Consider the following 144179-nt stretch of genomic DNA (forward strand, 5'->3'; position numbering starts at 1 on the left):
ACACATCTGTGACTCTGCTGATCCCCTCCTTCACCTTAACAATTTACAATTTTCACTGTCTCACCTTCATCATGATGTCCAGTCCGTCTACACCTTCATCCCCCATCAGGACAACCTGAGAGCTCCCCTTGTATTCCATAAACACACACCCTACCAGTTCCCAGCCACCACCATCCTCCTTCACCTGGCTGAACCTGTTCTCACACTGAGCGGCTAGCCATTGAACTCCACTCACTTTTTCCAAATACATTTGGAAATAAAAGATTGCCTTCGCTTTGCCTGTCTTTTTGTGGGATATGTGGAACATTCCTTGTTCCAGTCCGACCCAAGCCCCTCCCCTCACTTCTTTTTCTGGTACATCGATGACAGTATCAGTGAAGTCTCTTCAGTTCACCCTGAACTGGAAAATATCATCAACTTTTCTTCCAACTTCCACCCTCCTTTCACATTTACGTGATCCATCTTTTACTCTTCCTGAAATTCTCTGTCTTTATTTCAGGACATAGACTATCAGTGCCAATCTAAAACCAGGGGACATTATCTAAGTATTCTTCCAGTTTCTCAATAATTTTTAATCTGTTCCGAAGATGCAACTTACCAAGCTAACACTTTAGAAATATTCTCCTTTCTCCTTGACCAAGGATTACCCCCTCTATGGTTAGCAGGACCCTTGATCTTGTCTTCCCCATTTCTGGCAATTCTGCTCTACCCTTTCCCCCTCCATCCAAGAATCATGACAGGGTTTTCCCTTTTCCTCATCTTCCATTTCCAAAACATTGGGAGGCAACGGCATTGTGGTATTGTCACTGGACTAGTAATCCAGAGTTTCAGGGTAATGCTTTGGGGACCTGGGTTCGAATCCCACCATGGCAGATGGTGGAATTTTAATTTAGTAAAAATCTGGAATTAAAAGTTTAATGATGACCATAAAACCATCGGCGATTGTCGTTAAAACCCATCTGGTTCACTAATGCTCTTTAGGGAAGGAAATCTGCCATCCTTACCCGGTCTGACCTACATGTGACTCCAGACCCACAGCAATGTGGTTGACTCTGAAATATCTTCAGGAATGGGCAATAAAAGTTGGCCTAGCCAGAGAAACCCACATTCCCATGAACGAATAAAAACAAATTCACCAGCCTCAATATTTAATGGATTATCCTCCATTATTTCTGTCACCTCCAACAAAATGCCACCATCAAACACACTTTCCACTTTTCCGCCCTTCCAGAATTGGGAAGGGACCATTCCCTCTGTGACATCCTGGATCACTCGTCAATTACCCCCAACAATCCCTCTCTTTGCCACACAACCTTTTCATCGAAATGCAGAAGATAAACCCTGTTGTGGGGAGAAGGCAGGAGATTGGAGACGAGAAACAAATCAGCCATTATTGAATGGTGGAGCAGATGTGATGGGCTGAATGGCCTAATTCTGCTCCTATGTCTTCTGGTATAAGTGTCTTTTACATCCTCTCTTCTATTGTCCAGGGCCCCATACATTCCTTCCAGGTAAAGCAGCTGTTTATATATTTCAAATTGGTTTACTATATTTGCCACTCACAATACAATCTGCTCTACATTTAGAAGACCAATGCAGATTGGGTGAGCACTTTGTGGCACAACTCCCTCTGCCAGCATGACCCCGAGCTCCTAATTCTTCACCTTGCTTTCCTGGTGACCTCTCTGCATTTTTTAATTGAAACTGAATGTAAACTTGAGCAACAGCACCTCACCTTTCAACTCTGCACTCAACAAACTTCCAGATTAAATTTCAGTTCAACAATTTCCAACCATAATCTCTGCCTTCATTTTGTTTCCATTTTCTTTGCAGATTTTGGTTTTACCCTTCCTTTCCTCTTGTTTTTGCTTCTGCACAGCAACTGTTCAGTATTCTACCATTCACACCTCCCCTGGACACATTATTTTGTTTCTTTATTTGTCCCATTACCACTTTCTCCAGTTCTGATCACCAACTCCTTTGTCATTTAACCTCCCCTGTCTTCCACCCAATCCTAAACCTTCCCTGTTGTCCTTTTCCCCAGTCTGCCCCCCTTTCACTTTCTCAAAACCTATTACAGTTCTAAATGTTCCCAGTTATGATGAAGGGTCATCGGCCTAACACAATAATTCTGTTCCTCTCCTCACTGATGTTGCCTGACCTAATAAGTATCTCCACATTTATTACACTAATTCCTTGGAATTATATTCCCTGGAATTTAGAAGATTAAGGGATCATTTGATTGACATTTTCAAGATATTAAGGGGAACTAATCGGGTGGATGAAATAAATTATTTCTGCTGGTTGGGGAATCTCAGACTTGGAGCACCGCCTAAAAATTAGAACCAGACCATTCAGCGGTGAAGTTAGTACTCAGAAATATTGGGAGAAATTTGGAGTCTCTTCTGCCTGTGGCAGTTAACGTTGAATCAGTTGTTAATATTTAATCAGAGATTGAAGGATTTTTATCAACCAACAGTATCAAGGTATATGGGACAAAGTCAGGTGTATTGTGTTCACTGACTGACTTATGCACAGTGCAGTTGTCACTTTCCTGCTGTGTGGTGGCAGTGTTTCAGACTCCTGACTGGGTCTGCTCCAAGAACGTGCTGTAATGCCACATTACTGCAAACATGACTGGATTCAACTGGATTCAACTTTGATGGAAGTTATGGGCAATACCTGCAAAGCTAACGTTTGATTCCTGATAAAGGCATTCAATAAAAGAACCATTAGTCATGATATCTTCAACGTGCTAATCAAATCAGTGTCCAGTAACTGAGTAATTTGCCAGCAAACTACATTCACACACAGGTTGGCAGGGCCTTTTGTCCAACTTGGTAAAGGGTAAAAAGTTCAAGGGATATGTTCTGTTCAATGTTTGATTTTGGCTTTAACAGACAGATCATAACATTGGTACTTAATTATCAAACAATTAACTAAGATCCAAACGAATTGTGTGGAACTGTTGTTTTAGAAAGCAGTTATGAATGACTTGGCGATGCTGTGAATGCTGATGCCAAGAATATTGTTATTCTGGAGTCAGACAATACCTTGACAGCCAATTTATCTCAATGACTTGCCCTAATAAATCATGGGCATGATTGAGTGGACTTCAAACTAAGCCCTGCTAACACAGCGTCACTCCCCAACCCCAACCCAACCTGCCCACCAACCTGAATGACCCCCCGACAAAAATGACATGCTCACAACGTGACTGACAAACCCCCCCATATCCATTCCCTCCCCAAGTCCTAACAGCCCCCATGTCCGACATGCCATCGCCGGGATGCCCCGGGTCCAGGGGGTCATCGATGGGGTGCATGTCGCCCTACGACCACCGGCGGATAACAGGCCGCTGTTCACCAACCGAAAGGGGTACCATTCGATGAATATTCAGGTGGCCTGAGACCATTAGATGTAGATCCTGCACATCTGCGCCCAATTCCCGGGCAGTGTACATGACTCTTTCATCTTGACGCACTCAGTGATCCCCGACATGCCTAGGGAGCCCCCCCCCCCCACCCCCGGCTGCGGTGCTAGTTGCTGGGTGACAGGGGTTACCTGTTGCGGTTGTGGCTGATGACGCCGAGATGGAGACCACAGACCGATGCGGGCGGAGAAACGCTACAGTGGTGTCCATTGTACGACCAGGGGTGTGGTTGAGTGGTGCTTCAGGGTCCTGAAAATACACTTCCGGCGCCTGGACCGCTCTGGTGGGGCCCTCCAGTACGAGGCCGGGAGCGTCACACGCATCGTTGTGGTCTGCTGCATCCTCCACAATATAGCCCAGCAGAGAGGCGATGTGGTGGAGGAGGCTGAGGAGGAAGGGCAGGGCTCGTCAGATAAGGAGGATGGTGGGGAGGTGGACAATGAGCGGCACATGGGCCTGGTCAGGCACGGGAGGCTGCACAACGCCATCACCAGGGCCAGCGCACACGGGACACACTCATCGAAACACCGTTCACAGACTGGAGGGAAAGGGGACGCTGGCCAGGGGCACGGATTGGTTCCAACTCCATCTACAAGTTTGCTGACGATACGACCATAGTGGGCCGGATCTCGAATAACGACGAGTCCGAATACAGGAGGGAGATAGAGAACCTAGTGGAGTGGTGTAGCGACAACAATCTCTCCCTCAATTCCAGCAAAACTAAAGAGTTGGTAATTGACTTCAGGAAGCAAAGTACTGTCCACACCCCTGTCAGCATCAAGGGGGCCGAGGTGGAGATGGCTAGCAGTTTCAAATTCCATGGAGTGCACATCTCCAAAGATCTGTCCTGGTCCACCCACGTCGACGCTACCACCAAGAAAGCACAACAGCACCTACACTTCCTCAGGAAACTAAGGAAATTTGGCATGTCCACATTAACCCTTACCAACTTTTACAGATGCACCATAGAAAGCATCCTATCGGGCTGCATCACAGCCTGGTATGGCAACTGCTCGACCCAGGACCGCAAGAAACTTCAGAGAATCGTGAACACCGCCCAGTCCATCACACGAACCTGCCTCCCATCCATTGACTCCATCTACACCTCCCGCTGCCTGGGGAAAGCGGGCAGCATAATCAATGATCCCTCCCACCCAGCTTACTCACTCTTCCAACTTCTTCCATCGGGCAGGAGATACAGAAGTCTGAGAACACGCACGAACAGACTCAAAAACAGCTTCTTCCCCACTGTCACCAGACTCCTAAATGACCCTCTTATGGACTGAGCTCATTAACACTACACCCTGTATGCTTCATCCGATGCCAGTGCTTATGTAGTTATATTGTGCGGTGTTGCCCTATTATGTATTTTCTTTTATTCCCTTTTCTTCTCATGTACTTAATGATCTGTTGAGCTGCTCGCAGAAAAATACTTTTCACTGTACCTCGGTACACGTGACAATAAACAAATTCAATCCAATCCAATCCAATACCACACCCGCTCACCTCCTACACCACCGAACACCCTCACCTCCAACACTACCTTCCACACCACCGAACACCCTCATCTCCCATACCACCAAACCAACCGCATGCTCTGTTATAGAATCATAGAATTTACACTGCAGAAGGAGGCCATTCAGCCCATCAAGTCTGCACCAGCCCTTGGAAAGAGCACTCTATCCAAGCCCATACCTCCACCCCATCACCATAACCCAGTAACCCCACCCCAACTTTTTAGGCACTAAGGGCAATTTAGCATGGCCAAACCACCTAATCTTTGGACTGTGGGAGGAAACCGGAGCAAACCCACGCACACACGGGGAGAACGTGCAGACTCCGCACAGAAAGTGACCGGAGCCAGGAATCGAACTTGGGACCCTGGAGCTGTGAAGCAACTGTGCTAACCACTGTGTTACTGTGCTGCCTTCTATGCTACGTTGCTGCCCTAATATACACCCGTGGGAGCACTGGGTTGGCAGTGACAGCGGGTCTGGTCCATGGGATGGAGGATAATGACAGCCCACTCAGTGGTGAGCTCCGCATCGTTAGACAATGTCTGACTCATGCCCACAGTAGCACCTCCCACCTGGGTGATCCCTGCATGCGAGCTGGCCAGTCCATCACACAGCCCTGTCGAATAGCTGGGGAGGGGGTGCTGAGGATGGTTGGAGGGAGGTGGGGGGGTGGGGTTACACGGTGCACCCATTGGGCCTCAGTCGTCCCCCACCCCCCACTCCCAGTGGCTAGCACTCACTACCCCACCCCCACACCCATCATCCAGAGCACAGAGACAGGTTTGAACAGTGTGAATATGTGTTTATTGTGAACAAATATATACAGTCTGTGCCCTAGTCCCTATAACTAAGCTGTGCCCTGCACTCATGCCAATTTAACTGGTGTCTAATTTTCTGGCCTTACGGGCCCTACCACTACGCCTTTGTGGTTCCCCAGACGGCACAGCAGGAGTGGAGGCGGCCTGCTGTGACTCCTGCTCTGCAGCGAGGGTCCCCGTTGGCGCACCTCTCCTGCGGTGGCCCGGCCTGAATAGGCCCGGGATTCTCCTTGGGCGGCCCCAGTGGTGTGGTGCTGCACTGTTCTGCCCACTGCCCACCAGATTCACCAGGCACAGGAAGGGGGGGAGTCCGAGGTGCTGCGGTGTTCCAGCGGGAGCCAACAGCATGGGCCCCATCACCGACTCCTCCTCAGCGTGCCCAAGGGCCCCCGGGCATCTCCATGGAATGCGGGTGCGAGCGGAACCATCCCCCCGAGGCCCCCCCCCCCCCCCCCCCCCCCCCGCCACCTGGCGCTGCCAGTCCTGGAGGCCCGCTCTGGTATCGACAGGGGTCTGAACGTTAGCGGCCATGGAGCACAGGGAATGGGCCATCTCCATCTGGGACTGCAACACATCACTCTGCGACAGTGCCACCATCCGGGGGTCTGTGCCACATCCGCCAGTGAGTGAGCCGTGTCCCTCAGGGTGTAGGCCACATCAGCCAGTGAGTTGGCCGCACCACTCATGGTGTGGCCAATGTCCCTCAGGGTGTGGGCCACATCAGCCAGTGAGTGGGCCACATCCCTCTGGGACAGGATCACCTCCCAATGTGTCTGCGCCATGCCGGCCGCACCTGGGCAATGCCGCCGATGTTCTCAGTAATGGCCTGTCGTGACAGGGCCATGCTGAGGAGTGCCGCTGCAATCTCCAGCTGGCCCCAGCACAAGATTACCTGGGAGTCTGTACAGAATGCCCAGGCCTTGCATAAGTTAACCCATGTCTGACACCGTCGCCCCCATTGCCTCCACCGCAGACGCCACCTGTGCAGTTTCGGCCTGGGTGACACGCTTGACCGGCACAACCCTCTGCCCCTACACGCAGATAGACTCCTCCACCTGCCCCTGCAGGTGCTGGAAGCCGGCCGTCATCCCCTCCTGTAGTCCCTGGGTCTCTGACTGCACCTGCACTATGGGTGGGACTGGATGTTCCAGGAGCCCGGGACCCATCTGGGTGGCAGCTGGTTCCTGGGCCCAGGCTGCCCTCCGACTCCTCGGCTGCTCCTACCTCTAACTGCTGTACCGGACCGACTGTGTCGTGCGCACCAGAGTGTGTCCCAGAAGCCTCTTCACTAGTCTGCCCAAATGTGGTGATAGTCTCTGAGATGGTGGAGGGTGTTGGAGACAGCAGTGACGGAAAATCAATGTCCTCCTCTGACCCGAACTCCGGGGTATGCTGGGTCACGTGCAGAGGGCTGGTGTTCTGGCTGCTCTTCCCATCAATGCTCCACCGTCCGGGGGGCACTGGCTCTGGCACTGGCTGGGGCCGGGGGCACCCGAATGGGATGGGCCCATCTCCGGCAGGTCCTGTAAGACACAAGACGGCATGTACGGTTAGACAGCCAGACGGGGCCGAGTCGTGATGTGGTGAGGGCTGAGGTGAGGGGATGAGGGATGGCGTGAGTGGGGTGAGGGGGTCGGGGTGGGGAGAGGGTGGTTGGGGATATGTGTCATGAGGATCCTCAACAAGGCAGAGGGTTGTCATAATATACACCAGTATATCATGGTGCAGACACACACACTGATGGACACACAGTGGGACCAATCAACACACTGTGATTGTGTGCAGCCAACACCGCAGCCAATCACCAGTGAGAGCACACGCACTATAAAGACAGGGGGCATCAGAGTTCCTGCTCATTCGAGCTGCAGCTTCCTAGTAGGACAGAGCTCACAGCCTGCAGCACAGACATTCACCATGTGCTGAGTGCATCGACTGGTTAGGACAAGGCAAAGGTCTTTAGTTAAAGCTAGTATCGTGTTAACCCACAGTGAGAGTATGTTAAACTGTTAATGACTCAATAAAATAGTGTTGCACTATTTCAAGTGTTGGTGACCTGTATGTGTTCCACGGATCCAGAGGGCCCAACAAAACAAGGGCCTCACTTCATCGCCCGCCGCCGGCCTGCCATCTGCGACCTCCCTCTCCTGGGGGCCGCCGACCACGTCCAGTGCCCTCTACCCGGGCACGGTGAGGGGACGCAGGTCTGGTGGTCCCCCTCTGGTCTTCTCCCGCTCCCGGCCTTTGTGCGCGGCCTTGTCCTGGGGCAGGAATGCAAACAATGGCACGGTTAGACAGTCTGCGCATGCAGCCCAAGGGTTGGGTAGATGATGGCATCAGCGGCCAGGGTACCCGGCCATTGCGGTTGGCATGGGTACTGGTATGTGGGGCAGGGTGGGGGTCCGGCCATCCTCCGGACGGTGGGTCTGGGTTACATGTACGTGGGGGGTAGGGAGGTTAGTGCCAGGGGCACAGCGTTGACTACTCACCCTGGCTGCCCTGTGGAGGTTGTGCAGTTTTTTTCTGCACTGGTTGCCAGTGTGGGAGACTTCGCTGACGACGCTGACGTCGGCTTCCACCTCCGCCTAGGCATGGCGAATGGTGGCGCCTGAGGACCTCCCTCCCAGGCTGGGGTACAGCACCAGCCATTTCCCGTCCACCGAGGCAAGGAGGGCCTCCAGTTCTGCATCGCGGAAGGGCGGCACTGCTCTCTTTGCGGCCATGTTGGCTGCGCCGCTTGTGTGTGGGAGGGGGAGAATCCCTTAAGTGCAGCTGCAGCTGGTGAATCCACCGCCTTTCTGCTTCCAGAATGCAGCATTTCACGTGACGCCCGTGCTAGCCCCTTTGGAGTGCCTGAATATCTTCACCTGGGGCGCCGTTTTTGCCGTCGTGGAACTCCATAGTTTTCATGACGACGTCAACTCTTAGTCTCAGAAACGGAGAATCCAGCCCTTGTTAACTATTGATAAGTTTCCCACTTTCAACTCTGATTTTCATCAACAAACAATTGTTACCTTTTAATTGTCATTAACCCAGGCTTGTTTGACTTCCATTTACATGAGGGTTTTATTTGCTAGTTTTTAATAAAGTGTTTCCATCCTTCAACATTAACAAACTCCAATTCCAACATATCAATTATAAAACTAAATATTTGCCCCACAAAATTTAATGCAGAGATTTTGAGCAATGATTAAAACCTTTTTACACAGGGAAAGATAAAAGCAAAATATTACGGATGCTGAAAACTTGAAACAAAACCAGATGGAAATACTCAGCAGGTGTATCTATTCCTATTTTAATAACATTTAATCATAATGAACAGGATATTGTCAGAACAGTAAATGAGTTTGAAACCCTGAAATAATGCAGGTTAATCTGCCGCATTGTAGATCAAACATTACTTCAGTCTGTAAAAACTGAGCAGTAATGTTGGTCGGTGTAATGTGCGAGGTTCATGTCAATCTCTGCTCAGTGCAGCCTGGACCAGCCGTTGTCCAGTTTCCAAACGGTCATTCAGTGAATCCTTCAGTGACTTGTAGGTAAAAGCAAAGGATGACACAGCCCCAAAGATAGAGACAGCCATTGGACTGAAGCCGTGTTTGATCCCAGTTATCATACAGGTGACGGTGGTGATTCCTAACAGCACGTTGGTAACTGCCGGTGATATCTTCCTTGGAAATCGATGATTCGTTTCAGCTTTAAAAACTGAACTGAGCTTAGTGACTTTGTTGGCCAGACTTTGCACCAACCTGTCACTGAATCCCAGCTGCTTCCGGAGGTATATCCACCCAGAAACTGTGATCACGATGGTGGTAAATAAATACCACACTGGCACTAACATTGGCTCTGGAAATGGTGCTAACACTGGCACTGCACCTACTGTTCCGGAGAGAATGGCCAATAACAGGACTCTGGTCATCAATGTGCTTCTTTTGGGCTCTGTGATTTCCAGCATCATCTTTGGGATTGCGAGAGAGAAAACATTTGATTTAATGTTCGGGAGATCCCTGGCGAGGGTGGACTTAAATCTCGGGAAGTCATGTTCCTCCCGCTCAAAACTAGAGATCAGAAAAATGTCTGGTGGCGTCACCCCAACACTTTGGAAGTTAATGATACAGTCCCTGCAGATTGTTCTCCAGCCTTCATTCAGGTCAGCACCTTGCATCTTCAGTGAGCGAATATCATTGTCTATTTTGGATCGGATATAGCAGAACTCTTTACCCTGTTCCTGAATCTTTTTGGCAATTTCTGCATCATTCTCTCTGAATCGGGCCTGGGACACAATGATGAAAAAGTCAAAACTTTCAAACTTCACCTGCTTTAGGTAATTATTTAGTTCAAAACCAAAGGAATTTGTTCCTGGAAGGTCCCAGAGTTGGACATTAGGCAGAGATTGATAAGGATACCTGGTCGGCTCCATCCAGGTTTCTTCATTCCCAGTTGGAGCAGCTCCTTGGTCATCTCTCCGAAGATCTCTCATAGCGTTGATGAAGGTGGATTTCCCTGAACCCACATCACCCATCACTGCAATGTTAAGCTGCACATTGTCTAAATGGTCTGATTTAATCTTCATCTGAAGAATCATTGTTTCCAATTCCCCCGTGTTGTACAGAGATTGCAGGTTCCTTCTATCCTGAGCACAGAAGAACTTGGAGAGAGTAGACTGGGCCATTTGATCTCTGAAAATGACATAAATATACAAGTGTTAGGCATGAGTTCAAGAATATTTGAGAATATTCAGATCTTTAGGAGGATATTATCTAGTCCCATGTTACTGCGCATCGTAAAATTTAACAAAAAGATCACTCTGATGAAAGGTCATCAACCTGAAACATTAACTCTATTTCTTTCTCCAACGATACTACCAGACCCACTGAGTGAATCCAGCATGAACTGTTTTTATTTCAGTTTTCAAGCATCTGCAGTATTTTTCTTTAATATTCATAACATAGGTTAAGTCAGTAGATGGTCAAGCTGATAACCATTTTGACTGCTATTCAATGTTATTCCCGTGTAAAACTGTGCTTGCTAAAGTTAGTCCATTCATTAAAAGTATTCAGTGTTTATTAAAGGCCAATTCCAGGTCAGCCCAACTCAGCATGGGACAATTCTTTGCACTGAAACCATTGCTTACAGTTATGTCTAAGGGGAAATTGTGTCTCATGTTACTTGGGACCAGCATCTCGCGCAGGACAAGGGGGTGGGAATCTGTTTCATCGGAGTACAATGGATCAGTGTTCATGTCGCGCTATTCACAAATTTACTATTTTATCATTATTTTAATTCACCATTCAGTAATTCGCTATTCACAAAGCCACTTGCACAGCCAACCCTCATTGACATGTGTAAGCAGTCATGTAAATAGTGATAGAGAAGACCTCAACCAGCAGGTGGCAGTAGATAACAAAACAACTGACACTTTACCTCGGGGAGTCTGGGGATAATCTTTGTAGTGGATAGTCACAATTTATAGTAGCTCTTAGTTAATTTAAAATAGTTTGTAGTTTTTAATAATATTCTTATGGTTATCTAACCCACACTATTGTTGAACAATAAAACTTTAACTAGTCTAGAATTAGACATTCTTTAGTGTATTTATTCCAACCAGCGAAGCACCAGAATGTAACAGACGTACCCTAGCATAAAATGTGGTCCCAGCAGCGGTGGCCATTTTAAGCGAGTAATCAAAATCACCATTTTATGCAAATGATGGGGCAACAAGTAATTACAAAGGCAAAGTCCAGCATTTAGAAAAATCTGTTCCAAATGCAAAGGCAAAAATCACTTTGCTAAACAGTATTTTTCTCATAAAAAATCAGAAATACCAAAGTCAATCAACGTGATTGATGAAATAAATCTCGAATCACCGGTGTGGCTCTGTGATCGAAGAAGACCAGAGACATTATAACTTGAGAAGAAAGAAAAATAATTTTGACTAACCACGTAGAGGACTGACAAATCTCACTCAATGCACTGCAAGGCATTGAAGTCCTTGATGGAAGGTCTGAAGATACCACACCAACTTTGAGTCACTGGTAATGTAGCTACAAATTGGCACATTTTTAAACAGCAATTCACACTCTAGGCAGCAGCTCTAGGTCTGCAGGCACAGCCCCTTGAACAGAGAATAGTGTTGTTGCTCATTGTAACAGGTCCACAAGCGATACACGTCTTTAACACCCTCGCATTTGAGAATAAAGAGGATAAAAATAGCTGATGAAGTTGTGAAAAAATGTGACCAGCACTGCATACCAAAGAAAAACAAAACATTTGAGTGCTATGTTTTTCGCATGCGTACACAGCAAGCAGGTGAACCATTTGATTGGTTTCTAATGGGCTTGAGGTTGAAGGCGCAGACCTGTAATTTTGCAACCCTACAAGCATTGATGATCTGCGATCAAATTATGTTTGGCATTAGTAATGACAAGGTCTGGGAGCGATTGTTGAGGGAGAAAGAACTCCAGCTCCATGATGCCATTAAGATTTACCATGCCAGCGAGCTAGCTGTGCAGCAGAATTGCACTCTAAACCTGAAGAATTTTGGAACAAAGCTCGAAGATGCAAGCAACACCATTAGTGTTGTGACGTACCCTAGCATAAAATGTGGTCCCAGCAGCGGTGGCCATTTTAAGCAAGTAATCAAAATCACCATTTTATGCAAATGATGGGGCAACAAGTAATTACAAAGGCAAAGTCCAGCATTTAGAAAAATCTGTTCCAAATGCAAAGGCAAAAATCACTTTGCTAAACAGTATTTTTCTCATAAAAAAATCAGAAATACCAAAGTCAATCAACGTGATTGATGAAATAAATCTCGAAGACACATTTTTAATAGATATAATATCTAGTGAAGATAAGCATTGTCACAGCATTCAAGTTAAACAGGCGTCAAAAGCAAATTTGTAGTAATAGCAATGCAGATGCAAGTGTTCAAAGAGATAACTGGACAGTTCATCTGATGATTAATAGAACATTAATTGATGTTAAACTCGACATTGGATCAAGAACAAACAAAGAACAAAGAAATGTACAGCACAGGAACAGGCCCTTCGGCCCTCCAAGCCCGTGCCGACCATGCTGCCCGACTAAACTACATCGAGAGGATCGAGAGACAATTTAATCAGTTTATCCGATTTGCAAGAAATGAAGACTAAACCGCACATTTTAAATACTACAACACCATTAAAAGATTACAATGGCAAAATAATTAATGCACCGTGTCAAGAACAAAGTGCAGATAGTGAAGTTTTCAATTGTAGACGCTGAGCGTGAATCTTTATTGGGAGTGAAGCACTCAAATTAATGAAAAGAGTCTACACTACACAAAATATATCAATGGATGCAATCCTGAAAGAACTTCCTGAATTCTTTCAAGGATCTGGAGTGTTACCGTTCACCTATCGTATGCAGTGAAAAGAAAATACACACACCAAAGGAACGGCTTAAGAATGAACTGGAGAGAATGATGAAACTGGGGGTGATAAAATGCATTGAAGAACCAATGGTTTGTGTGAACTCCATGGTTTGCGTGAAGAAACGGAATAATGACCTCATAATCTATATGGATCACAAGGATCTCAATTCAAACATAAAAGGAGAGCGCTATCCTATTCCAAAGAGAGAAGAAATCACGTGTGAGATGTCAGGGCAACATGTTTTAGCAAATTAGATGCATCACATGGTTTTTGGCAACTCAAGTTGGATGAGGAAAGCACAAAGCTGTGCACCTTTAACACTCCTTTTGGGCGATACTGTTTTCTCAGAATGCCATTTGGTATTATCTTAGCATCTGAAATTTCCATCGGGCAATGGAACACGTCGGAGAAGGAATTCCAGGCGTCAGCGTATACATAGACGCCATGATTGTATGGGGCTCAACAAGAGAAGAGCACGTCAAAAGACTTAGCAAAGTGCTGAGAAGCATCAAAAAGCATGGTTTAAACTGAATAAAAAAATACCAGTACCTTTCTGATAAAGGTATACATCCTGACCAAGAAAAGATCAAGGTGATTTTAACGTGCCACGTCCAACAGACAAAAAAGGAGTCTTCAGGATGCTTGGCTCGATAAATTTTGTCTGAACATTTATTCCTAATTTTTCAGTGAAAACAACGTGCTTAAGAGAAACCATCAAGAAGGACACCATTTTCCAGTAGTCGGACAAACATGAGCATGAGTGGCTAATGTTACAGGAAGCATTGACGACAGCCCCTGTGTTAACATTCTTTGACCCTACGAAGAATATAAAAGTATCGACAGATGGGTCGAAAGATGGACTGGGAGCAGTGTTATTGCAGCAAGACAATAACGAGAATTGGCTTCCAATTGCCTATGCTCCAAGGTCAATGACTGACACAGAGCGGAGATATACTCAAATAGGAAAAGAATGCTTGGGCTTGATAAATAGATGAAACAAATTCCATGACTATGTGTATGGCCTACCGACGTTCTTAGTGGAAACTGACCATTGACCACTTGTGGCGATAGTAAAAAAAAATCTCAATGAGATCTCACCAAGGATACAACCGTATGATGATGAAGTTGCAAAGATACGATTTCGATCTCATCTGTACGCCAGGTAAACATCTTGTTGTATTGGATGCACTATCTCGTGCTACGGACATGAAAGAAGAGCAACACTTGGATGAGGATGTACAAGCACAAGTGAATCTTGTGACGGAATCCCTTCCAGTCTCAGATGAGAAGTCAAAACTAATAAGAGATAAAACCACTAAAGATGAAATCTTACAGAAGATAATAAGATATCTCACAGAGGGATGGCCGAAAGGATCCTGCTCCAATTATTATAATATCAGAGCAGAGCTACGTGCAGCCAATGGGCTTTTGCTAAGGCAAAATAGAATAGTCATTCCACAACCGTTACGATCAATGAAGCTGAAAAAGATTCATGACGAGCCAGAGAGACGGTATAGTGGGCGGGTATCAATCAAAATATTCAAATCATGATCGGAAATTGTGCAACCTGTCAAAAAGTTCAGTGCAAAGAGTGAAAAGGACCAATGCAAATTGGCAACATCATTACGAGTGCATGGCAGAAAGTAGGGATGGATCTGTTATCTGGCAGGAAAAGAATAGCTGTTTGGTAATTGACTATTTCTCTAAGTTTCCAGAAGTGGTACAACAAGGAAACTCATCAGCCAGGTGTGTCATCAACCTCACCAAACACATTGTTGCTCGCCATGGAATAGTGAATACCTCAAATTGTCATGAGCGACAATGGCCCATGTTTTACCAGTCATGATGGACAGCGTTTGCACAGATCTGTGATTTTCAGCATACAACGTCTAGCCCTCTGTATCCACAATCCAACGGGAAGGCTGCAAAAGATGTTCACATTGTGAAGCAGCTCCTCAGAAAAGCTATGGACAGCTGTGAAGATCGATATCTCAAGTTACTGAGCTATAGAGCAGCACCATTGATAAATAAATTATCTCCTTCGCAGTTATTGATGAACAGACAGCTCAGAACAACCTTACCATATATTTTATTGGAACAAACAAATCAAAATCTTGTGAGGAAGCTCACATTTCAAAAAAGGAGGCAGAAGAGGTATTATGACAAAACGACAAGAAGTCTCCAACATTAGAAAAAGATGACACAGTCAGGGTAGAAGATCCTGATGGAAATGGATAGTTGAAGTATGCTAAAGTACTAGAATCATTAGGTACTCAATCATATATCATCATCACCGATGACGAGTAAGTTCTGAGACGAAACAGGAGAGCCTTGATGAAGGTTCAGCAACCTTTTGTTATGGAACCACAAGATGATGTTGTAAGCAATCCAAGGACAACTGAACAAGAGATACCTCAGCATACAGAACCAGAGCAAGATGAAAATGGACAAAACCAAGAAAAACAGCAAGAATCATCTTTAACAACACATGAACATCAAGCAAACTCACAGGTTCAACCGGTGCTTAGAAGGTCGACAAAACACAGAAGAAAACCGGACAGATTGAACTTGTGGTGAACTGTAAATATGTAAATAATGAACACAATATGCATATCATGTATATTGTATCGGAAATTGAAATAATGTATGCAAAACCATACATTTACAAAGGAAAGGGGATATGATGATATGTATAAGCAGTCATGTGAATAGTGATAGAGATGACCTCCAACCAACAGATGGCAGTAGATAACAACCACGTGACACTGTTACCTTGGGGAGTCTGAGGATAATCTTCATAGTGGATAGTCACAATTTGTAGTAGCTCTTAGTTAATTTATAATAGTTAGTAGTTATTGATAATAGTCTTATGGTTATCTAACCCACACTATTGTTGAACAATAAAACTTTAACTAATCGAGAACTAGACGTTCTTTAGTGCATTTATTCCAACTGGCCAAGCACCAGAACATAACACAGACCCTGACTAGAAATTCTGAATTCAGATTTCCCCCGTTGTTTCTCACCCAGTTTAACAGATAATTCAGTGAAATAGGTGCTTCAGTACAGATCTGGTTCAGTCTCAGAGCGGTTATAACATGGCTTCAGTTCGTCAACATTACTCCAGATCCCTGGACATCCTGTAATTATGGACTGAAAAGAATTGAAGTGATGTAACTGGTCAATTTTCAGCTGCATACTATAACTATAGTTATGCCTGTTACTCTATAAGAATGGACATAACACAGTATGGGATTAAATCGGATTGGCCGCTGTTGAATTTGCTCGGTTTGTCTGTGTGGGAACACAAGGGTTAAGGAGTGAAAACAGAAGAATGAAAACCTGGTCAGTAAACATCAGCATGAAATGTTCTGAGTTTTGCATCCGAAGGCAGCATATGGGCAATTAAATGACCAAACGCCTTTAATTAGAATATGTCAATATTCTGGTTTCTTTTTACAGTCATTTTAATGGTGCCAATACTTATCAAAACACTAACAGGATAGAGCTGATTAAAAGAGCCTTCTAACTTCTTCTGCATTCACGAGTCATCATTCCAGTTCAAGCACTGAGAAACCTCAAAACAGAGATGCTTATCAAGAATGGGATGCTCGACCTCTTTCTAACAGTCAATAAGGGCATTTTGAAACAGTTCATGGGGAACGCTGTCACTCAGAGATGGCATCACCCTTGACCACTTGCTGAGCTGACCATTCAGTGAGTAGCCAATCCCTGATCACCACAGGTACTGAAAACATGTTCAGATGGGTATGGGGGAGCTGTAACTTGCTTTCTTCCTCACTGCACAGCCAGATGTTGGCCAACATGTCAAAAATTAGATCTTTTCCTCTGGCCATCTGACCAGTGTTCCAGGTGTGAATAGAGATGAGTGTGGGCTTGGAATTGTGACTATCATTCAGGGAATGTATAGACCTTTGGTCTCTTGGTTGACTTAAAGCAGAGAGCTGGAGGGCAACTGTCGTTTTCTTCATCTGGCTAGATTTAAAGACAGACGGCGGGATTCTCCGTTCATGAGACTTTGGGCGGGATTCTCCATTTGCCGACGCCAAAATCGCGAAACGCGATTGGAGAATAGTTACCAACGCCAAAATCAGGGTAGGCACCGGTTTGACGCCAAATTGGGATGCTCCGGCACCCCCAAAATGGCGTAAATGCGTCGCTCGTCACACGGGGTTAAAGTACAATAGGCATATCATAAGCGGGCCTGTCACCCTATTCTCCGAGGCCTCCCAGATTCACCGCCTCCGATGGGCTGAGTTCCTGACGCCGTGGTTCACTTGTGGTCTCAAAAGTTCTGAACCTGACGACGAGCCGGCTGAGCCAGAGAAAGAGGAGGTAGGAAATGACGTGGAGTGACTGCGGGCTGCTGGCCCGGACACCCCTGCTGGCTGGGGTGGGGTCCCCCTGCCAGGGCCAGGGGAAAGGAGGGGCAGGCTGAGCAGCCTGGGTGCCCCCCCCTCCCCACAGGATTGGGGCGTTACCCAGGTGCCGGCCGCCATTATGGCAGCCATCCTGCTACCATCCACCTCGGCACCTGGCTCTATACAGTGACAGCGGCCAGATGGGTGCACCCACCCCCGCACCCCACCTCCCGCCACAGCGTGCACCCCGCCGCCTAACACCCCATCCAACCGGCCGCCCAACAGGGGGACCACCCAGGGCAACACCCACGGTAGCCGCCAGTGAGGGTAGTGCCAGCCAACGGTACCCCTGGCAGCAGGGATGAGCTGACGGTGCCGGATACCAACAGGGCAGGGGTGCGGGGGTGGGGAAGGGAAATGCGTGGGCAGAGCCCACAGTGCCAACCGGGACCACTGTATAGCCCATGGAACCTGGCTGGGCGCGGGTGTATGCGCCATGCTAACATATTGAACTTTGAACCCCAGCAGACAATAGCAATGCTGGCCGCCGTGGCGATGGTCGCAGCTCTGCGAGATGCCTTGCGGCCGCGTTAGAGGGGGCAGCTCGGAGAAGAGGGGGAAGCTGCAGCAGCAGAGCGGCAAGTCGAGGAACAGGCTGCAGAGGACCGGGCTGCAGATGAATGGGCTGCAGAGGGACAGGTGGCGGCCACACAGGCTGGAGGGCCGGCTGCCCATCAGGCCGATGGGAAGGAGGCGTCGCATGAGGCCTCGTGTGTACCGGCGCCGTCTGTCATTTGTGGACCTGCTGGACCAGACATGGCATCAAAGACTGCGGCTGAACAGAGAGACAGTGCAACACATCTATCAGATGATGGCATACCTGGCACCGCCAGGGCATGGCAGAGGACAACCGTTCCCGCTGACCTTCAAGGTGACGGTCGCCCTGAACGTCTATGAGACGGGGTCCTTCCAGTTGCCGAGTGGGGACCTGTCAGGGATCTCACAGACCGCAGCGCACAGGTGCACCCGCACCATCACTGAGGCCCTATATGCCAGGCAGTGCAATATATCCATTTCCACGTGGACCGAACCCACCAGGATGTCCAGGCAGCAGGGTTCGCTGCCATCGTCGGGATGCCCCGGGTCCAGGGGCGATAGACTGGATACATGTCATCCTACAGGCACCTGCAGATCACAGGCCACTCTCCACTAACCAAAGGGGATACCACTCGATGAGCATCCAGCTGGCCTATGACCATGAATTGTGCATCTTGCAGCTCTGCGGGAAGTGCACCCAACTTCAGCTCCTCAAAGACCGTGTTAGGGAACTGGAGCTGAAGCTGGATGAACTTCGGATCATCCGGGAGGCAGAGGGGGTGATTGAGAAGAGTTACAGGGAGGTAACCACACCCAAGGAACAGGACAAGAATAGCTGGGTTACAGTCAGGGGGAAAAAAACAAACAGGCAGACAGTGCAGGGATCCCTCGTGGCCATTCCCCTTCAAAACAAGTATACCGTTTTGGATGCTGTTGGGGGGGATGACCTACCGGGGGAAGGCCCTAGCGGCCAGGTCTCTGGCACTCAGTCTGGCTCTGGGGCTCAGAAGGGAAGGGGGGAGAATAGAAAAGCAATAGTTGTAGGAGATTCAATGGTTAGGGGAATAGATAGGAGATTCTGTGGTCGCGAGCGAGACTCCCAGAAGGTATGTTGCCTCCCGGGTGCCAGGGCCAGGGATGTCTCGGATCGTGTCTTCAGGATCCTTAAGGGGGAGGGGGAGCAGCCAGAAGTCGTGGTGCACATTGGTACCAACGACATAGGTAGGAAAAGGGGTGTGGAAGTAATAAACAAGTTTAGGGAGTTAGGCTGGAAGTTGAAAGCCAGGACAGACAGAGTTGTCATCTCTGGTTTGTTGCCGGTGCCACGTGATAGCGAGGCTAGGAATAGGGAGAGAGTGCAGTTGAACACGTGGCTGCAGGAATGGTGTAGGAGGGAGGGCTTCAGGTATTTGGATAATTGGAGCGCATTCTGGGGAAGGTGGGACCTGTACAAGCAGGACGGGTTGCATCTGAACCAGAGGGGCACCAATATCCTGGGAGGGAGGTTTGCTAGTACTCTTCGGGAGGGTTTAAACTAATTTGGCAGGGGAATGGGAACCGGATTTGTAGTCCAGCAACTAAGGTAGCCGATATTCAGGACGCCAAAGCATGTAATGAGGCAGTGGGGAAGGGAACACTGACAAAGGAGAGTATTTGCAGGCACGGAGATGGGTTGAAGTGTGTATACTTCAACGCAAGAAGCATCAGGAATAAGGTGGGTGAACTTAAGGCATGGATCGGTACTTGGGACTACGATGTGGTGGCCATCACGGAAACGTGGATAGAAGAGGGGCAGAAATGGTTGTTGGAGGTCCCTGGTTATAGATGTTTCAATAAGATTAGGGAGGGTGGTAAAAGAGGTGGGGGGGTGGCATTATTAATTAGAGATAGTATAACAGCTGCAGAAAGGCAGTTCGAGGAGTATCACCCTATTGAGGTAGTATGGGTTGAAGTCAGAAATAGGAAAGGAGCAGTCACCTCGTTAGGAGTTTTCTATAGGCCCCCCAATAGTAGCAGAGATGTGGAGGAACAGATTGGGAAACAGATTTTGGAAAGGTGCAGAAGTCATAGGGTAGTAGTCATGGGCGACTTTAACTTCCCAAATATTGAGTGGAAACTCTTTAGATCAAATAGTTTGGATGGGGTGGTGTTTGTGCAGTGTGTCCAGGAAGCTTTTCTAACACAGTATGTAGATTGTCCGACCAGAGGAGGGGCAATATTGGATTTAGTACTGGGTAATGAACCAGGGCAAGTGGTAGATTTGTTAGTGGGGGAGCATTTTGGAGATAGTGACCACAATTCTGTGACTTTCACTTTAGTAATGGAGAGGGATAGGTACGTGCAACAGGGCAAGGTTTACAATTGGGGGAAGGGTAAATACGATGTTGTCAGACAAGAATTGAAGTGCATAAGTTGGGAACATAGGCTGGCAGGGAAGGACACAAGTGAAATGTGGAACTTGTTCAAGGAACAGGTGCTATGTGTCCTTGATATGTATGTCCCTGTCAGGCAGGGAAGAGATGGTCGAGTGAGGGAACCATGGTTGACAAGAGAGGTTGAATGTCTTGTTAAGAGGAAAAAGGTGACTTATGTAAGGCTGAGGAAACAAGGTTCAGGCAGGGCATTGGAGGGATACAAGATAGCCAGGAGGGAACTGAAGAAAGGGATTAGGAGAGCTAAGAGAGGGCATGAACAATCTTTGGCAGGTAGGATCAAGGAAAACCCCAAGGCCTTTTACACATATGTGAGAAATATGAGAATGACTAGAGCGAGGGTAGGTCCGATCAAGGACAGTAGCGGGAGATTGTGTATTGAGTCTGAAGAGATAGAAGAGGTCTTGAATGAGTACTTTTCTTCTGTATTTACAAATGAGAGGGGCGATATTGTTGGAGAGGACAGTGTGAAACAGATTGGGAAGCTCGAGGAAATATTTGTTAGGAAGGAAGATGTGTTGGGCATTTTGAAAAACTTGAGGATAGACAAGTCCCCCGGGCCTGACGGGATATATCCAAGGATTCTATGGGAAGCAAGAGATGAAATTGCAGAGCCGTTGGCAATTATCTTTTCGTCCTCACTGTCAACAGGGGTGGTACCAGGGGATTGGAGAGTGGCGAATGTCGTGCCCCTGTTCAAAAAAGGAACTAGGGATAACCCTGGGAATTACAGGCCAGTTAGTCTTACTTCGGTGGTAGGCAAAGTAATGGAAAGGGTACTGAAGGATAGGATTTCTGAGCATCTGGAAAGACACTGCTTGATTAGGGATAGTCAGCACGGATTTGTGAGGGGTAGGTCTTGCCTTACAAATCTTATTGAATTCTTTGAGGAGGTGACCAAGCATGTGGATGAAGGTAAAGCAGTGGATGTAGTGTACATGGATTTTAGTAAGGCATTTGATAAAGTTCCCCATGGTAGGCTTCTGCACAAAGTAAGGAGGCATGGGATAGTGGGAAATTTGGCCAGTTGGATAACGAACTGGCTAACCGATAGAAGTCAGAGAGTGGTGGTGGATGGCAAATATTCAGCCTGGATCCCAGTTACCAGTGGTGTACCGCAGGGATCAGTTCTGGGTCCTCTGCTGTTTGTGATTTTCATTAATGACTTGGATGAGGGAGTTGAAGGGTGGGTCAGTAAATTTGCAGACGATACGAAGATTGGTGGAGTTGTGGATAGTAAGGAGGGCTGTTGTCGGCTGCAAAGAGACATAGATAGGATGCAGAGCTGGGCTGAGAAGTGGCAGATGGAGTTTAACCCTGAAAAGTGTGAGGTTGTCCATTTTGGAAGGACAAATATGAATGCGAAATACAGGGTTAACGGTAGAGTTCTTGGCATTGTGGAGGAGCAGAGAGACCTTGGGGTCTATGTTCATACATCTTTGAAAGTTGCCACTCAAGTGGATAGAGCTGTGAAGAAGGCCTATGGTGTGCTCGCGTTCATTAACAGAGGGATTGAATTTAAGAGCCGTGAGGTGATGATGCAGCTGTACAAAACTTTGGTAAGGCCACATTTGGAGTACTGTGTACAGTTCTGGTCGCCTCATTTTAGGAAGGATGTGGAAGCTCTGGAAAAGGTGCAAAGAAGATTTACCAGGATGTTGCCTGGAATGGAGAGTAGGTCTTACGAGGAAAGGTTGAGGGTGCTAGGCCTTTTCTCATTAGAGCGGAGAAGGATGAGGGGCGACTTGATAGAGGTTTATAAGATGATCAGGGGAATAGATAGAGTAGACAGTCAGAGACTTTTTCCCCAGGTGGAACACACCATTACAAGGGGACATAAATTTAAGGTGAAAGGTGGAAGATATAGGAGGGATATCAGAGGTAGGTTCTTTACCCAGAGAGTAGTGGGGGCATGGAATGCACTGCCTGTGGAAGTAGTTGAGTCGGAAACATTAGGGACCTTCAAGCAGCTGTTGGATAGGTACATGGATTACGGGAAAATGATATAGTGTAGATTTGTTTGTTCTTAAGGGCAGCACGGTAGCATTGTGGATAGCACAATTGCTTCACAGATCCATGGTCCCAGGTTCAATTCCGGCTTGGGTCATTGTCTGTGCGGAGTCTGCACGTCCTCCACGTGTCTGCGTGGGTTTCCTCCGGGTGCTCCGGTTTCCTCCCACAGTCCAAAGATGTGCGGGTTAGGTGAATTGGCTAATGATAAATTGCCCTTAATGTCCAAATTGCCCTTGGTGTTGGGTGGAGGTGTTGAGTTTGGGTAGGGTGCTCTTTCCAAGAGCTGGTGCAGACTCAAAGGGCCGAATGACCTCCTTCTGCACTGTAAATTCAATGATAATCTAGGATTAATCTAGGACAAAGGTTCGGCACAACATCGTGGGCCGAAGGGCCTGTTCTGTGCTGTATTTTCTATGTTCTATGTTCTATGTTCTGCGCCTGACACCCGGGCAGATTGCACAACTCCTTCATTCTGGCACACGGTGATTCCTGACATGTTCGAGGAGCACCCACCCCCCGGCTGAGGGGTTGGCTCCTGGGCGACAGGTGTTACCCGCTGCGGCCTTGGCTGATGACCCTTATCCGGCGGCAGCAGACCGACAAGGAGACCCGCTACAATGACAGCACGGTAGCATAGTTGGGGCAGCACAGTAGCATAGTTAGTGCAGCACGGTAGCATAGTGGTTAGCACTGTGACTTCACAGCTCCAGGGTACCAGGTTCGATTCCCGGCTTGGGGCACTGTCTGTGAAGAGTCTACACGTTCTCCCCGTGTGTGCGTGAATTTCCTCCGGGTGCTCTGGTTTCCTCCCACAGTCCAAAGATGTGCAGGTTAGGTGGATTGGCCATGATAAAAATCCCTTAGTGTGCAGAAATTGTCCTTAGTGTTGGGTGGGCCCCACAGCCCACCTTCTTGCCACCCTCCTACTCCTCCCCGTCCTGGCAGAAGCCCCCGGCCAGTCGCACAAGTGCCAGCAAACTATGCGAAGTTGGAGACGTTCCCCCTCATCCAACACGACGGCTGTTTCAACCTCGTCATCGATGGAGGCGGAGGAGCGTGGAGGCCCTGGAGAAGACCGGGTCAGGCCCACTAATAATACACCAATGGCGTTTACTGTATGTGCGGAGTGGACGCATTGACGCCGCTATCGAGGCACAGGAGAATTGCGATTTGGCGTGAACCAAGCGCCCGCCACGAATTCGGCGTCAGAAATGATTCTCCGCCCAATCAGAATCCCACCTCGAATTCCTGGCTGATAGAGACCAGGGGTGGGATTCTCCGTTTGCAGGCGGCGAAATGTGATGGGTGGAGAATAGCCTCCAATGCCAAAATTGCGGTGGGCGCCGGTTTGACACCAAATCATGATGCTCTGGCACCCCGAAAATGGCACAAATGCATCGCTCGCCGCACGGGCTGAAAGTACAGTAGGCATATGATTAGCATATGTGTCATGGGCAACCGCAACTCTGCTGGGTCTCACTTGCCCGCCCTTGACTGCACTCCCCCCGGCAACGTTCCTTTCCTCTGGGCCACCAGCCACGTTCAGGGTCCTCTGCTCGGGCATGGTGATGGAGTGACTCGGCAATGTCCACCTGCATCTGGGACACATCCCTCGGTGACTGAGACATGGTGTTGAGGCCCTCAGCCATCGTTATCACAGACTGAGTCATGCCTTGTACATCAGAATACATGGCTCGGACATTGTGCTCCAGGTTTTCCACTGCGCTCGTCACCCTAGGTAGTGTTGGCCTCAGTGCCATGCATTGTCGGCATGTCTCCTGTCCCTGAAGCCTTTGGGACTCTTCCAATCACCCTTGCAGTCATTGGAATGTCATTGACACTCCCTCCTGAATCTCATTGCTCTGTCCTATCTTCTGCAATAGCTCTGGTTGAACCGTATCTAGAGGATCAGCATCTGGCTGGGACCCAGCTGTGTCCTGGGATCCAGGCGACCTCCGACTGCTGTCTCGTTTGGATGTTCCTGCCTCCACCTGGCGTGCATCAGCAGCTGTGTGGTGATCACCAGATTGTCCCCCGAAGCCTGTCCACTGATGTCACCCACCGAGGTGTGTGTCTCTACGCTAGTGGAAGTTGGGGGTGTAGCTGTGACTCATCGCTGGTGATATCCTCAGAGTGGGGGGGGGAGGGGGGGGGGGGAGTGGACACAACTCCGACTGACTTGACCGCATCAGTTGGAGACCCTGCGAGACAATGGACATGTGGTCAGTGAGAGGGAAGGATCATTTGTCAGGCATGATCAACTCACTTGAGACAGGTCATTCGGATGAAGGGGCACTGGTTCCTTACCTCTCTGACGCAGGCCAATCTTGGTGTTGGTGCCTGCTCTCTCCTCGGGCAAACCCTCGATTTCCAGGACCCATTCCTTATAGTGGGTGAGGACTCGCATCTCAGGTATTCCTCCCCCACCCCCATCTTGGCACTTTTCTGCTTATGATTGGCTATCCTCCCCTGCAGGGACAGAATAGGCCATGTGAGCCGCACACTTGATGGGTCAGGGGGTGTCTATAGCAGGTGGCATCTGTGGCCACGATACCTAGATATGAAGGGGTTGTGCTGGTGAGTGCCAGGGGGTTCTGAGTAACAAGCTTAAAGATCGGATGTGGGGAGGGTGTGAGGTGTCAGCCAGTGGATTGAGGGGAGGGGGGTCTGTTTGGGAATTTGAGGGATGGCAAGTAGAACTGATGCCCGAAGAGAGGTGGTAACTTACCCTTGCAGCTTGTTGGAGGTCATTTGTGTTCTTCCAACATTAGATGGCAGTCCTGCTGGTCATGCTGTACACACTCACAGCCGCTGTCCCAGGCAGCATTGCTAACCCTGTTGCTAGTCCTCCAACCTCCTCGAGAGAACAGGAGGCCCACCTCTCATCCGCAGCGTCGAGAAGCCTTGTGAGGTCGGCATCCCCAAAGCGAAGAGCAGATCTGCGCGCTCCCATGCTTGTGTGTTGTCTGGGAGTGAGTGGTAATGTTGAGATTTCGTGCAAGCTAATTTCTGGAACTAAGTGCCGTTGAATACAGGCCGCAATCTCACCAATGCGGCTAGCGTGAAACTCCCTGCCAAACGCGGCCAAAACCGGACTTCAACTTTTGTCCGCTGAATCGTTCCCTTCATGTTAATAAATGGTTATTTTGTTGTCAAAAGCTAATCGACAGTCCTGTGACTCTATATATCCATATTTTCTAAAAACAAAGTTAACATTTGTTTTTTTGAGACAGGGTTCCATTCTAGGACATTCCCATTCAGCAGTAACATCAACTGGGATCGAAACGTCACTAACAGCCCCACTCTTTTCACTGTGCCCAAACGTACTAGCCTTTGTTTACCACACAACATGCCTCTTCCACCACAGAGCTGCAAATAATGTGCTGGATTCTCTGATTTTAAGGCTATGTCCTGAAGCCGACATGGGAATGGTGGTGTTTTACGACCGAAAATGCCGCGCAAAACGGCCACCTATCCTCCGTTTGTCTGGGGGTTAGCAGCCAAGCAGCATAGAGTCCCCGGCTCTGGCTGCTGACACGGCCCGGAGAATTGCCGGGTCCGTGGCCGCGCTTGCGCCACGTCAGCGGCCGTGCCGTGCATCATGGCGCCAGTTGAGCACGGACCCGGCCTGCAAAATAGTGCCCCCACTTTGGCGAGCTCGTGAGCCCTGGACCTCCCCCCAACAATGCCCCCAGCCCTTAAGAGAATCCCCACTGCCCGCGGATCAGCCCTCCTCCGTCTGTTGCGGCGCTGGACTGAGTCCGCAGTCGCCACGCCGAGTTCCCGACAGGTAATACCATGAGAGACCCACGCCGTCGGGAATTCGGCTGGCCCGGGGTGGAGCATCAGAGGGGCTGGGCCTCAGGCAACGTCCTGAGGTCGGCGATACGGCATGCAGCGTACTCCTAGAGTACACCGCATTGGAGGGTGCGAAGCATCGCGAAAGCGGCGCTACTCCCGATTTCGTCGGAAGCTGGTATTCTCCAGCCGATTGCCAAGCGTGATTTCGGCATCGGCGACCAGAAAATCCCACCCCCTGGCTGCACTTCCCACCATCACTCACCTGCCACTGAGCTCTCAGCACAGGGAAGTTTGTCAATGGCAGGATGGTATTGGGCGCTGGCCTGACAGAGCCCCACACCATTTTACTAGTCCCCTTGTCTCTGATCCACCACCATGGGGCAGGTAAAATCTTGCCCTTACTTTGTAACTCTGTTCTTCCCAACAGAACAGAACTTTGCCCGTTAGGAAGTTGATTCGTAATAGTTTGTTACCTGCTTTCTGTTGTTGACAGCAATGCAGCTACAAATATAATACTGAGTGCACCTAATGCTCAATGAATGAGAGCGACTCGTGTAGTACATTGGAACAAGGAAATCATCTTAAGTTATTGATCATTCATTTTAACTGGAAAGTTTACTTGTTTGTCAAGATTCTACCTGACAACAAGTGATCAGTGCAACAGTTGGGTCTTATTGGCCAGCCGCTGGGAATCTGATTGTTCAACAGGGATGTTGTATCAGATATTAAACCGTGTGACTGTTTCCCTCAGTCCTCCCGACATTGATTCAGAGATTCTGAAACAGCCTCATTACTAGATCAAGGTATGAATGTGTCAGGAGCATTAAGTTCTCCACAGGGAAACCGTGCAGAATAAGAAAACTGTGGCAGACCTGTGACGCTTCCAGTGTTCCGGTTGACTACGTCTGCAGCAAGTGTAACCAATGGCAGCTCCTCACAGACGGCATGGTTCGGTTGGAGCAGCAGTTCGATGCATTTAGGAGCATGCAGGTGGCAGAAAGCGCCATAGATAGGAGTTACAGAGACATGGCCACACCCAAGGTGCAGGCAGAGAGGTGGGTGACTGCTAGAAAGTGCAGGCAGTCAGTGCAGGAATCCTCTGTGGCTGTCCCCCTCTCTAACAAGTATACCGTTTTGGATAGTGTTGGGGGGGGGGGAATAGCCTCTCAAGGGAAAACAACAGCAGCCAGATGTAATGGGCAGCACGGTGCAGAAGGAGGCCATTCGGCCCATTGAGCCTGCACCGGCCTTACAAAGAGCACCCTACTGAAGCCCACGTAGCTACCCTATCCCCGTAACCCAGTAACCCCCACTTAACAATTTTTGGACACTAAGGGCAATTTAGCATGGCCAATCCACCTAACCCGCACATCTTTGGACTGTGGAAGGAAACCGGAGCACCCGGAGGAAACCCACGCAGACATGGGGAGGACGTGCAGACTCCGCACAGACAGTGACCCAGCCGGGAATCGAACATGGGAAGCTGGAGCTGTGAAGCAACTGTGCTAACCACTATGCTATCGTGCTGTCCTCCCAAGATTGCGCCTGTCACGGGTCCTATCTAGACCAACCAACCGCCTGTATCCTACTTTAGATGTGCAGGTTAGCTGGATTGGCCATGATAAATTGTCCTTAGTGTCCAAAACAAAAGGTCAGGCGGGTTACTGAGTTAAGGGGATGGGGTGGGCTTAAGTGGGGTGCTCTTTCCAAGGGCTGGTGCAGACTCAATGGGCTGAATGGCCTCCATCTGCACTGTAAATTCTATGATTCTATGAGAACAGTGGCACCACAACTGGTTCTGTTGCTCAGCAGTGGTGGGAAAAGTGCAGAAGAGCTATAGTTGTAGAGGACTCGAAAGTAAGTGGCACAGATAGGCACTTCTGTGGACATGAAAGAGACTCCAGGATGGTATGTTGCCTCCTTGGTGCCAGGGTCAAGGATGTCTTTGAATGAATACAGTACATCCTGAAGGGGGAGGGTGAACAGCCAGAGATCGTAGTACACATAGGTACTAACGACATAGGCAGGAAGAGTGATGAGGTCCTGCAGAAGGAGTTCAGGGAGTTAGGCAGTAAGCTAAAAAGCAGGACCTCTAGGGTTGTAATATCTATTACTCCGTGTGCCACGTGCCAGTGAGGCTAGAAATAGGAGGATAGTGCAGCTAAATATGTGGCTAAACTGGTGGTGTAGGAGGGAGAGTTTCAGATTTCTGGACCACTGGGATCTCTTCTGGGACAGGTGTGACCTGTACAAGAAGGACGGGTTGCATCTAAACGGGAGGGGCACCAATATCCTGTCTGGGAGGTTTGCTAGCGTCACTCAAAGAACAAAGAACAATACAACACATGAACAGGCCCTTCGGCCCTGCAAGCTTGCGCCGATCACGTGTCCTACCTATACCAACCGGCTGTATCCTTCTACACCCCGTCTGTTCATGTGCCTATCCAACTAAGTCTTAAAGGTCGCTAACGTATTTGCCTCAACCACTTTACTTGGCAGTGCATTCCAGGCCACCACCACCCTCTGTGTAAAAAACTTCCCCCGTACATCTCCACTGAACCTATTCCCCCCTCACCTTGAACTTGTGCCCCCTTGTAATTGTCATTTCTGCCCTGGGAAAAAGCCTCCAACTGTTCACCCTATCTGTACCCCTAATAATTTTATAAACTTCTATCAGGTCGCCCCTCAGCCTCCTTCTCTCCAGGGAGAACAATCCCAATTTATTCAATCTCTCCTCATAGCTAATATCCTCCATACCAGGCAACGTCCTGGTAAACCTTTTCTGCACTCTCTCCAAAGCCTCCATGTCCTTCTGGTAGTGTGGTGACTAGAATTGGACACAGTATTCCAAATGTGGCCTAACCAACGTTCTATATAATTGTGGCATAATTTTCGAGCTTTTACACTCGATACCTCGTCCTGTGAAGGCAAGCATGCCATATGCTTTCTTTACCATCATTTCCACCTGTGCTGCTACTTTTAAGGATCTGTGGACCTGCACGCCCAGATCTCTCTGTGTCTCTACGCTCCTGGTGGTTCTGCCATTTATTTTATAGCTCCCACCTGAACTGAATCTACCAAAATGCATCATCTCGTATTTGTCCAGGTTAAATTCCATCTGCCATTTCTCTGCCCAATTTTGCAGCCTATCTACATCCTGTTGTATTCTCTGACAATCTTCATCACTATCTGCAACTCCTGCAATCTTAGTATCATCCGCAATCTTGCTAATCAGACCCACTATGTTTTCTTCCAAGTCATTTATATATATTACAAAGAGCAGAGGTCCCAGAACTGAACCCTGCGGAACACCACTAGTTACAGACCTTCACTCGGAAAAATACCCTTCCACTGCTACGCTCTGTCTTCTATGGCCAAACTAATTCTGGATCCATCCAGCAAGTTCACCTCTGACCCCATGTGATCTCATCTTTTGCACCAGCCTGCCATGAGGGACCTTATCAAATGCTTTACTAAAGTCCACGTAGATAACATCCACAGCCTTTCCCTCGTCAATCATTTTTGTCACCTCCTCAAAAAATCCAATCAAATTAGTGAGACATGACCTTCCTCGTACAAAACCATGCTATGTGTCGCTAATAAGACCATTCACTTCTAAATGTGCATAGATCCAATCTCTGAGAATCTTTTCCAACAATTTCACTATCACTGACGTCAGGTTCACTGGCCTATAATTACCCGGATTATCCTTACAACCCTTTTTAAATAACGGTACAACATTGGCTATCCTCCAATCTCCTGGGATCTCACCCATGGCCAATGAGGACACAAAGATTTCTGTCAGAGGCCCAGCGATTTCATCTCTTGCCTCCCTCAGTAATCTGGGATAGATGTCATCTGGCCCTGGGGATTTTTCAATCTTAATACTTTTTAATACACCTAACACTTCCTCCCTCGTAATAACGACCTGTTCTAAAGTGTTTACACATCCCTCTGAGACTCCACCAATCAGCCAAGGTCCCAGGTTCGATCCCAGCTCTGGGTCACTGTCCGTGTGGAGTTTGCAAATTCTCCCCGTGTTTGCGTGGGTCTCACCCCACATCCCAAAGATGTGCAGGGTAGGTGGATTGGCCACGCTAAATTGTCCCTTAATTGGAAAAATGAATTGGCTACTCTATTTTAAAAAAGGTGTGAAATCAGGAAGCTACTGATTCACTGTCACCTTTTTCCATTGATCCCAATGGGAATTAAAATCTGGGGAGATGTAAAACAGGCTTTGGATTCACTGTTTTACATTGTAAGGGTCATTCCTGTTGTTCCATCTTTATTCCTTCATTTCCCATTTCTTTTATTTTGCTGTTACATTTTTGACCCATGGATGATTAATAGACCTGTGACTTTAAGGCAAGCAGCTTGTAAGAAGGCCGTACCTTTCATTCAAACAGAAGAAACCGGAAGGCTATGCTGGTTTAGACTGAGATTGATCACTGACAGAAAGATCAGTAAAGACTTGGTTTGGTTTATTGGATGTTGGTCAATGAATTGGCCCAAAAGGCTGGACTCTGCCTGGCAACAGCTGATGATTGGATCTGGCCCCACTGGAATGTTTTTCAGTTTCAAAGGCTAAGTTTAGTTACAGTTTTGGTTCTGGCAGGAAGATGAAGGAGAGTCTCTGCAAACTCTCCAAAAATATCCAGCTAATTGTCTCCAGAAAGCCACTGTGATGGCTGTCTCTCTCTCTCCCGCAAGCAACTTGGTACTATTCTCTGGAGGCTAGTACAGAGGTCTGAAGACAAACCATGAGCTGAAAGCAAGGTTGATGTGAAATAAAGTGTCTCCCGAGAAAGCTGCTGTGAGCCATATAACTCTCCCCAGCAAGCTGCCTGTGATTACTATATTTTATAACCTATAGGGACTCTGAATGAACAAATCTGCAAAGAAGATCATTACAGGCTGTAAACCAGAGACTTTAATCTTCAAGCTGGCGCTGACTGATTGCCCCACGCCAAGGGAAGAACTCCCGCACTCCCGACAAGCGACCCCTTTTGTACCTGTGTCATCCCAGCGTCCACGTGGCCAACAGTACTCATGCCTGTGAGTCAGAAGGTAGTTTGTGGACTACTTGGTGATTGATCACAAACATCTCAGCTAACACTCCAGCGCAGCACTGAGGGAGAGCTCTGTCTTCAATTACTGATGTATGTAACTTATTCCATGGAATTCTCTTAAAGAAGACCAGGGGAGTTATCCCCTCTATGAGCCAATAGTTAATGCTTCACTTCACTCAAAAACAATTAGCTTTCATTATCTCACTGCTGTTTGTGTTTGTGTAAGATTCCTGTGTGCAAAATTGCTGCCATATTTCCAACATTTCAACAGTGGCAACATTTCAAAAGCATCTCATCGGCTTAAAGCATTTGGAACTTGCGAAGATCATGAACTGTGCCTTATAATTGCAAGTCGCTCTTTAACTGGACAAGAGATAATTAAAGGTGATGGTGCAGATTCCTTTATTTAATTGCTTCTCCAATTCAAAAATCAGAATTGTTAAAACAATCATTTAAAACATGACAAGAAATGGAAATTGCAGTCAGACAGATTTAGCTGCATTCTATTTGGTTTCAAAGTATTAGATTATTTTGCAATTAACTCTATAATATTGAATTACACTGCAATTGACTATACTATTGGATTACACTGCAATTGACTATACTATTGGATTACACTGCAATTGACTCGGTACTATTGGATTATACTACAATTAACTCTATAATATTGAATTACACTGCAATTGACTATACTATTGGATTACACTGCAATTGACTCGGTACTATTGGATTATACTGCAATTAACTCTCTAATATTGAATTACACTGCAATTGACTATACTATTGGATTACACTGCAAGTGACTATACGATTGGATCATGCTGCAATTGACTCTATTGTATTGGATTATACTGCACTTGACTCTATACAATTGGATCACACTGCAGTTGACTCTATACGATTGGATTACGCTGCAATTGACTCTATAATATTGGATTACATTGCAATTGACTCTATACGATTGGATTATGCTGCAATTGACTCTATTGTATTGGATTATACTGCACTTGACTCTATACTATTGGATCACACTGCACTTGGCTCTATACTATTGGATCACACTGCAGTTGACTCTATACGATTGGATTACGCTGCAGTTGACTCTATACTATTGGATTACACTGCAGTTGACTCTATACCATTGGATTGCGCTGCAATTGACTCCATACCATTGGATTACACTGCAATTGACTCTATACCATTGGATTACACTGCAATTGACTCTATACTATTGGATTACACTGCAATTGACTCTATACCATTGGATTATGCTGCAATTGACTCTATACCATTGGATTACACTGCAGTTGACGCTATCCTATTGGATTACACTGCAATTGACTCTATACTATTGGATTACACTGCAATTGACTCTATACCATTGGATTACACTGCAGTTGACTCCATACTATTGGATTACACTGCAATTGACTCTATACTATTGGATTACACTGCAATTGACTCTATACCATTGGATTACACTGCAATTGACTCTATACCATTGGATTGCGCTGCAATTGACTCTATTGCATTGGATTATACTGCAATTGACTCAATGCGATTAAACAATAATTGGATGCTGTTCGTGGCACACCCCAAATTTTGGAACCACCCATCTTTACAGGGCCTCATAAAGGGGCCTCATAAAGGGGCCTCGGCCTTACTACTTGAAGACAGCACACCGTCTCTGGATCAAACCACCGTAATCAGTATGCATACTGCCCCTGTGGAACAGACTAACTGTACACCCCTAGGAATGAACCCTGTTCATTTGGGGTCCTCAGTATCCCGAAGGTGGGGAATAATCCTATACCAGAAGTAAGGGGACAGCCGGTGCAAAATAGGCACCCGTCGGACAAATTCTCTTATTTTAAAAATAATTTTAGAGTACCCAATTATTTTTTTTTCCCAATTAAGGGGCAATTTAGCATGCATTGAGGAACAAGGAGTCAGCCTGGAGGGGCCCCCAGAGATAGAGGTCCCCAGTGTATGACCCTCTCCCCTGCAAACGGCGTCACTCCAGGCTCTTTTCCATAGATGTCACGCCCAGTTCCCGAAAGAAAAGAGGCAGGGAGATAGTGAGGAAATCCCAGCAGCTGCCGCTGTCCCCCAAACAGGGCCCGTTCCACCCAGTACAATTTAGCACCCCGGATTTGTTAAATTTCTCTGGGGAGGGGGTCAGCGATAACCCCCTGCTTCTAAAGTTCCCTCTGTCCCAACCGCTGTCTTCGGGCACCACCATTCCGGAGCTGTTTCCAGAGTTATATTCGGAGCCTTCCGGTGACCAGGCGGCGGGGTTGAGCAGGCATCGGCACCACCGCCTCCCACTGGCCCGGGACCCCGGGAGGAGCCTGAGCAGATCCTGCCTGTCGATGATCCCGGTGGCGTGATCAAGGCAGGCACTGGGTTGGTTGGTGGGCCCGTGTCGCCCGCCGCATTCAGTGTGGTGGAGCATTTAGGGCTGGAGAGTGACTGTCCGAAGGCTGTCAGCCGCCCAGTCTCGGGAGCGGAGGGTGCACATGAGGCTCTCTGCAGTGGGGTGCAGGGCTCACTCGTGCCTGACACTGTGTCGCCCCTCACACCCTCTGGGGGGACTAACGGAATCTGGCACATCATAATTGAAGGTTCTTTTGTTTTTCTGCCTCCGTAGATAGTTCAGGCAGTGTTCTATTGGGCAACCCCCCTCCGCCAACACCCCGACTCTGTCCCTCCCACTACCCTCCTTTCCGCTCTTCCCCCCCCCCCCCCCCCCCCCCCCCTCCTTCCTTTCCCTTCTGTTGGTACAGAGGCGAGGGTATCCGGTCTCTCCAGCGCAAAGTTTAGCGCTTATACCATTTTTTTGGTACAACTGTGTTGTGAGCTGTTTTAATGATCAGAGTATCCCACCCTCCCTCCCTGTACGTTGGTACTGAGGGGAGGGTACCCTATTTCTCCAACACAAAATTAGTGTTTTTACCGTTTGGCCTTGTATATATTTTTTACTGTTTAAATAAAAAGATATGGCTAATCCACCTAACTTGCACATCTTTGGGTTGTGGGGTGAAATCCACGCAGACATGGGGCGAATGTGCAAACTCCACACAGACAGTGACCCAGGGCCAGGTTTCGAACCCGGGTCCTCAGCGCCGTAGTCCCAGTGCTAACCACTGCACCATTGTTTTTGGGACCTTGATTTGAATTAATTTGATTTATTATTGTCACATGTATTAGTATACAGTGAAAAGTATTGTTTCTTGCATGCTGTACAAACAATGCATATCGTTCATAGGGAAGGAAGGAGAGACTGCAGAATATAATGTCACAGTTATAGCAAGGTGTAGAGAAAAGATCAACTTAATACGAGGTAGGTCCATTCAGAAGTCTGATGGCAGTAGGGAAGAAGCTGTTCTTGAGTCGGTTGGTACGTGACCTCAAACTTTGGTATCTTTTCCTGACGAGAGAAGGCGGAAGAGAGCATGTGCGTGGGGTCCTTAATTATGCTGGCTGCCTTTCTGAGGTTGTGGGAATTATAGATAGAGTCAATGGATGGGAGGCTGATTTGCGTGATCGACTGGGCTAAATTCACGGCCTTTTATAGTTTCCTGCGGTCTTGGGTAGAGCAGGCTCCACACCAAGCTGTGATACAACCAGAAAGAGTGCTGTCTACGGTGCATCTGAAGTTGGTGAGGGTCGTAGCTGACATGCCAAATTTCCTTAGTTTTCTGAGAAAGTAGTCATTGGTGGCCTTTCTTAACTATAGTGTCGGCATGGGGGGACCAGGACAGGCTGTTGGTGATCTGTATACCTAAAAACTTGAAGCTTTCGACCATTTCTACTTTGTTCCCATTGATGTAGACAGGGACATGTTCTCCATTATGCTTCCTGAAGTCGATGACAATCTCCTTTGTTTTGTTGACATTGAGGGAGAGATTGTTGTTGTCGCACCAGTTCACCAGATTCTCTATCTCATTCCTGTACTCTGTCTCGTTGAAATCCGACCCACTACGGTGGTGTCATCAGCAAATTTGAAAATCGAGTTGAAGGGGAATTTGGCCACACAGTCATAGGTGTATAAGAAGTATAGTAGGGGGCTGAAGACACAGCCTTGTGGGGCACCGGTGTTGAGGATGATCGTGGAGGAGGTGTTGTTGCCGATCTTTACTGATTGTTGCCTGTGGGTTAGAAAGTTCAGGATCCAGTCGCAGAGGGAGGAGCCGATGCCAAGGCCACGGATTTTGGAGATGAGTTTCGTAGGAATGATGGTGTTGAAGGCTGAGCTGTCGTCGATAAATAGGAATCCGACATAGGTGTCTTTGTTATCTAGGTGTTCCAGGGTAGAGTGCAGGGCCATGGAGATGGCGTCTGCCGTGGACCTGTTGCAGCGGTTGGCGAACTGTCGTGGATCAAGGCAATCCGGGAGGCTGGAGTTGATTCGTGCCATGACTAACCTTTCGAAGCACTTTTGCTGTACAAAAATAGTGCACTATTCACCTACATTACAACAGGATACTTCAAATGTCATTCATTTGTTGTAGGCTAATTAGCATTGTCCTCAGGATGTGGTAGATGTCAAATCAACACAATAGTATGTTTCTTTCTTGAATTTATGATGATTTATCTGTGCTCAGTGTTCCGATGTTTTAGTGCTGACCATTTTAATCAGTCCCAAATGCAGCTTTCGCTACTCCCTTTGCGTTCTCTGTAAGATCATCCAGTGCATCATTCAGAAATTTGTAGGTCACAGCAAAAGATGATACTGCTCCAAAGATGCTACCAATGACTGGTATCCAATCGAGAGCTATTTCAGCTGCTGAAACGGCAGCATATCTGGAACTCAGCAATGCTGTTTTCACAAATTCCTTGCTTATTTCACCCAACAAGGGAGTTTTCGCCACGTCTTTCAGATTTTCCATATGTTTCCCTGTTGTGTTAGCTAGTCTTTGAAGAGAGGCATCATCTAGACCCATATGTTTACGGAAATCGATGATTGTTTTAGCCAGTATTCCAAGATCACAAGCAAATGACAGGCCAGGAGCTGGCACCGCTCCCACTGCTCCGGAAATTATGGCCCACATCCAGATTTGTTTCTTTAGCTCATTTCGTTTCTTCTCTATAATCTCCACTGATGTGTTTTGAAGCGACAGCAAGAAAACATGTTTTTTTATGTCATCAAGATCACTTTCGAGGGCTTCCTTTAATGCTGGAAAATCAAACTTATTAATTTTAAAGTTTGATATCAGGAAAATAGCAGATGTTGGAATCCCTGCCTTTTCCAAGTTGCTGACACAGTAATTCCTGATCTTGTCCAGTTCTTCACATGTGTTAAACTTTCTACCTTCCAGTTTAAGAGATCGGAGATCATTATCAATTTTAGTTCGAACAAAGTAGAATTTCTTCCCCAGCCGTTTAATCTCTTTGGCCAGTTTTACATCATTTTCTCTGAAGCGACAGTCTGAGATAATGATGAAGAAATCATACTTATTAAAGTTCATTCTCTGCAGGTACATATCTGTTTGGAAGTTCGAAGTCCCTAGTCCTGGCAAGTCCCAGAAGCAAACACTTGGCAGGTTGGGATGTGAGTATGAAGCTGGTTCCATTGTGGTTTCTGTGGTACCAGATTTAGCTGCTCCCTTATCAGTGCTCTGGAGTCCTCTCATAGCATTGATAAAGCTGGATTTCCCTGCGCCTGACTCCCCTGTCACTGCGATTTGCAGCTCTGTATTGTGCAGCTCATTTACCTTCTCCTGCACCAGAGACACAGCAGCCCCCAGCCCATCCTTTTCACAAATGGCCTTGAATTCATTCATCTCTTCAAGTGAAGAATATTGATATTGAAGATTGAGTGATCTCTGAAAGAGAATGAATATTTCATAGTGTATCATTTCCCATTGTGCCCTTACTTAAAGATTCAAGGAACACTATAATCAGTATTTATTGATTTCAAACAGAACAATTCACTCATAGCGACTTGAAGATTAATTGAGCGGAAAAACAAATGGGGTTGTCACTCTGTAAAATTAATGATCTCTCTATCATCATACTTTATTCCTGTTCTCAATGCTTCTAGGACATGTGTTGTAAAGATACTCCTGACGTTTGAGTAACTTTTGTTCATTTTGGATTGAAACAGAATGTGCACCTACATTGTGGATTTATACTGATGGAGATTGGAATCATAAAGGACAGTGTGCTTATTTGATGCTGTTTTTCTCAATCGGGTAACAATTACTCTCACTGTCCTGGAGGAGTAAATAGATTAGCAGTGTTGTCATGTCAGAGGATGGAAAATAGATTCTCCCACCCCGCCTGCTGCAAGAATGCCACGGATGAGCCGCGTACAATGGAGAACTCCATTCACCTTGAGCGGGATTCGGTGGATGTGGCTGGAGAATCCCGCCGTATCTGAAAATGGGTGACAACATGTGCAGGCTGTGGTGACATAAGTAGAGAATGTAGACAGGAATTCTTGAGAGGTTAATGTACACACGGAAAATAAAAAACTCAATTAGGGATCATGTTCCAGTAGACAGAACCCAAAGTTAATTGTGAGATATAGATCCTGCCTCATGATACTGGAAAATCAGGGAAGGACAGAAGGAAAGGAAATAATGGATTGATATTGAGCTTGAGAAAATGATGGCAATAAATAGAAGAGGAAAGGAGCAAACTCATGTCAAAGGAGTAGAACGGAACGGGAAATGGATGATTTTGTATTTTTGTAGATCATCGAGCACAGGATTAGTTAACAGGACTTAGTGTGAGTTAGCTTACAGGCAGCAGGTCTTTGGATGATTTTAAGTCCATGGAAGGTGGAGGTCAGAAGAACATTGGGTGTCAGGTTTAGAAATAACAAAAACTTTGGTGCGGCCCGGTAGCCGTTGTTAGCCCTGGGACTACGGCTCTGAGGACCCCGGTTCGATCCCGGCTCTGGGTCACTGTGTAGAGTTTGCACATTCTCCCCGTGTCTGGTGGGTTCCACCTCCACAACCTCAAGATGCGCATGTTAGGCGGATTGGCCAAGCTAAATTGCCCCTTAATTGGAAAGAAAATAATTGGACACTCAATAAATGGAAAAAAAACTTAGAGGGTTTCAGCATAAATAAACTCAGTTTGGGACAGAATTTAGGAGAGAAAACTATACGACTCGATTCAACTAAATAGGAACAACGTCCCAAAGCGAGCTCGTTTAGCTGGGTGTTTCCCAGCGTTGCAGCGTCGAGAAACACATGGCTATTCAACGCCGAGGCTGCACATACTCCCGTTTTGTACACTGGGGGGCTCCACTCGCCAGAATGCGGCAGTATAGTGAGAGATTGGGACGTCATTTTTAATGCCGTCCTGAGGTCTGTGGCCCCCGAACCGATCCCCGACCTCCCCAGGACAAACTCACTATGGGAGGTTCCCTACCCACCCCCCCACCCACCCCTCCCCCCGACCCACACAGGGCACCCCTGGCCCTGTCGTGCATGTGCAAAAAATGCCAAATTGACATTGCCAACCTGTCACCCTGGCAGTGCCCCCATGCCAGCTGACAATGCCACATACACACCTTGACAGTGCCAGGCTGGAACCCAGGTGCCACTGCCAGAATGCCAGGCTGGCACTGCCAGTCTGCCCAGGTGGCACCAGCAGTACCAGGACACCACCATGTCCAAAGGGCATGCAGCTGGGGGCCTCTGATCCTCTGGGAGATCTGGTCCCCATTTGCTGCAATTCTTCCTTAAAGTATCAGGTCTTTCAGTGACCATCCTGCTCTTGGAGAGTGGCTACTTGCCAGGAAGAAGGCAACATGTTGTTCAAGCCTGATCATCTACCCAGCTTGGTAGCCCCTCTTCACCTCTGAGAGCACCTGTGCCCTCTCACATGCCTTGAGCCTCCTATCAACCTTCCATCATCATTGATAAACCAGCTATACCCCAGGCTCATCATTCAAGTATGGCTCAGGGGGAAGAGGCAGAAGAAGAAGGGAAAGAAACTAACTATATTGTTGATAAACATCCAGCTATGATTGACAGCTGATGGCCACATGAAAAGCAGTTAAGTGCTTTCTGTTGAGAAAAAGAGGGACTTAACTCCGAAATGTTTATAAATGGCGATCAGGTTCAACCCAGGATACTTGAGGTCCATTAAAGCGTGAATAGAAATGAAATGAAACAATCCTGACGTCTGGCTGCCAGGAAGCTGTCAATTATAGCCTAGTAAAAGCTATTTCTCTGGTTCTGGTGGTGGCCATGGAGTGAGTGGTCGTATATTTGGTAGATCCCACTCGTGGTGGATTTTTTTGGACCTTTTTCCCTGATGTACGGTGCATTTGATTGTCAAAACAGAAAACTGGTGAAGTAGAGGAGAAGGATTTCCCACCAGTGTATGAATTCATGGACCAGAAGTGGTCTGAAAAGGAGAGAACATTGGTCGAAGACGGGATTGGAGTCTGCAGCACAGGAGAATATGGTGGAGGGTCAGGGACCAGAACTGCCAGCCCAGTGGTCAATGGAGCAGCTGGTGGTCTTTCTTCAGGAGAAATTCACTCAGCAAAGAATGGAATACCTGACCTGGACCCATTTATGACAAGGATTGATTGTGTGGAACAGAGACTGGAATCCCAGGGCCAGGTGATCCAGAAGGTGGAAGAGGTGGTGGCTGAGCACGAGGACCAGCTTGCCGCGATGGCGATGGAGATAGGGCTGATGAAGGACGATCAGAAGAGGCTGCAAGAGAAAGTGGCGGTTTTGGAGAACAGATCGCAAAGGCAGAACCTGATGATTGTTGGCCTGCCGGAGGGCAGCGAGGGATCGGACACAGGTGCATATGTGGCACGTATATTCGAGAAGCTGCTGGGCGAAGGTGCGTTTGTGGCACGTATATTCGAGAAGCTGCTGGGCGAAGGTGCGTTTGCTTGGCCTTTGGAGGTGGAGAAGACGCACAGGACGCTTATGAAGAAGCCGCTGAGGAATGAGCCACCGAGGACGATGGTGTTACGAATGCACCGGTTCCTGGACAAGGAACAGATCTTGAGGTGGGCCAGGCAGACGGGGAGCTGTTTCTGGGAAGGCAACAATCTGCGTATCTACCAGGACTTGGGTGCGGAACTGGCCAAATGAAGGGCGAGTTTTAACAGGGTGAAATCGGCCCTCTTTAAGACAGGGGTGGTTTGGTGTGCTGTACCCAGCATGTCTGTGGGTCACTTATGAGGGCCAGGAACTTTACATCGGATCACCAGATGAGGCGATGAACTTTATAAAAAACAGGGAACTGGCAGCTGATGGAGGACATTGAACTTGGGGGCGAGTAGATGTGTTTTTGATCTGCTGCTAAATTTCTCTTTTTTTCTTCTGGTTTTGTATGTATTGTTTTGTAGTAAGTTTGGGACCGTTGCTCCGTATTGTTTGCAGGTTACATTTGTTCTTAATGGGGGATAGTGGGTGGAATTTTCTTCTTTGATTTTACTGGGGACTGTAATGTTTGCATATGTATGTTTGAGCGGAGGGGAGGGAGATCAGTGGGGGGTAGCTTGTTTAGCACCATGGGCGGGGGCTACCAAGCTAGCTGGGCGGACTTGCTCACGGAAGCGCAGTGCGGGGGGCGAGCAGATGATAATCTTGTTGAGGGGGGTTGGGATTGTTATTTTGTTATGGGGGTGGGAGGGGGCATTGATCTTCTGACAGGAGTGGGGCTGGTGCTTGGAGACAGACTGGGGGTCGATGACGGTGGGCGCCCGAGGGCGGACCTGAAGAGGCGTGGGACGCGGGCTGAAGGCTGGCCTAAGAAGAGTTATGGTTGATCGGCAGGTGGGGGGGGGGGGGATGCCCACATGGGGCTGATCACATGGAGATCAGGTGAGAGGGTTGAATGGGCCGGTCAAGAGGGCTTGCATGTTTGCGCATTTGGAGAGCTTAAAGGCGGACGTGGCAATGCTACAGGAGACACACCTGAGGGTGGTGGATCAGACTAGGCTGAGGAAGGGGTGGGTTGGGTGGGGCTACACTCTAAAACTAGGTTGGTGGTGATTCTGTTCAATTTGTGGAAGGGAGCATAGTGGCGGGCTCAGGGGGGAGGTACGTTATGGTAAATGGGAAGTTGGAGGGGATGCCGGTGGTATTGATGAATAACTATGCACCAAATTGGAACGACACGGAGTTTATGAGGTGGGTGTTAGAGAAGATCCCGGACCTGGACTCGCATAGGCTGATCATGGGGGGGGGGTGCTTTAATACGGTTATAGATCCGAAGTTGGAACGGTCAAGTTCGAGATCAGGGAGGGTGCCAGTTGCGGCGATGGAACTAAAAAGGTTTATGGAGCAGATGGGAGGGGTAGATCCATGGAGGTTTGGACGGCCAAGATCGAAGGAGTTTTCGTTTCTCTCCCATGTTCACAAAGTGTACTTCCGGATCGATTTTTCCGTTTTGGACAGGGCTTTCCTGGTGGGGGTGGTCGATGTTGTGTATTTGCCGATTGTATGTTGGACCATGCTCCACACTGGGTGGATTTACGGATGAGCAAGGAGTGGGGGGGGGGGGGGATCAGTGCCCACATTGGAGATGAGATGCCGGGCTGTTAGAGGATGAGGTGGTGTGCGGGCGGTGAGGGAGGCCATCCAGAATTATGTGGAGATAAATGACACAGGGGAGGTTCTGGCAGCAACGGTATGGGAGGCACTGAAGGCAGTGGTTAGGGGGTACTGATTTCGGTGCGGGCTCACAGGGAAAAGGTGGAGCGGGCAGAGATGGATCGGCTGGTTAGGGAGATACTCTGGTGAACAGAAGGTACTCGGAAGACCCGGAGGCGGGGCTGTTGAAGTTACGGCAGAAGCTGCAGATGGAGTTTGGTCCATCAGGGAAGGGGGAAGGTGGTGGGGCAGCTGAGGAAGGCGAGATGGGCAGTGTGTGAATATGGGGAGAAGGCCAGTGGGATGTTAGCATAGCAGCTCAGGAAACGGGAGGCGGCCAGGGAGATAGGAAGAGTGAAGGATAGAGGGGGGAACATGGTCTTGGACCCAGAGGGGTGAACGGGGTGTTTAAGGTATTTTACAGTCGGCTGTATGAGTCGGAGCCCCCAGCTGGGATAGAGGAGATGAGGCAATTCGTGGAGGGTTTGGAGTTTCCGAAGGTGGAGGAAGGGTTGGTGGAGGGGCCGGGAGCCCCGATTGGGATTGTGGAAGTAGTTGAGGGATTGAAGGCCTTTCAGTCAGGCAAGGCCCGGGGCCGGAAGGATACCCAGCGGAATTTTACAAGACGTTTTCTGGGATGTTGGGCCCGCTGCTGGTGATTGCATTTAATGAGGCTAGGGAGATGCCTGATTGCTGGCCAAGATTTTGGCCATGAGAATAGAGGACTGTTTTCTGGGGGTGATAGGGGAGGACCAGACGGGATTTGTCACAGGAAGGCAGCTGACGGCCAACAATAGAAGGCTCCTGAATGTCACCATGATGCTCTCCGAGGGGAAGGAGGTGGAGGTGGTGGTTGCTGTGGACGTGGAGAAGGCCTTCGACCGGGTGGAGTGGAAGTATTTGTGGGAGGACCTGGGGCGGTTTGGGTTTGGTCGGGGTTTTGTAGACTGGGTCCAGTTGCTGCACTGGTGACGAGTGTGCGGACGAACCGAGTGAGCTCGGAATATTTTAAACTTAGCCGGGGACGAGGCAGAGATGTCCACTCTCCTCACTGTTATTTGCCTTGGCTATAGGGCCATTGCCGATGGCGCTGAGAGCGTCAAAGGACTGGAAGGGGCTAGTCCAGTGTGGGGGGTGAAACACAGGGTATCGTTGTATGCAGATGGCCTACTCTTGTATATTTATGACCTGTTAGGGGAGATGGGAGAGATTATGCAGATCTTGGGGGAATTTGGCCAGTTCTCGGGGTATAACTTGAATATGGGTAAGGGAGAGATTTTTGTGATCCAGGTGAGGGGGCAGGAGAGGTGGCCGGGGGAGCTGCCGTTTAAAGTGGTTGGAGGGAGTTTTTAATACTTGGGAATTCAGGTTGCACGGGGGTGGGAGCAGTTACATAAATTAAATCTGGTCCGGTTAGTTGAGCAAATGAAGGAGGACTTTCGGAGGTGGGACATGTTCCCGCTGTCACTGTGGGGAGGGTGCAGACCGTAAAGATGACGGTTCTGCCGAGATTTATGTTTGTCTTCCAGTGTCTCCCTATTTTTATCCCAAAGGCCTTTTTGAAGTGGGTTAATGCGGTGCTTTCTGGGTTTGTCTGGGTGGGTAAAACCTCGCGAGTAAGGAAAGTGCTGTTGGAGCGGAGCCGAGGAGGGGGGTTGGCCTTATCAAACTTTAGGAATTACTACTGGCTGGCAAATATAGCCATGATCAGGAAGTGGGTAGTGGGGGAGGGGTCAGTGTGGAGCGGGTGGAGGCGGAGTCTTGTAGGGCCACAAGTTTAGGAGCACTGGTAACGGTACCTCTGCCGTTCTCGCCAACTCGGTACTCCACAAGCCCGGTGGTGGTGGCAGATCTGAGAGTCTGGGGGCAGTGGCGGAAGCATATGGGAGTGGAGGGAGCCTCGGTATGGGCTCCAATTTGTGGTAATTACCGTTTAGTGCCGGGGAGGTTGGATGGAGGGTTTCGGAAGTGGCATAGAGCAGGGATTGAGAGGCTGGGGGATTTGTTTATCGATGGGAGTTTTCCTTGTTTGGAGGATTTGGAGGGGGAGTTTTAATTGCCGGGCGGGAATGGTTTCTGCTATCTTCAGGTGAGGGACTTTGTACGAAGGCAGTTTTTGACCTTTCCGCTTCTACCGTGCCAGGGGATACAGGACAAAGTAGTTCCAAAAAGGGGAGTGGGGGAAGGGTAGGTCTTGGATATTTACAAAGAATTCATGGAGTGGGAGGGAACCCAGATCGGGGAGGTAAAGCGCAACTGGGAAGATGAGCTGGGTAAGGAGCTAGAGGCAGGTCTGTGGGAGGATGCTCTGAGCAATTCAACACGTCCTCATCATGTGCCAGGCTCAGCCTGATACAATTCAAGATGGTTCATCGGGCACACATGACGGTGGCCCGGATGAGCAGGTTTTTTTGGGTAGAGGACAGGTGTGCGAGGTGTGCGGGAGGGCCCACAAACCATGTCCACATGTTTTGGGCATGTCCGAAGCTCAGGGGATTCTGGCACGGATTTGCTGATGTCATGTCCACAGTGCTAAAAACAAGGGTGGCCCCGAGTCCAGAGGTGGTGATTTTTAGAGTGCCAGAAGACCCAGGAGTCCAGGGGGCGAAAGAGGCTGACGTTTTGGCCTTTGCCTCCTTGGTAGCCCGGAGACAGATCCTGTTACCCTGGAGGGACTTGGAGCCCCCGAAATCGGGGGTATGGGTTAGCGACATGGCTGGGTTTCTCAGGCTTGGGAAAATTAAGTTCGTCCTGAGAGGATCAATGTTAGGGTTTGTTCGGAGGTGGCAACCGTTTATCGGCTTCTTTGGGGAAAACTAAAGTCAGCAGATAGGATCGGAAGGGGTGGGGTTAGGGAATGGGGGCGGGGTAGGGGAGTTAGTTTAGTTTAGTTTAGTTCAGGCGGGATCAGCGAGAGGAGATGGAGGGACTGGGGAATTGTGTGTATAAGCCAGGTTGACTGGGTATGGTTGTTGGCTGTTGGGTGGGGGGGGGGGGGGGGGGTTATGTACTGAATTATATTTACATTTGTTTTTTTACTTTGTTATTATAAAATCATAAATGCCTTAATAAAATGTTTTTTTTTAAAAAGCTATTTCTCTTTGAAGTGAATAGAAGCCTTGTAGATCAAAGGATCTGAGGGGGTTAACACCCTTGTGAAGTGGTTTTTACTTTCTATGAAGCTAAAGTTGCTGCATCCTCTCTCTGAGGCAAAAGCTGTAAGGGACAGGTGAGTTTTAAAGCAGTGATTATTTTTCACTGTTTCTATCTGGACAGCTCTTTAGCTTCCATGCAAGGGGACTGATTTTTTTGGGGGGGTCTCTGTTACAGTGGGGGTCTGTTATGGTGGGGATAGAAGTGTGACTGCTATGAGTCTCTGGTGGGGGGGTGTGTTCGGAGTTTCTGGTGGCGGGGAGTCTCTGGTGACAGGGATCTGGTGGAGGGGGTGGGGCTGGAGTCGGCAGGATTTGCATTGTGGGGGAGGGGGGCCCTTCAATGAACATGGAGGCACCTACCTCACTGACATATACCTCCAACAATCTATGCCCACGTGAATCCCGGTGAGAGGACCGGAGAATCATGGCGGCATGGAAAATCTGGTGCCGAAACCGTTAAATGGGTGCAACCCTTGATGCCATAGCCCCGATCCTGTTTCCCCCCCCTGATACTAGTGCTCTGCCTCCACATTCCAAGGGTCACTTTACATCACACCAGGGTGATGGGCCTGGGTTGGCAGTGTCAGCAACTCTCTTCTAAAAGCAGGAGGGTGATGTTGACTCACTGGGAGGAAAGCTGTGGTGCTCCTCCCAATCTGAGGAAGTCTAACTCATGTCTTTCTGATGACAGTTCACTGATCTCCCAGCTCATTTCTGGGTATGCAATGGGGGAAATTTCTTCTGGGCCGCAGTAAATAGGGGGCAGGCATCCAGGGGGGTGGGGGGGCGGTTGGGAGAAGAGAGTAGTTCTGTCACACCAGGTTGTCTCAGAATGGTGCCTGTCATGATATTCAAACACACACATCATGATGGACACACTAACAGGCAAATCAGAGTACACAACACCACAACCAATCACAGACAAGAACACCAACCACATAAAAAGCACGAGCACGACACCTGGAGGTCAGTAGGTCTGGGGAGAAGGAAGCATGAAAGAGCTGTTGAAACACCACAAGCAGGGAGCCCCCCACGTGCAGAGTGCAAAGACCAAGTTGTAAATAGTGAGTTTAAATAAACAAGTGTTGTACCATATGCAACTGTGTTGGCTCTTCTGTGTGTTAGAACACCCAACACCACATGGTACAGGAGTGGATCGATACCTGCCTACCAACCTGCCATTCTGGACATGGACCACACCGGCAAACCGCAGCCGATGCAAGTCACGGGGAACCTAGGCACCAACTGGAAGCTCTACAGGCAGCGATTTGACCTGTACATCCGTGCCACCGAAAAACAGAATGTCTCGGATGATTCGAAGATTGCAATGCTCCTCTTCTACGCAGGCCCCCACCCAAATGATGTCTTTAATTCACTGGTGTTCGAGGAAGGCGAAAACCAGGCCAAATATGACACGGTCATCCTCAAAATGGACCAGCACTTTCAAACTGAAGTAAACGAAACTTTCGAAAGATACATCTTTCAGCAACGCCTGCAAGGTAAGGAGGAGCTTTTTCAACCCTTTTTGACGCACCTCCGGATTCTAGCGCAGTCCTGCGGTTACGGCACCACCACAGAGTCCATGATCAGGGACCAGATTGTTTTTGGCGTTGCCTCCAGTGGCCTACGCCAGCAGCTTCTTAAAATAAAGAGCCTCACCTTAGCGTCTGCTGTGGAAGCCTGTGTCCTCCATGAAAATGCGACCTGCCGTTTTGCCCGATTTCAGGCGTCCGAGTTGGCACGGAGGGGGTCCCCAGCCGTCGAATCGGCAAGCCAGGCCGCCCACGACGTTGAACGCATCCAGGCCGTCGATTTCTTCCCGCCCCACGGCCCGGACGACAGCGGCCGCTTCCCGCGCTTTTCGCGGTCTCCCGCGCAGGTGCGCGCCAAGAATAACGGCCACAACGAGGGACGCACTGCGCAGGCGCGCCCACCGCAAGATCGCACTGCGCATGCGCAGTGGCGCAACGAACGCCGTGACGTCATGACGTGCAGCAAGTGTGGAGGTCTACACTTAAAAGGGCAATGTCCTGCAAAATACCAACAGTGCAACAGATGTGCCATGATAGGCCACTACGCAGCCCGCTGTCGTGCGGCTCAACCCATGGATCCGGCGCATCCTCGACAACCTCGCACACGAGTCAGGACCGTCCAGCCCACGCATCAAGACTTCCAGTTAAGTGATGCAGATGACCAGGATGACTTCAGAGTTGCCGTCATTGATGTCAACAAGGTCAATGCCATCAATCCAGACGATGAGTGGTGTGCCACCCTGACGGTCAACCGATCGTGCGTCGCCTTCCGTCTGGACACCGGCGCATCCGCCAACCTGATTGCTTACTCTGCAGTCCAGGCCATGAAGGTCAAACCACTCATCACACCATCCCGGCTTAAGATGGTTGACTATAACGGGAACGTTATCCCGTCCGTAGGATCTTGCCAGCTACAGGTGACTCACAAGAGGTACACGGCCACACTCCCCTTCGAAGTTGTGGGCTCATCAAAGGACTCGTTACTGGGCGCACAAGCGTGTAAGGTCCTTCACCTGGTACAGCGCATCATGTCTCTCTCTCCAGATGAGATATCCGACTTCCCGGATGCTGAGTTCCACGCGAATCTCCATTCCCTCCTCGCTCACAACCAGGAGGTTTTTGAAGGCATGGGGACATTGCCACACACGTACAAGATTCGACTCAGACCGGACGCCATCCCTGTCGTTCACGCACCTCGCAGGGTTCCTGCGCCTCTCAAAGACCGCCTCAAGGCACAACTGCAGATTCTTCAGGACCAAGGGGTCCTATCCAAGGTCACGGAGCCCACGCCATGGGTCAGCTCCATGGTCTGTGTAAAGAAGCCCTCTGGCGAGCTCCGTATATGTATAGATCCAAAAGATCTGAACAACAACATCATGCGGGAACACTATCCCATCCCAAAACGAGAAGACCTCACCAGCGAGATGGCGCGAGCCAACATATTCACTAAATTGGATGCGTCCAAAGGATTCTGGCAGATCCAACTGGACCCGGCCAGCCGAAGACTATGCACATTCAACACCCCTTTTGGCAGATTCTGCTACAACCGGATGCCATTCGGCATCATTTCGGCATCTGAAGTATTCCACCGCATTATGGAGCAGATGATGGAAGGCATCGAAGGGGTACGTGTATATGTGGACGATATCATCATTTGGTCCACCACTCCGCAGGAACACATGCATCGTCTTCGACGTGTCTTCACCCGCATACGGCAAAATGGCCTGCGTCTCAACCGTGCGAAGTGTGCTTTCGGCCAGACGGAGCTGAAATTCCTCGGGGACCACATCTCAAGGTCCGGGGTCCGTCCCGATGCAGACAAGGTTAGCGCCATCACAGCCATGCCACGACCGGCTGACAAGAAGGCTGTCTTAAGATTCCTGGGCATGGTCAACTTCCTTGGGAAGTTCATTCCCAACCTGGCTTCTCATACAACAAACATGCGCCATCTCGTAAAAAAATCGACGGAATTCAACTGGCACCAGTCGCATCAGCAGGAATGGGAGGAGCTCAAGCACAAACTGGTCACGGCACCAGTGCTGGCCTTCTTTGACGCGACTCGCCCTACAAAGATCTCAACAGACGCCAGCCAATCTGGTATTGGAGCGGTACTCCTGCAAAAAGACAGCACGTCATCATGGGCCCCGGTTGCGTATGCCTCACGAGCCATGACCCCTACCGAACAGCGCTACGCGCAAATCGAAAAAGAATGCCTGGGCTTGTTAACTGGACTGGACAAGTTCCACGACTATGTGTATGGCCTGCCACGATTCACGGTCGAAACTGACCACCGCCCCCTGGTCAACATCATTAACAAAGACCTGAACGACATGACTCCTCGCCTCCAGCGCATCTTACTCAAACTCAGGAGGTACGATTTTGAACTGATCTACACTCCGGGGAAGGAACTCATAGTGGCGGACACTCTTTCCCGAGCAGTGAGCACACCACCAGATGCGGAGGGGTTCGTGCGTCAAATTGAGGCACACGTGACTCTGACAGCAGCAAATATGCCAGCTGATGATCCTTGTCTGGCCCACATACGCGCAGAGACGGCGACTGACCCTCTGCTGCAGCGAGTGATGCGCCACATGACGGAAGGGTGGCTAAAAGGGCAGTGCCCCCAGTTTTACAATGTGCGAGATGATCTCACCAATATAGACGGGGTCCTTATGAAATCGCATAGGATCGTCATTCCACACAGTGTGCGCCAGATGATTCTTCGTCAACTACACGAAGGCCACTTGGGTGTCGAAAAATGCAGACGAAGGGCCCGGGCGGCGGTATATTGGCCGGGTATTAATGAAGACATAGCCAACATGGTGCTCAACTGCACAACCTGTCAGAGGTTTCAGCCGGCGCAACCTCCGGAAACACTTCTACCACACGAGATGGTGACGTCCCCCTGGGCGAAGGTGGGTGTTGACCTATTTCACGCGCTCGGCAGAGATTACATTGTTATTATAGACTACTTCTCAAACTACCCGGAAGTCATGCCTCTCCATGATCTGACGTCGTCCGCAGTCATTGGGGCCTGCAAGGAAACGTTTGCTCGCCATGGCATTCCAAGGACTGTCATGTCAGACAATGGACCTTGTTTTGCCAGCCGTGAATGGTCGTCCTTTGCCGCAGCATATGGTTTCACTCATGTGACATCCAGCCCTCTGCATCCACAATCGAACGGGAAGGCTGAAAAGGGTGTCCACATCGCAAAGCGGCTCCTGTGCAAGGCGGCTGATGCCGGATCGGACTTTAACCTTGCCTTGCTGGCCTATCGATCGGCCCCGTTATCCACGGGCCTCTCGCCAGCGCAGCTACTAATGGGTCGCTCCCTCAGGACGACGGTACCTTCCGTCCTGGCACCGACAACAGACCATGAGGCGGTTCTTCGGGACATGCAACTGCAGCGTGATCGCCAGAAAGGTCGGTACGACACACGAGCGACGGACCTGCCCCCCCTGTCCTCCGGAGACAAAGTACGCGTCCATCAACCGTATGGTGGCTGGTCAGCACCGGCCGAAGTCCTCCGACAAGTGGCTCCCCGCTCGTTCCTGGTTCGCATGCCGGATGGTTCCGTGCGTCGCCGCAATCGGCGCGCCCTTCGCCGACTTCCACGTTCACAGCCACACAACACGCCAGATCCTCAACAGGCTTCCGAGGATGACTTTGTGGAGCTGCCGCACATCACGCCCTTTCCATCGCCACCCATGGCCATGCCTGCACAGCAGCCGGTGGTTCTTGATCCACCCTTAAGGCGGTCAACCCGAATTCGTCGCAAACCCATTAGAATGGACTTATAATACAGTTCATATGTTTAATAAGTTGGACAATTTTACATGATAACCTGTTGTTGTTTATCGTTCCAGATGTCGTCTGACTGGACAACTGTTCAAAATTTTTTTTCTTCTTCTCTCGTTCGCATTTCTGTTATGTTATGGTACAACTGGATTCATGTGACGCACTCGACGTCGCCCCATGTACATAGTTCCGTCATAGACACATGCTGCACACGACACACACACACTCTTAGATGCACTCACGTCACGATCATATTTATTACCACGTAGGCACATATCTTTGTAAAAAGGGGGGATGTCATGATATTCAAACACACACATCATGATGGACACACTAACAGGCAAATCAGAGTACACAACACCACAACCAATCACAGACAAGAACACCAACCACATAAAAAGCACGAGCACGACACCTGGAGGTCAGTAGGTCTGGGGAGAAGGAAGCATGAAAGAGCTGTTGAAACACCACAAGCAGGGAGCCCCCCACGTGCAGAGTGCAAAGACCAAGTTGTAAATAGTGAGTTTAAATAAACAAGTGTTGTACCATATGCAACTGTGTTGGCTCTTCTGTGTGTTAGAACACCCAACACCACAGTGCCCTCAGGACCTTTCATGTGGAGGTTGACCACTCCTGTGTCACCTTATTATGCCCACTGCCCAGGAGATGCAGTGCTGTCAGGAGGGGAGGATTCAGATGAGCTGGTGACTGCCAGAATCTGAGGGAGATGCTGGTGCATTGGGTGTTGAGGGGTTAAGGTAGAGTGTCAGAGTTTAGGGGTGGCAGTGATGCCGGGGCTGACAGGTGGGCACTCACTCTGGGAACTCGAAAGAGGTCATTTATCTTCTTGCGGCATTGGAGGCCGGTCTTCCTCGCGATGCTGCCAGCACTTACATCCTCTGCCACCTCATCCCAGGCTTCATGCATCACATGGGATGGAAGTCTTCTGCCAACCCTGGGGAGTAGGTTGGCCCTCCTCTCCCCCACTGCATCCAACATCTTCCCAATATCTGATCAAGGAAGCATGGTGCCGATCTTCGTCCAAGCTTCTTCTTGGCTGAAATGAGGCTCAGTGCTGCAGGGGGCATTTAAATGCTGCACTCGCTTGTCAAGGGCTAACAGCTGATCCCCAACTCCAGTGAATCACGTGCCTGGGAGTTGGAAATTCAGCATGAGTGATATGTGTGGAAAGCTGGCTCATTTCCATAGGATGATGTGGGCTTATTCAGTGCTCCCAGCGGAAATGGGAAACATTTTAGTTTTCCCACTGGTAGCAACACTTAGAATAAAATCAGGAGAATTGCATCTGTAATTTCATATAATCTATGTTTGTATTGTTGAGTTTTAGAAATAAGGTATAGATTTCAATGAGTTCACTTTAGTGTTTCTGTGTAAGAATATGTTAAAACTTTACTTAGATTCATGTTGAGGAAAGGTGTTTGCATGTATGGGTGTTTTGATCTAATTTCAAATTGTGTTGGAGAGTTTATGACCTAAAAAGCAAAAAGAGATTAGAAATGGAATGAGCTGTTGCTCAGCAACTGGGGCTTCCTTTATGTTCGAAAGCACGTCTGAGTTTAGGAGTATGATTCAGCGGCCTTGTTGTGCCTGACTTGGTGTCGGGATTGTCATGTTCTTTAGACTGGCTGAAATGAATGATGCACTACAGAACATCTAGTTCTTGACTAGTTAAAATAATTTATTATGAAACAACTGCGTGGTAAAGATAACTAGAATAAATATAAAACAAACTAGTCACACTAACTAATTATTCTAGAGCTACTGCAAAATGCGTCGATCCACCAACACGATTTACACTACCACCTGGTGGTCGGAGGGCAGGTACAATATTATACACAGGATTGCTTATGCATATCACCACCATTGGAAATGTAGTTATTTACATTCATTAGATAATTTTTACAATTTAATAGGATATGCATAAATATTTACATCTTTAAATTATCATAGATTATCATAGAATTTACAGTGCAGAAGGAGGCCATTCAGCCCATCGAGTCTGCACCGGCTCTTGGAAAGAGCACCCTATCCCCATAACCCAGTAACCCCACCCAACACTGAGGGCAATTTATCATGGCCAATCCACCTAACCTTCACATCTTTGGACTGTGGGAGGAAACCGGAGCACCCGGAGGAAACCCACGCACACACGGGGAGGATGTGCAGACTCCGCACAGACAGTGACCCAAGCCGGAATCGAACCTGGGACCCTGGAGCTGTGAAGCAATTGTGCTATCCACAATGCTACCGTGCTGCCCCATTATATACAGTCTGTCACAAATTCAGTCTCTCAGGTTTAGGTTGTAGCATTGTTTATCTTTTGTTTATCTTCTGAGTGGCTGCTGAACTTGTGAAGTTACTTCATGTTCCTTTGTAGTTGTGGATGCTGCTTGTTGTTCTTCTTGTATTGTTGTGTCTGTGTCTTGTTGCTGTGTCTCTGTATGCTGGACTGTATCTTCTGCAGCTTTCTTGGGACTACTAACCACTTCTTCTTGCGGTTGTATCACAAAAGGTTGCTGAACCTTCAGCAGAGCTCTTCTGTTTCTCCTAAAGACAACACCTTCATTCATGATGATGAGATACGAGTTTGGACCTGCTTGTCGCTGTACCTTCGTATACTTAGACCATCCATTCCCTTTGGAATCTTCCAATCTGACTGTGTCATCTGGCTGCAATGGGTGGAGTCTTCTCACTGATCTATCGTAAAATCCCTTTTGCCTCCTTTTTTGTGAGATCAGTTGCCTCTCTATGGTTGACTGGTTCTTGAGGAATACAGGGCAAGGTCGTTGTCAGTTGCCTGTTCATCAGCAACTGAGCTGGAAAAAGCCCATTGATTAATAGTACAGAACGATATCTTAGGAGCGTGAGATAAGTGTCATCTCGGCTATCTAAGGCTTTTTTCAGGAGCTGGTTAATGGTATGAACGCCCTTCTTATCCTTCCCATTCGACTGAGGGTACAGAGGACTCAAGGTGACGTGTTTGAAGTTATACTGTCATGCAAATTCTGTCCACTCATAAATGCCGAACAGGGACCATTGTCTCTCATTACTATATTCGCTATCCCTTGGTGCGCAAAACTCCATTTAACATTCTTCATGACACATCTGGCCGTGGAATTCACCAGCTGTGCTCCTTCTGGATAATTGCAAGGTAGTTAATGACCAGAAGGTATTCCTTTCCATTCAAGTAAAAGAGATCCATGCCGACCTTCTGCCACAGAGTTGTGACAATCTCACCCATCGGCTCTTTGCTTTGTTTGCGTTTAAGTTTTGACAGGTTTTGCAGTTATCTACCGTCATAGCAATGTCGTGGTTTATCCCTGGCCAGTAAACGGCATCCCTGGCTCTACGCTTGCACTTTACTAATCCCAAGTGCCCTTCATGGAGTTTTGTTAGGATCATTGACCTTCATGATTGTGGAATCACAATTCTTTGTTTTCGCAGCAAAAATCCATTTGCATCACTTAACTCTGCTCTTACATTATAAAAACTGGAGCAGGAACCGTTAGGCCATCCCTCATGGAGATATGTTCTCATCTTTTGCAAGACTGTGTCTTTGGTGGTTTCTGATTTTGATTTGTTGTCAGATACTGGCAGAGACTCAGTGACGAGGTTCACATAGACCTGCACGTCCTCATCCAACTGCAGTAGGACAGCTCCCAAGCCATCCTTTGATTTGTTCGTCAAAATTTTCGTATTTTTCGCTGTGTCGATAAACGTCAGGATTGGCGCTGTTGTCAATGATACTTGCAATGCTTGCCATTCCTGTTCATGGCTAGTAGACCATTGAAATATTGCGTCTTTCATGATAGTTTCTGTGAGGTGTGCAGTTTTAGCTGCAAGATTGGGAATGAATTTCCCAACAAAATTTACCATCCCTAACATTCGTAATATACCTTTATTTTATCTTGATCAGGTTGAACGCCTTGTGCGGAGAGCTTGTCTCCCAGGAAAGTGACGCTGTCCATACCGATTTGACATTTCATACTGTTCAACTTCAAGCCATTCTTTTTAATGCTCTTCAGGACTCTGAGAAGCCTTTGTCAGGTTCTTCCTGTGTTGACCCCATATGATTATGGCATCCACATAAACTCGGACTCCTGGAATCCTTTCCACTATGTGCTCCATGGCATGATGAAAAGTTTCTGAAGCAGAAATTATGCCAAATGGCATCCTTAAGAAGCAATATCTTCCAAAGGATGTGTTGGAACATACATAACTTCATGCTTTCTTTATCTAATTTAAGTTGCCAGAAGCCTTGTGACGCGTCTAACTTACTGAAACATGTTGCTCCTACCATCTCACATGTTATTTCTTCCCTTTTCGGTGTCGGATAATGCTCTCTTTTAATGTTGAGGTGCAGATCTTTAGGGCCCGTACAGATTTGTAGGCCTCCATTGCGCTTCTTGACACAAACCATAGTTTACCCAGTCTGTAGATTCTTCTATGTGTTTAATTATGCCTAAAGCTGCCATCCTCTCTATCTCAGCCTTTAATTTGTCTCTCAATGGAGCTGATACATGTCTCAGTGCGTGAATCACTGGCTTCGCGTTGGATTTTGTACGTGTAAGATTAAGTGCCAAAGCCTTGAAATATCTCAGGAAATTCCTTCAGGATAGAATCTACCGATGCATGTTATCTGGTTGCAGCGTTGTCTGCACTGTAAACACATTTAACTAGCTGAAGTTCCTCACATGATTCTACTTCTAGCAGAGATTCATGTTCCGCTGCTACAATGGAAAATTTCAACGTGTGAATTCTGTTTTTCAAATTGATATCGAGTTCACATGCTGCGAACATCGCAATTTCATTTCCGTTGTAGTCTCTTAACAATATTGTTTTGTTTACTCCCTGCAGTTTAATTCTCAGCTCCTTTAAATCTGATAAATTGATGAGGTTGGCCCTCGCACCTGTGTCGAGTTTGAATGTTGCAGTCTACCCGAGTTCCTCCTCACTAGTGTGGGAGCTGATATTCCATGACTTTCACAGATTGAACAATTGGAATATACCCTTGGGTCCATGAAGATTATGAAACAGGGATTGAAGAGAAAGATTCCAGGAAGATTAAAGTCAAAGGGACAACAGGAACTGGAATTTAAACAGGGTACTGTGTATTGTAATTCAAGTCAAAGGCAGAGAAAGGTCTCACAGTATCATGGAAAGATAAAGGGCTGGATTCTCCATTTGGGAGACCAAGTGCTGACGCCAGCGGAGCATATGTGGACTTTCGCGCCGAATGCAACTTCCACGTGCCAAAAAACGCACAGAGAATGACAGGGTCCCGGGCCATGCATAAGCACGGCTGGCAACCTAAACCGGTCATGGCATACAACAATGAGCAGGTTGTGCGCGACCCAGCCCGCCAACCGTGATCCCACAGCCCACCCCCTGGAAACCCCCCACCAGTCCACCCAGCCCTAGCAGAAGCCCACCCTGCCTGCGGCAATGATCCCGGCTGAGTGTGGCAGCGCTGGACATAGTCCGCTGCTGGCACGCCAGATTCCCGCACGGTTGGGACCGTGCCGTCGAGAACTCGGCCCATCGGGGGGCGTAGCCGGCCGATGACGCGCCAACGCCGTTGAGCTGGTGCGCGGCGCGTGTCAGTATGATACCAGATTGGAGGGGGCGGAGCATGGCAGATCAGTGTCAAACCTGTGCCGGCCCTGATTCCTGCGTCAGAATCCATTCTCCGCCCGATCGCCGATCTCGATTTCGACGTCGGCGACAGAGAATCCCGCCCAAGTGTTTTCAAATCATGGGATGTGAACTGGATGAATGAGTTGTTCCATTATCTGAAGGTGGGAGAGAAGGCAGCAAGGCAATGGAGAAGAGAGGAGAGTATGGGGGCAGGAATTCCTGAGAGGAGAAAATTCCCACCTCAATTACACTGTTAAATTGGATTTCATGTTCCAATAGGAGTGGAACTGAAGAGAATTTAATTGAGGGAAATGGAGACCAGCAGGATATGGGAGAACAGGGAAAGTGAGGGACAGAGGGAAAGAAGGTAATGATGGGTCCGATTCTCCGACCTCGCTCCACTCTCGCTTGAGTAAAACAAGGTTGGTGAATAACGGGAAGGCTGAAAATGAGAATCGTTCCAGGCACCGAACAGTTTGCGGTACTCCTTTAGACAAAATTGGGATCTCGCCGTAGCATGGCAAAAAGCCAATTATCACCACTTGAGCCGTATTTCCACAATTAACGAGGGGGACCCCATATCCAGTGTCCTCACCTGATTCATCGGCCTCCCCAGCAAGTGGTCACGTTGGCACCGATTAGTACTCATTTTGAAAAACATGAACCTGGCCGAAGAGTTGCTGCGGGGAGCCGAGAAGGTGAGTAGCCATCTTTGCTGCTTCCCCATTGCATGGTGGTGGGGTGGGGGTCGCTCGGCTGTGGGGGTTGGGGCTGCCTTCGCAAGGGTGGGCCATGATGGGAGGTTGGGAAGGAGGCACTAGGGGGCAACTGCGTGCGGCACCACTATGTCAACCCCTGGATCCTGTGTACCCATTCCGGGGGAAACCCTTGTCCCTGACTGTCTGCCCCCAGACCACTCATAACCCCCACCATCTGCCGAGGCATCTGGCAGTGCGGGTGAAGGCTATTGCTTATAGGGAATTAGCAAACGTGGTTAAGTGAGCATTTTGCACAATCCAAGTGGATTCCATGGGTGTGCGCAACATGTAGCATGTGGGAGTCATTGCCCAGCATTCTGATCAGACCATGATGTCTAAACAGTGCAGGAGACAAGACCACACATGCAGCAGCCAACATCCATACACCCAGGGGATGGTACACAGCTCTGGATCATGATCGCAGCCGGGGGGTGGGTGAGTGCAACGGGTAGGGGACCAGCTCCCAGTTCAGGTGAAGTTATGAGCGGGTGTCTGAGATTCAGGGTCTAGGGTCCATTGAGGGCAGCCCGCTGCAGCCTGGAGTGTGTGGGCAGGGCATTCCGGGTGTGGGGGAGGAGGAATCAATGGGGGAATGGAGAGTCCTGGGGTGGCAGCCACTGCTGTTTCTCTGTCTAACAGCCTAGCCCAATGCCTTACAGATATTCAACACTATGGACAGTATTTTGGACCCCACAGAACAGGCGCGAGTGGTGCTGCTGCTAGGCTGGGCAGCCAGACCGGAGACAGCGGTAGCAGCAGCGTCTGCAAATGCTCAAGGCAGCGGCTCATGTGCCGGAACTCGCAGCACACCCTGAGGACCCAGCAGCCCGTGAGGGACCTGTAGTGATCTGTATATCTGATGGTGTATGAAGGGTTAACAACTGCATCATAGTGTTAGATGATGCCACTAGATGGTAGCACTAGATTCAGGTATATAAACTGAACCTGGAAGATCCTCCCTCTCTTTGAACCAGGAGTGTCTAGACAGCAGAGATATAGCTGAGATATAGAGAGATATAGCTTAGTTGGCACGTGTAGTTAAACATAGTTAATATTTCTTTTGATTTACTTTATCATCAGTTTTTGTTCTGTAGAGTGAACAAACTCATTAGTATTTATATTCATTATTCATTCAACGTAATTTGCTTTAAATTGGAGATTGGTAGTTTCATTTAAATCTAACCATCAGACCATTTTGGAAGTAAAGCAAAGAGTAACGACGTATTACGATCACATAATATAACATGGTACCAGGTTTTGGCTTCAGTAAACTAGCTAGAGTGATATAATTAGATCAGAAAAAGAAAACCGTAGCAGCTGTTCAACTGGAGAAGCATCGCAACAAATGAATCCTTCGAAGACATACGCCTCGATGGACCACGCACAAGCTCCACATCACCAAAGGATGATCGGTAATTTGAATGCAAATTGGAACTGTTTAATCAGCAATTTCAAATATATGTGGAAGCTGCAGACTTAACTAATGCAACTGATGCTTGTAAAATTGCATTGCTCTTAACAATGGCAGGACAGCGTGCAATTGAAAAAGACAACTCCTTTCAGTACTCTGCTGGTCAGGACAAAGCTAAATTTGATGTTATTAAAAGTAAATTCGACGATCACTGCAAGATCCAAACAAAGGTGACATTTGAACACTTCATTTTACATAAGAGATTGCAAAAACAGGGGAATCGTTTACGAACTTTGTGACAGACTTAAAACTTCTAGCTCAATCCTGTAACTTTGCAGCACTGCATGATTCTTTAATTCGTGACCAGGTTGCATTTGGGATAAATGATGAGCCCCTCAGAGAAAGACTTTTGAGACAACAAGATTTAACGTCAGAAATAGCGATTGAAAAATGCCGAGCACATCAGCAAAGTAAGAATCAGTACCAAGAGTATTATATCCGTGAAAAAGACGCGAAAATCCACCACAAGGTTTAGTGTGTAAAAATGGTGTCGCAAAAGATGAAGAAGCATGTTTCAGATGGCAACCACCTTGCACACGTGCACTAAAGCCCTGCACATGCGCATTTGTGAAAAATTGCGAGACGGACGAAAGCCGATCTGCGCATGCCCGAAGATGTGTTGTGCGTCATGACGTCAACGTCATGACGTGTTCTTAATGTGGAACCTCCCACTTAAAGAAGAAATGTCCAGCACATGGTAAACAATGCTCTAAATGTGGCAAATTAAATCATTTTGCTGCACAGTGCAGTTCTTCGCTCGCATTTGAACCTGCTAAACAAAACTACAGGCAGATTAATGTCCCCAGTATCAAATCACAAGAAAAAGAAGAGAATTTATCATCCGATACTGACAATTACTCACTGGAAAACATGTTCTTTGTTGGCATAATGGAGATGTGTGAAGAATCCAATGAAACAACAAACGATCCTAAACAAATTAATTAAGTAAATTTTAATAATGAATGGAACACAGTCGTACAAGTTAACAACTGCCCAATTCTGTTTAAATTGGACACTGGCGCTTCAGTTAACCTGCTCTCAAGGCTGGATCTCAACAAGCTTCAAGATGGACCTGAGATACTTCCAGCAGCCTGCAGACTGAAAGACTATAACGGCAACTTGATTTCTTCAATAGGGTCATGCCATTTAAAAATCTCCAATAAACAAATGGAAAAGATCTTAAGATTTGAGATTGTCAAGAGTGACAAATTTTCATTTCTAGGTGCACAAGCATTTAAAGAATTGCGTGTCTCGTGCAGCATATTTATTTAGCGACCGCATCTACACCACTATTGGATGATGATATCCAATGCATTTTGAATCAATATCTTGATGTTTTCAGAGGCATGGGTACACTACCATTCCAATATAAAATCCTATTAAGGAAGGATGCCAAGCCAGTGGGACATCCGCCTAGGAGAATTCCTACTCCTTTGTGAGAAAGATTGAAGCAAGAACTAGACCGACTTCAGAACCAAAGGATAATCTCATGAGTCACTAAACCGACTGACCGGGTCAGTTCACTGGTTTGCGTTTAAAAACTGTCCGGTGATCTACGCATCTGCATTGATTACAAGGACCTCAATAAGAACAAAAGAAGTGAACGCTATCCCATACCAAAGCACGAGGAGGTCACAACTGAGATGGCGAATGAGATGGCGAATGCACGCATCTTTAAAAAGTTAGACGCATCACAGGGATTTTGTCAAATGCAACTTGACGACTCGAGCAGACAACTCTGCACATTTAACACGCCCTTTGGAAGATTTTGTTTCAATCGTATGCCTTTAGGTATTGTAGAAGGGACTTTAGTTGGCAGATTAGTTACGTTAATACCCTGCATTCATTTTAACCAGCTGCTTGACTATATTTCATGGAAATAGGCACTTGGCAAAGCATGATGGATATTTAGCCTTATTTCAGTCAAGAAGTTCTGTATGAAATAGTCAGAAGGTCATACAATGTAAACAAGCGTTCAGCTGCACATTAGTTTGCTTGATGTGGAGGTGCCGGCGTTGGACTGGGGTGAGCACAGTACGAAGTCTTACAACACCAGGTTAAAGTCCAACAGGTTTGTTTCGATGTCACTAGCTTTCGGAGCGCTGCTCCTTCCTCAGGTGACAGCATACAATTATTATTTTTCTTAGGCAAGGAACCCAAGACCTGTTATTAAAATCTAACTCCGGCCTGCTCGGTTTTCTGTCACTTGCTAATCTAAAGAATGCTTTCTGTCCCAGATATTGCTTACTGTATCATATAAATTGCCTGCCTTTACCTCTGTAAAGTGGGAACATTTGGAATTACTGTAGTCCCTTCAACTCCCCACGAACTTCGTGTTTAATTAAAGGACCTTTGGTGAAAACTCAAAGTGCTGACGTATAATTTCTTCAACAAATTGACGTAGTCGTGCAGTTTCCCAAATTTAAAGGGAAGTGAACCCTGAAATGAATCTCGAAACAGGACTCTCTCAGCTGAAAGGGAGAAAGCCATAGCGTGACCCCAGCTGAAAGGGGGGTCCGCCGCTTGGCAGCCTTAATTACTGGCCAGTGACTCATGCTAATGAGAGTTATCCTAATTAATAAATTAACTATAGCTGCATGAGAAGAACAAAGGTGCCTTAGAGACTAAAAAAAACTGAACAATCAACAGCAAAAGGACTGATACAAGTGAGCGCTCCTTGTAGTATTTGTTAATAATTTCCCGCGGTCCTTGTTGTTATATGTATATCCTCTAAAGTATTTTTCAGAAGGAACGATGAGCATTAAACTCGATGCCCCCTCACAGGTGGTCCCGAAGCCTCGGTAAAGATATCCGGAGCGAGAAAGAAGGTGAACTCCTGAAAGAAGACAGATAAGGGAGTCAAAATGAGTAAGAAAATGAAAAGAAACAATCATAAAGCAACGGAATGAGGTAGGAAAACCTTTATGTCCCCCATAGGAATCTAATAAAGCTGACCCCCCTCTCAAAACAAAAAAACAGGGGAGTAAAAGAAATAGAAGATGAAGGTAAAAGCGTAACCGATGGGTTCCAGTCGGAAAGGGAATTCAGATTTGTCTGTCGCCGTGAGATAAGGTTAACGGTTAACTGTGATATTTGTGAGCTGTGAGAATCTGTAGTGTTTTGTTTAACCAATTAATTTTAGTCAAAGGATGAAGTGCTAAGTGGGCTGTATTTTTTTATCGTCTGTCATTGTGAGACCGAGATTATAACTTAAGTGATTTGTGTTGAGATTTCTCTAATGCACTGAAACATTGGAAATTAAAATCAGTTTAAAAGAAAGAAAATGTCTTTCCGAATAAAAGTAATTGAACATGAATAAGTTTTTAGATTACGTGAAAAGACGTAAATGGCATCATTCCAAGTTCTCTGCCCCTCTAGGTTCTGCAGGAAACATTAACGCACTGGTTACGAAGTAATCCTCTCTAAAACCAACTTTACCTACAAGCGAGCGCCAGCTGTCACCCTGCTACAGTCTTGCCTGCGCCCTCAGAAGCAGAACATATGTATGATCATGGCTGTTTACAATTGGTTGAAGCCACCATAACCCCTCGACCTGATTTATTGAGTCACCTACTAGACAATCCAGACATCATCTTTTTCACTGATGGGTCAGCAAACCGACCAAATGATATGACCCTCTTGGCCGGTTATGCAATAGTAACTCCATTCAAGGTAGTGGAAGCTTTTGCTCTGCCTTCGGGAACGTCTGCTCAAGCGGCCGAATAGTTTGCCCTTACTAAAGCATGTATTCTAGCTAAAAATAAAACAGTCAATATTTATACTGATTCATGATCCGCTTTGGGGTACTACATGATTTGGGCCAATTATGGAAAAACAGGGGATTCATGACTTCCTCCGACCAACCTATTAAACATGCTAAATTGGTTATAAATTTACGAGGTGCTGTTCAGCTGCCCAGCAAGATAGCCGTTTTAAAGTTTGAAGCGCATACTGCTGCAGACGATGAAGTCTCCAGTGGTAATAGATTTGCAGATAAAATAGTGAAGGAAGTGGCTCTCAAAGAGCAGCCACAACTACAAGCTGCTGCAGTTGAACTTCCGTCCACCATAACAGAACCAAAGTTAAAGCAGGCACAGGAGCAAGCCTCGCTACAGGAGCATCGCTCTTAGCTAAAAGTGGGTTGCTATCAAGACAATCATCAAATCTGGATCCATCCAAATACCCATGCAGCATGCCCCAGAAGTCTGTTTTTGCCACTATATCGCCTTGCCCATGGGCAGGCTCATGTGGACAAAGGAGGAATGACACATGCCATATGTCAACAATGGTATGCTCGAGGTATTACGGTAACAATTGAAAAAGTAGCTCGCACATGGATGATTTGTCAAAGGAATAATTGGTGATCGTGGACATGTTTTCACGGTGGGTAGAGTCTTTTCCAACCAAAAGAGGTGATGCTAGGAATGGTTGAATTGGATGGAATAATTAAAACTGCAGTTACAAAAGTGTGTCAACAAAATGGGCTGCTATGGCCAGATGCCATACCCATAGTAATGTATGCCCTGAGAAATCAGTAATAAGGGTTTAACCCCGTATGAGATATTAATAGAACGTCCCATGACAACTGGAACTAAACCCCCAATGACTCCAGCAGAAGTAGCCTTAATATGGGCAGATGAGGCATCACTAAAATATGCCCAGGCCATGTGTGAAACCACTGGAAAAAAAAAATACATGAAAAGGTGCGACAGGCTCAGATGCATCCAAAAGAGGGAAATACACACCCTTTAAACGTGGAGATCAAGTGTATGTGAAAGCACTAAACAAAGATTCTTTTTCTCCGAGGTGGAATGGACCCTACCAAGTGCAGCTAACAACCCGAACAGCCGTTAAAGTAAAAGAAAACCAAATGGGATCCACGCAACTCGTGTAAACTACATCATACGGAACTTTGAGAGTACTAGCGAAACGCTGACCAGAAGAGAATGATGGCGCGACCAGTAAAGAGGTAGCAGAATGGGCTCTAAGACAAAATAGTACAGGACGTGGAGAAGATACACAGAATATGTTTGATTGTAGATTAGCTGGATACGATATGAATAGGTTTGAGGAATGGTGGGGGCCTAGGTTTAATGTAACAAGTCAACAGCCCTGATTGTACTGGAGTCCCAAAAGGAAGTAAATGCTTTAAGAATCATAAAACATATGGGACCCACTCAGTAGGCACGAGTCAGTGTGATCAGACCTTGAATTGGCAACCCCCTATGTTCCAGCTTACAGCAAAAGGACTATTCATCTTTGATTGGTCAGGAGTTGAAAATCAAACTAGTGGAGGCTCCTGGGAAGGGTATCCGATTAGACTAATGATGACTGATAGTAAAGGAAACGTGACTGCAGATTACAGCACGTATTTTATCTGTGGCCATAAGGTTTCTGGTTACCAGAAAATTGGGAAGGCTCCTGCTATTTGGGATACGTAGTCCCTTATGTGCATCACGCAGGACCATCCCCATCACAGGACGACACAAAGTATTGTGACATGGGTACAAATGCTGGGAATAATGAGACCACCATTAGGAATAGCCACTAATAAGACCATAAGACATAGGAGCGGAAATAAGGCCATTCGGCCCACCGAATCCGCTCCACCATTCAATTATGGCTGATTTCAAATCCATTTACCCGCTCTCTCTCCACAGCCCTTAATTCCTCGAAAAATCAAGAATTTATCAACTTCTGTCTTCAAGACACTCAACGTCCCGGCCTCCACCGCCCTCTGTGGCAATGAATTCCACAGGCCCACCACTCTCTGGCTGAAGAAATTTCTCCTCATCTCTGTTCTAAAGTGACTCCCTTTTATTCTAAGGCTGTGCCCCCGGGTCCTAGTCTCCCCTGCTATTGGAAACAACTTCCCTACGTCCACCCTATCTAAGCCATTCATTATCTTGTAAGTTTCTATTAGGTCTCCCCTCAACCTTCTGAAGTCCAATGAATATAATCCCAGGATCCTCAGACGTTCATAGTATGTTAGGCCTACCATTCCTGGGATCATCCGTGTGAATCTCCGCTGGACCCGCTCCAGTGCCAATATGTCCTTCCTGAAGTGTGGGGCCCAAAATTGCTCACAGTATTCTAAATGAGGCCTAACTAGTGCTTTATAAAGCTTCAGAAGTACATCCCTGCTTTTATATTCCAAGTCTCTTGAGATAAATTACAACATTGCATTTGCTTTCTTAATTATGGACTCAACCTGCAAGTTTACCTTGACTCCTGGACGAGGACTCCCAAGTCCCTTTGCACTTCAGCATTATGAATTTTTTCACCGTTTAGAAAATAGTACTTGCCTCTATTATTTTTTCCAAAGTGCAAGACCTCGCACTTGCCCACGTTGAATTTCATCAGCCATTTCTTGGACCACTCACCTGAACTGTCTAAATCTTTCTGCAGCCTCCCCACCTGCTCAATACTACCTGTCCCTCCACCTATCTTTGTATCATCGGCAAACTTAGCCAGAATGCCCCCAGTCCCGTCATCTAGATCGTTAATATATAAAGAGAACAGCTGTGGCCCCAACACTGAACCCTGCGGGACACCACTCGTCACTGGTTGCCATTCCGAAAAAGAACCTTTTATCCCAACTCTCTGCCTTCTGCCTGACAGCCAATCGTCAATCCATGTTAGTACCTTGCCTCTAATACCATGGGCCCTTATTTTACTCAGCAGTCTCCCGTGAGGCACCTTATCAAAGGCCTTTTGGATGTCAAGATAGATAACATCCATTGGCTCTCCTTGGTCTAACCTATTTGTTATCTCTTCAAAGAACTCTAACAGGTTTGTCAGGCACGACCTCCCTTTACTAAATCCATGCTGACTTATCCTAATCCGACCCTGCACGTCCAAGAATTTAGAAATCTCATCCTTAACGATGGATTCTAGAATCTTGCCAACAACCGAGGTTAGGCTAATGGGCCTATAATTTGCCATCTTTTTTCTTGTTCCCTTCTTGAACAGGGGGGTTACAACAGCGATTTTCCAATCCTCTGGGACTTTCCCTGACTCCAGTGACTTTTGAAAGATCATAACAAACGCCTCCATTATTCCTTCAGCTATCTCCTTTAGAACTCTGGGACGTAGCCCATCTGGGCAAGGAGATTTATCAATTTTTAGACCTCTTAGTTTCTCTAGCACTTTCTCCTTTGTGATGGCTACCATATTCAACTCTTCCCCCTGACTCTCCTGAATTGTTGGGATATTACTCATGTCTTCTACTGTGAAGACTGACACAAAGTACTTATTTAGTTTCTCAGCTATTTCCTTGTCTCCCATCACTAGATTACCAGCGTCATTTTGGAGCGGCACAATGTCTACTTTTGCCTCCCGTTTGTTTTTAATGTATTTAAATAAACTTTTACTATCATTCCTAATGTTACTGGCTAGCCTACCTGCATATTTGATCCTCTCTTTCCTTATTTCTCTCTTTGTTATCCTCTGTTTGTTTTTGTAGCCTTCCCAATCTTCTGACTTCCCACTGCTCTTTGCCACATTATAGGCTTTCTCTTTTGCTTTGATGCATTCCCTGACGTCCTTTGTCAGCCATGGCTGCCTAATCCCCCCTCTGATAACCTTTCTTTTCTTTGGGATGAACCTATGTACTGTGTCCTCAATTACTCCCAGAAACTCCTGCTATTGCTGTTCTACTGTCTTTCCCACTAGGCTCTGCTCCCAGTCGATTTTCGTCAGTTCCTTACTCATGCCCCTGTAGTTACCTTTATTTAACTGTCACACCTTTACATCTGATTCAACCTTCTTTCTTTCAAATTGCAGACTGAATTCTACCATATTATGATCACTGCCTCCTAAGTGTTCCCTTACTTTAAGATCTTTAATCAAGTCTGGCTCATTACATAGCACTAAGTCCAGAATAGCCTGTTCCCTCGTGTGCTCCATCACAAGCTATTCCAAAAAGCCCTCCTGTAAACATTCCATGAATTCCCTTTCTTTGGTCCACTGGCAACATTATTTACCCAGTTCACCTGCATATTGAAGTCCCCCATGATCACTGTGACATTGCCTTTCTGACATGCCCATTCTATTTCGTGGTGCATTTTGTGCCCCTGGTCCTGACCACTGTTAGGAGGCCTGTACATAACTCCCATCATGTTTTTTTTTGCCTTTGTGGTTCCTCAACTCTACCCACACAGACTCCACATCATCTGACCCTATGTCGTTTAGTGCTATTGATTTAATTTCATTCCTAATTAACAAGGCAACCCTGCCCCCTCTACCCACCTCTCTGTCTTTTCGATAGGTTGTGAATCCCTGGATGTTTAAATGCCAGTCCTGAACCCCCTGCAACCACGCCTCTGTGATGCCTACCACATCATACCTGTCAGTCACAATCTGGGCCACAAGCTCATCTACCTTGTTCCGTACACTGCGCGCATTTAAATATAGCACCTTTAATTCTCTATTGACCGTCCATTTTTGTTTTCTTAGTGTGGTGGACCTTGGTTTACTGCATATGAACTATGCGAACTACGAGACATCCTTGAGCAGGTAGCTAATAACACTGCAGAAGCTGTTAACCAGATAGAAACTGAGAAGGTCGCTATAAGAGCGGTTGCCCTGCAGAATAGAATGGCCCTTGATTTCTTGTTAGCTGAAAAGGGAGGCACTTGTGCCCTGATTGGAAGTGACTGTTACACGTACATCCCAGATAACTCAAAGAAAATTGATAATCTGGTGGATCACATTCGTAGAGAGGTAACAAGATTACATGAAAATGAGGGATGGGACTTTGGCTTTGGATGGTAGGATCATTAGGACAGAGGATTGTGTTCTGGATTATAATGACCATTGTAACCTTGATTGTCGTATGGTTACTGTTTTAATGTTGCATAAGATATTTTTATTGTACTAACACAGGAACAACCCTAGCCACCTTGCCTCCTTACTACCAGGCTCATAACACGCAGGGAACTGTCATACATCCGTTCCCCTTACATTATGACCCACCCTTCTCTACGGAGGACACGATAATTTACGAAAAGGTGTTGATCAAAAGATCAACAAGGAGGGAATTGTGGAAGGGAAATTAATGAGTTGCCAGCTCAGAAGCATGCTGGGAAATGCTTGACTATATAGTTTAACACTGCTTTTGAATAAAAATAAGTAGGTCAGGTAACATAAACGAAATACTGCTTAATATTTTGGTCTCGGCCTTATTATGATAACACATTGTCCTCCGAAAGATAACAAAATGTGTACTCGAGTTGTTTTTAGCCAAGGGCAAGAACATATGTACTACGTATTTCATCTTACATATTTTCCAAGGTCTATTTAATATAAACATGACTGTTTCCTTCTAGCTGTTATTTCAGACTATAAAGATCTGGGGCGCGATTCTCCACACCGACAGCAGAGTGTCGGTGCCGGTGTCAAAACAGGATTGTTTCACTCCGCGGTCGGCGCCCATTCTGGGACCCCATTCTGCGCTGTACAAGGGGGCTAGCAGGGGCGGCTATCAAGCCAGAAAGATGTTTCTGTGGAATAGCTAATGTGGAAAATGAATTTCAGTTTTGGTGTGATGGCAGGTATATAGGTTGTAAGTCCCAAACACTGATGGATCGTATCAAAGAGCATGAGCAGAGCTAGGTGCCCTGTTTCACAGAGACATGGCTCACCCCCGCCTCACATGACTGTGCCATACAACCTGAAGGCTTCTCAATTCATTGGACGGACTGCACGGCTTAATCAGGCAAAGCGAAGAGTGGAGGGGTTTGCCTCCTCATCAACTCCTCTTGGTGCTTGGATCTGGCGACCCTGGCGACCTACTGCTCCCCGGACCTGGAATACCTGACCATGAAGTGCTGCCCATACTATCTTCCATGTGAGGTCACTTCAGCCTTTATCAGAGCGGTCTACATCCCACCCCAGGCAGAAGTGAAGAAGGTGCTGGATGAACTGTACACAGTTGTAAACAACTACGAAACAGAACACCCAAACGCCATGTTCATCATGGCCGGAGACGTCAACAAGGCTAACCTCAAGTGTACTGCCAAAATTCCACCAGCACATCTCCTTTCCCACCAGGGGCGACAACACTCTTGACCACTGCTACTCAAAAATCAAGGCCTACCATTCCACCCACCGAACGCACTTTGGGAAATCAGACCATAAGACAGTGCTCCTTCTCCCAGCATACAAGCGGAAACTCAAGCAGGAGAATCCAGCTAAGAATGTTGTGCAGTGCAGGTCTGAGGAAACAGAAGAGCTCCTACGTGACTGCTTAGAGACAGTGGACTGGTCTATATTTAAGAACTCATCAACCAACTGAAATGAGTATGCCACCACCGTCACAGACTTCAATCAGCAAGTGTGTGGATGACTGCGTGCCAAAGAAAGCAGTACGTACATTCCCCAACCAGAAACCATGGCTCAATAGCGAGGTTGACTCCCTACTGAAGGTCAGGTGTGAGGCGTTCAAGTCAGACGACCCTGACCTATACAAGAAATCCAGGTACGATCTCCACAAAACCATCCGAGATGCCAAGAGAGAATATCAGACCAAGCTAGAGTCACAGATTAGCGTTACAAACTCTCGGCGGTTGTGGCAAGGCCTAAACAACATAACGGTCTACAAAGCGAAGCCGAGCAGTATCTCCAGCAGCAGCGCACCCCTCCCCGATGAACTCAATGCATTCTATGCTCGGATTGAGCAGGAAACCAACGATCCATAACCAGCAACCCATAACCCAGCATCACAGCTTCCAAAGTCAGATCGGCATTCCTGAAAGCGAACCCTCAGATGTCAGACGTTTAGCTGCTGTTGTATAAAGAGTCAAAGGTTCTGCTCCTTTTCACAAACACCTTTATTTCTCTTTAACAGACTCTGCACAAAACGCTATCATCACATCACCTGACACAAAGGACACCTGAAGCCTCTTTACATATCAGTGTCAATTATTGGATACTTAACATACATGGTCCAAGTAATTGGAATGTCTGTTAATTCATTACTTAACATCAGAAGGCTACGGGTCCGGATGGGATCCCTGGTCTGCACTCAGAGCCTGCGCGGACCAGCTGGCAGATGTGTTTGCAGACATCTTTAACCTGTCCCTACACTGCTCCGAGGTCCCCACCTGCTTCAAGAAGACCACCATCATACCGGTGCCAAAGAAGAACCAGGGAACGTGCCTCAATGAAATGAAAATGAAATGAAATGAAAATCGCATATAGTCACAAGTAGGCTTCAAATGAAGTTACTGTGAAAAGCCCCTAGTTGCCACATTCCGGCGCCTGTTCAGGGAGGCTGTTACGGGAATGACTACCGCCCTGTGGTCCTGACTTCAGTCGTAATGAAGTGCTTCAAGAGGTTGGTCGTGAAGCGCATCACCTCCAAACTCCCAGAATGCCTTGATCCACTGCAATTCACATACCGCTGCAACCAGTCCACAGCAGACACCATCTCCCTGGCCCTACACTCATCCCGAGAGCACCTCGACAACAAGGACTCCTACATCAGACTCCTATTTATTGACTACAGCTCCGCCTTCAACACCATAATCCCAGCCAAGCTCATATCAAAGCTCCAAAACCTCTGACTTGACTCCTCACTCTGCAACTGGATCCTCGACTTTCTGACCCACAGACCACAATCAGTAAGAATAAACAACAACACCTGGTCCACAATAGGCCTCAATAGCGGGGCCCCGCAAGGCTGTGTACTTACCCCCAACTATACTCCCTGTACACACACACGACTGCGTGGCAAAAATTTGGTTCCAACTCCATCTACAAGTTTGCTGACGATACGGCCATAGCGGATCTCGAATAACTCGTATTGGAGTGGTGCAATGACAACAATCTATCCCTCAATGCCAGCAAAACAATGCCATCTGTCCTGGTCCACCCACGTCGACGCTACCAGCAAGTGCCTATACTTCCTCAGGAAAGTAAGGAAATTCGGCATATGCTCATTAACTTTAAAAAAAAAAATTTTGAGTGCCCAATTCATTTTTTCCAATTAAGGGGCAATTTAGCTTGGCCAATCCACCTACCCTTCACATCTTTGTGTTGTGGGGGCGAAACCCACGCAAATGCGGGGACAATGTGCAAACTCCACACGGACAGTGACCCAGAGCCGGGATCGAACCTGTGACCTCGGCGCCATGAGGCAGCAGTGCTACCCACTGCACCACCGTGCTGCCCGCTCATTAACTCTTACCAACTTTTACAGATGCACCATAGAAAGCATCCTATCTGGCTGCATCACAGCCTGGTATGGCAACTGCTCGGCCCAAGACCGCAAGAAACTTCAGAGAGTCATGAAGACAGCCCAATCCATCACACAAACCTGTTTCCCATCCATTGACTCCATCTACACCTCCCACTGCCTGGGGAAAGCGGGCTGCATAATCAAAGACCCCTCCCACCTGGCTTACTCACTCTTCCAACTTCTTCCATCGGGCAGGAGATACAAAAGTCTGAGAACATGCAGAAACAGACTCAAAAACAGCTTGTTTCATGCTGTTACTAAATTCCTAAACCACCCTCTTATGAACTGACCTCATAAACACTACACCCCTGTAAGCTTCACCCGCTGCCGGTGTTTATGTAGTTACATTGTGTACCTTGTGTTGCCCTGTTATGTATTTTATTTTATTTTATTTTCATGTACTTAATGGTCTGTTGAGCTGCTCTCAGAAAAATACTTTTCACTGTACCTCGATAAACGTGACAATAAACAAATCCAGAATAATCCATTCAGCTGTTCACAACAGGCAAATTATAGTCCTTACCCAAACAGCCCTTCCTTCCTTGAAAAGCTGAAAAAATAGTGTCCAACCTGAGATGTGATTAAATGATTGGACAACACTTACTAAACAATCCTGATTGTGCCAAGAATGACACTGAAAACAAATTTAAGATCACCAGTGGACATATTGAGGCTCACAACCACATGTTAGATGCTGCATATAGTTACACTCAGGGCCCTGTCCTCCGCAGAGTAAAGGAGTATGCCCATATATTGTGCCTTTTTTTAATGACCCACGCCTTTCCCGCATTAATTCCTCCTTACCAATCAGAGTGGACTTGCCTGGGTTGCATTAAAAATGGCTTGCCCGTTAACTGATCCCTGATGCATTTTTCATTGCAATGTCTCTATCAATCAGAGTTGACTTGCCAACCAATCAGTACTCTCTTACAATGCAGTACTTATTTTGTTCCCTTTTCAATAATTGTGAATCATTCCTGATGAGTACAAGGTTTTGGCAGCATGTCTCTTTTTTCAGCAACACAATAGTATTATGAATTTGCTAAATATTTATGCAGCAATAGCAAACAGCAATTGCTCAATTAAAAGGGATGAATTGCTTTCAATAATTAGACCGACAGGGAAGGTGAGAGAAAACAAAATCAGAAGTGCTCTTTTTGATGTTGAATTTCTTTAGAGTTGCCTCTCACTGTATTAATCGTAATGTCACCTCTACTGAGAGTCATCTACACATGCTGCTCCCTGTTCAGCACCACACCCAGTTCCGATAAATGTACAAAACACATTTTATCAACAGACATTTCTGACAGTTTATTTCTCCTGTTCATTTTTAATCTTCACTCAACTTCTTGTGGAACAAAATAAAATTCTTCATTAGAAATTCATATTTAGCACGGTGGCACAGTGGTTAGCACTGCAGCCCCATGGCGCCGAGGTCCCAGGTTCGATCCCGTCCCTGGGTCACTGTCTGTGTGGAGTTTGCACATTCTCTCCGTGTTTGCATGGGTTTCACCCCCACAACCCAAAAGATATGCAGAGTAGGTGGTTTTGCGACGTTAAATTGCCCCTTAATTGGAAAAAAGGATTTGGGTACTCTAAATTTTTTATAAAAGAAATTCATATTTTGAACAGATCCCAGATTAGAAGGGGAAAAGGACATTCAGAAAATCACTTTAAACATCATTAAAGCTGAGCTGTAATTTAATTTAAAGTTGAGAATATGGTTCTTTCTCATAAATTTGATAACTTTATTAAGTTTGTAGTTTTATTTCTTGCCACTTACCTGCACTGCTTCCTTGATGGAGAAGAGTTTACCAGTGAAGTTCTCACACTGACAACCACTTAATCCAGAGTGACTGGTTACTGCTGCTTCTCTCTCTCACTCACACGAGCCGCAGTGAGGAACCGTTCCAATAACACAGACCTCTTCATTCACCTGAGGAAGGAGCAGCGCTCCGAAAGCTAGTGACATCGAAACAAACCTGTTGGACTTTAACCTGGTGTTGTAAGACTTTGTACTGTGCACAGCCTTTTATAGCAGTGGACAGACTCCTGTACACTGTCAAATGGGAATCAAGCACAGTGGAAGGTCATTTGTTGCCAGGGAGATTATATTTTTACAGTTTCTGATTCCCAGATGTCTATATTTAGATAGTTACTCTGGATACAGAATCAGTGAATCATGGACCTGCATTTTGTGCTTGTTGGGAGTTAGTGAGCCCAGAAGTGCATGTACAATCTGCTCCAGGGTGAGAGCGCATTGTCCCCGTGATTTCATGTTGGGCCGCCCAGCGTGCAACACATCCTGAGATAGGCCGCGGGAAACAGGAGGAAAATGGTGATGTTGGGTACTGGGTCCAATGGGAACCGCGATGTCGAGACCCCAAACTCTGCAATACCCTCCCTAAACCTAAAAACCTGTCGACCTTTCTTCCTCCTTCAGAGACTGTTTAAAACCTGCCTCTTTCACCAAGCTTTTGATCATCTACCCTAAAATCTCCTGATGTTGCTCAGTGACTTATTGGGCAAAATTCTCCCCCAACGGCGCGATGTCCGCCGACTGGCGCCGAAAACGGCGCCAATCAGACGGGCATTGCGCCGCCCCAAAGGTGCGGAATGCTTGCATCTTTGGGGGCCGAGCCCCGACATTGAGGGGCTAGGCCGGCGCCGGAGGGATTTCCGCCCCGCCAGCTGGCGGAAACGGCGTTTGTTGCCCCGCCAGCTGGCGCGGAAACGACATCCCCAGGAGGCGCATGCGCGGGAGTGTCAGCGGCCGCTGACAGTTTCCCGCGCATGCGCAGTGGGGAGAGTCTCTTCCGCCTCCGCCATGGTGGAGGCCATTGCGGAGGCGGAAGGGAAAGAGTGCCCCTACGGCACAGGCCCGCCCGCGGATCGGTGGGACCCGATCGCGGGCCAGGCCACCGTCAGATCGCCCCGCGCCCCCCCCCAGGACCCTGGAGCCCGCCCACGCCACCTTGTCCCGCCGGTAAATACCTACTTTAATTTACGCCGGCGGGACAGGCAATTTCTCGGTGGGACTTCGGCCCATCCGGGCCGGAGAATCGAGCGGGGGGGCCCGCCAACCGGCGGGGGCGGGATTCACGGCGGCCAACGGCCATTCTCCGACCTGCTGGGGGGGTTGGAGAATGACGCCCATTGTCTTTTCTATTGCTCCTGAGAAACACATTGGGAAGCTTCATTACATTAAAAGTACTAAATAAATACAGACTGTTGCTGGTCATGTTGCTGTGTGGTGTTTGGTTAATGGATTTGCCTGGTTGTGATATGAGAAAAGAAAGCAAGGGTGAGAATTTTAAACAAGCACATTCGATTTCACACACACCACATACCGGCCATTTCATTCACTCAGTACAAAAAGAAAGAAATCTGCTTTTTAAAAGAAAGAAATAGTCCTGTACCTGGAATCATGGAATCATACAACACAGGCGTTGGCCATTCAGCCCATCATGCCTGCGTCAGAAATGCCTGTCATCCCAATGCTAGTGATGGATTCATATCACATGTCCAGCTCCTTCACTGTGAAGTTCCTGTTTCATTCATAACAAGAGCATCATCACTGAAATGGATGGACACTGGTTTACAGTGGAAACAAGCCCACTAATACTGTCGCATTGACTCTCTGAGTGTTAATAATTTTCACATTAGCCCCTGTTTTCTCCTCTTCATCCAACACTGGAATCAGGGTTTTAGGGAAATGTATCTGAAAACCTATTATTTTTCTTATTCCCAATCTTCCTGATTGAGAACCATGAAGAAGATGCACACTGGGGGAAATCTGCTGACATTCACCTGAAAGATATAAAGTAAAGCTTGCATCATATATATATATATATATATATATATATATATATATATAATATATTTTTGATAATGCCCCAAATCTCATGAAGGGGCAATTCAACCCCTCATGGTGCTTTGCTCAGAGATGATGTCACACCCTCCCGTATCCTACATGGGAAGTTGTCATGGCAACCATCTTACCAGCAGAAAGGAGAGTAACAAAAGCAGTTGTTATCTTCCGGACACCCAATGGCGATATCACCAATGTCTGTCATTTATACGGACGACTCATTGATGAGGAAAGTGAGTGAAACGCTGTGTCAGATGTAAAATAAAATGGGAAAATATGTCATTTGAACCATGGAAGTCTGGAAAAACTTGAGATTTTAAAAGTAAGGGATAAGTCCCACAAAGGGTTAATAGCAGCAGCAGCAAAATGAAATGAAATGAATGAAAATCACCTATTGTCACAAGTTGGCTTCAAATGAAGTTACTGTGAAAAGCCCCTAGTCACCACATTCCGTTGCCTGTTCGGGAAGGCTGGTATGGAATTGAACCGTGCTGCTGGCCTGCTTTGGTTTGCTTTCAAACCCAGTGATTTAGCCCTGTGCTAAACCAGCCCCTAGCAAAAGGTGGTTTTGAAAAGCAAACAGCCTTCCAGGCGTTAAGTAAACAGCTGGTGACAATTCATGCTGTAAAGCTGCTGACTGCTTTTCAAGTTCAATGACATTCGAGTGATTTAAATTTTAGTTACATGAAGGGAAACAGTATTTTGCATTTTATCAGAAGTGAATTATTTTATTAAGCAGTTAAAAAGAATTGCCAGGATCTCAGGTTTGAATTGGGTGACAAATGTTTAGGCGTAAAATCCTGATGACGCCAGTTAAATATGAGACAATTGCTTTCCAGCGAAAGACACACATGAGGTCGTGCGTTTATACTATATTTTACACATTTTTGAAGTGAAAAAACTTTTAGCAAGTAATCAAGTCAGAGGATATAGGTCCAAGCCAGATAAGGTTAGAAGTCCAGGGGTGACCTGCCGCTGACACCAACTGACCCGTCAAGTACAGGGGCGAACTACTTCGATGAACACAAGTTCTGATCCAGTTTTGAGACCGAAAAAACATCACTAGAGACAGATATCAGAAAAGCTGCTGAAGAAGCAACAAACAAATTTATTACCTGCCAAACAAATGTATTACCTGTCAAGCAGAATAAGATAATTCAAAGACTGGGAGCTCGCATTAGTTAAAGAAGTTACAGTCGGCAAGGGACAGTTACATTTCAATAAAGGTCATATAGAAACTAAGGCTGCGCAAAGGGCTACATTGGATGGATTGGATTGGATTTGTTTATTGTCACGTGTACCGAGGTACAGTGAAAAGTATTTTTCTGCGAGCAGCTCAACAGATCATTAAGTACATGAGAAGAAAAGGGAATAAAAGAAAATACATAATAGGGCAACACAACATATTAGAACGAGTATAAGTTAAGTAAAAAGATCTCACAGAGATCACAGAGAGTCGCCTCGCTCCGGCGCCATCTTGGTAAAGGACCCGAATAATAAACCCTGATAATTCAGCAGCCAGCAAGCCAGGTCTCACAGCTGCCCTCGGTACATGGGAAGCACATTCATGATCCGAGCATCAGAGCGAATCCATCTGAGGAAGACCAAAAGTTAAAGAAGAAAGATTGTCAAGGCAGACCTGAAGGTCTAACAACTGACCAAGAGGATCCAAAGAAAATATCTTTTTACCTTTCTGTAAAAACAATGATTTTATCTTTTAATTTGAAAATAAAACTACTTAAATTGATAACTTGAAAGAGTAGTTATTAGAAAGTTTACTTTACTCTACTTAGGAAAACCGGGACCGTGAGTGAAGCTACTGAGTGGTAAGTAAACAGAATCTTCTATGAAGATATGGGTTATACCGGGGGATAACTTGAAACACTAGTTTGACCCGAATAGCACCCACCTAAGTCTGATTAGGAGTCAGGGAGTGAGAATCCCTGTTCACCATTTAGAATATCTTATTGACCTTTTTGGTATAGGGGGAATTCTAAGAATAGTGGTAAGTTTTTTACTTCACAGACAATGGCCCACACACCAGTTCCAAAAGCTACTCCGAGCAGCCACAGCGAGAGCACCTGGAAATTGGTTGAATTCCTCCTTCTCTGAGGTATGGGACAACATCAAACATTTACACGGTGTAAAAGAGCTGACATTGCACAATCGGAATACACATTTACCGCAAAGAATTCTGATACTTCATCAATATTGACATAGAAAATGACGCACATCTGCAATTCTTTCTAATTAATTCATGTTCTGCTTCCAAAGCCAAAGGGCAGAATTCTCTGTTCCTGAGACTTATTGCTGAATCCAGGGCAGGGTTAGTGGAGTTCTACTACTGCGAAATTGCCGCCACAATTGGACCAATTCACCAACTATTACGGGGCTAGCACCAGCGCCACATGGAACACAATCAATTCCAATGAGAAACGGTGCCAGATTCACTGGTTTCAGGATTGACACTCAGGAGGCTGACAAGCTGCAGCCGCATATACACCCTTCACTCTCCACACACAACATCCCAGCCAACAAGATGCCAGCAAGGAGAGCGGCACCCCGTTTCACGGACGCCAAACTCGAGACCCTACTTGATATCTAATCCTGTTAGCATTTTCTATGTTTCTATGAGATTTCCTCTCATTCTTCTGAACTTCAATGAATATAATCCTAACCGACTTAGTCTCACGTCATATGACATTCCTGTCATCCCAGGAATTAGACTGGGAAACCTTTGCTGCACTGCTTCCACAGCAAGAACATTATTCCTCAGATGAGGACACCAAAACTGCATACAATGGTCCAAGTGTGGCCTCACCAACACCCTATACATTTACAGGAAAACATCTCTATTCCTGTCCACAAATCCTCTCATTAGGAAGACCAACATACTAATTGCCTTCTTTACTGCCTGCTGTACCTGCGCACTTACTTTCAGCGACTGATGCACAAGGACATCAAGGAGTCACTGAGTATCCACCTCTCTCAATTTACACCCATTCAAATAATAACCTGCCTTACTATTTTTGTTATCGAAGCAAATAACCTTCCATTTATCCACATTATACTGCATCTGCCATTCACGTGCTCACTCACTTAGGCTGTAGAAATTCCACTGAAGCATATCTGCATCCTCCACATAGCTCACCCTTCCACCCAACTCTGTATAATCTGCAAATTTGGAGATAATACATTTAGTTCCTTCATCCAAAACATTAATATATGTGAACAGATCCCTGTTGTCCTGCCTGCCAATCAGAATAAAACATTTATGCCAGCTTTTTATCCATCTCAAGACACTATCCATAATCAGATGCGCTTTAATTTTACACATCTGGGGCGAAATTCTCCGGAAACAGCGCGATGTCCGCCAACTGGCACCCAAAACGGCGCCAATCAGACGGGCATCGCACCGCCCCAAAGGTGCGGAATGCTCCGCATCTTTTGGGGCCAAGCCCCAACATTGAGGGGCTAGGCCGACGCCGGAGGAATTTCCGCTCCACCAGCTGGCGGAAACGGCCTTTGTTGCCTCACCAGCTGGCGCAAAAATGACATCTCTGGGCGGCGCATGCGCGGGAGCGTCAGCGGCCGTTGACAGTTTCCCACGCATGCACAGTGGAGGGAGTCTCTTCCACCTCCGCCATGGTGGAGACCGTGGCGGAGGTGGAAGGGTAAGAGTGCCCCCACGGCACAGGCCCGCCCGCGGATCGGTGGGCCCCGATCGCGAGCCAGGCCACCGTGGGGGTACCCCCCGGGGTCAGATCGCCCCGCGCCCTCCCCCAGGACCCCGGAGCCCACCCACGCCACCTTGTCCCGCCGGTAAGGTAGGTGATTTAATTTACGCCGGCGGGACAGGCAATTTATCGGCGGGACTTCGGCCCATTCGGGCCGGAGAATCGAGCGGGGGGACCGCCAACCGGCGCGCCGCGATTCCCGACCCCGCCGAATATCCGGTGCCGGAGACTTCGGCAACCGGCGGGGGCGGGATTCACGCCAGCCCCCGACGATTCTCCGACCCGGCGGGGGGTCGGAGAATGTCGCCCCTGTTATGTGAGACCTTGTCAAAAGCCTTCTGAAAGTCTAAATAAATCACATCCACCGGTTCTCCCTGGTCAACTCTACTAGTTACATCTTTAAAGAATTCTAGGGTGGCACGGTAGCACAGTGGGTAGCACTGTTGTTTCACAGCTCCAGGGGTCCAGGTTCGATTCCTGGCTTGGGTCACTGTCTGTGAGAAGTCTGCACGTTCTCCCTATGTCTGCGTGGGTTTCCTCTGGGTCCTCCCACAAGTCCCGAAAGACGTGTTGATAGGTAATCTGGACATTCTGAATTCTCCCTCTGAAACTCGAACAGGTGCCGGAATGTGGCGACTAGGGGGTTTTCACAGTAACTTCATTGCAGTGTTAATGTAAGCCTACTTGGAACAATGAAGGTTATTATTATAGTAGATTTGTCAAGCATGATTTTCCATTCAAACATCCATACTTGCTTTGTCTGATTACACCACTGCTTTCCAAATGCTGTGCTATGAAATCCTTGATAATGGACTCCAGCAACTTCCCTACCCTGACATTAGGCTCACTGGTCTATAGTTCCCTGTTTTTTTCTCTACCTCGCTTTTTGAATTGAAGGGTTACATTAACTATCCTCCAGTCTATAGGAACCATTCCAGAGTCCAAAGAATTTTGGAAAATGACCACCAATGGATCTACTATTTCTAGGGCCACTACCTTGCGTACTCTTGGATGAAGGTTATCAGGCCCTGGAGATTTGTTCGCCTTCAGTCGCATTAATTTCCCAAAATCATTTATTTCCTAAAACTAATTTCATTCAGCTCCTCACTAAAACTTTTGTTTCTCAAAAGTAGACACCAGTTAGGATGGCATGGGTATAGCACATAAGATAGTGATAGGGGCTGGGGCATGCTCACAATAAGCACCTGTGCACAACATTACAAAGTGCCTCGGTGCTTTGCAGAATGGTGTGAGGGATGGGCTGATCTGGGCTGGCCACAGAGGGAGTGCAGGGGGTGGGGGTGGGAGGGGGTGGTGGGCGGTGGGTAGGGGTGGGCAGGGGGATCGGTGGACTTTGGGGATGGGCTTGTCTGAGGGACCGCAGTTCTGCCAGTGCTCATTGCTCCGTTGCACCCCTCGTCCCCCCCCCCCCTCCCGCCCCCCCGCCGTCCCCACCTACCGACCCAATCTCCACCACCCGAGGGATTTGATGGGACCATCTGATGGAATGGCCAGCTCGTCTGCAGGAATCACCCAGGTGAACAGAGGTAAGTGCAACGTTGTTGAATGCTGTGGAGTACCAGAGCTCACCCCAGAGCTGTCATCATTCTCCAGCCCATGGGCCTGATCCACTGTTACTGCCAACTCAGGGCCTGTATCCCATAGTGAGGCAGGTAGGAATCACCGAGGGGGTTGCAAGAGGGGGGGGAAGGGTTACGCAGGGAGGGTGCTCATGGGAGTCGGTGGCTGACTGGGGGGGCTGGGTGCAGTGTGGGGCTGGGATGGGATGGAATATCCGTGCTTCTGGCTAGTCCTCCCAGTCGGTGAAACTGGTGGCAGTTAGAGCGTCCCGTGCATGTCGGCCCCGGTGCACACATTGTGTGGCTTCCCATGTCTGGCCAGGTCCCATATGCTGCCCATCCCCACCCTCCTCCACATCCTCCTCATCGGATGATGATTGACGTTCATCCTCCTCCTCTAGCTCATCGCCCCACTGCTGCATGATGATATGGACGATGCAGCAGGACATCATGTTGCTAACTTTACCTTAGTTCAATTGCTCTGTTTTATTACCTTTGCTCTTGAGTCGCCAGGTATCTTTATACCGCCACGTTGTTCAAGTTCGAGTAATGATCAATAATCCGATACACCGATTAGAAAGATTCCAATCAAAGCACATTTATTATACACAGTAATCGCTCCTCATGCACTAATTTTACGTCTAAGCTACTTCTACAGCTAACAGGCCAATACTTAACTTGGAACTGGCCCACCAGGTCAGGGAAACAAATGGCCTTTCGTTCGGATTCTGAGCCTGCGGGATTCGAAGTTGGTACAGATTGATAGCTAGGAGCGCCTATCTCGTATCGAGCGTTGAAGTAAGACTTACAGGTTCGATCGGCTGCTGAAGAGTAAAGAGAGCTGGAAGAGAGCGCCTTGAACTTGGGGCTCAATTCTTATAGTCTCCAGGGGTTTTCCCCTTTTTGGGGTGCACCCTGTACATGGTCCCAAGTGATTGGACTTTGTCCCAATCACTTGATTCGATTTTCTCCAATGCTGGAGCGGTTCCCTGATCGATGGGCGGTCTTGAGGTGGTCGTTCACCTCCCATTGTGTAGGCCTCTGCTGGCACCGAAGAGTCTAGTTTGGCTTTGTGTGTCTAAATGTTGCTTATTGTTCCCGGGGATTGCTCATTAGTCTGCAGATGGCTGGTGTTTTGTTATGCTTATGGTTGCTGGTATCGATTTTGTCTGGCCTTTCCAGAGGTAAATACACAGCCAACCTGCAGCTGCTCATTTTTGTCCTATTGGTTGACATTCCCATCAGCCTTTGCCGTTCGCCATTTTGAATCAGGAGTTGGCCATTTTAAGTGGCTACAATCCCTCCTTGTGATCCTAACGCAAAGTGTGAAGGATCACATAACTATGTTGCTTTCCATTCCCTGACCTGGGGGGGTGGGGTGGGGGTGGGGGGGGGGGGGGGGGCACGTCCTTCATGGCCTCTGCACTGATCACAGCTATGCAAACATTTTTTTAACTAACAATTCTAAGGGCACTATGTCAAACAGGGTCATGCATCACAAAACAATAAACTGGGAACCTCTAACTATTCTTAGTACACTACACTCACTTAAACATTTCATTATCCTAACTTCCTCAACCATACAACAAAATCATAGCATTTTATACACATTTTTCCTGGCTTGGCAGTCAAGCTCAGGATCGTACAATTTGCTCATGAACAGTTCTTTACATTTCTTTATTTACAATGAACTCAAGTGAATGTACTTTATTATAGATCGCGGGGGTCGGGGGTCTGGTCATATCCGAAAATAGGGGATCTGATCCTATATACCGGGGTTCGATCACGGTAGGCTCTCCTTCTCCATTTCCGTAGACGCATACGATGCAGCAGAGTATCACTAATACTAGTAAGGTTTCTATGACATATGACAGAGGTTATAAATTTTGCACACCAAGATGATGTGGTGTCGCTGGTGACTGGGCTCTGGGTACTGCGGGGAAGTGAAACATTAACGGCTGGGGGGGCTTGAAATCATGGGGTTTGCGTTCACGCGCAACCAAATGTCCATAAAGATGATGCTGATCCATGTGGAGGAAGTCCTCATCGCTCTTCTCTTTTCTTTCCTTTTTCAGTCCTGGAGCTTCTGGAGTTCTGTGGAAACAAGCATAGTGTCTGTAACTATCTTTGTTTAATATCTCGTACGATAGTCTGTCTGTCCTTTAGTGCCAATTACTCCCTTTATAATTGGTCACTATGTGTGACTCCCTCATTTTTTTCCAAAAAACAAATTTTAGGACAAGACACACATTTAGGACAAGACAAGACACACTTTCCAAATAATGAACAGTGCTGATTTACCATCCAAATGTTCCAGGATGTAAATAGCATATGGTCGGCAACCTAAGGGTTACTGGAAACAAAACAAAATTTTTTGAACTAAAATTTCCAAAATGAGGTGCGTATGAGCCGCGACGGGTAAGAGTTGGATGGAGTCCCCTGGTAGAACGGCTACCAATGCACTGTCTCTCCTAGCTGACCAGAGGGGGGGTTCCCAGGCAGGGCGGGTCCCAAGCCGTTTCTCCACTGCCTGAGCAACCGACAAGAACGGGCAAGAAATGTAGTCATCGTGGGGGGGCTGCCGTAGTGGTTCTTGCCTTCGAACCAGAAGTGATTTTCTCAATGAGTTGAGCATTTTGAGTTATTTGCGTTTGCAATTTATTCATTTTTGCCAAATGTTTATTTTACAGACAAAGTGATTTTCTCAATCAGTTAAGCATTCTCAGAGATTTGCCAGTTATTTTAAAACTGGCTGTCATAATAATTTACTATTTCTTTGCCAAGCATTCCTTTTACAGCCAAAGTGATTGTCTCAACGAGTTAATCATTTTGAGTTATTTGCCAATTATTTTCAATGCGGCTGTCATAATTATTTCCGATTTTGTGGCAACCATTCCTTTTGTAGCCAAAGTGATGTTTTCAATGAGTTAAACATTTTCAGTTCTTCCCACTTGTTTTCAAAGCTGCAGTCACAACAATTATAATAATTAACTAACGGTTAACGAAACATAAGGGCAGCACTGTAGCACAGTGGTTAGCACAGATGCTTCTCAACTCCAGGGCCCCAGGTTTGATTCCCATCATGGGTCACTGCCTGTGCGGAGTCTGCACGTTCTCCCCGTGTCTGCTTGGGCTTTCTCCGGTGGCTCCGGTTTCCTCACACAGTCCAACGATGTGCAGGTTAGGTGGATTGGCCATGCTAAATTGCCCTTAGTGTCCAAAAAAGGTTACGGGGATAAAACATGCAGTGCAGAAGGAGGCCAATCAGCCCATCGAGTCTGCACCGACCCACTTAAGCCCTCACTTCCACCCTATCCCCATAATCCAATAACCCCTCCTAACATTTTTGGTCACTAAGGGCAATTTATTATGGCCAATCCACCTAACCTGCATGTCTTTGGACTGTGGGAGGAAACCGGAGCACTCAGAGGAAACCGACGCAGACACGGGGAGAACGTGCAAACTCCATACAGACAGTGACCCAGCAGGGAATTGAATCTGGGACCCTGGCGCTGTGAAGCCACAGTGCTATCCACTTGTGCTACTGCGCTGCCCAGTATAGGGTGGAGGTGGGGAGGTGGGGGCTTAAGTCGGGTGCTCTTTCCAAGGGCTGGTTCAGACTCGATGGGCCGAATGGCCTTCTTCTGCACAGTAAATTCTATGAAACATTCCTTTTGCAGCCAAAGTGATTTTTGAAACAAGTGAAGCATTTTGATTTAGTTACCATTTGCTTTCAAAGTGGCTGTCATAATACTGTACTATTTTGTGGCAACATTCCTTTTGTAGCCAAAGTGAATTTCTCAGCGAGTTAAACATTTTGGGCGGGAGTCTCCTTTCCCGAGATTAAGTGTTGATGCCGGGGCAGGAATCGTGGACTTCCATGGCAGCAAAACTGGAGCCACAGCTGGACCGATTCAGTGACTGTTGATGGGCTAGCACTGGTACCATGTGGAAAACCATTGATTCCAATGAGAAATGGTGTAGGATTCATTGGGTCCATGATTGACTCTCAGGAGGCTGGCAAGCTGAAGCCACATATACACATTTCACTCCTCACACACACTCATTCCAGTCAACAAGATGGTGTGGTTGCACTGGAGCACACCCATCCTACTGATGGGTCGGCTGGGGCCAGAGGGCACCGAGGAGCTTGGCCTGGGGAACACCCATACTACCTGTGGCCCTAAGTTCCCAGTGGGCAGTGTGTGGCATGCGCAGCTGCATGAGTGCCTTGCAGGCCGCGGCAATGGTGCTATGTGCCCGTCCTGTCCCGACCCCACAGCCCACCTCCTGGCCTCCGCCCACTAGTCCCCCCGGAACTGGCAGAAGCCTGCCGGCCAGGCACGATTGTCAGCAAACTATGGCTGTTGGACACTTTCCGTACCCCCTCTCTCTCCATCAGCAGCCGCAACACATGTTTCACAATTTTTTAAAGCAGCACAAGTGAACCTGGCCATCGGGAATTTTCCCCAGAGAAGGAGGAGAATCACAAAGGCCGTTGAGTATAGCGGGTCAGATGCCAACGGAGTTTACTTAGGTGCATTCTGGAATGCTCTGCTGTCAAGACAATGGAGAATTGCAATTTGGCATGAAACCAGCGCAGTCACGATTTTGATGTCAAAACCGATTCTCTGCACAATCGCGTTTCCCGATTCCAGTGTCAGCTGACAGAAAATCCCATCCTTTGAGTTCTTTGTCACTTGTTTCCAAAGAGGCTGTCATAACAATTAGCATTTATTGCCAAACACTGCTTTTGCTGTGAAGTCATTTTCACGAGTTTAGCATTTTGTGTTATTTGTCAGTTGTTTTCATATCATCTGACATAATAATTTACTGTTTTGTGCCAAACATTCCCGTTGCAGCCAAAGTGCTTTTCTTAATGAGTTAAACATTTTCTTTTATTTGACACTTGTTTTTAAGGTCATTGGGCGGGATCCTCCAAAAATGGGGGTATGTCCTCATACCAGCGTCAAAACGCGGGCGTTTCACTCTGGACTTTCCTTAAGATTCTCCAACCTACAGGGGACTTGTAGGGCCCCGCCGTGCTTCTTGCAACTCTCGCTGCAGATATGGGGCCCTGCACTTCCGGTCGGGGGTCCGCGCATGCGCACAGTAGCGGCCTGCGGTGGCCTGCGGCAGCTATCCCGTGAGACAAGGGGCATCATTCTCCGACCCCCCGCCGGGTCGGAGAATTGCCGGGGGCTGCCGTGAATCCCGCCCCCGCAGGTTGCCGAAGTCTCCTGCACCGGAGATTCGGCGGGGGCGGGAATCGCGCCGCGCCGGTTGGCGGGCCCCCCTGCTCGATTCTCCGGCCCAGATGGGCCGAAGTCCCGCCGATAAATTGCCTGTCCCGCCGGCGTAAATTAAAGTACCATGCCGCCCCGACATGTAATTTCCGCGCCAGCTGGCGGGGCAACAAAGGCCGTTTCCGCCAGCTGGCAGGGCGGAAATCCCTCCGGCGCCGGCCTAGCCCCTCAATGTTGGGGCTCGGCCCCCAAAGATGCGGAGAATTCCGCACCTTTGGGACAGCGTGATGCCCGTCTGATTGGCGCCGTTTTGGGTGCCAGTCAGCGGACATCACGCCGTTTGGGGAGAATTTCACCCAAGGTGACTCGCACCGCAGACCCTGATGCAAGAAGTAGGTCCCCACGAGATTGTGCATGCCCGCGGATCGGTGCCACCCGATCGCTTGTCTGGCCGTCCAATGAGGCCCCCCCCCCCCATGAAGGATCGTCCCACCCCCCACCAGGGTGGATGCGGACTGAGTCCACAGCCGCCACTGGCCATCCCTGACAGGCAAAACGTGGTTAGAACCACACCGTCAGGATCTCGGACTGTTTTCCTCAGAGAATCGCTGTGGGGCCTCTGTCAATGGCCCCTTACCCGCACCGCGTAAACCACGCACATGCGATTCACGGCGATTGTCCAGGGACCGGAGAATCACGGAAGCAGCGTCGGACCAGGGGCGAAATTATCCCGAAACGGCACGATGTCCGCCAACTGCCACCCAAAACGGCGCCAATCAGCCGGGCATCGCGCCGCCCCAAAGGTGCGGAATGCTCCGCATCTTCGGGGGCCGAGCCCCAACATTGAGGGGCAGGCCGACGCCGGAGGAATTTCTGCCCCGCCAGCTGGCGGAAACGGCCTTTGTTGCCCCACCAGCTGGCGCGGAAATGACATCTCGAGGCGGCGCATGCGCGGAAGCGTCAGCGGCCGCTGACAGTTTCCTGCGCATGCGCAGTGGAGGGAGTCTCTTCCGCCTCCGACATGGTGGAGACCGTGGCGGAGACGGAAGGGAAAGAGTGCCCCCACGGCACAGGCCCGCCCATGGATCAGTGGGCCCCGATCGCGGGCCAGGCCACCGTGGGGGCACCCCCCGGGGCCAGATTGCCCCGCGCCCCCCCAGGACCCCGGAGCCCACCCACGCGGCCTTGTCCCGCCGTTCAAAGGTGGTTTAATCCACGCCGGCGGGACAGGCAATTTATCGGCGGGACTTCGGCCCACCTGGGCCGGAGAATCCAGCGGGGGGGCCCTCCAACCGGCGTGGTCTGATTCCCGCCCCCGCCGAATATCCGGTACCGGAGACTTCGGCAACCGGCGGGGGCTGGATTCACGGCGGCCAACGGCTATTCTCCGACCCGCTGGGGGTCAGAGAATGACGCCCCAGATTTCACCGTAAACGCCCATTCTCCGCCGCCGTGCCGATCGCGATTTCAGCGCGGAGGCTCGGAGAATCCAGCCGATTATCTCAACGAGTTAAGTATTTTGACTTATTTGTCAGTTGTTTTCAAAGCGGCTGTCACAACAATGTAGTAATTATTTTACCAAATACTGCTTTTGCTGTAAAAGTCATATTCTCAACTAGTTAAGCATTTTGTATTGGTGAGCTGTTTTCAAAGTGGCTGCCAAAATGATTTACTTGTTTTTGACAAACATTCCTTTTGCACGAAAAGAAATTGTAAATTATTGTGTCAGCCAGTTTTGAAACAACTGGCAAATCCCTCAAAATGCTAACCCATTGAGAAAATCACGTTGACTGTAAAATGAACGTTTTGCAAAAACGAAATAGTTATTATTGAAAACAACTCACAAATAACTCAAAACGTATAACTCCTTGAGATAATGACGTTTGCATCAAAAGCAGTGTTTGGCAAAAAGATACTAAATTGTTGTGACTCCCACTTTGAAAACAAGTAACAAATAAATGAAACTGTTTAACTCATTGGAAACTTACTTTCACTGCAAAATAATTTTTTGGCACCAAGTAGTAAATTATCATGACAGCCGCTTTGAAAACGACTAACAAATAACACAAAATGCTGAACTCGTTGATAAAATCACTTTGGCGGCAAAACGAATGTTTGGCAAAAAATGGTAAATTATTATGACAGCCACATTGAATACGACAGGCAAATAATGCAAAATGCATATCTTAGCCGGAAAATGGTTGTCAAAAAGTAATAAATCGTTGTGATCACCTCTCTGTAAATCACTTTGGCTGCAGGAGCAGTGTTTGACAAAAAAAAATACTAAATTGTTTCGACAGCCGCTTTGAAAACAATTGGCGCATCACTCAAAATGCTTCATTGGGAGAGCAATCACTTTGGCTGCAAATGGAATTTTTGACAAAAAAAATTGAACATTATTTTGACAGCCGCTTTGAAAACAGCTGGCAATCATCTCACAATGTTTAACTCGTTCGGGAAAACGTTCGGAAAAGAAATAGTGAGTTATTATAACATTCACTTTTAAAACAAATAGCAAATAGCTAAAAATGATTAATTGATTGAGAAAATCACTTCAGCTCCAAAAGGAATGTTTGGCAAACATCAGTAAATTATTATGACAGGCGCTTTAAAGACAATTGACCTATCAGTAATAATGCTTACCTCACAGAGAAAATCACTTTGGCTGCAAAAGTGAATTATTATGACAGCCGCTTTGAAAATCACTTTTGCTGCAAAAGGATTGCTTTGCAAAAAGGAATAAAATAATATGACAACCACTTATAAAACAATTGGGCAATATCTTAAAATGTTTAACTCATTGGGAAAATCAATTTTAGAGCAAAATTTAGTTGGCAAAAAAAATACTAAATTGTTATGACAGCCGCTTTTTAAGCAACTGGCAAATGACGCAAAGTGCTTATCTCTTTGAGAAAATCACTTTGGCTGCAAAAGGGATGCATTTATTAAGTCAGCCAGTTATAAAACAATTGGTAAAACTTTCAAAATGCTTCACCCATTGAGAAAGTCACTTTGGCTGAGAAATAAGGGTTTGGCACAAAACAATGAATTATTACGACAGCCGTTTTGAAAACAATGCAAAATGTTTAACTCGTTGAGAAAACGACTTTTACAGCAAAAGCAGTGTTTAGCAAAAAAAATAGTAAATTATTATAATCGGCACTTTTAAAACAGTTGGCATAAATCTCAAAATGATTAACTCATTGAGAAAATTAATGTAGCTCACAATACTATTGATTTACCTACATCAGCTGGACTGCAGCCATTCAAGGGAGCAGCTCCTAAAAAAGGTAAAAAGTTTCCAATTATTTTTTTCCAATTATGGGGCAATTTAGCATGGCCAATCCAAGTACCCTGCATATTTTTGAGTTGTGGGGGCGAAGCCCATGCAAACATAAGGAGAATGCGCAAACTCCACACGGACAGTGACGCAGAGCCCGGATTGAACCTGGGACCTCGGGTTAACCCACAGTGGGTTAACCCACTGTGCCACCGTGCTGCCCTAAAAGTTTCCTATTATATGTTTGCATGATTGTTAAGCACTGAATTAGCCACGCAGCGCCTATCCCTTTGCACAAACAGGTTTATTTTTTCTAGCAAGTCAATTTTGTGATGCTTTAACAAATGTCATTTGAGAGGTAAAAGACATTCATTTGCTTGAAGTTTAAGAACATTTCACACAACATAGGTGCATTCTATTGCAAATGTAAGTCGTGTTTTTTCACTTTATATAAATATTGTATTCTAAACTCGTCCTCAGTTCGAGTAAATTATGTAAATTAGTGTGAAAATGACTGCGCTAATTTGTTTGTTCAGAAGACTGTGAATAACATGTATGATGATCTAAGCTAATTTTCCCTCCAGGGGTGAACGTTAGATATAAATGGATGTGCCACGCTGCTTAATTCAGAGGGAAGAGGGCACCGGGAGATTATTCTCTCACAAAATGCATGCTCCGGGAAATGGACCAGTATTTGCCATATATTATTCTGTTCTTGCAGCGTTCGGTGTTCCAGGTACAGTTGTGCGGAAACTATTAACCGGGAACGTCATTCGTTAACTGTGTCATCTTTGAGTTGTTTTGTTCATCACTAAAATCGCACATTTCCATTAATGTAGTGACCTAACTCTCCACTGCATAAATATGGCGGTTTCCCGTTGGAAGATAAAGTTAACTGCGCGTCGAAAGCAATGAGCCCCAATTGAATGTAATTTCTCTGCGGATTAATGTAAGGTGATTGTATTATACAGATTGTTCTTGGCTGTTCAAGTCGCATTGAAAAGCATCTCATCCAAGGACTGCTCGGGAATGCAGAATTCTTCACCCCTCATTATAGTGCCATGGATCTTCTTCTCCATGTGACGATCTTCTAGTGTCACTTTCCTTGAACAGCACTGTCTGATTTGTTGTCCTTCTGACCAAACGTTCAGCAGGGGTCACTGGACTTCTTCGATTGTTAGAAGACGTACAAGGTCCTCACTCTTAGCAGGACTTGTGGCTTGCAATGGCATCTCCGATGAATTGGAGTCACTGCACGCCCTAACAACTGTTCACGTTCCTTGATTAAGGACAGCACGGTAGCACAGTGGTTAGCACTGTTGCTTCACAGCTCCAGGGTCTCACTGTCTGTGCGGAGTCTGCACGTTCATGGCCAATCCACCTAACCCGCACATCTTTGGACTGTGAGAGGAAACCGGAGCACCCGGAGGAAACCCACGCAGACACGGGAGAATGTGCAGATTCCGCACGGACAGTGACCCAAGCCAGGAATTGAACCTGGGACCCAGGCGCTGTGAGGCAGCAGTGCTAACCACTGTGCCACCGTGCCTCCCCAATGTGTTTTATTTATTGTAAATGTTGTGTCAACTTTGCTATTTTTGTTTCTTTTACTGCCCTTGTTAAACTCAGATCCTTCTACTTCTATAATATGTAAAGTTTGTATGAATCTAGAAAATAAATAATGCATCCAATTTAATTTGGACTGTCATGTTTTTAATGGGCAAGCAGTGTTACTTTAGAAAATCGAGCAGTTTTAGCATTGATTCTATCAAATTCTATAGTATGTTTAATATGTTGATTCACCTGAGGAAGGAGCAGCGATCCGAGAGCTAGTGACATTGAAACAAACCTGTTGGACTTTAACCTGGTGTTGTAAGACTTCTTACAATGTTGTACCTGATAGACAAATACTGAATTCCACCTCTTTCTCTCTCTCTCTCTCTTTCATGCAGCTAACTTAGTGACAATTGTGATCTTGTCTCGAGGACGGTGTGGTCTATCCAGGTGCATCACTTACTACCTGTTGTCAATGGCGGTCATGGATTTCCTTGTCATAGTCACTGCTGTGATATTAAACCGGCTTCGTGCTATTTATTTCCCAGTTAGTTTTCTGTCCACCACACCGGGCTGCAGTATGGTTATTGTCCTCAGCTGCGCCTCCAGGGACAGCTCCGTCTGGTTAACAGTCGCCTTCACGTTTGATCGCTTTGTAGCCATTTGTTACCAGCAACTGAAGATGAAGTATTGCACTGAAAGAACATCGGCCGTACTTATTGGAATGGTTTCTGTCTTGTTCTGTTTGAAAAACATCCCCTTTTACTTCATCTATGAACCCACGTATATCATAAATAACGTACCGTGGTACTGCACGATAAGGGAAATCAGTTATATCTCTGTTCCATGGAGGGTTTTTGACTGGTTAGACCGTGTGCTGACCCCATGTCTCCCATTTATCCTGATTTTTCTGCTCAATGTAGTGACTGTCAGACACATTCTGTTGGCCAGTAGTGCCCGGAGGAGACTGCGAGTCCAACCCAACGGACACAATCAGAGAGACCCAGAGATGGAGAGCCGCAGAAGATCTATCATTTTACTCTTCGCCATCTCTGGCAGTTTCCTCCTGCTGTGGCTGACATATGTTGTAAATTTCCTATTTGTGCAAATCACAGGAAATAATTATTCAATTGGTGCTAATTCCAATTCCCCAACTTTCATCCTGCAGGAAAGCGGGTACATGTTGCAACTCCTGAGTTCCTGCACCAATACATGTATTTATGCAGGGACTCAGACTAAGTTCAGGGGAGAGTTGAAGGACGCAATTAAATACGTCTTCACTCCGATTACAAAATGGCACAAACAGTGAGTGTAGCTGTATGAACTGGTGCAGCAATTATGTTTCTGATTCAAAATGCAATAAAGATAAATGAATATTTAGTGATTGCTTGGCCAATGTTTTACACTGGTGGATACATTCTATTCATCGCCATAATATCCATTAACTTAGGTGTTCCTGAATGGCTTATCTTGTGGTTTTCTGCTATGGAACTGAAATGACGACTAAAAGTTTGAATCCCACAGTAGGAATTTGTGAAATTGACGTACAATTCCATTGCCTTCACTGGAATGGATGTTCGAGGAAGGGTGAACATTGTTTTCTGCAAGTTTTCCTAACTATGATGAACTGTCTGTCATCTATTGGAGAGGCGTGTTTCCCATTCCCATTTCCCAGCACGGTAGCACAGTGGTTAGCACAGTTGCTTCACAGCTCCAGGGTCCCAGGTTCGATTCCCGGCTTGGGTCACTGTCTGTGTGGAGTCTGCACGTTCTCCCCGTGTGTGCGTGGGTTTCCTCCGGGTGCTCTGCTTTCCTCCCACAGTCCAAAGATGTGCGGGTTAGGTGGGTTGGCCATGACAAATTGCCCTTAGTGTCCAAAAAGGTTGGATGGTGTTACTGGGTTATGGTGATAGGGTGGAGGTGTGGGCTTGGGTAGGGTGCTCTTTCCAAGGGCCTCCTTCTGCACTGTAAATTCTATGATTCTATGAGTTGATGCACTGACTTTGGGAGTGCAAGTTCCTCATGGATGACTCTTTATCACCCCCTGCTCGAGCAAATTAGAGAATCAAATTTGTTCAGAGCATGGAGGATAACTTTTCAGTTTGAAAATCAAAGTTTCCCACAGCCACTTTAACCTCATGAATAACCGTGCACTCTTGTAATCTACATTCCGCTTCTTACTTGGCAGCCAAATCAAAGTTTGTGCATTTGAGAATTTCAATCTTACACAGCAGTGATATATGGGTTAAACTACGGGGCAATGGGATTCACAAACCTTGCGCAGTTCCTTGAAAGATTTATTTAATATGGGCGGGATTGCCCGTTGCTAGTCCGCCCCGTTACCTCTGCCAGCAAATACTGCGAATTTAGCCATGCGGTTCGTTGGTGCTGCTCAATGGGAGCCCCACTTCGCCGGGAAACCGGAGTGGGGCTCCCGGGGGTTGCGCTGCCTGCGGGACCAGAGAAACCCACCACCAGAGATCGGGCGGAAACCCCGCCCTGCCTCACTAATCTCTGTTTCCCTCCACTACACTCTATTTTTCTCCTCCAGTTGCCCTCTTTCCAAATCGATACTTATTTCACTTTGACGCAACTTAATTGAAAGTTTCATTATTTATCATCATGAAAGGTTTCACTGTCGATTCAAATGGATTTCTGGCTGTCGTCAAATGTAGTTTGAGTGTCCGAGGCGAGATAACTCACTCCCAGTTCAGGGTATTGGTTGATTGGAATAAGTTCGCTATATAGGAAAAAGGAAAACATATTAAAGGATGTGTGAAATTTTGGAAGGGCATGGAATAGGGTAAAGGACGTTCGGTCGCCCTTATAATAAACAAAAAGACCAGTACCTTAGTGAGAGAGTAGATCAGAGAAACAAAATGTCCCGTTCGTTTTGGTGGAACTAAGAGACATCAATGGACAGTGGAAAATAGTCAGAGTTGTTCATAGGTCACCAAATAGTGGTGGCAATGGAGTGGTCTTTAAAAATCAGGCAATGAGAAGTTCACGAAACAGGGATAATACAATAATCGTGGAATAATTCAATCTATATATGGACAGCAGGGTAGCACAAGTGGATAGCACTGTGGCTTCACAGCACCAGGGTCGCAGGTTCGATTCCCCGCTGGGTCACTGTCTGTGTGGAGTCTGCACGTTCCCCCGTGTCTGCGTGGGTTTCCTCTGGGTGCTCTGTCTTTCCTCCCACAGTCCAAAGACGTGCAGGTTAGGTGGATTGGCCATATAAATTGCCCTTAGTGACCAAAAAAGGTTAGGAGGGGGTGTTTGGTTACGGGGATAGGGTGGAAGTGAGGGCTTAAGTGGGTCGGTGCAGACTCAATGGGCCGAATGGCCTCCTTCTGCACTGTATGTTCTCTGTTCTATGACTGTCTCCCGGTGTCTGCGTGGGTTTCTTCTGGGTGTTTCGGTATCCGCCCACAGTCCAAAGATGTGCAGGTTAAGTGGATTGACCATGCTAAATTGCCCCTTAGTGTAGATGGAGCCCATGGCAATGGCCCTTTGGGGGTCAGCCGATAGGTGAGGGATTGTGAGGGGGAGCAGAGAGCACCGGGTGTCGTTGTACGCTGACGACCTGCTGCTGTTCATGTCGGACCCATAGGAGAGTATGGGCAGAGTCATGGGCCTGCGGTAGAGGGCATTCATGATGTTATTTGAGGAGTTGTTCATCATGGTGGAGGGGGAGGGGAGGAATTAAAAGGGGGAAACTGTACAAACTTTTGATTATGCTTTAATGGACTGTGTATTTGTTGATGTGTATGTTTCAAATAAAATATCTCAAAAATAAATAAATAAACTATCAAGGAGAAAATGGGGCCCATTACAAGGAGAGATAAGAAAATGTATATTGAAATATCACAAAATGACAGAGGAGGCAAATAATTACTTTTCCTCTGTCTCCCAGGGGGTAATGACAGGAAATCCCTGAGAGGAAATAAGAACCAACGGATAAGTGAGAATGATGAACTGAAGGAAATTACTATGAGTAAAAATGCAGTAACAAATAAATTCACAGGCTTGAAAGTTAATGGGCGGGATTCTCCATTGGCCGACCGCGAAATCGGGAAAGGCGATTGGGTGGAGCATCGGTTTTGACGCCGAAGTCGTGGCGGGCACCTGTTTCACGCCAAATCGCAATTCTGTATTTCCTCGACAGTGGCAGCAATGCATTCTAGAACGCATATACAGTAAACACTGTTGGCATATCATTAGCAGGCCTGACCCAGTATTCTCCAGGGCCTCCATGATTCTCCGCCTCCAGTGGGGCGAATACCCGATGGCAAGGGTCACTTGTGCTTTTAGAAATTGTGAAACAGGTGCCTTGACTGCTGAGGGGGAGAGAGAGGGTACGGAAAGTGTCCAACATCGGCATAATTTTCTGATTGTCGTGCCTCTCAGTTTTCGGGACCTTGCATGGCAGCTGCGGACTGTGTCCAGCGCCACCACAGTCGGGGAGGGGAGCCGTTCTGCTGGCAGGGGGCCTTCGGCAGGGGGTGGTCCACGGGAGGCGGGGGGTGGTTACAGGGAGGTACTATCTGGCAGGCTGGGTCCATGTTGCAAGGCGCGGCCGCCACAGGTCGCCGCCATGCTCATGCAGGGCCACGGACCCGGCCATTGTGTGGCCGTTTCCACAGGTAAAGTGAGGGCGTTATGTGGTGCGGCCGCTAGCACCCCACTGACGGTGCATTGGTGCGGTTGCGGTGGCGAAGTTCTGGTCTTAAGACCAGGCGCTTCTTCCGGACATAGCCTCAAAATTGGAGAATCCCGTCCCACATTTACCATAGAAAGGATACAACAGACATCCACCAGGCTTATTCATGAGATAACAGAACAGATTTATGGGGAGATGTAGAGCAGACTGTTCGTCTCCTCTCTAGAATTTGGAAGAATGAAAGCTGATCTCATTGCAATTTAGCAAATTATTAATTTATTAGACAAGACTGTTGAGAAAAGTGAGTTTCCTTTGTTTAGAACCAACGACACAGTGTCACAGGAGTGTCCCTTTAAGAAATATTTTGTCTTATCAAATGGCTTCAGTGATGTTATTGTCTGGGTGGAGCTGGGCAGTGGCTCTGGGTTTTACTTTCCTTATGGTTTGGGCTGTTTTATGGCTCTGAGATTTTTTTCACTTTCAATTTCACATTTCGATGCTGGATTCAGACAGAGAAGTCTTGTCTTGTCTCTCTCAGCACGTTAAAAGGTGTTTCCAGATCACTTGGTAATTTGAAAAGAAATAACTGCTTTCTGGAAGGAATTCAAACCTGATGTTTTGAAAAGAAAAGAAGAGCATCCATATGCTGGTCTGAAAGACAGTAAGAGTGCCTTATGCTGGGCCACACCTTTGAAAAGGATATTCTGGTTTATGGGATCTTGTTTCTAAATTGGAATAACTTCAGGGGGAAAGTTATTAAGGTTTATATATAGAGTACTGTAGCTGTGTGGGGTATTTATGTTTGTAGTTGATAAAAAATGCTTACTGTGTGAGTTAATAAAAATGTTGACTAAATTCGTAGAATAAACTTTGTTTTTGATTTAAAGTGCCTCTGTTGAGAAACACAAGGTAGCTCTTGTGCTCCTCGTAACCAAAATCTATAAACAGTTGTGGATCAGGTGAACTCCATGATGTACTTTGGAGTTTTATAAACCCTGGCCCATAACAAGTTGGGGGCTCATCCGGGATAAAAGTCTATCTTCCGTGATTGTGTTGGCTTAGTGAACTTAAAAACAGTGAGGGGTGAGTATATTTGTGTTTGCTTTTCAGGTGGTGTATTCCAGTTTAAGTAGGGAGTGTGTTGTGGACAATGGCTCTTTTAGAGGCTCAGAAGTTTTTGGGGGTGAAGAAGGTCACATGCAGTATCTTACAAACTGAGACTAAAAAAAGGCTTTTAGATTTGGCAAAAAAATTGCAGTTAACATTACCTGACAAAATACGAAAAGAAGAGGTAATTGCGGCAGTAGCTGAGCATTTAAAATTGCCTGAGACACAGTCAGAATCATTGCAAATGGCAAGAATTCAACTACACATCAAGCAGCTGGAGCATGAAAGAATTAACGCAGCTTGAATACAAAATAAGGGGAAAAAGAAAGAGAAAGGGTGATACAGAATACGGAAAAAGAAAAGGAGAGAGAAGAAAGAGAAAAAGAAAGAATAGCCGGGCAGAACAAAAGTAAAGAGAAAGTGAGGTACAGATCAGGGAAAAAGAAAAAGAGAGAGACTTTGAACTTTAGAAAATGGCTTTGAAACGTGAAAGTCAGTTAAAATTCGCAGAAGTAAAGCGAAACGTACAGTTTGAGGATAGTGAGAAAGAGTGTCATTGTCGAAGGCTTGGTGGGGATCTATTTAAATATGTCCAAGCATTGCCAAGGTTTGATGAGATGGCCTTTTTCATTTCATTTGAGAAGGTAGCTAAACAAATGAAGTGGCCACAGGACATGTGGGTCAAACAAAGTTGGTAGGTAGAGCGAGTGAAGTGTTTGCATTACTATCAGAGGAGGTATCTGGGACGTATGAGGAGGTGAAATAATCCATCTTAGGTGCATATGAACTAGTGCCTGAAGCCTACTGACAAAGGTTCAGAAATTTAAGGAAAGAACTTGGTCAAACATACATGGAGTTTGAAAGGACCAAACAGAGTAATTTTGAAAGGTGGATAAGGGCTTTGAAAATGGATCAAATGTATGGAGCTCTTAGATAATTATGGAGGAGTGTAAAATTTCAATTCCTGATGCAATGAGAGCTCATGTGGAAGAGCAGAGGATTAAAACTGAACGAGCAGAATTGTCAATGATTTTGAATTAGTTCATGAATCAAAGTTTGGTATCCGACATCAGTTTCAGCCTGTGAGGGATAGAAATTGGACAAAAGAGAAATACTCAAGTGGAAAAGGTAAAGGGGATCTGATGGGAGATAATAAGGAGAGTGTACCTCAGATTAAAAAATAAATCCAAGCGGGTGGAAGAGAAACAAAAAGCTTCAGATATTTTTACTGTAATAAACTAGGCCATGTAAAGTCGCAGTGTTGGTGGTTGAAGAAAAGCACTGGGAAGGCTGATGTGATATAACAGCATAAGCCAGTGGGCCATGTTAAAGTGGTAAAGGAAAGCCCAATTGAAGCGAAGGAGGTGCAAAGTATTGTACAGCCTGATCAAGTGGTGATTGATAAGAAGGTGCCAGATCTCTTTAAAGAATTTACTTGTGTGGATAAAGTTTAGTCATGTGTACCGGGAGGAGTAGGTAAAGAAGTCAAAATTTTAAGAGATATGGGAACTAGTCAATCTTTGATGGCAAGAGATGAGGGGTTATGTAGTTTGGGAGAAATATTGCCTGGAAAGGTGGTAATATGTGGAGTTCAGGGTGAGAAGAGTAGTGTTCCAATATATAAGGTAACATTGGAAAATCCAGTGAAGAGTGGTGAAGTGGTAGTCAGAGTAATAGAGAAACTATCTTGTACAGGAATTAGGGCCTGGTTTAGCACAGTAGGCTAAACAGCTGGCTTGTAATGCAGAACAAGACCAGCAGCGCGAGTTCAATTCCCGTACCAGCCTCCCCAAACAGGCACCGGAATGTGGCGACTAGGGGCTTTTCACAGTAACTTCATTGAAGCCTACTTGTGAATAATAAGCGATTATTATTAGTTTATCTTGTGTAATGATATAGCTGGATCGCAGGTGGGAGTGATGCCCACTGTGGTTGATAAGCCAGTGGAAAATCAGAAAGCTGAAGCGTTGAAGGATGAATATCCTGGGCTTTTTCCGGTATGTGCAGTAACAAGGTTCCAAAGTCACAGGTTTAAGACAAGAGGAGAAATCAAAGAGTGAAGATAAAGTTGAAGTTCAATTGTCGGAAATGTTTTTTCATCAGATGGTTGGAAAAGAACAAGAACAGGTGGAGGAAGAGGCATATATTTTTAGTCAGGAAAATTGGCGGAGTTACAACAGAAAGATATAGAATTAAAACGGATTATCAGAAAACATACACGAAAGAGGAATCTGAGTGTATACCAGAATGTTATTACCTTAAAAATGATGTCTTAATGAGAAAATGGAGACTTTTACATATGCAGGAAGATGAAACGTGGGCAGAAGTTCATCAAGTGGTATTGCTGGTAGGCTATAGAAAGGAGGTGTTGCAAATAGCACATGGGTACCAGTTCGAGGTCATTTAGGAGTGAGGAAAATTCAAGCTAAAATACAAAAATATTTTTATTGGCCTGGACTACATAAAGATGTGGTAAAATTTTGTTGATCATGTCACGCACACCAAGTGATAGGGAAACCTCAAGCGGTGATAAAACCAGTGCCCTTAATACCCATTCCAGCATTTTAGGAACCTTTTGCAAGGGTCTTTTATGTAGGACCGCTTCCTAAAACAAAAAGTGGCAATCAATACCTTTTGACGATAATGGATTTGTATACTAAGTTTACAGAGGCCATTCCAGTGTGCAAAGTTACAGCTAAAAAGATTGAGGAGGAGTTACTGAAATTCTTTACTGGATATGGACTACCCACAGAAATATAATGGGATGAAGGATCAAATTTTATCTCAAGGTTATTGAAGGAAGTTATGGATTGCTTAGGAGTAAAACAATTTAAATCAACTGCGTACCATCCAGAATCGCAGGGAGCATTAGAACGGTGGCATCAGACGTTAAAGACAATGTTGAGGACTTATTGTCAAGATTATCCAGAGGATTGGGATAAAGGAGTTCCATTCAAACTGTTTGCAATTAGGGATGCACCTAATGAGTCAACCAAATTCAGTCCTTTTGAACTAATTTTTAGTCATGAGGTAAGAGGACCACTTATATTGATTAAGGAGAAATTGTTGAGTGAGCAGTCTGAAATTACATTATTAGATTACATATCAAATTGTAGGGAGTGATTAAATGGAGCAGGTAAATTGGCTAGACAACATTTAAAAGTTGCACAGCATGTGATGAAACGAGTAGCGGACAAGAAAGGAAAAGTTTATATTTTTGCCAGTGGAGATAAAGTTTCAGTATTGTTACCAGTGGTAGGTGAACCTTTAAAAGTAAGGTTTTGTGGACCTTATCCAATTCAAAGGAAATTAAATGAGGTGAATTATGTGGTACAAATGCCAGATAGAAGGAAAACTCACCGAGTGTGTCATATGAATATGGTTAAAACGTACTTTGAAAGGGAAGGAGACAAAAAGGAGAAGGTTTTAGTGATTCTAACTCAAAATGAAGAGCGGAATCCAGATGACTATGAATTTGATATTCCTCAAATTAAATTGGATAATGAGGATGTTCTTAAAAATTGGGATAAATTGTTGAGTTACCTTCCAGAGGAAAAACGAACTGACCTGAAAGAGTTATTAATATCACATGGGCAAGTTTGTGGCGATAAGTTGAAGTACTAAAATGTCTATACATGATGTAGATATAATCTAGAAAAGCTGTTCCAATTAAACAACATCCATATAGACTTAACCCTTTAAAATTGGCACAGGTTAACAAATAGATTGAGAGTATGTTTAAAAATGACATAATTGAAGTAGGTTGCAGCCAATGGAGCTCACCCATAGTGATGGTACCGAAACCAGACGGTACCCAACAATTGTGTGTGGCCTATAGGGTTAAGGAAAATCAAAAGGCTTTTTACACGTACATAAAAAGCAAGAGGGTAGCCAGGGAAAGGGTTGGCCCACTGAAGGATAGGCAAGGGAATCTATGTGTGGAGCCAGAGGAAATGGGCGAGGTACGAAATGAATACTTTGCATCAGTATTGGTGGATGTTGAGTCTGGAGAAGGCTGTGTACATAGTCTGGGTCACATTGAGATCCAAAAAGACGAGGTGTTGGGCGTCTTGAAAAATATTAAGGTAGATAAGTCCCCAGGACCTGATGGGATCTACCCCAGAAGACTGAAGGAGGCTAGAGAGGAAATTGCTGAGGCCTTGACAGAAATCTTTGGATCCTCACTGTCTTCAGGTGATGTCCCGGAGGACTGGAGAATAGCTAATGTTGTTCCTTTGTTTAAGAAGGGTAGCAAGGATAACCCAGGGAACTATAGGCCGGTGAGCCTTACGCCAGTGGTTGGGAAATTACTGGAGAAAATTCTTCGAGACAGGATCTACTCCCATTTGGAAGCAAATGGACGTATTAGTGAGAGGCAGCATGGTTTTGTGAAGGGGAGGTCATGTCTCATTAACTTGATAGAGTTTTTCGAAGAGGTCACAAAGATGATTGATGCAGGTAGGGCAGTGGATGTTGTCTATTTGGACTTCAGTAAGGCTTTTGTCAAGGTCCCTCATGGTAGATTGGTACAAAAGGTGAAGTCACACGGGATCAGGGGTGAGCTGGCAAGGTGGATACAGAACTGGCGAGGTCATAGAAGGCAGAGAGTAGCAATGGAAAGGTGCTTTTCTAATTGGAGAGCTGTGAGTAGTGGTGTTCCACAGGGATCAGTGCTGGGACCTTTGCTGTTCGTAGTATATATAAATGATTTGGAGTAAAATGTAACTGGCCTGATTAGTAAGTTTGCAGACGACACAAAGGTTGGTGGAATTGCGGATAGTGATGAGGACTGTCAGAGGATACAGCAGGATTTAGTTCGTTTGGAGACTTGGGCGGAGAGATGGCAGATGGAGTTTAATCCGGACAAATGTGAGGTAATGCATTTTGGAAGGTCGAATGCGTGTAGGGAATATACAGTGAATGGTAGAACCCTCAAGAGTATTGAAAGTTCGAGAGATCTATGTGTACAGTTCCACAGGTCACTGAAAGGGGCAACACAGGTGGAGAAGGTAGTCAAGAAGGCATATGGCATGCTTGCCTTCATTGGCCGGGGTATTGAGTACAAGAATTGGCAAGTCATGTTGCAGCTGTATAGAACCTTAGTTAGGCCACACTTGGAGTATAGTGTTTAATTCTAGTTGCCACACTACCAGAAGGATGTGGAGGCTTTCGAGAGGGCGCAGAAGTGATTTTCCAGGATGTTGCCTGGTAAGGAGGGCATTAGCTATGAGGAGCGGTTGAATAAACTCGGTTTGGTCTCACTGGAACGACGGAGGTTGAGGGGCGACCTGTTAGAGGTCCACAAAATTATGAGGGGCATAGACAGTGTGGATAGTCAGAGGCTTTTCCCCAGGGTAGAGGGGTCAATTACTAGGGGGCATAGGTTTAAGGTGCGAGGGGCAAAGTTTAGAGTAGATGTACGAGGCAAGGTTTTACACAGAGTGTAATGGGTGCCTGGAACTCACTGCCAGAGGAGGTGGTGGAAGCAGGGACGATAGTGACATTTAAGGGGCATCTTGACAAATACATGAATAGGATGGGAAGAGAGGGATATAGACCCAGGAAGTGTAGAAGATTGTAGTTCAGTCGGGCAGCATGATCGGCACGGGCTTGGAGTGCCAAAGGGCCTGTTCCTGTGCTGTACTTTTCTTTGTTCTTATAGAGAGGTTAATGCAGTCACAAGAACAGACTCTTATCCTATCCCATGCTTGGAGGACTGCATTGAGAAGGTGGGGCAATCAGCTTTTATCTGCAAACTGGATTTACTTAAAGGTTATTGGCAGGTACCTTTATCCGAAAGGGCAAAGGAGGTTTCAGCTTTTGTGACTACAGATGGTATATACCAATTCAAAGTTATGCCATTTGGCATGAGAAACGCCCCAGTCACATTTCAACGGTTAACTGACAAAAGTTGTTTCAGGTTTACCCAAATGTGCAGTACACAGAGACGATCTGGTGATTTTTAGTCACACATGGAAAGAACATTTGTCGCATCTGATGGAGTTATTCGATCAACTTCAGGAGGTGGGTTTGGTGGTAAACTTAGCAAAAAGGGAATTTGGAAAAGCCCAAGTTACGTTTCTTGGCCATACAATTGGACAGGGTCGAATTGTCCCACAGGATGTGAAAACAAAAGTTATTGGGGAGTTTCCAATATCCTTGACACAAAGGGAAACAAGGTGATTTCTTGGCATGAATGGATTTTACCGAAAATTTGTGCCGGATTTTAGCAGCATGGTTGCTTCACTGACGGACTTGCTGAAGAAGCGTAGCAAATTTCAGTGGACGGCGGAGTGTCAACAGGCATTTGACGGCCTGAAGGCTGTGTTAACCACTGCTCCTGTGTTGGCACCCCAAATTACACAAAACCATTGAAAGTGGCTGTCGTTGCGAGTGATGTGGGCATAGGTGCTGTGCTCTTGGAAGAAGACTACAAAGGAGTAGAGAGGCCTATTGGATATTTTTCCAGGAAATTGAATGATCACCAGAGGAAGTATTCAATGATTGAGAGGGAAACTTTGAGCTTGGTGCCAACTTTGCAACATTTTAATATTTAGGTGACCAGCAATTCGTCTGAAACAAATATAAATACTGATCATAATCCATTGAAGTTATTGCAGCGATTCAGGAATAACAATGCCAGACTGTTTCGATGCAGTTTACTGTTGCAGCCATTTCATTTAAAAATTATACATGTGGTAGGACGAGAAAACGTGATAGCCGATGCATTGTCACGAATGTGATGAAGAGACACAGGTTCGATGGTGGAAGGAGAAGTAAAATGGACTGTATTATTATCAAGTTTGCCTGTTTTGACTTTTGTTAAACAAAAAAATGTACGTTTAATGTCAATTGTTCTTATTGGAAAAGTGAAAAGGTGAAAAATGAAACCATCTTTGAAGTTGATGTTTTTTTTTCCTTTCTTGGGGGGAGGTGTCATAGGAGTGTCCCTATAAGAACTATTTTGTCTGATAAAATGGCTTCAGTGATGTCATTGTGTGGATGGAGCTGGGCTGTGGCTCTGCGTTTTACTTTTTTGGTTTAGGCTGTTTTCTTGCTCTGCATTTTTTGCTTTCGATTTCATATTTGGATGCTGGATTCAGGCAAAGAAGTCTTGTCTTGTCTCTCTCTCTCTCTCTCAGCATGTTAAAAGGTGTTTCCAGATCACTTGATAACTTGAAAAGAAATAACTGCTTTCTGAAAGGAATTCAAACCTGATGTTTTGAAAGTAAACAAGAGCATCCATATGCTGGCCTGAAAGACAGTAAGAGTGCCTTATGCTGGGCCACACCATTGAAAGGGGTTTTCATAGACTTTACAGTGCAGAAGGAGGCCATTCGGCCCATCGAGTCTGCACCGGTTTTCTGGTTTATAATATCTTGTTACTAAATTGGAACAACTTAAGGGAGAAATTTATTCAGGGTTATATATAGAGTACTGTAGCTGTGTGGGGTATTTGTATTTGTAGTTGATACAAATGCTTACTGTGTGAGTTTATAAAAATGTTCACTAAATTTGTAGAATAAACTTTGTTTTTGATTAAAAGTGCTGAAGGCCTCTGTTAAATCACACCTGAAAGGTAGGCCCTTGTGCTCCTCGTAACCAAAATCTATAAACAGTTGTGAGTCAGGTGAACTCCATGATAAACTTTGAAGTTTTCTAAACCCTGTCCCATAACAATATCATAGAATTTACAGTGCAGAAGGAGGCCATTCGGCCCATCGAGTCTGCACCGGCTCTTGGAAAGAGCACCCTGCCCAAGGTCACCTCCACCCTATCCCCATAATCCAGTAACCCCACCCAACACTAAGGGCAATTTTTTGGACACTAAGGGCAATTTATCATGGCCAATCCACCTAACCTGCACATCTTTGGACTGTGGGAGGAAACCGGAGCACCCGGAGGAAACCCACGCACACACGGGGAGGATGTGCAGACTCCGCACAGACAGTGACCCAAGCTGGAATCGAACCAGGGACCCTGGAGCTGTGAAGCAATTGTGCTATCCACAATGCTACCGTGCTGCCCCTTAGTCTGAGAATGAGGGACGAGCAATTTTAGCATAGCTATGAGACAATTTTTCACTTAGTTTGTGGTAAATCTTTGGAATGTTTTTCCCAATAGGTCTACGGTAGTCGAGTCATTGAGTCATATTGAAGGCAGAATATGATAGATTGTTGAATGCTAATGTCATCAAGCGATAATGGAGATAGCTGTGACAACGAGCACTGTGGTAATGGACCAGCCAAAATCTAGTGTAATGGCATAGCAAGTTCGAAGGACTGAATGTTCTACTCCTCCTCCTGTGTTCCTATTTTCCTCAGTCAGTTTTAAAATGCTATATATTCTGATTGTGAGTGATAGAACAGCTGCATCGTGATTTTAAACACTCAGTTGATAGGTTACTTGGGGGTCATGGTTGAAGCAATTATAGATTAAGGAGGAATTCAAACACCCAGAGATGGATGTAAAGAACTGTGTCACTAAATTACACATTGAAAAACAAACATTTTTTTATTGTATACAAAAGAAGACAAATTATACAAAACCAAATTAATACTATGTGAAGAATTATGTTTAAATTCAGCTTTAATTGTTAATTCCCAATGTTTGTCATATCTTTAAAAAAGTCCATTGGCTTATTTCAGGTTGAATCCAAGGTATGCCACAGCCCTTTGTAATTTATTTTAAATCACTTCAGATTTCCCGCTGTTCTCTGAGATAAGTAATTACTTAGGGAACCTTCCAGCAGATTTGCTAAGGGACCCTTCAATTTCCTTTAAAGACCTCACTCTGCTTTCCCAGCTCCTTCTTCACTGCATTCTTGCTGAGGTATTTAAACATCAGATACACCTCCTCGTACCAATGATGCCATAATCTCTCACCACTTCGGCATTGCTTCTGGTCACATTGCTGTAACACTGCTGCTTGATTTTGTATTTTCTTTTCCATTTCTGAGCTGGAAAGCAACAAACATATGCAGATAAGTTAGCAAAGGAGCCGCACAGCATATCTCTCTGGCAACATGGTATGGGACGTTAGTGTTAGCTAATCATTTTACCATCCACAGCCTGCAAAATGAATAAAAAATCACAGAAAAGTCAAAAATAGGAGCAGGAGGAGGCTATTTGGACCTTCGAGTCTGCACCATCAATCATTATGATCATAGCTGATCATCAAACCCAATAGCCCGCTCTCCCCTTCCTCCTTGTCCTTTGATCTCCTTCGCCTCAAGTGCTTTTTCTAACTGCTTCTTGATGGCGAATAATGTTTGGCCTCAACTGCTTTCTGTGGTAATGAATTCCACAGGCCAACCACATACTGGCTGAAAACAATCTCTTCTGATCCCAGTGCTAAATGGTCTACCCCTTATCCTTGGTTTGGGACCCCTGGTTCTGGACACCCCACCATTGGGAACATCTTGCATTTACCCTGTCTAGCACTGATAGAATTTTACAGGTTTCTCTAAATCAAAGATGCAAGACGATACTTTGAATGCGAGTCTTTGCAGGTAATTAAGTCTTTTCAGGGTCAGACAGAGGAACTGGAGAGATGGATAATCACAGGTTAAAGAGGTGTGAATTATCTCAAGCCAGGACAGTTGGTGGGGGGTGGATTTCGCAAGCCCAGGCCAGATGGTGGGGGGTGAATGTAATACGACATGAATCCAAGGTCCCAGTTCAGGCCGTAGTCATGTGTGCGGAACATGGCTATAAGTTTCTGCTTTTTGTCTCTTTATATGTTTCTTGAACCCACCTCTACATTCACCTGAGGAAGGAGCTGTGTTCCGTAAGCTTGTGATTCGAAACAAACCTGTTGGACTTTAACCTGGTGTTGTAAGACTTATTACTGTGCTCACCCCAGTCCAACGCCGGCATCTCCATATCAAGATTCTATTGACTATGGAACAATTTCTACAGATTGGAGGGTAGCTAATGTATCCCCCACTATTTAAAAATGAAGGCATATACAAAACAGGGACTTATAGACAAGTAAGCCTGACGTCGGTCATGAAAAAAGTTCCAGAATCCATTGTCAAAAATTGTATAACAGAGTACTCGGAAACAGTGGCAGAATTGGAAAGAGTCAGCATGGATTTATGAAAGGGATATCATACTTGAGAAATCTACTGTAATTTTTCCAGGATGTCCCTGGTAGAGTTGATGAAGGGGAACCAGTGGATGTGGTTTATTTGGACTTTCAAAAGGTTTTCGACAAAGTTCCACAAAGGGATTAGCGTGTACAAATAAAGCACATGTGTTTAGGGGCAGTGTATTGAGATGGGTAGGGCACTTGTTGACAGACAGGAAACAAAGCACAGGAATTAATGAGTCTTTTTTCAAATGGCAGCCAGTGACCAGTGAGTACTGCAGGGATCGGTGATGGTACCCCAGCAATTTACAATATGTATTAATGAGTTAGATGAGGTAATGAAATGTAATATCTCCAAATTTGCAGATGTCACAAAGCTGGGTGGGAGGATCAGCTGTGAGTAGAATGCAGAGATCCTTCAGTGTGATTTGGACATGTTGAGTGAGTGGGCAAATGAATGACAGATGCAGTATAATTTGAAAAAAATGTGATATTATCCGCTTTCTGCTCGGCAATTCTGCATTGTCACACGTCCTGAAGGCTGCCTTGGAGAACGCCTACCTGAAGATCAGAGGCTGAATGCCCTTGACTGGTGAAGTGTTCCCCGACTGGAAGGGAACATTCCTGCCTGCCGATAATCGCGCGATGTCCGTTCTTCCGTTGTCGCAGCATTTGCATGGTCTCGCCAATGTTCCATGCTTCAGGACATCCTTTCCTGCAGCATATGAGGTAGACAACGTTGCCCGAGTCACACGAGTATGTACCAAATACCTGGTGGGTGGTGATCTCACGTGTAATGGTGGTATCCATGTCGATGTTCTGGCACGTCTTGCAGAGATGTTTTGCCGTTGTTTGAAGGCAAGTAGTGGGGATGTGGGCATGACCTTGGCAAGATGTTCATCTTCATCGATGATGTGTTGAAGGCTGCGAAGAAGATGTCGTAGGTTGTCCGCTCCGGGGAAGTCCTGGACGACAAAGGGTACTCTGTCGGTTGTGTTCCATGTCTGTCTTCTGAGGAGGTCGACGCAGTTGTTTTGCTGTGGCGCGTTGGAACTGTCGATCGATGAGTCGAACGCCATATCGCATTCGTACGAGGGCATTTTTCAGCATCTGTAGATGTCTGTTACGCCCCTCCTGTCTGAGCAGATCCTGTGTATATGGAGGGCTTGTCCATAGGGGATGGCTTGTTTAACGTGTTTAAGGTGGAAACTGGAGAAGTGGAGCATCGTGAGGTTATGTGGGCTTGCGATAAAGCAAAGTGCTGAAGTGACAGTCCTTGATGGACATGAGTGTGTCCAAGAATGCAACTGATTCTGAAGAGTAGTCCATGGTGAGTCTGATGGTGGGATGGAACTTCTTGATGTCATCGTGTAGTCGTTTCAGTGATTCTTCGCCGTGGGTCCAAAGGAAAAAAATGTCATTGATGTATCTGGTGTATAACGTCGGTTGAAGGTCCTGTGCGGTGAGGAGGTCTTGTTCAAACTTGTGCATGAAGATGTTGGCAGATTGAGGTGCAAATTGGGTCCCCATGGCTGTTCCGTGCGTCTGGATGAAGAACTTGTTGTCGAAGGTGAAGACGTTGTGATCCAGGCTGAAGCGGATGAGTTGCGAAATTGCATATGGAGGTTGGTAGTTGTCGGTGTTGAGTACTGAGGCTGTTGCAGCAATGCCGTTGTCATGGGGGATGCTGTTGCAGAGTGCCGAGATGTCCATTGGGACGAAAAATGTTCCTGGTTCAACTGGTCCATGAGTGCTGAGTTTCTGTAAGAAGTCCGTCGTATCGCGACAGAAGCTGGGTGTTCCTTTTTACGATGAGTTTCAAGATGCCCTTAATGTAGCCAGAGAGGTTCTCACACAGGGTCCCATTGTCTGATGCGATAGGACGGCCTGGTGTGTTGCCCTTGTGTATTTTCGGAAGGCAGTCGAGATCTGTGGTGCGGCAACCGAAGAGGAAAGTGTCAAATTGGACCCCTCCGGAAGGTCGCTGCCCTAGACTCGACATGCATGATCAAGCCATCAGGAGTCGCGTCAATGCCAGATTTATCAGTTGCATTCACACGACAGCCCCGAACGTCACCCAAGCACAACGCAATGGCATCCGCGCTCTGAAGACCAACCGCAACATCGTCATCAAACCAGCAGACAAAGGAGGGGTCACCGTCATACTGAACGGAACGGACTACTGCAAAGAAGTGTACCGATAATTCAACAACCAGGAACACTACAGACATTTCAACAGACTGATCAAGACCTTGAATCCAGACCTTCAGAGCTCCCTATGTGCTCCCATCCCATGTACTCTCCACATTGGAGATCTCTCCTGCCTCCTGAAAATACACAAGGCCAACACACCAGGCCGTCCTTTGATCTAATACTATCTCTAAATTCCCTTGTAAGCCACGGTTTAGCCAGCTTTCCCATTTAATATTTGCACCAGACAGGAATAATAATAATAATCTTTATTAGTGTCTTAAGTAGGCTTACATAACACTGCAATGAATTTACTGTGAAAATCCCCTAGTTGCCATATTCTGGCACCTGTTCGGGTACACAGGGGGAGAATTCAGAATGCCCAATTCACCTAACAAGTACATCTTTCGGGACATGTGGGAGGAAACCGGGTCACCTGGAGGAAACCCACACTGACACGGGGAGAACGTGCACACTCTGCACAGGGACCCAACCGAAAATTGAACCCAGGTCCCTGCCGCTGTGAAGCAACCGTGGTAACCACTGTGCTACTTTGTCGTCCAAAATAAACAATTAGTGCATTTCACCCATGCACTCCTTGAATGTTTGCCATTGATCATCCACTGTCATCCCTTTAAATAGCGTTCCCAATCTATCAGAAGAAACCCATGCCTCATATCATTGTTCAGTCCTTTATTTCGTTTGGGGACATTCGTCTCAGAATCACCGACGTCACTCTCCTGCTTGAATCCATGGTGTTGGACGTCGTATATTGGCATGGAGAGAGAATTGGTTAATATGCAGGAACCACGGGTGGGGATAATCTTTTTTATCATGTTGGTGACCTGTGACCTCTATGGTTCCACAGGAATCATTGCTGGGACCGCATATATTTACAAATTTTATTATAATCCCAGACCAGGCGTCAACCGTGGCTAAGATAGTGGATCGAAACGCCAATATTTTATTATATTTGTAGGACTGTCTGGAAAGAATGATTCGCTCCAGGAGTGATTGAATGATGAAATAGGTCTTGGTTAGTTTTAAAACAAAACTTTATTATGACTACAGCATTATATTTTTAAACTTCACACATGAAAAGAACAACTTGAAATTTACACCTAAACACGACTGCTCAATTTCCCGTCAAACACCAAGAAAATAAACTACTCTCAATTTATCTTATTATGGGGGAATTATGGACTCAACATCAGGCAGATCAGAATTCACCTCCTTTCTCCAAAGATTTGTCCAAAAGCTCCCTCTCTAATGCTTTCAAAATAGTTCTCTGCCTTCCTTGGCACCACCAGAGATGACCTTAGAATCACAGAATACCGCACAGAAGAGGCCCTTCAGCCCACTGAGTTAGCACCGACACATGAAAAACACCTGACCTGCCTACATAATCCCATTTGCCAGCACTTGGCCCATAGCCTAGAATGCTATAACTTGCCAAGTGCTCATCCAGGTACTTTTTAAAGCATATGAGGCAACCTCTACCACCCTCCCGGGCAGTGCATTCCAGACCCCCACTACCCTCTGGGTAAAAATGCTTTTCCTCAAATCCCCCATAAACCTCCTGCCCCTCACCTGAACTTGTGACCCCTCATAACTGACCCTTAAACTAAGGGAACAGTTGCTTCCTATCCACACTGTTCGTGCAACTCATAATATTGTACACCTTGATCAGGTCACCCCTCAGTCTTCCTGTGCTCCAGCGAAAACAACTCAAGCCTAACCAACTTCTCTTCATAACTTAAATGTTCCATCCCAGGCAACATCCTGGTGAATTGCCGCTGCAACCCCTCCAGTGCAATCACATCCTTCCTATAATGTGGTGCCCAGAATTGCACGCAGTACTCCAGCTATGGCCTTAGGAAAATGAAATGAAAATCGCTTATTGTCACAAGTAGGCTTCAAATGAAGTTGCTGTGAAAAGTCCCTAGTCGCCACATTCCGGCGCCTGTTCTGGAAGGCTGGTACGGGAATCAAACTTCCATACAGCTCCAACATGACCTCCCCGCTTTTGTAATCTATTACTCGAATGATAAAGGGAAGTGTCCCAGATGCCTTTTTCGTCTCCCTATCAACATGCTCTTCTGACTTCAGAGATCTATGGACAACCTCACAGTTAACCACCCAGCCAATTTTTGTGTCACCCACAAATGTACTGATCCCATAGGCATTTATGCCATTTATATAAATGACAAATAATAGGGGATTCAGCACAGATCCCTGTGGTACGCCATTGGACACTGGCTTCCAGTCACTAAAGTAGCTATCGATCATCACCCTCTGTCTCCTACAGCTAAGCCAGTTTTGAATCCACTTTATCAAGCTACCCTGTATCCCATGTGCATTTGCCTTCTTTATAAGTCTCCCATGTGGGACGTTGTCAAAAGTTTTGCTGAAATCCATGTAAACTACATCAACTGCACTACCCTCATCTACACACATGGCCAATTGCTCAAAAAATTCATCCCTTCGAGAAAGTCATGCTGACCAATCCTAATCAAACCTTGTCTCTCCAAGTGGAGATACATTCACTCTTTCAGAATTTTCCCCAAGTTTTCTTATTACTGACATGAAACTCACTGGTCTGTAGTTCCCTGGTTTATCTCTCCAACCTTTCTTAATAGTGGGACCACATTAGCTCTTCTCCAGTCTTCTGGTACCTCCCCCAAGGCCAGAGAGGATTAAAAATTTGGGACAGAGCCTCATCTCATCAAGTTAAACAACAAATTATCTCTGGAGGTTGAAAAGCAGATGAACCCACCAAGGATTTTCCTCGTCAATCCACAGTCCATTAGCTTAGACTGCTAAACACATCCCTTTGTCAATTGTGCCTTCTAGATGCTAAAACACCTAGGCCCTGCAAAACAGAATTATTCTTTTTTCAAACATGACTGTTGCAGTCAAACACACTCTAATCCCAAATTTTAACCCTTAACTTGCCTTATACTTGGGAATACAAAATTCTTCAAATTTTCCAGGAGTCACAATGTATATTAATGACTTGGAGGAAGTGAATGTACTGCAGCCATATTTGCAAACAACACAAAAATAGATGGAAAGACACGTTGCGCGAGGGATACAAATTGATAGATTAAGTAAGTGGAGATAAATTTGCAAATGAAGTATAAAGTGGGAAAATGTGAAGTTGTTCAAACTGCAGAAAGCTTCAACACAAACGGACTTGGGGAACCTGTGCATGAAATAGAGAAAGCTAGCAGGAGCAGGTGCAGCAGACAATCAGCAATGTTAATGGAATGTTGACCCTTACCTCAAGGGAGTTGGAGTATAAGAAATGGGAAGTCTTGCTGCAACTGTACAAGGTACTGTGAGACCACGTCAGGAACACTGTGTGCATTTTTGGTCCTATTATTTAAGAAAAAATATATATTATTTAATTGGCAGCAGTTCAGAGAAGGTTCACTGGGATGATCCCGGCATGGATAGTCTTATGAGCAAAAGTTAACAGGTTGGAACTCTATTCATTGCAATTTTGAAGAATGAGAGCTGAACTCATTGGAACATATAACATTTTTAAGGGGTTTGACAGGGTAAACGGTGAAAGGATATTTCGTCTCATGGGAGAGTCGATAATCTCTCGACTCTTAATCGGCATAATCTCAGAATATAGGGGTGCCGATTTAAGACTGAGATGAGGAAGAATTTCTTCTCTGAGAGGGTTGTGATGTTTTGCAACTCCTTGTCACAGAGGGATTTGGGGATAGGGGAAATATTCCACGTGATATTTAAGGTTGAATAGATATACTCTTGATCAGTAAGGGAATCAAGAGTAATGGGGAAAGGGCAGGAAAGTTTGTGTGACGAATCAGCCATGATTGTACTGAATGGCAAAACTGTGATGTTTTGCAACTCCTTGTCACAGAGGGATTTGGGGATGGGGGAATATTCCTCGTGATATTTAAGGTTTAATAGATGTACTGCAGCCATATTTGTAAACAACACAAAAATAGATGGAAAGACACGTTGCGCGAGGGATACAAATTGATAGATTAAGTAAGTGGAGATAAATTTGCAAATGAAGTATAAAGTGGGAAAATGTGAAGTTGTTCAAACTGCAGAAAGCTTCAACACAAACGGACTCGGGGAACCTGTGCATGAAATAGAGAAAGCTAGCAGGAGCAGGTGCAGCAGACAATCAGCAATGTTAATGGAATGTTGACCCTTACCTCAAGGGAGTTGGAGTATAAGAAATGGGAAGTCTTGCTGCAACTGTATAAGGTACTGTGAGACCACGTCAGGAACACTGTGTGCATTTTTGGTCCTATTATTTAAGAAAAAATATATATTATTTAATTGGCAGCAGTTCAGAGAAGGTTCACTGGGATGATCCCGGCATGGATAGTCTTATGAGCAAAAGTTAACATGTTGGAACTCTATTCATTGCAATTTTGAAGAATGAGAGCTGAACTCATTGGAACATATAACATTTTTAAGGGGTTTGACAGGGTAAACGGTGAAAGGATATTTCGTCTCATGGGAGAGTCGATAATCTCTCGACTCTTAATCGGCATAATCTCAGAATATAGGGGTGCCGATTTAAGACTGAGATGAGGAAGAATTTCTTCTCTGAGAGGGTTGTGATGTTTTGCAACTCCTTGTCACAGAGGGATTTGGGGATAGGGGAAATATTCCACGTGATATTTAAGGTTGAATAGATATACTCTTGATCAGTAAGGGAATCAAGAGTTATGGGGAAAGGGCAGGAAAGTTTGTGTGACGAATGTCGAATCAGCCATGATTGTACTTAATGGCAAAATTGCTCGAGCAGCTGAAAGGCCTATTCCAGTTCTTGTTCCAGTTCCTATTTCTTATCGTATTAAATGTAAATAAAGTTTCTTTCAATGTCAGATAGGAATGTTTTCCTCTAATAGAGATGTCTCACCATACAGATACATTTAATCAAATGTACCCATTAATACATTGTTTTGTTTGCAAAAAAGTTTTCATCCCAGATATAAAATGATGAATTCACACTTTTATTTATTATGTTAAAAGTCACATAGAAGAGATCAAATGTATGGTGCAATTTTAAAAGAATACAATTCCTTAAACCCAAACTTTTTTGTATCTTTCAAATAATTAATTCCTTAACACCTGTTCCTCGAAAATATTAGCCACCCTGTTCCCAGCCTTAACTGTAAACTATATCACTTGCAGAAACTTAATCAGAGCTGTTCAAAACGTGAACAGGATGAAATCCATAAGTATAGCTTAATGCTAATGTTAAAACCTAAAAGATTAGTATTGTCAGTATCTTACAGGCCACTCAGCCCCTTCTGACTGCAATTGTTACAATCATAATAATCTTTATTGTCACCAGTATGTTTACATTAACACTGCAATGAAGTTACTGTGAAAAGCCCCTAGTCGGCACATTCCGGCGCCTGTTCGTGTACACAGAGAGAATTCAGAATGTCCAAATTACCTAACAGCATGTCTTTTTGGAACTTGTGGGAGGAAACCGGAGCACCCGGAGGAAACCCACGCAGACACAGGGAGAACGTGCAGACTCCGCACACAGACAGTGACCCAAGCCGAGAAACAAACTTGGGAGCCTGGTGCTGTGAAGCTATAGTGCTAACCACTGTGCTACCATGCCACCCATTGTTCTGAAGGAGCGCTTCAGCTTGGGCCACTCTTTATTCCCGTACTCCAGATTTTTTTCCCTTAATTTTCTGAAAATGATCCAATTTAATTTTGAATGTCTCGATTGTCCCGGCCTCCATCACTATTTCTATCACATAGTCAATTCCATATCCTTAACACTCGCTGCATTAAAAGGTAGCTTTCACATGTAGCTATTGCTCATTTCCCCACAGTTACCTTTAACCTGTGTCCTTAGCTTCTTGATCCTTCCGCCAATAGTACACTTTCTCCCTCTCCACTCTGTCCAAAGTGCTTTCATTTTGAATAACTCTATCCCATCTTCTCTCAACCTACTTTCTGGAGAAAACAGTCCTGATTTCTCCAACTAACGAACTGATTTGATTTGATTTATTATTATCACATGTCACATGAATCCCCTTATCCATGGAATTATGTCTGCGAGTCTGTTCTGCAGACTGGCTAAAATCTTCACACCTTTCCAAAGTGCAGAACCCAAAGCATGGACGTAAACACTCAAATTGAGACAGAACCAAATTTTTACAAATCTCTTTGCTCTTGGACACTATTCCATGTAGAAAGAGCTTCACATTCCAGGTGTTTCATTGTCTACTCTATCAACAATAACAACAGAAACAGGGGATCATGTCATATAAGTAGATACATGGACTGGTGCAGCATTAGCTGAGAAATCCTTTATTTCAATATAAACATGGCAGGGATTAGCCGAGGAAGAGCTGAGACACAAGGTGGAATTCTTCATCAGCCGATGCCGGAGTCGGGAAAAGTGATTGGGTGGAGAGTCGCACGTGAGGAGAAAATCATGACCGGCACCGGATGCCCAACAGAATTCTCGAAGAAGGGGCACTGCTCCGAAAGCTTGTGATTTCAAACAAACCTGTTGGACTTTAACCTGGTGTTGTGAGACTTCTCACTGAATGACAGAGTAGATTTTGACACAGCACCAGATGACTGATGTAGGTGCGAGCTTTGTACTATGCTTCCGGTTAGGGGGCCTGCCCAGCAGCCCGACCAGCAGAACAGACATCCCGTCACACCCTCCTGGCCGACCACCTACTCCCACGAGCATCCTCCTTACTCCCTGTTCCACCTCCCCCCTTTGAACCCTCTCCGTGATTCCTGCCTGCCTCACTCTGGGGTACAGGCCCTGGGTTGGCAGTAACAGCAGGTCAGATCTACGGAATGGAGGATGGAGGATGCTGACAACCCGCTCTGCGATGAGCTCTGGTGCTCTGCATTGTTTGACAACGTCTGACTCCTGCTGATGGTCGCATTTTCCACCAACCACATGGATGATCACTGCATGCGAGCTGGCCATTCCATCACACGGTCCCATCAAACCCCTGGAGTGGCAGAGGCGGGGATGGTGGGGAGAGGTGAGGCGGTATGGGATAGAGGGGGATGGGGGTGGGGCACTAGGGCAGTGAGCACTGGCTGAACTTGGTTCCCTGGCCCAAACCCACCCCCAACAACTGCCTATCTCCCCCTGCCCTTCAGCACCCCTCTTCAGCCAGCCCAGCTCAGTGTATCCCTCAGATCCTTCTGACAGATCACCTCATCGTAGCTCCTGCTTTCCTCTTCGCTACCAAAGTGAAGGTATTGTAGATCTCGATTGCTCGAGGACCGCCACTGTGAGCAGCAATGCAATGTGCCTCTCATCAGGCTATGCCTAGAGGGCAAGGGCTAAAACATAGAGTCCAAACTGTTGTCTGAAAATGCGGCAATTTTCATCTACACTACCCGAGGTTTGAAGCTGGTGGGGTGCGTTTAAACCTTCCATCTCGAACTTCGCCATTGTTTGTTGAGTGGAGTTGCAAATAGCCATAGTTCACCACGTAGGCGGAGAAACTTATTCTTTTTGTTTCTTTCTTGTTCGGCCCACTCCACCTTGCCTCTTCTCTTGGTACCTTTAAATGTTATGCACTCCTGGTACCATGTTGTGTTCTGTGGTGCCACCATTAATAAGGATACACACAGAAACTATATGGTTTGAGCTGAAACAATGAGTTATTGTCAAACACATGGAAAGATAATTAACAGATATATGTACAGTCAAAGTTACTTGTGTTCCTTGGGAGCTACTCTATTTGTGACTGTCCTGTTGTACGTCCTACTATCAACTGGCAAGTGTCCCATGTCATGTGGCCAAGGTCTGACACTACCAGCTGGTTGTAGGTCGCATTGCTAACTATGCCACAATACGAATCACTAAATATGTACAATACTATTCATAGGCATATCACCACATAAGTGACTATCCGCAGTGAAATCAATTCTAAATCTTCCTCCAGTCCTATAAATAACTATTCGCTACTGCTCTTTGTTTCCTGTCACTCAGCCAATTTCTGATAGTTGTTGCTACTGTCGCTCTATTCTCTAGAATTTAGAAGAATTAGGGGAGATAAAATTGAGATATATAAGACGATAAAAGTTATGGATAAAGTAGATGTGGAGCGGATGCTTCCTATTGTGGGGCATAGTCGAGCGAGAAGTCATATTCTCAAAATAAGAGGGAGCAAATTGAAAACAGATGAGGGGAAACTATTTCACACAAAGTGGAATTCGGTACCCTAGAATGCGGTGGGTTCTGGGACAGTGAGTAAATTTAAGGAAGGAGTTAGCAGGTTTCTAAATAGCACTGGGTTGAAGGGTTCCGGAGAACGGGCAGGACAGTGGAGTTGAGGCCATGATGAGATCAGCCATGATCGCATTGAACGGTGGAGCAGGCTCGAGAGGCTAAATTGCCTACTCCTGCTCCTAGTTCTTATGATCTAAGAAGGTACTATTCTGTCTAATTCCACCTTCCAGCTCTTGGTCTGTAGTCCTGTAGGGAACACCTCAAGCATAAATCTGGTGTTCTTGCTGAATAAGGGGACTGCTTGATGAATAAGGGAGTCAGGGGTTATGGGGAGAAGGTAGGAGAATGGGGATGTGGAATATATCAGCTGTGATCGAATAGAGGAGCAGACTCGAAGGGCCAACTGGCCTAATTCTGGTCAGAAAGAGTTCCAGGTAGTTTGTACTGAGAAAGACTTGTCACCCTCTCATTGGTTTTATCTCTTTAGCAGATTATGAACAGCAGCAGAGAGAGATGTATGTATGTGCAGGAGATACATATATCTAAAATGAAAAAGCGTTTTTGCAGGATGCATGTCACCCTGTTCCTTCAGCAGTAAAGCTACATTGGTGGATGGCCACATAGTTATAGTCAGGGTGTCACAGTTTGGAAAGCACATCAAAGATAATGTGGATTAGGTGAATGGGGTAGTGACTGGTGAGGCCAATCGTAACCAGAAGACTATGATATGGCCGAGGCGATGCTTTGATTCAGTGCACTGACAAACTTCTGGAGTCAGTATCAAGACAGCAACTTCTGGAGAAGCAGCCAAAGGTCGCGAACATTACACGGATGCAAGCCGCTATGAATTCTAATGTGTAAACAATGCAGGAATGCCAAGGCATTAGTGAAGGCATTTGTGAAGGCAGAACCCTGGCTACAAAGGGACAAATAAAATGTGATACGAGTGCTATCGCTTTGAGAGAGGGTCGCATCCTATGGAAGCATAATACAAAGTTCGTACCTACGTGACTCATCTGGTCTGAGTCAAAATCTACTCTGTTATTCAGTAAGAAGTCTCATAACACCAGGTTAAAGTCCAACAGGTTTATTTGAAATCACAAACTTTCGGATCGCTGCCCCTTCATCAGGTGAAGTCTTTTGGGACTTGTCGGAGGAAACCGGAGTGCTCGGAGGAAATCCATGCAGACACGGAGAGAACGTGCAGACTCCGCAAAGACAGTGATCCAAACCTGGAATAGAACCTGGGCCCCTGCCGCTGTGAAGCAACAGTACTAACCACTGTGCTACCACATTTTAACCCAACTGGTCAGGGCCCATAAATGGCTGCAAATTGGAAGGGACTCCATGTGCGTCATGAACATAGGATGTTGATGCTGAATTCATGTTGGATTTATTACTTTTCGAAAGTTAACTATTTTGACAATAAGTTTCACTGGTAATTTCAGCCCATTCTTCAACTCAGCTCTGAATTTGCTCATGGTCCCAGCATAAATGAAAGGGTTGACACAGGAACACAAATACTGAAGCATGTACGCTCCTTCTTCCAGGTTAAATGTTGATCCACTAGAACCAGAACCTGAGAAATAATTGACTTTTGCAATTCGGATATAGAGGATCATAACAAAAAATAACAAATATGAAAGGATGAAACTGCCCGAGATGGCAAAGAGCAAAACCATGGATCTTTTCCGCTTCTTCATCTCTGGGTCACTCTTATTCTCTCCAGTGCTATTAGCCTGGAGTCTCCTGCGGGCTCTATTGGCTGTGATGATGTGTCTGATGGTCAGAGCGTTCAGCAGTAAGATTAGAAGGAATGGGAGACAGGGCATTAAAATAGAACGAATTAAATCATATGCAACCCAGGCGGGTGACGAATAAAACATTAATTTTAGGACACAAAACCAGGGTACATTGTTAAGTATGTAAAGAGGTTCATATACAAAATACAAGAAGGTGTTTTTTATACAGGTCAGTATGCACACAATTCCTATCACTCGTACCGCCATCTTCTCTGTGCAATATTTTATCTTTAGCTTCTGGCAGCAAATAGCCATGAATCGATCAAAGGTAAAAGCGACTGTTATCCAGACAGAGCTGTCTACTGCGACATAAATTAGGACAATACGGAGACTGCACATTGGTGTAATGAATAGCAAACTCGATGGGAAATAGACAACTGTAATCCGGTTTATTCCCACAGCTATGACCATGACCATGAGATCCGTCACCGCCATGGACACAAGGTAGCAGATCATATATTTCGAGAGGCCGCATCTTCTCCGAGACAAAATTAGAATCACTGCCAAGTTAGCTGAAATACAGAGGGAGAACCAGGGAAATAAATTGACTGAAAAGGTGCCTGAGAGAATGCAAGAACTGGAAATTTACTGGTTAGACGCCCCACAAAAGTGTTCATGTTACAGGATTCTCATGAAATTCATACGTCCGAAAGTACGTCTTGCAGTAGAAACAATGACTGTGTGATTAAAATAATCATTACAATTTAAACAAAAAGATCGGAATGTAAGATAATATGATGAAAAGCAATGGGAGAAAAATGGAGCTTTCGGAACACATTGACGCCAGCAAAAGAGCATTGAATGCCACAGAAAATAAGAATCATAGACAACATGATATGTGAAATTAACAGAACAACTAAGAACAATTGTGGAAATCAATAAGAATTCGGATCATATCTTAATGAGGCTCAGCAGCTGCGCCATTCAAGAAATTATATTAAAATTATTCACTGTGAAAAAAGAGGCAGTCAACTTAATGAAAATTAAAACCAAGCACAGGGAACAAAAAGTTAGCATTTCTCTGACTTTGCATCAGAAATGATGGGTGGGTCACAGAGCTCAATACTGGGCGGGATTTCCCATCAGTCGACGTCTGGAAAGGCAATTGAGCGGAGAATCGGTTTTGCCGCCAGAATCGTGGCCGGCAACGTGTTCAGGCCAAATCGTAATTCTCCGGTGCCTCACCAGCGGCATCAATGCCTTCCACTCTGTACGTACAGTAAACACCGTTTGCATATCATTAGTGGGCCTGACCCAGTATTCTCCAGGGCCTCCACGATTCTCCACCTCCACTAGGGGGAATTCCCGGCGGTGAGGTTCACTTGTGCTTTTAAAAGTTAGGAAACAAATACCATGGTTGATGAGGGAGAGAGCGAAGGTAGGACATGCAGAGGCACGACCATTGCTGCAAATCCTGACACTGACCTGGCTAGGTGGGGTGGGGGGGGCCCTGCCAGAGCCAGGGGAGGGGGGGGGGGAACAGGCCTTGGGGCCGGGGTGACACCCCATGGGATTGGGGCAGTGTCCTGGCATGCAGTCAGCAAGGCAGCCATCTTGCTGCACACCACACTGATGACCTACTTTGGCCCCTGGTTCTGCAGTGTGCCACCGGCTGTATAGGTGCTCCACCCAACCATCCATACAACAGCCCCCACCCTCCACCCCCCGCACCCAACTCTGCACTCCACCCTCCACTATACCAGCCCCCCAACCAGCCGCCACCCACCGGCGCAGCATCACGCAGCCCGCCCCAGGGCAACACCCACATTAGGAGCCGCTGGATAGTGGCTGTGGAGCAGGTGCCTCAATACATCCATTTCAATGTGGACCGAGCCCACCAGGATGCCTGGTTCGCCGCCATTGTTGAGATGCCCCAGGTCCAGGGGTGATCGACTGGATGCATGTCGCCCTACGAGCACCAGCAAATGACATGCCGCTCTACACCAACCGAAAGGATTCCACTCAATGAACATGCAGCTGGTGTTTGACCATGAGATGCACACCATGCAATACCCAGGCAGTGTGCATGATGCCTTCATCCTGACACTCGACAGATCCTAGACTCATTGAGACGCTCAACCCTTCCAGCCTTTGGTGGAGGGATGGCTCCCGGGTGACGGGTAATCCGCGCAGTCGTGGCTGGTAACACCTATGCGGGGGCCACTGACCAATGCGGCACCCACTACAACGATGCCCATGCCACCACTAGGGACATGATCCAGCAATGCTTCGGCATCCTGAAGATGCGGTTCAGGTGTCACGCTACCCCTTGGGAGGTGCGAACGGAGCGAACCCCGGAGGCAGTGCCAGTCTTGGAGGCCAACTGCCATCTCGACCAGGATCAGCACGCTCGCGGCCATGTGGCACAGGGAGAGGACCACGTCCATCAGGGACTGATTCACCTGACATTGCGATTGTGCCACCAACTTGTTAGTCTGTGCCACATCAGCCAGTAACTGCGCCATCTCCCTCTAGGACTGGGCTACCTCCCTCTGGGTCTGTGCCAATGCTGCTGATGCTCTCAGACATGGTCCGCTTCGACTGGGCCATGCTCAGGAGTGCCGCTGCAATGCCCAGGTGACCCTGGCACATGGTCGCCTGTGAGAGGGCAACCCTATCCTGGGCCTTGGCCACCGCTTGCACAGTGTGCTCCAGGACTTGGACATGTTGATCCATGGCCTAAACGTGCACCCATAAGGCCTCCACCATGGATGCCGGTGCAGTGTTGGCCTGGGTTGCATGCATGGTCAGCACCACTCCCTGCTCCTGAATGCGTTTGGACTCCTCCAACTGCACCTGCAGGTACTGGATGCTCGCCGACAATCCCTCATGCAGTCCCTGGCTCTGTGATTGCATCTCCATGATCGATGGGACAGTCCAAGCCAGTAGCCCGGAACCCATCAGGACAGCAGCTACTCTCTGGGGTCGGCCTGCTCTCTAACCATCCGCTCCCTCGGGAGTTCCTACCTCCATCTGCTGTACCAGAGCATGTGTGTGGGGCGCATCAGATAGTGTCCCAGGAGCCTCTTCACTAAAGTGCCCAAATGAGGGGAATACCTCTGGGATGGTGGATGGTGTTGGAGACAGCTCTGATGGGAAGTCAGTTCATCCCCGGACTTGTGCTCCGGAGTGTCCTGGGATTTGGGTCGCTGGATCCGGTCTGTGTTGGTGTCGTCCTTGTCACAGTTCAGCACCTGGGGTTCTGGCTGTGGCTGGGGACAGGGGGCACAGGAGGGCCCACCCCATCACCAGAAGCTCCTGCAAGACACAAAACAAGACGTATGATTGCATCGCGAACCGAGGGGGAGTAGGGGGGTGTTGGGGAGGGGGGAGGGTGTGTGTGGGGTGGTAATGGGTGTGAGGGTGCTCTGGGGGTGGTGATGCAAGGGCGACAAACATACCATGGGGAACCGCATCTCAGCGGTGTCTCAATTCCTGATCTCCACCCCGGCGACTGTACTTTCTTCGGGCCTGACAACCACGTCCATTGCCCTCTGCTCTTCTGCAGTGAGGGGCACAGGTCCGGCAGTTCCCCTCCAGTCTTCTGCCGCTCCCGGCGGATATGAGCGGCCTTTACCCAACGAGGGGAAGGGGAGAGACATAAAGTGCCCAGTGTTATACAGTCCGATGCATGCAGTCCAGGGGGTGGGCAGCTGGTGGCTTCAATGGTCAGGGCCCTGCCATTGCAGCCGGTATGTTTGCCAGCATGTGGTGCCCTCCGGGTGGGGTGGGGTTCGGGTGTGTGGGATGCGGACTAGTGCGATGGGCACAGTGCTGTCTACTCACCCTGGCTGCCCTGAGGTGGTTGTGCAGTTTTTTTCTGGCACCACAGGCCAGTCTGGATGGCATTGCCCACGACGCTGACCACCTCTGCCAGCTGTGTCCAGGCCCAGCTAGTTGCGGCAGCTGGCAGCCTCCTTCCCACCGGGGGTACAGGATCACCCGCCTCTCCTCCACGGCGTCTGGCAGGCTCTCCAGCTCCGTGCCGGTGAACCTCGGGGCCGCTCGTCTTGCTGCCATCTTGTTGGCGGCGATGGTGTGTGTGGGGAGTGGTGTGTGTATTTGTGGCTGCAACTTGTCAGCCTCCCGAGGGTCAATCACGGACCCGGCGATTCCGGCATTGTTTCTCATTGAAATCGAATTTGTTCCACGTGGTGCCAGTGCTCGCCCCACAATGATCGCTGAATTGGTCCAGGTGCAGCACCAGTTTTGCTGTTGTGCAAGTCCACAAATCCTGCCCCGGCGTTAACACTTAGTCTCAGGAAAGAAGAATCCAACCCGGAGTCTCTGGAGTTCATCCGAAACTCTGAAAATTGCAGAGGATGAACAATAAAAAGGAACACCTGTAATGCAAAGAACAAATGCACAGGAACAGGCCCTTCGGCCCTCCAAGCCTGCACCGACCATGCTGCACGTCTAGCCTAAAACCTTCTACACTTCCGGGGTGGGTCCGTATCCCTCTATTCCCATTCTATTCATGTATTTGTCAAGACGCCCCTTAAACGTCACTATCGTCCCTGCTTCCACCATCTCCTCCGGCAGCTAGTTCCAGGCACCCACTACTCTCTGTATGAAAAATCTTCCCTCGCAATCTCCTCTAAACTTTGCCCCTCCCACCTTCAACCTATGTCCTCTAGTAATTGACTTTTCCACCCTGGGAAAAGGTTTCTGACTACCCACTATCTGACTATTCTCTGTGTTGAGCTGCAACCTCAGGATAAATGTTCAAATTTGCACTTTGCTGGAGAGATGAAATCAAATTTATGTGCCTTGAGTGTGTAATAAAAGTCACCAGTTATGTGTGCTCGGCCAACCTGGATGGAAGCTGGTAATGTACAACCAGAAGCAACAGCTAATGAGAAAGGCAGGAACAGGACAGGAGCATCGCATGTCAGAGACTCAGAACTAAATACACTGTTCTCTGCCATTGTGACCATTTCAATGATTCATCAAAAGCATATTTTTACACGGATTATATATTTATCAATAAATTGATGCCGCATAATAAAGTATTAAATATGTTCAATTGCGCGAATTGTTCAATGGTTATACCCTTCCAATCATATATAATTTCTGCCAATCATTCCAGTCATGATCAATATCATTCTTGCTCCGTGTTGTTTACAATGTGATAATTCAATCACAGCAAGAGTGGCAACGATCACAGAGAAATCAAACACACCTGCCAACTTAACAGACTGATCAAGACATTGGATCCAGACCTTCAGAGCACCCTACGTGCTCTCATCCCACGTACTCCCCGCGTTGGAAATCTCTACTGCCTCCCAAAAATACACAAGGCCAAGACACCTATCGTACCAGGCAATGGGACCCTGTGTGAGAATCTCTCTGGCTGCGTCGAGGGCATCTTGAAACCCATTGTACAAGGAACGTCCAGCTTCTGTCGCGATACGACGGACTTCTTACAGAAACTCAGCACCCGTGGACCAGTTGAACCAGGAACATTCCTTGTCACAATGGACGTCTCGGCACACTACACCAGCATCCCCGTGACAACGGCATTGCTGCAACTGCCTCAGTACTCAACACCGACAACTGCCAATCTCCAGACGATATTCTATAACTCATCCGCTTCATCCTGGATCACAACGTCTTCACCTTCGACAACAAGTTCTTCTTCCAGACACACAGAACAGCCATGGGGAACAAATTCACACCTCAATACGGCAACATCTTCATGCACAAGTTTGAACAAGATCTCCTCACCGCATAGGACCTTCAACAAATGTTATACACCAGATACATTGATGACATTGTTTTCCTTTGGACCCACAACGAAGAATCATTGAAATGACTACACAATGACATCAATAAGTTCCACCCCACCATCAGTCTCACCATGAACGACTCTCCACAACCGGTTGCCTTCTTGGACACACTCATCTCCAACAAGGACAGTCCCCTCAGCACTTTGCTTTACCGCAAGCCCACGGATAACCTCACGATGCTCCACTGCTCCAGCTTCCACCCTATACACATTAAAGAAGCCATCCCCTATGGACAAGCCCTCCATATACACAGGATCTGTCAGACGAGGAGGAACATAAAGACATCTACAGACGCTGAAAGATGCCCTCGTAAGAACGGGATATGACTCATCGATCGACAGTTCCAACGCGCCACAGCAAAAATCTGCACCGACCTCCTCAGAAGACAAAAACAGGGCACAACTGACAGAGTACTCTTCATCGTCCAGAACATCCCCGGAATGACATCTTCTTCGCAGCCTTCAACACGTCATCGTTGAAGACAAATACCTTGTCAAGGCAAAAGTTCTCCTGTATACATCTTAAGAACTCTACTCCATCTAAGCCCTTAACAAAATAATTATCACAATTCATTTTAGGAAAGTTGAAATAACCTTGTATAATTACCCTCTTATTATTTTTACACCCCTCCATGAATTGCACACATATTTGCTCCTCAATTTCTTGCTGACTATCTGGGGTCTATAATAAACACCTAGCAACATAACTGTCTCTTTTTTACTCCTCAGCTGTACCAACAAAACTGCATTTGATGCCCCCTCCTAGATATCATTTCTCCTTACCTCAGTAACTGCCTCCTTAACTAGTCATGCAATGCCTCCTCCTCTTCTACCCCCTCCTCTGACATGCCTGAAGATTCTATATCCCGGGATGTTGAGCTGCCAATCCTGCCCCTCACTCAACCATGTCTCTGTGATAGCTATCATATCATAATTCCACATGTCAATCATTGCCCTTAACTCATCCGTTTTACCTTTAATATTCCTTGCCATTAAGGTAGAGGCCATCCAGCTTGTCTTACTCCCTTGAAACTTTCGACCTTTATGTTATACTGTGTCCCTATTCTGCTATCGGCCAGCTAGTTTAAACAGTTCCCAACAGCACTAGCAAACCCGCCATCAAAGATGTTAGTCCCGCTCTGATTTAGATATAATAGATTTACATCGTGGCTACAGTGTGATCATTCACTGAAAGCAACAATGCGGATACTGCACCAGTATTGCCCTTACTCTGAGCTAACAACCTGTAAATGCCCCCAGATTGTCATTGGCCCAAATTAATGGAACTGCATTTACACATTGCGGTCATTCACCCACAACTCTGTTGTCAACAACACCACAGAACGAATTTTACACTGAGATAGCAGCAAAAAAACCCTGCGCAACAAAGCAGAAGTACATTGACAGCGTAAGATGATCGTACTAAATGCCGATATAATAAACCGATTAAATGGTTCCAGTCTTAGTCAGACACCGCACAGGTTAAGGGGAGTAATTGTAACATGAAATTCTTTGCTGGTAAAAATGAAAACATGGTACTGTTAACAAAGAGATGTGTTACCAGTGACATCGAACAACTATCTTACATAAGACATTATACCGTTAAAATAGAGAATCAATACAGCTGGACAGGAAAATAAAATGATCGGGAAAGCTGTGTCACTTTACGTGAAGAAAATATACCCGCTCAGTGGAATAATATATTCAACTGAACCTGAGAAAGAAGAACAATAATATCTTGCAGTCACGCTTCTGGAACAGTGGCAGCAAATGCAGACAAATGATTCACAAAGCTGCTAACTAACTTCAATACTTTACCTGGAATCCCGATGATCGCAACGACGGGGTAGTAAATGGAAACCAGCAGACTTTTTGGTGAAATATGCATTTCTCCCCTTCAGTGCGTTCTGAATGACAGAGTATAATTGTTACTTTTATATCTGATCTTAGGCTCAAGGGAGGCAATTAGATGGTTTGGTCTATCTTTGCATTAATTAGATTTTGTGAAAAAGAACAGATCAGTGCAGCTGCTGCATGGTTGTTTATATTTTGTATTTTTTCAGTGGATCGAACAGGGCGCCAAAAAAAATGACCGCAAACGTCAGAATCATCCGAATTCCACTTCTTCATGGGCAATGCAACAGGCTGGAGTCCGGGTCAACACACAGATGCTCGCTACTGACCACTGATCGCGATTGTCTTGTTCGCTGTCTACGGTGCACATTTCAACCTGGAACTGCTCCAGGGCCGGCCGAGGAATGGATCCCTGAAACCCAGCTAAATGCTGAATTACTGTGCAAATACCACCCCCTATCGTCGGATGGAGCCTCAGAAACACACCTTGAGGTGACTCAGATGCAGCTGTTCGTTCTGCCAACCTTAACTACTTCTAAATACTTCAACGATTTTTTTTACAGCATAGAAGGAGGCCGTTCAGCCCATCGAGTCTGCACCGGCCCTTGGAAAGAGCACCCAACTTTTTTTTCAAATTTAGATTACCCAATTATTTTTTCCAATTCAGGGGCAATTTAGCGGCGTGGCCAATCCATCTACTCTGCACATTATTGGGTTGTGGGGGCGAAACCCACGCGGACGCGGGGAGAATGTGCAAACTCCACACGGACAGTGACCCAGAGCCGGGATCAGACCTGGGACCTCAGCGCCATGAGGCAGCTGTGCTAACTACTAGGCCACCGTGCTGCCCTTAGGGCACCCAACTTAAGCCCACGCCTCGACCCTATTCCTATAACCCAGTAACCCCACCTAATCTTTTGGACTAAGGGGCAATTTAGCATGGCCAATCCACCTAACCTGCACATTTTTGGACTGTGGGAAGACACCGGAGCACCCGGAAGAAACCCACACAGTCACAGGGAGAACATGCAAACTCCACACACAGTTACCCGAGATGGGAATTGGACCTGGGTATCAGGAGGTGTGAGGCAGCAGTGCTAACCACTGTGCCACCATGCCGCCCTTAACTGCTTTCAGACTTCGAAGGACGTTTCAACATATCTAAACTTTTGCAAACATGGTCACATATAATCATGCAGAGACAATGTTTTTCAGACAGGGAAGGAATTCCTTGGAAGGCAAGGTGGCACAGTGGTTAGTACTGTTGCCTCACCACTCCAGCGATCCAGGTTCAACTCTGGTGACTGTGTGGAGTTTGCACTTTCTCCCCGTGTCTGCATGGGTTTCCTCCAGGTGCTACGGTTTCCACCTGTAGTCCAAAGGATGTGCTGGTTAGGTGGATTGGTGATACTAAAATTGCCCCTTACTGACCAAAATGTTAGGTGGGGTTACTGGGTTACAGGAATAGGGTGGAGTCATGGGTCCAAGTAGGCTGCTCTTTCCAAGGGCCAATGCAGACTCTATGGGCCGAATGGCCTCCTTCTGCACTGTAGGGATTCTATGATTCTAAGTCAGCGCGTACGGAATCTATTGAATCATCATGTAAAGTTTAATGCATATGTGTTTGATTAACTTTGTTTTTTAATAAGAAATAGAATATAAGTGTAATAGTGATAACATGCGTTCATTGCTTGGAAAGGTAGACCACGGGCCTTCCAGCCCCTCAAGTATACTGTGCCATTCAACAAGGTAATAGACCTTGCGATTTTCATGCTCTACCCACATATCACTTGGATGCTTTAGACCTCTGTCTTGAACATTCTCAATGGTTAAGCTTTCACAACCCTTTAAGCGAGAGAATTCCAAACTTTTGCCACAAACCGAGTGAAGAAATGACCCCTCTTCAGTCCAAAATGGCGTGTCACTTATGATGAAGCGGTATTACTTGGTGCTCAGAAACTCAGCCAGAGGAAGCATCCTTTTTGTGAGTGCCCTGTCCAACCCCAATGACATTGCCTCTAAACTCCAGAGCACACAAACATATTCTGCTCAATCTTTCTTCGGATCATGGTGTCATTCTCCCAGGAATCAGTCTGGTGAACTTCCATAGCTATCACTCTATGGAAAGTCTATTGTTTCTCGGGAAAGGAGACTAGAGTCATACACAACGTGTGGGTGGGTTAGGGTGGCGTTGAAACTCTACTATTTGGAGTCACAGCCAACAGAAATGAGATTGCTGTGATGATTGGTGACCTATTTCTCAGCCTCCGGAAATGTGCACAGGAACTGTAAGAGCCCATTGTCTTTTGTCAAATTATCTTCAGCTGTTTTACCAATGGACATTCCACCACCATCTTGACAGGAGTGGGGCTGTCCGTATTACATTTGTGACATCTCAGGTGATAAATCTGTCTGTGTCCATGTGCAGTCACACCTGTACTATTCTGTGTTGCTATGTGTCAAGTCATATCTATACGAAATAGCAGCCAGAGAATGTGTTTCTCCAACAAGCGAGGGGTATTGTCACTGGACTAGAAAACCATAAATCCATAGCCATGCTCTGGGAACCAGGGATCAGATTCCACCACAGTGGAATTTGAATTCAATAAAAAAAATCTTTGATGTCTAAAAGTTACCATGAACTATTGTTGATTGTCGTAAACACGCATCTGGTTCACTAATTTTCAAAGTGGGGGTCACGACCCGTGGATGGGTCGCAGGATGGTGGAGAATGGGTCACCAAAAGGTCCGCAAAAATTATCCTCAAAGATCTCCTGACCATTTTCTTCCGTTTTCTCTCGAGTTAAAATCCCACTGCAGTACAGTGTTTGACCACACGAGGCTGATATAGAACCCGGTGCCATGGACTTTCTTGCTTCTCTGGGCCACAGTGTAGTCAAGCAGTTTGCAGCCAGTGACGGGTAAAATTCTCTTTGGGTGGCATTTCCTGCTACCGTGCTCAGCGTCAGGATCTGTAACATTTCTCGAGTTCACTGTGCCACTAACAAACCCCGTGCATCCTTTATCATTCTCTGCGTTAACCCAGACAAACAGACTGCTCCACCCATATGAGCCTCTGTATCCACGCCTTCCAATTCCGAATTGTCTATCCACACAGGGCTCTTGTCCTTCAAGAACACTTCTTTTTTACATCAGCTCCCCCACCGCTATCCACCCCCTCTTCCCAGGTACTGGTCCCCAAGCATCCATCTCTGCCGTGGGGCTACATGGACTCCATCAGCTGAATTGGTTCCTGTACCGCAAGGACTTTTGCTTCTAGCTTTATTTGGACTTCAATTATTCACCAAGGATGGCATTAGCTGGCAACTAAACTACACTCATGTACACAGGAGCCAGTCAAATGGTGCAGGTGTATGGAGTGGAATACGTCTGCACGTTTTGCATATTGGCCAGCTGAGTTGTGCCCAGCACTGTTTTTGTTTTAGCATGTTCTCAGCCTGTTACATATTTACCTGGGAAACGGTACTGACAGACATCCAGTGACATTCTGTCTGACCATGCTTTTAGTTCAGCAGTTAGGGCTCCCGTTTCTGAAGTGCAGGTTTTAACTTTAATTTCCTATCCGAGGTCGTTTCATAGTTTCATAGAATTTACAGTGCAGAAGGAGGCCATTCGGCCCATCAAGTCTGCACCAGCTCTTGGAAAGAGCACCCTCCCGAGGCCCACACCTCCACCCTATCCCCATAACCCCTTAACCCAGTAACCACACCCAACACTAAGGGCAATTTTGGACACTAAGGACAATTTAACATGGCCAATCCACCTAACCTGCACATCTTTGGACTGTGGGAGGAAACCGGAGCACCCGGAGGAAACCCACGCACACACGGGGAGGACGTGCAGACTCCGCACAGACAGTGACCCAAGCCAGGAATCGAACCTGGGACCCTAGAGCTGTGAAGCAATTGTGCTATCCACTATGCTACCGGTCTGCCCATTATGTTTTGTCTTATGTGTTATGTTTTGAATGAATGAACATGATGTTGTTAAAACTGTGTAATGCTGAGCCTGTTAATCTTTCCAGCCCTTGCACGCAATTCTCCAAATACTAACAATGGGTGTGAAAATTTTTAATAATCAAATAATCCTGAGTTACACCCTTTAGCAAGGTGTCAGCATTGTACTCTAATTTAAAGTGAAACAGCAACTCAATTTTCAATTTTTAGATTTAATAATACAGAAGTGTGAACAGTGAGTATGACGTTTTTAAAAGTAACTATGGAGAATCTCTTACGAATGTCCCGAGAGTTGGCCATTCTACAAAAATGGATTGCCTGAAAAAAGGTGTGTAAAACACTTCACTGATGAACCTGTCTAGCCGACATGTGACTGCAGACTCACAGTAAAGTGGCTGACTGTTAAAATACCCACCCGAATGTCCTTGCAAACCACACAGTTCAAATGCAATTAGCGGTGGGCAATAAATGCTGGCCCAGCCGGACACACCCCGTGAAAGAATCACAGAATCCCTGCAGTGCAGAATGAGACCATTCAGCCCAGCGAGTCTGTACCGTTTCTCTGAAAGAGCACTCCACCCCAACCCACTTCCCCACCCTTTCCTAATATCCCTTAACCTAACTTACACATCACTGGACACTTAGGGGCAATTTATTATGGCAAATCCACCTAACACACGCACCCTTGGACTGTGGGAGAAAACCAGAGCATCCGGAAGAAACGCACGCAGACACGGGGAGAACGTGCAGACTCTGCACTGAGAGTGACCCAAGGCTAAAATTGAACACGGATCCCTGGTGCTGTGAGGCAGCAGTGCTGATAAAGAAATATATCTCCAACTTCCAATTCGTCCCTAATTACGATCCTTGCCTTCAACTAAATGACTAGCATCAGATTCTCCAGCAGCAACATCATTGAGGTTGAAATTGAATCAGAAACTGAATTGAAATAGCCCAGAAATAATCTGCCACTGCAGACCAGATATTAGAAATTCTGTCCCATCTATCTCACCTTCTGTCTCCTCATCCTTTCCACCATCTTTGGCACTTACCTTGTTTGGATCAATGCAGTTACAACAACACAAAAGACACCCGAAAGCAACCAGCACAAAGCCACACTGTTTGATCAGCACCCCATCTACAAGCTTCAACCTTCAATCTCTCCAACATTGGAAGTAAACTGAATCACTTTGAAGATGCACGGCTGCTGTTTATGAAGGTGTTGCTATTCGTCAAGTTTCTTCCACAATATCTTCACAAACTGCGGCCACTGCCGTGAATAAAGTCAAGGAAAGTAAACGCTGTCATCCAAGCTCAAACCCTGCAATTTCTCCTTCAAATCATACAACATACTAACTTGAAACTATATAGTGCTGGGTCTAAAAACTGCAACTCCCTTCCTAACACTCTGGATTGGATTTGGATTTTGTTTATTGTCATGTGTACCGAGGTACAGTGAAAAGTATTTTTCTGCGAGCAGCTCAAACAGATCATTTAGTACATGAAAAGAAAAGAAAAGAAAAAGAAAATACATAATAGGGCAACACAAGCTACGCAATGTAAATACATAGACACCTGCATCGGGTGAAGCGTACAGGAGTGTAATATTAATCAGAGCAGTCTATAAGAGGGTCATTTAGGGGTCTGGTAACAACGGGGAAGAAGCAGTTTTTGAGTCTGTTTGCGCGTGTTCTCAGACTTTTGTATCTCTTGCCCGATGGAAGAAGTTGGAAGAGTGAGTAACCCGGGTGGGAGGGGTCTTTGATTATGTACTCTGTTGGTGTGGATATGATAAATGGATTGTTGTGGTTCAAGAAGTCTTCACTTTTTCCACCGTAATTATGAAAAAGGTATCACAGTTGCTCAGATCCCAGGAAATAGCAAAACATCATCGTTTAGACCAGTGATGGACACATAGGTCAGGGTCAAGTGCATGATGCATTGCATCCTCTGCCTGATGTCTCCAACATTGAAATGCCATTCTTCAGCAAGTTCGATCCATCCCTGTGAAACAAATGTACGAATGTAAATGCTTACAGGGAGTACAGCACAGCCTGGTCTCCCAGTTAAAATCCCATCTATAGTGCTGAAGACCTATGTTCAGCAGGACGAATCTGCTCATACAGGTTGTTCCAAATTGAACTATCAGAATGGCAGAATTACTGTCATGACTCTGTCCATCATTGCAAATGGCCCATCTTACTGAGGCCTTAAAATTCAGAATTTCTGGCCTAAATCTTTCCTCTTGCTTTCACTTTTAAGACGCCCGTTAAGAATTGCATTTAATTGCATTTATCACTTTTCCTAATATATTCTTACGTGGATCTTTGTACATTATGTTTGACATGCTCTGAGATAGTTATTTTAATTACTTTAGTTTTTTTATAATAAATTTAGAGTGCCCAATTCATTTTTTCCAATTAAGGGGCAATTTAGCTTGGCCAATCCACCTACCCTGCGCATCTTTGGGATGTGGTGGCGAAACCCACGCAAACACGGGGAGGATGTGCAAACTACACACGGACAGTGACCCAGAGCCGGATCGAACCTTGAACCTCGGCGCTGTGAGGCAGCAGGGCTAACCCACTGTGCCCCGTGCTACCGCTTTAATTACTTAAGTGCTCTAAAGTAAATGGGAATGATGTTTGCTGGTTGATGCTGTTGATCTTTCTTACTGCGGAATCAGAGAGGGTATGATCCAGTCACTGAGATTCTTTGCAGTGTGCGGAAACACGGCTGGATGGTGAGACCTGAACATTCGATCTATATTAATATGCTGGAGAAGTTGTTTTACATGACAGCTGGCCAGGTGGTGAAGTAAATCAACAGTGTCATCTTTGGAAACATGGACAACTCCACCCCAGATCAGTGCCGCAGGTTGAGTGAATGACAAAAGAATAAATATCTGAGAAATTGGCGAGTCTTTGATACTGGGACACATTCAAATGCAGACACGGAATCGTTTTGGACAGAATATGTCTCAATGAATTAATATTGGTGAAAATTCTAGAATGCCAAAGGTTTAATCACCAGACAAATGAAATATTTGGAGAGAGTGCCTGGAGATCAATCATCATTTCTAATCTTTACTTTTGTCACAACTAATCTTACATTAAATCTGCAATGAAGTTACTGTGCAAATCCCCTAGTCGCCACTTTCTGGTGCCTGTTCGGTTACACAGAGGGAGAATTCCAATTCAACTATCAGCGCGTCTTTCGGGACTTGTGGTAGGAAACTGGAGCACCCGGAGGAAACACACGCAGACACGGGAAAAATGTGCAGACTATGCATAGACAGTGATCCAAGCCGGGAATCGAACCGGGGACCCTGTAGCCATGAAGCAACAGTGCTAACCACTGTGCCACTGTGCTGCCTGGCTTCTGCTGCTTCTCCTGGCTTCTGCTACGTTTTGCCTCTGCAGCTGCTGTTGTTCGGCATCGCTCTTTGTATTTCGATTGAAGAGGGTGCGGGAATGCTTGTTTGTCTGTTCTGCTGGGCTATTTTCGACCAAACATGCACAATTTCGAATTCTTAGGAGGAGAGCCACTGTTCGTGAATCCGCTCAGCACATCCCCATCACCGGAAGTCGTTTATTATTATTTAGACTTATTTTCTGCCTTCTACTGTGAATCAATGTACAAAATATGTGTCTCGCTCTCTGCTGCTTCCCATTGTTAATTGCACATTATTATCCTCTAAGGAATCAATGTTGTATTTAGATATACACTGTGTGTTTATATGCTTGTAGATGATTGCACTGTTCTTATATTTTCTGCGAATTCACTCGTACTCTATTTTTCCTCATTATTTTCTTTCCCTGATCGTTTCCCATTTTGTACACCACCAATGGGGGGAGAGTTAGGGGGTAATCAGGGGGGAGGAGAGAACGGGGGGGGGCAATAGTAGTTGGGAGGAAGGGAGGACGGGGAGAGCAGTACCGTAGGGAAAACAAAGGGACAAGGGAGGGAAGGGCTCTAGGCTGGCTACAACAGGCCGCACATGGCAACAAGAAATAAAATGGCACCGCAGACAGCCACTTTGGAGAGTCCCCAAACAAAGGGAAACCCCGAAATGCAGGGGCTCACCCACATGGGGTACACATAGTTGGGGGTCATGTTGGGTGGCCCCTGGACAAAGGGAAACCCTGGAGCATTGGCGCCTAATCTCAAGGTGAGTACAGTCACTGTGGCCATTCTGGATGGCCCCCAAACAAAGGGAAACCCCAGGGTACAGGGTTGTCCACAAGGTAAGTATGGTTGATCCCGCAGGAGGTGGGGGGGTGGGGGCAGAAAGCCCCACCAAGGATAGTCACTTGGAACGTCAGGAGACTTAACGGCTCAGTGAAAAGATCCAGAGTCTTTGCCCATCTGAAAAGTATCAAAGCAACATAGGCTTCCTCCTGCGACTGTCCTGCGACTTTCAGACAAGGAAGAGCTGGGTGGGACAGATGTACCATTCTTGTTACGGGACGAGATCTAGGCAGGGTAGTTAAACTGCTTAATAAGTGGACAGTATTTACCACGACGAGGACAGTTATGGACCCAGGGGGATGGTACGTCATGGTCAGCGGTGTCTTGGAATAAGCATCAGTGGTCCTGGTCAACATGTACGCTCCCAACTGGAATGACACGGAGTTCATGGCAGAAATCCCCGACATAGACATGCACCGACTAATCATGGGTGGGAATTTAACTATGTACAGGACCCACGGACAGGCAGATCGAACCCCAAATCGGGGAAGGCCTCAAATATGGCGAAAGAACAAGGCGTGTTTATGGAGCAGATGGGGGCAGTGGACCTGTGGAGGTTCACAAACCCAGCGGAGAAGGAGTTCTGCTTCTTCTCCCAAGTACAGAAGGTATACACACGCATTGACTCATCCGTGCTTCCATGGATAGGAAGAGCGGAATATTCCTCGATCGTAATCTCCGACCATGTTCCACACTACGTGGACGTGAGGTTGGTGACGGGCTGTGCCCAATGCCCCCCATGGAGGTTGGCCATGGCCCTCCTTGCCGACAATGCATTTTGCGAGAAAATATCACAGCCCATAGATGGTTATTTTACCAATAACCAGAACGGGAAGGTCTCATCGTCCACATTCTTGGGGGCTCTGAGGGCCATGATCAGAGGTGAGGTTATCGCTTGCAATGAGAGACAGGCAGGAGAGGGTGGCTAGACAACAACTGCTCAACTCCACACTGGAGGCGGAACAGCAGTACTCCAAGGCCCTGAGTGTACAGCTTCTGACGGTGAGGAAAAAGCTACAAATGGACATTGGCCTGCTCTCCACTAGGAAAGCAGTGCACCTGCACCAAGTCAGCCAGATACGGGGAACTTTTTATGAACACAGAGGCAAAGCCAGCAGCCTGCTGGCTCACCAACTGAGAAAGCAGGCTGCCATGAGGGAAATAGCACAGATTAGGGACAACAACGGCAGATAGTAGCTGATCCGGAAAACATCAACGAAGCATTCGAGGCATTCTACTGGGGACTCGAGGATGAAGCAGTTCTTCAGTAGACTGGACATGCCAGTTGTGGGGGAGGATACGAAACGGGGGCTGGAACCACCATTAGAACTGGCAGAAGGCATGGAGAGCATGAACTCCATGCAGGCAGGGAAGGCGCCAAGACCAGGTGGATTCCTGACGGACTTCTACAAAATATTTGCGGCAGCGCTGGCCCTGCACTTGCGGGAGATGGTCACCAACTCGCTAGCAAGGGGCACTCTGCCTTCAACACTAGCACAAGCCTCCATCTCACTGATACCCAAGCAAGAACAAGACCCAACCAAATGTGGGCCCTACAGACCCAACTCGCTGCTCAACGTAGATGCAAAAATACTGATCAAGATCCTGGCGAAGCGACTGGAGAACTGCGTAACAGAGGTGGTCGCAGAGGACAAGATGGGATTTGTTAAGGGTTTGCAGCTCACAAATAAACATCAGGCACCTGGTGAAGGTGATAATGACCCCATCTCGGGAGAGAAGACCAGAGGTGATCATCTTCCTGGATGCAGAAAAAGCCTTCGACAGAGTCAAGTGGAAGTACTTCATAGTGGTAATGGAGCGGTTTGGGCTTGGAGCAGGGTGCACTGTATGGGTGAAACATCTGTATAGCACCCCCATGGTGAGCGTGCAGACTAACACCACCAGCTCTAAATACTTCCATCTGCACAGGGGCGCAAGACAGGGATGCCCGCTGTCCCTGCTTCTATTCGCCCTGTCAATCGAGCCACAGGCAATCGCCCTCAGAACGGTGAAAATTGAAGGGGATCCAGAGAGGGAACAGAGAGGACAGAGTCTCACTCTATGTGGTGACTTGCTTTATCTGCTCTATCCTGTCTGGCTGCATCACAGCCTGGTATGGCAACTTCTCAGCCCAAGACAATAAGAAACCACAGAGAGTCGTGAACACAGACCTGTCTATCAGGCAAACCCGTCTCTCATCCATTGACTCTGTCCACACCTCCCGCTGTGATCCAGCCGTTGTAATGATGTACACAGAACATCAATGTGTTTAACTAGAAAGATGATTTATTGACAAACACATGAAAAGATACTATACAGACAATGGCTACTAAATGAATTCAGTGAATTCTCCTGGGAACTACTCTAAGTGAGACTATCCTCTCATACTTCTTACTACCAACTGACAGGTATCTCAAGTCACATGACGGATGTTTGATGCCACCAGCTGGTTGGAGGTCACATTGCTACCTATATACAGAACAGGCATATCACCTCACTCTCCTCGCATCTTCTCTACTGTTTAGACTACACTCCGCATGCTTCACCCGATGTTTATGTCTATGTCTTTACTTTGTGTATCTATTGTATGTCCTATGTTTTTTCATGTCTGGAAGAATCTGGACTGTATGCAACAACACTTTTTACAATACCTCGGTACACATGACAATAAGCCCAAATCCTCTCTGTCTCGGAGGGAATCATGAGGCTCCTGAAAGAGTTTGAAGCCTTCTCAGGCTACAAACGCAACCTGAGTAAAAGTGAAATCTTCCCGGTGAACCCGCAAGGGAGAGGGCAGAGGTGGAGGGCATGCCGTTAACAAGCCCAAAACAAATTCTGTTATTTGGGGATCCAAATTGCCCATGAGAGGACACGGATCCACAAATGGAACTTGACAATTCTGATGGAGGAAGAACAATTTGCAGAGGTGGGACATGCTCTCACTCTCCCTGGTTGGGGTGGGTGCAGACGATCAAGATGAGCCTGTTCAGATCCATACCGATCTACATCCCCAGGGATTTTTAACACAGTAGACTCAGAATGGATTCCGTACACACTGATGTAAAATAACGAAAAGCCAATAATAACAAAACAAATTCGCTGGATACATTGACCTGAATCATAGAGTCAAATCATGACAGTTGAGATACTAAGTGTATTGGCTATTTTGTTCAAGACTTCCTTACATCTGGAAATTGTCACCACTCCCTGGGCTAGTCAATTTCAATTTCAGCCCCACCAGGTTGGCAACTTGAACCCAAGTAAGTAAAGTCACCATAGTCCCAGATGACAGGCCATAGGCTGCTTTCCACTTTGAGGGGGAGAGTTGACTGGTGGCGATTTAACCTGAGGACGACCACACCATGGGCAAGGAGCAAGGTTGAGAAAGCAGGGCCTTCATGAATAACCTCAGAATTGAACCCGTGCTGTTGGCCTTGCTCCGTGCCATGAACCAGCTGTCCAGTCTACTGAGCTAAACTGGCCCCACCGATTTATGTAAGTAGCACAAGTAATATTTAATTATGTAAAACATTACAGTTAAATGGGCAGAAAATCCACGCAGACACGGGAAGAACATACAAGTTCCACACAGAAAGCCACCCAAGGCCAGAATCGAACCCTGGTCCCTGGTGCTGTGAGGAAGCAGCGCTCACCATTGTGTGATCGTCCTTTTCTGTCTACCATCCTGACAATTACTGAACCTGATTATAAATCACACCCCAACTATATTTTATATATTGGAGTCAGGTTATATCTTATCCTAATCACTAACACATTAACTTTAACTCAAATCTCCAGAGGGAAAATCCAAATCCCTCTCCAGTAGGAGTGTTTGGGTCCATTAAAATAGTTATGGGGTTAGCTAAATTATTTGATGAAAATGTGGTGATCCTACCCTTTGAGAATCAACCCTGCTCATCTCCCATCTACCTCATTTGCCACACCTGCTCCCACAGCAGATTTGAGCTCACATCTCCTAATTCTAGGTAGAGCCACAATCTGCCCTGTAGTATTCTCTACTTTTGTTCCCTTTTCACAATCCTCCTCCTGAATCACAATAAGTGCCATGAGCTTTCCTTGCAACTTCCAACATGCTCCATGAACGTGCCCACTTTAATGCAATGGTAACACCTAGGCTATCGAGTCTCATCTCCACCATCAGGATAGAGCCTGATGAGATGTCGGAGAATTTCCAGCTATCCATTTGCAACCTTGCTACTTCCCGTCATTTCATGCTACGGCTTCCTATCCTTTTCCAAATTATAGGGGTGATGGGACAAAGGTTTAAATTTATGGGTAAGCTCAGAATCATCTCCATTATTGCTACCTGCCGAGCAGTCAACCCTTTGGTCTTCAACAGAGATTCTTATCACAGAAGACAGTGAATTCTTAAATTCTTCCAAGAGAATGATTTCTCTCAGGGCCTCTTGGTACTTTCAAGTCCCAATGCTCATACCCACCGATCAAAGTTGTTTTGCTTAACTCTTTAAAATTGAACAAAATTCTGTCAGGGCTATTTCCTAAAATTCCGAAATTGTTTGCCGATCTATATGTCTCCGGACCTAATTAATATGCCCTATGATGATTCTTTGGGCTGGTTTAGCACAGGGCTAATTAGCTGGCTTTTAAAGCAGACCAAGGCAGGCCAGCAGCACGGTTCAATTCCCGTACTAGCCTCACCGAACAGGTGCCGGAATGCGGCGACGAGGGGCTTTTCACAGCAACTTCATTTGAAGCCTACTTGTGACAATAAGCAATTTTCATTTTCATTTTCATTTTTTACCTCGATGCAATCCTTAGATGCTCCCTTCTAACTGCTAAACATAGATTCCTGTGTCTGTCCCATCAGTTTACTTTGCATGGGTAAATTCCACTTTTCCTTTTGATTGTCATTTTCTCAAATGCCATGAAGAATACTTCGACATAATTTTCCTCAAATGTTGGAGCGCCTGTACATATCACCACTAGGATTTGGATTGGGAAATGTTATTCGAACCTTTTGACTTCCCTCAAGTTCTGCCTGTAATGCCAATCTTAAAGTTGATATTCTCTCTCCCCCCATTTGCAATCGCAGAATAATTCTTTGAGGATGTAATAAACAGGGTGGATAAAGAGGAAGCAGTAGACAAAGTGTATTTAGATTTCTGAAAGACATTCGACAAGGGGAAAAAAGGAAAGGTTATTGCATAAGATAAAAGCATATGGTGTGGAGGGTGATAGATTTGTATTGTTAGAGGTTCCTTTAAATACCAGTCAACAGGGTGTCGGGATAAATGTGTAATTTTCAGGTTAACAAACTGTAACCTGTGAGTCGCACTGATCAGTCCTGGAGGCTCAGCTATTTACAATTTGTATAAATGACTTGGACGAAGAGACAGATTGTTATGTACCAAATTTTCAGACAATATGAAGAAAGGTAGGAAAGCAAGTTGTGAGGAGAAAGAGATATTGATATGGCAACAGAGTGGCCAAAACTTTGGCAATTGGAGTATAGTGTGGGAAATATGATATTGTCCACTTTGATAGGGAGAATAGAAAATCAGAATATTATTTAAATGGAGAGATTGCAGGATGCTACAGTGTAGAGGGATCAGGGTGTCCTTGAATTTGAATGGCAAAATGTCAACATGTAGATACAGCAAGTCATTAAGAAGACAAGCAGATTGTTGACTTTTTTTGCAAGGGGGAATGGAGTGTAATAGCAGGGAATTCTTGTGACAGCTCGAGGGACTTTGGTGAAATCACACCGAGACTATTGTGTACAGCTTTTGTCATCTTACTTAAGGAGGGAAATATTTTCATTGGAGTTAGTTTAGCAAAGGTTCACTAGGCTGATTCCTGGGATAAAGGGATTGTCCTGTGAGGAAAGGGTGAGCAAATTGGACCTGCACTCATTCGAATTCAGAAGAATGAGAGATGATTTTCTTTAATCCTCGAAGATGTTAAGGGTCCGGGTTTCATGGAGTTCAACCGACACACAACTTGTAATAGATTGTGGTGTGGGAAGCACACGGCGTACTCTCCAGGTGTCATACAGCAATTATGGACAAATGTTTTTTTAAAACAAAACAATGTTTATTCTATGAACTCAAGTTAACCTTTTAAAGACAAACATTGAATATCTTAACACCCATTACTTCAAAGATAACCCCAAAAGACTACAACACTAAATAATCCTTCAAACTGTTCCTTTAAACATCCAAAAGACTTCAAACCTTCAAAAATAGACATGAGGTTACATTCAATATATTTATAGTTTTTGAATTGCAGACATCAACAGACCAGCTCTGTTTCTTCCTGCAGCTCTCAGCAAAACACACAGACACTCCCAGCTGCCTTCTCAAACTGAAACTCAAAAAAGCAGAAGTGAGCTCAGCTCCCCCCACCCTCTGACATCACTTCAGTAATATGATCAGCTCCATTTCTTAAAGGTACATTGCTTAAACATCCATTTCTTAAAGGTACTCTCACATGACAAAGATTCCAGAGGGCTTGACAGTGTAGATGCTGAGAGAATGTTCCCCCTCATGAGGAAGCTAGAACTCAGGAGACTCTGCATTAAAAGTGGGATGAATGAGTATTTCCTCTGTCAAAGGGTGATGTGTATTTGGAATTATCTTCTCCAGAAATCAATGGGGACTGAGTCACTGAATATATTCAAGGCTGAGTTTGCTTGGATAACAAATGTTATGTGGACAAGCAAAAAAGTGAAGTTAAGGCCACATCAGATTAGCAATGATCTTATTGAATGGCAGAATGTGCTCATTGGGCTAAATGGTCGACTTCTACTATTTCTTCTCTTATTCTTGCTCTGCACTATGGTCACAGCTGTGGTTTGGTGACCCTTGAATAACCTGGAGAAGGAGGCAAGGATGGAATTGTAAAGTCAAGCACGGGCAACACGGTAGCATTGTGGGTAGAACAATTGCTTCACAGCTCCAGGGTCCCAGGTTCGATTCCTGGCTTGGGTCACTGTCTGTGTGGAGTCTGCACATTCTCCCCGTGTGTGCGAGGGTTTCTTCCGGGTGCTCCGGTTTCCTCCCACAGTCCAAAGATGTGCAGGTTAGGTGGATTGGCCATGATAAATTGCCCTTAGTGTCCAAAATTGCCCTTAGTGTTGGGTGGGGTTACTGGGTAATGGGGATAGGGTGGAGGTGTGGACCTTGGGTAGGATGCTCTTTCCAAGAGCCGGTGCAGACTCGATGGGCCGAATGGCCTCCTTCTGCACTGTAAATTCTATGAAATTCTTTGAATTCTATGAAGTGACAGTCAACCTTCTCAATGTACTAAATGGAGATTGTTATGCTTTCAAATTGCGAAGTGTTGTGATTAAACTGAAATCATTTGTAGCAGCTTGTTCTTCAGGAAATAACTTTGACTTAAAGATTTTGATCATTTCAGAACCTGAAATGATAGGAATGCTGAGTTGTGAAGCAACAGCTGCTTGAAAAACACTCCTGTCACAACAGATTTGCCTTTTAAATAAAAAAACTCTTCCTCTGTTTCCAAGTGTTTCGCCCTCATCATGTTCAGAAAGATCACGGGTCTGTTGATAAATGCGTCCGCCCTTACCTGCAGTGTTTAGTGAACGATGCCTATCAGTGAATTACAATTTTTTCCACTGACATTGAATACCTTAATCCAAGACAATCTTCTTTTTGCTGTATCATTTTCTCACTTGCTGGGAACGACAGAGTAATGCGTACAGAAATTTCATACAATTGTTGGCATTCTACAGTGCCAGTCATGGTTCAGTGATAAGACTCTTTCATGTTATTTAGAAAGTATTTTTCAGGTGAGACACTGAGGCGCCCACTTGTTTCTTAGATGGAGATAATAGATCTAATGCACTATTTCAAAGAATAGAATGGGTGTAAAATACTTTGGGATGTCCTCAGGTTGAAATATGAAGACAGTTCCTTAGATATGGGAGTGGTGCGACTCCATGAGACGAATAGAGTGAAGTCGATGAGGCTTTATTAAGCGTGTCTGTTCCCCAGCAGCCCGATAGTAAACTGGCCTGCGGGGGAAGGCACCGGCTTCTTATACTTCGCCTTCAGGGCGGAGTATGAGGTCAACGGCCAACCAGGACCCGGGATCTGTCAGCCAATGACATTAGGGCTTCCAGTCCCACATGACCCCCAATACATACTACCACATTCACCCCTTGTCAAAAATGAACCCGGCGGGGTGATTCTTCGTATGGTGGTAAGGGTTTTACAGGGCTGGTCCTGGGAGGATAGAACAGTTACATGGTAGTACAGTATTGGACAGTATCGTCCTGTTACAACTATTTACAGAGGGTATAGGAAAAACAAAATGTTCATTGGACAGTCCATCTTTGTTTTACATCGACGCCACGAGTCGGTCGGGCGGTCTGGTCGTCCGTGTCGATCGCCTCGGCCCCGGCGGTGGTGGTGGTGCTTGTATCAGCGTTGTCGCCTATGGGAGCCGCACGGTTTCAGCTGTCGGTGCAAAGGGGAGGGGGACTGATCCTCCTGGGAAGGGGGCGGTCGCGGGGTGCGGCGGTGGCAGGAAGGGGGGCGGTTGGGTTGATGGTGTCGGGGGGTGTGCGTGGTGCCGGCGGGCGCCAGATCCCGCAGGGAGACCGTGTCCTATCGGCCATCGGGGTACTCCACGTAGGCGTACTGGGGGTTTGCGTGGAGGAGGTGAACCCTTTCGACCAACGGGTCCGCCTTATGTGGCCGCACATGCTTTCGGAGCAGGATGGGTCCTGGGGCCGCCAGCCAGGTCGGCAGCGACGTTCCAGAGGAGGACCTCCTAGGGAAGACAAGGAGACGCTCGTGCGGCGTTTGATTAGTGCTTGTACATAATAATGACCGGATGGAATGGAGAGCGTCCGGGAGGACCTCCTGCCACCGTGAAACTGGGAGATCCCTGGACCGTAGGGCCAGTAGGACGGCCTTCCAGACCGTGCTGTTCTCCCTTTCTACTTGCCCGTTCCCCCGGGGGTTGTAGCTGGTCGTCCTGCTTGAGGCTATGCCCTTGCTGAGCAGGAACTGGCGCAGCTCGTCACTCATGAAAGAGGACCCCCTGTCGCTGTGGACGTATGTGGGGTAACCGAACAGCGTGAAGATGCTGTTCAGGGCTTTAATGACTGTGGCCGCGGTCATGTCGGAGCAGGGAATGGCAAAAGGGAAGCGGGAGTATTCGTCCACTACATTAAGGAAATATGCGTTGCGGTCGGTGGAGGGGAGGGGCCCTTTGAAATCGAGACTGAGGCGTTCAAAGGGGCGGGAAGCCTTAATCAGGTGCGCTCCATCTGGCCTGAAAAAATGCGGCTTGCATTCCGCGCAGATGTGGCAGTCCCTTGTGACTGTACGGACCTCTTCTAAAGAGTATGGGAGATTGCGGGACTTGATGAAGTGGTAAAACCGAGTGACCCCCGGGTGGCAGAGGTCCTCGTGGAGGGTTTGGAGGCGGTTAATTTGTGCGTTGGCACATGTGCCGCGGGATAGGGCATCGGACGGCTCGTTCAGCTTTCCGGGCCGGTACAAGATCTCGTAGTTAAAGGTGGAGAGCTCGATCCTCCACCTTAAGGTCTTGTCATTTTTAATCTTGCCCCGCTGTGCATTGTCGAACATGAAGGCTACCGACCGTTGGTCAGTGAGGAGAGTGAATCTCTTGCCGACCAGGTAATGCCTCCAATGTCGCACAGCTTCCACTATGGCTTGGGCTTCCTTTTCCACTGAGGAGTGGCGGATTTCTGAGGCGTGGAGGGTTCGGGAGAAAAAGGCCACGGGTCTGCCCGCTTGGTTAAGGGTAGCCGCTAGAGCTACGTCGGAGGCGTCGCTCTCGACCTGGAAGGGGAGGGACTCGTCGATGGCGCGCATCGTGGCCTTTGCGATATCCGCTTTGATGCGGCTGAAGGCCTGGCAAGCCTCTGTCGACAGAGGGAAGGTCGTGGTCTGTATTAGGGGGCGGGCCTTGTCTGCGTACTGGGGGACCCACTGGGCGTAGTACGAAAAGAACCCCAGGCAGCGTTTCAGGGCTTTTGGGCAGTGCGGGAGGGGAAATTCCATGAGTGCGCGCATACGTTCGGGGTCGGGGCCTATTATCCCATTGCGCACTATGTAGCTCAGAATGGCTAGCCGATCGGTGCTAAAAACGCACTTGTCCTCGTTGTATGTGAGGTTCAAGGCTTTGGCGGTCTGGAGGAATTTTTGGAGGTTGGCGTCGTGGTCCTGCTGATCGTGGCCGCAGATGGTTACATTGTCGAGGTACGGGAACGTGGCCCGTAACCCATGTTGATCA

At 46.6% G+C, this 144179-nt stretch overlaps 2 protein-coding genes across 8 annotated transcripts; both read right to left on the reverse strand.

The window, feature by feature from the left end:
- Positions 1–9044: 9044 nt before the first annotated feature.
- Positions 9045–72664, reverse strand: LOC140420887 (interferon-inducible GTPase 5-like). Of its 4 annotated transcripts, XM_072505002.1 has the most exons (3): positions 72457–72664; positions 59295–59360; positions 9045–10444 (listed from the first exon to the last, which is right to left on the reverse strand). In XM_072505002.1, exon 3 carries the CDS (start codon positions 10435–10437, stop codon positions 9223–9225), a length of 1215 nt encoding a protein of 404 aa, XP_072361103.1. In that variant the 5' UTR covers positions 10438–10444; positions 59295–59360; positions 72457–72664; the 3' UTR covers positions 9045–9222. The 4 variants fall into 4 exon arrangements, 3 of the variants coding, with proteins under 3 accessions (XP_072361103.1, XP_072361102.1, XP_072361105.1); XM_072505001.1 differs by lacking the exon at positions 59295–59360; XM_072505004.1 differs by lacking the exons at positions 9045–10444; positions 59295–59360 and adding an exon at positions 34245–37302.
- A 31545-nt stretch (positions 72665–104209) lies between these two features.
- On the reverse strand, positions 104210–126162 carry LOC140420888 (uncharacterized). Of its 4 annotated transcripts, XR_011946633.1 has the most exons (4): positions 125641–126133; positions 112196–112290; positions 111280–111374; positions 104210–104673 (listed from the first exon to the last, which is right to left on the reverse strand). XR_011946633.1 is itself a non-coding variant. In XM_072505005.1 (2 exons), exons 1-2 carry the CDS (start codon positions 125708–125710, stop codon positions 117615–117617), a joined length of 1002 nt encoding a protein of 333 aa, XP_072361106.1. In that variant the 5' UTR covers positions 125711–126162; the 3' UTR covers positions 117466–117614. The 4 variants fall into 4 exon arrangements, 1 of the variants encoding a protein (XP_072361106.1); XR_011946634.1 differs by lacking the exons at positions 111280–111374; positions 112196–112290 and having other exon boundaries at positions 125641–126162; XR_011946635.1 differs by lacking the exons at positions 111280–111374; positions 112196–112290; positions 125641–126133 and adding an exon at positions 106368–106483.
- Between the last annotated feature and the right edge of the window lie 18017 nt (positions 126163–144179).

This window comes from Scyliorhinus torazame, chromosome 5, assembly GCF_047496885.1.
Source record: "Scyliorhinus torazame isolate Kashiwa2021f chromosome 5, sScyTor2.1, whole genome shotgun sequence".
Taxonomy (NCBI): Eukaryota; Metazoa; Chordata; class Chondrichthyes; order Carcharhiniformes; family Scyliorhinidae; genus Scyliorhinus; species Scyliorhinus torazame.

What these genes read in the sequence shown, in the direction of transcription:
- LOC140420887 (XM_072505001.1), bottom strand. Translation starts at nt 10,437, where the DNA reads ATGGCCCAGTCTACTCTCTCCAAGTTCTTCTGTGCTCAGGATAGAAGG.
- LOC140420888 (XM_072505005.1), bottom strand. Translation starts at nt 125,710, where the DNA reads ATGCATATTTCACCAAAAAGTCTGCTGGTTTCCATTTACTACCCCGTC. An exon ending in TGCGATCATCGGGATTCCAG is followed by an intron (nt 118,547 to 125,640) that starts GTAAAGTATTGA and finishes TCTGTATTTCAG; the next exon opens with CTAACTTGGCAGTGATTCTA.